The sequence below is a fragment of the Equus caballus genome, chromosome 31, assembly GCF_041296265.1.
Source record: "Equus caballus isolate H_3958 breed thoroughbred chromosome 31, TB-T2T, whole genome shotgun sequence".
NCBI lineage: Eukaryota > Metazoa > Chordata > Mammalia > Perissodactyla > Equidae > Equus > Equus caballus.
Window position 1 is genome coordinate 15,674,356 of NC_091714.1, and position 104,682 is coordinate 15,779,037.

At 43.2% G+C, this 104,682-nt stretch overlaps 3 protein-coding genes and 1 pseudogene across 12 annotated transcripts; 2 read left to right on the forward strand and 2 right to left on the reverse strand.

Moving 5' to 3' along the window:
• Window positions 1-1,326: 1,326 nt before the first annotated feature.
• ARMT1 (acidic residue methyltransferase 1) lies at window positions 1,327-15,112 on the reverse strand. Its single transcript, XM_001501744.5, has 5 exons — window positions 14,808-15,112; window positions 12,611-12,716; window positions 11,694-11,938; window positions 6,416-6,581; window positions 1,327-3,272 (listed from the first exon to the last, which is right to left on the reverse strand). Exons 1-5 carry the CDS (start codon window positions 14,846-14,848, stop codon window positions 2,505-2,507), a joined length of 1,326 nt encoding a protein of 441 aa, XP_001501794.3. The 5' UTR covers window positions 14,849-15,112; the 3' UTR covers window positions 1,327-2,504.
• On the forward strand, window positions 14,615-60,829 carry RMND1 (required for meiotic nuclear division 1 homolog). Of its 4 annotated transcripts, XM_001494524.5 has the most exons (13): window positions 14,615-14,756; window positions 15,001-15,153; window positions 20,463-20,977; window positions 29,402-29,510; window positions 32,035-32,110; window positions 35,191-35,230; window positions 36,966-37,066; window positions 39,000-39,106; window positions 40,045-40,109; window positions 42,407-42,483; window positions 44,971-45,091; window positions 60,121-60,237; window positions 60,618-60,829. In XM_001494524.5, the coding sequence occupies exons 3-13, from the start codon at window positions 20,477-20,479 to the stop codon at window positions 60,657-60,659; spliced, it is 1,356 nt and encodes a 451-aa protein (XP_001494574.1). In that variant the 5' UTR covers window positions 14,615-14,756; window positions 15,001-15,153; window positions 20,463-20,476; the 3' UTR covers window positions 60,660-60,829. The 4 variants fall into 4 exon arrangements, with proteins under 4 accessions (XP_001494574.1, XP_005608236.1, XP_070112569.1 ...); XM_005608179.4 differs by lacking the exon at window positions 14,615-14,756 and having other exon boundaries at window positions 15,073-15,380; XM_070256468.1 differs by lacking the exons at window positions 14,615-14,756; window positions 15,001-15,153 and adding an exon at window positions 15,242-15,380 and having other exon boundaries at window positions 28,439-29,510.
• LOC138921692 (histone H3.3A-like) lies at window positions 40,770-42,334 on the reverse strand (annotated as a pseudogene).
• An 11,163-nt stretch (window positions 60,830-71,992) lies between the features above and the next one.
• On the forward strand, window positions 71,993-96,320 carry ZBTB2 (zinc finger and BTB domain containing 2). 7 transcript variants are annotated; one of them, XM_023633137.2, is made up of 4 exons: window positions 72,121-72,253; window positions 78,338-78,513; window positions 87,842-88,026; window positions 93,546-96,320. In XM_023633137.2, exons 3-4 carry the CDS (start codon window positions 87,854-87,856, stop codon window positions 94,915-94,917), a joined length of 1,545 nt encoding a protein of 514 aa, XP_023488905.1. In that variant the 5' UTR covers window positions 72,121-72,253; window positions 78,338-78,513; window positions 87,842-87,853; the 3' UTR covers window positions 94,918-96,320. The 7 variants fall into 7 exon arrangements, with proteins under 7 accessions (XP_023488903.1, XP_070112567.1, XP_023488905.1 ...); XM_070256464.1 differs by lacking the exon at window positions 72,121-72,253 and adding an exon at window positions 72,672-72,796; XM_070256465.1 differs by lacking the exon at window positions 72,121-72,253 and adding an exon at window positions 75,060-75,170.
• Window positions 96,321-104,682: the final 8,362 nt, after the last annotated feature.

Below are 104,682 nucleotides of genomic sequence, written 5' to 3' on the forward strand. Positions count from 1 at the left end.
ATGAACACTTGCACATGAATGTTCACAGCAGCAGTATTCATAATCGTCAGAAAGCGGAAACAACCCAAAATGTCCACCCACTGATGGGTAGATAAACAGGGTGCATCCACATGTGGTATATCCATACAGTGGAGTATTATTCAGCAATGAAAAGGAGTCAAGTCTGAGACATACTACAACTAATGAGCCTTGAAAAGAAACCAGTCACAAAGACCACGTATTTCATAATTCTAATTATATACGAACATCCAGAACAGGCAAATCTAGAGATAGACAGTAGATTACTAGTTGCCAAATGTCAAGAGGGGAATGGGAAAGGACTGCTAATAGGCAGATGATTCTTTTAGGGGTGACAAAAATGTTCTTAAGTTGTGGTAATAGCTGCCCAACCCTACAAATATACTAAAATACTGTACATTTTAAGTAGTTGAATTGTATCTGAATCATATTTCAAGAAAGCTGGTTAAAAAAAAATCAGGGGCCAGCCCAGGGGCATAGTGGTTAAGTTCACGCACTCTGCTTCAGCGGTCTGGGGTTCACGAGTTTGGATCCAAGGCACAGACCACTCCTCAAGCTATGCTGTGGCAGTGTTCCACATACAAAATAGAGGAAGATCGGCACAGGTGTTAGCTCAGGGCCAATCTTCCTCACGCAAAAAGAGGAAGATGGGCAACAGATGTTAGCTCAGGGCCAGTCTTTCTCACCAAAAAAAAAAAAAAAAAAATCAACTGGCAAATCTACAGGAGGGCCCTCCCTCCTGCTAAGCATTTTTTTAAATGCCATCTTGAGCCGACTTCCTCTTCCACAGTGCCACTTTCCTGCTTGCTCTAGTTTCCTTGCTCTTTCTTGTAGGAAGTGAACTACTTCCTCATACATTCTAATTTCCTGTTCTTAATAAAACATGGTAAACACAGAAAAAAACTCAAGGCTTTGGAAAATGTACCACATTCCACCATAGTTCCCACTGTGGCTATGAAGTCAATACAAATACACAATTGTGTTCTAACCTATGTCAAGTGTCTAGAAATAATTCTAATATGCTCAGTACCTTAGTAACAATGTTTAAAATGGGAACACATATAGATAAGGAAATAGAGTAAATTCAAATTATATATATATTTTATATATAAGCATTATATAAACATTTTACAAAAAAATGTTTAAATACTTAGTGAGGGCGTAGACTATGGCTTCTCTGAAGCGATGTAATTTAACAACTGCTTGAGCAACATCTGTCACACACATTCTGAGTCTCCTCATCACACACATCTCATTGTTAATCCTCCCTTCTTGACTTTCCCCAATTGGAAAATAAAACCAACGAGATTTTCAGTACAATTCATTTTATTATTCTAGTGCAAGAAAACATTTCCAGGTTTATTTCCAATTTCAGTTTCAAAACAAACTGACCTGAAACTTACAGTCTTTCATATCTGGTGCTCACCAATAAACATGTAAGAATATAAAAAATGCATTAACTTGTTGGTAGTACCACAAATTCAATGCATAAGAATCTTTTCTATCTAAAGCATTTTTTTAAACTGCAGAGCAATCTAAAAACCTGTTCATCTAAAACACTTATGGGTTAAAACAATGCACTTCAATTGATCATAGATACCACAAATCGATTGTAAAAGATATTACAATTCTTCAAATACCATTTGTTTCATTCTGTTCAGTCTGGTGTTTCCTGACAGCCACTCCACAGGTCGATCAAATGCATGTTAATAAAACAGACTATTGAAATGAAATAAAATTCAAGGACAACAAAATCTAGAATTAACTTAGGAGGTAAGTTTTACTTTTGTGTGTTCAAATATCACAGTTGTAAGACATGCCTCTCTTCACAAAACGTATTTAAGATGTATATTCTCATGGAGCCCTTGTTTCTAGAGCCCCAAATAAAGTTAAATAAAATTACATGCTTCCTACAACATTAAATACCATGCAGCATAGTACTAAAAAAAAAAAAAAACTGTTGGGGTCAGCCCTGTGGCGTAGCAGTTGAGTTTGGCACGTTCCACTTCAGCAGCCTGGGTTTGTTGGTTCGGATCCCGGGCATGGACCTACACCACTCATCAGCCACGCCGAGGCAGCGACCCACACGTCAAGCGGAGGAAGACTTGCACGGATGTTAGCACAAGGCCAACCAAAACAACCCCAAAATGTTAACTTTAAAAGCAGAATTCATTTATATGTTGCTTTGTCTCCAATTAAAAGTAAGTTCATTAAAACCACTGGAAATTATGCATTTAACTTGAATTAAGTTACTAAAGTTTCAACATAAATGTAAATATCTGTAACTAGCTAATCTATCCCCAAAACAATGTAGTGAGGCAAAATGTTCAGAGAAAAAAGCATTCAGAGCATATGCAAGTGAGCCCTGAGAGGCCAGGCTTCCCAGAGCTAAGGCAGAGCTGCCACAGTTCTAAACCCACACCTGCTTTTCTGGGGATGAAAGTGCTGTCAGATCTTTCTACACAACCCAGAGTTCCAAAACCAGGTCAAAGTGGACCATCGAACTGAAATATTCCATATTTCCCACAGGTCAGCCAGCCGGGCTCAGAGGCTGCGAGCCGCTCCCCTTGCCCAGGCTGCAGACCGACCTGAACCTCAGCCTTCAGTGTTCTTATACTGCAGAGAGGCGCGGGGTGGAAGCCACTCAAGGCCTGATGGAACGGAACGGTAAACTCCCACTTTCTGTCGCCTGTCAACTTCCTATAATTCAAATCACCCTTGAATAAAATTAAATGTGCCTTTTGCAGTTCGGCATATAAGTCAGGTGCGACCTGAGACATTGCACAGAACTCATGAGGAAGAGTCCAAAATATATGATCGTGATAAACCCATCTGCCCGTTTTTATATAGTTTTCCCAGTCGGTCCCACACTTGGACATCCACTTATGATCAGACCGTTTTACTTGTTCAATTAACCAGTTAAAATCACGGACAGTAGTATCAGAAACAAACCATGGAATCATTTTTCCATAAAAATGGATCTCGGTCGCCAGTTTAGAGGACAAGAGGAAGTCGGCTAATACTAAATCTGTCACAAGTTCAAACCCAGAATTATCCAGAACAATATCCACTCTAGTAACAGGTACTTTTTCTCTTGTTTTCTTGCATTTGGTAAGCAATGACCAAAGACGTTCCAAGTCATTCACTAAAATGAAAGGTTTTAGGTCTTCCAAAGAATTTATTATATTGGTCTTCTGAGAACTGGTTTCCCCGCCGGATAGAGACAGATCGCATCTATTTCCCCACAGTGAAATCTGAAACAGAAAGAGTACCAAACAGTTACCCTTCTTTTGAATAACCAACAAAAATTTTATTACGTAGGACATGGGGGGAGGGGCTGCTAAAAATATTCATAAAATCAATTTCTACAAAACTCTTTAACATAAAACGTCCATCAAATTTACACCTTCTCTAATAATGCAAAGACTGTTTTACAACGAAACCTTTAATTGGTCAGTATATAACGACCAATTAAAAAAAAACGAGCCTGAAAAATCTTAATGACCCATATTGTTTAATCTGCAGGAAAGTCTTTGTCTCTTACAGATATGAGACCATGTGACCAGAGCCAGGAGACACATGAAAGTTCCCTTCCAGTGCCCCTCACCCGCTGTTTCCTTTACTAGCTGTATAACCCCAGGACCTGGCAACCTCTCTGGGATTTGCTTCTCTCATTGATAAAATAAAGAAATTGGACAGGGAGATGTCTAAAGACCCTCCAACTCTAATAATGTCTTATCCCACTTTAAACTGAAATACTCAAGCTTATTTTCTAGGAAATGGTACGTAGCCCTATTTTTTCTTTTAAAGCTATAACTAAAACTATACGTTTAGGATGGCAGGCTCTGGAATCAGACAGACCTGGGTTCAAGTCCCAGCATCTCCAATTAATGATCCTCAGTGAATTACAGACAATCTCTAAGGCTCAGGTTCAGCAGCTGAAAAAGGAGCTAACGATAGTACTCACCTTGCACAGTGACTTAGGAGAACTAATTGACATACTCTGTAAGCAATGTACCCGACACCTGGCGTACAGAAGTACTCAATAAATATTAGCCAAAATAGACTCTACCCTTCTGTGTCAAAGTGAGAGGAAAATGCATGTTCCAACTAAGAATATTGTTTTTAAAAGATAAACAGAGAGGTTTTTTTTCACGTTTCAGCCTTAAAGAATAACTCAAGTGCACGAGTCTGACGAACAAACACAGGGGTACATGATGGCACCCCCAGCGAGGTCAGGGGCTGGGCTCGCATCCTGCACCTTTGTCACACCATCATCCAGTTTGTAATTCTGTATTTATTTGTGCCATTACTTGATTGTCGATATTCCCTCAAGATTACAAGTTCTAGGACAGGAAAGGTTGGTCTCTTTTTCTCACCATCACATGCCTGGCATCTAGAACAATGCTGGACTGAGTAGGACTAAAATATTTGTGTGGACAGTGGTGGTGCTCTGTGGCTTTTAAAGAGAGATCAATATTGGGGCTGGCCCCATGGTGTAGTGTTTAAGTTCGTGTGCTCCGCTTCAGCAGCCAGGGTTCCAGGGTTCAGATCCCGGGCATGGACCTACACTGCTTGTCAGCCATGCTGTGGCAGCAACCCACTTACAAAATAGAGGAAGACTGGCATGGATGTTAGCTCAGGGCTAATCTTCCTCAGCAAAAAAAAAAAGGAGAGAGAAAGACAAAAAAGAAAACAGATCAATATTCCTTGCAAACTAAAACACCTCAGGCTTCTCATAGCCAGTTAACCTGCTGGTCATCATGAGCACTAATGGGAGGCAACTTTGGCCTCCTTGACTTGGGAGCAGAGTGGCAGTTGGGGTTAGCTGGCTGAATTAGATGACAGAAAACGGACTGGTATTCTTTCTTCTTCACAACTGATTATACTTACGGGACAAAGAGTATATCGAAGAAGACTACTCCTTGAGAGAATGGGCTAGCTAGGGGTCAAGGGGACAAGTGGATCTTCTCTTTCTTTAATTCTAAGCTAAGCACAAAGGACAGCTCACAGGGGCAAAGATAACTAGGTCTGTGAGCTAACAGTACCCTGACAACTTTTCTTCCAAACTCAAAATAAGCCTTTTCCTCTCGGTCATTCAGCTGACTCTGTGGGCCCTTAAAGTTTCATCAAGACCATGTCACATCCCACAACCTGTCAGCACCTTCTGCAGCCTCTACTTTCAAAGTCTATGCAGATCTGGTGACATTCACCACCTCCTATGCTACCACCTTGCCCCAGTCATCCCTCACCTGAGTCACTTCAGTAACAGATCGCCCTGCTGCTACCCTCGGGCCCCTTCAGTCTGTTCTCAGAAGTAATCCTTGAAATAGTCATTTAACGCTACTCCTCTGATCAAAGAGCTTCCCATTTCATTTTCAGTAAAATTCAAAGTCCTGACCTTGGCTTACAAGGCCTCCCATGCCTTTCCAGCCGCCCCCCACCTCTCTCATTTTCCTTCTGAGAGAATCCCCGTGCGGTTTCTCACACACACCTGGCAGGCCCCCCTCAGAGCCGCTGCAGAACTTCCACCCCAGCTGGGCACGCTGGCGACCGCCCCTTCACTGGCCTGGGGTCCCGCCCCCTGCTCAGCAGGCCCCTCCCTGACATTGCCTGCCCCCTCCCCCTGCATTCCCAGGCCCACTTCTTCCCTGCTTTATTTCTCTCCTAGTACTTTCTAACATCTCCTTCTGGAAATGTTGCTAACTGTTTCCGGGAAAAGTGAGGGCTAGGGAAATTGCTGTGTCCTGCACGTTCTCAAATAGTTCTAATTCTAATCACGTATTTTAAATTTTAGGATGTTTTGAATGAGAATTAAAAACTAAATACAAGCTAGATGAAGGAATGTAACAAAACCATATTAAACAGGCCAGTGGCCACCAGAGAGCTCCCAGCTGCTGATCCTAACGGCACGCTCTCAGGCCGGGCTCCGCGCTCAACCTCCCGTGAACAGTCTGGTTCAATTCTCACATCAAATCACGAGGTACACATCACCGTCCTCATTTAACAGATGAGGAGACGGAAGCGCAGAGAAACTAAGTAACTTGACTCAGATGCAACGACAAACAATGGACAGGGCCAGCATTCAAGCCCAAGCTGGGCTGGGCCAACGAAATGACTGCGGCGTATTCTCTCAGGATGAGAAGCTATGAAGCCAGACGCCTCGTGCGCCACTAAAATCACCTCCAGTTGGAGCAGAAGAGGTTTCAAAACCCATTTTCAGAGGTTAAATGGATTTGCATTTCTTGAATAATACTATTACTAAAATGATAAAAAATGATCCATTATAACTAAAATGACAATATATACATGATTTGTTGTTAAATGTGTACCAGTTTATTTTCTACCTGTTTAAATAGAAAAAAAATATACTCAGGATATTAATTATCACATTTACCTGAAGAAGCTTAAAAAACTCATTTTTCAGCTGATTTTCATCTAGGCCTTCAACAGCGCTCGCCAACGCTTGCAGGTGGGTACATAAAGCAATGACAGATTCCTGCGACTCAAAGAAATTCTGGTCTTTTGATTCTTTAAATACATCAAAGTCATCGATTGGGGGACTAAAGTAGGAGAAAAACATCAGTGAAACATTTATACAACTCTGCACCTTTTTCCTTTAACATTCTCATTTCTTTAACTGCAATTCTTTAAAGGAAAAAGAATAGTACTGTCCAGGCGCAATAATTACTGATGACAGACACTGGATATAATACAGATAATCAAATTCCACAAAAATAAATCCCCAAACTAATTTTAATTAGTTGTTAAAAGTTCCCTAATCAAATATTTTACTGAAAGTATTAAATAATTATAGTGACTACATCCATAATTATTTACCCAATAGAGTGTCCAGAACAATAGAAAAAGAGAAACAAAATATTAAGATAATTGCTTTAGATCAACAAACATTTTTGTGGGTACTCAATGTGGCAGGGTTCCAAGTAACAAACACACATGGATATAAACAGAATATTTGAATGCAATGCAGTGATCACAAATAGAGTGAAACCTAGAGAATTTTGAGAACCCAATGACTACTTGAGATAAATCACACTTAATCATACTGTAAATTTTATTATAGTAAGTTTTGATCATTTATGCGTAGATTTTGGGGGGGGCCACTTTTCCCTCCAAGTTGCCTTTGATCCCAGATGATGTACGTGCCATGGCCGCACCTTCATGCTGTCCAATGAGAGATCAAAGAATATTAATCCGGCCTAGGAAGACCAACACTGAGGTATAAACACTAACATAAGAGCCTTTACAGGAGCAAACATAAAAGACATTCAGATCATCTGAATCACCCATTTTAGGGTAAAAACAGTATGAATGATGTAATGGGATTGATTTAAAAAACCCAAAAACATACCAGAATGTATACATCCAAATGACTGCCGGCTCCCTCCAGTCAGTCCGTCCCTCGGGAAGTCCACTCTTATTCCAAGGATGCTGCCATTGCTCAAAGCACTTTTGGAACCCTCCTCTGGACCCTTCTTCAGAACCTGCGGCACTTTGCTAACTGTCCTCTCAGCGGTGGCAGATCTCATCCTTTGGAGTTAATTGCTTTTTGGAAACAGCCAAAAGTCACTCCCAGCAACTTCAGCAGAGTGAAGTGTGCAAATCAAATGGAATAAAAACATTTTTTAGTCGAAATGAGTGACTGAAAAATAATGAGACTAATTTTCTTTTTGAGGCTTGCAAATACGGCTCTGAAAGAAGTTCCGAAGAATTAAAAGATGTTTTTAGCAATGGCAGCATTGCTGAAATAAACCAGTCTCTTAGGGTGACTGAAAAGGATAAAAATTATTTGGACGCACAGGTTCCAGTGCAAGGGTCAGCAAACAGCAGCAGCCCCATCTGGTCCGCCACCTGTCTTTCACGACCTGTAAGCTAAGGATGGCTTCTACGTTCTCAAATGGTTGCAAATAAATCAAAAGAAGGATACTACGTTATGACACATGAAATTGCCATCTCAGTGTCCATAAAAGAGGCTTCACTGGAATACAGCCACGCCCGTCCACTGACCTCCGGTCCACGGCTGCTTCCACGCTGCAAAGACAGGGCTGAGGAGCTGCAACAAAGACCACGTGGCCCCACAGCCTCAAATACTCACTCTTCACAGAAAGTTTGCTCACTCTCATTCTAGTGTTTTAACAAATCATTCTTTGCTTTAAAGTCGCACTTCAGATTAAGAACGAGCCTTATTTCTTATATTTAAGAGAGTAAACTCACATAACTATATATGATGTCTGATTTTAAAATGTTTGCTGTTTTAGAACCTACTGAAGCTGACTATGTGCACACACTATGCCCCGGTGGTTCACTCTGAGGTGTACACCCAGCAGAAATAGACACACGTCCCCAGAAACATGTGTTTGAATGCTCGTGGCAGCACTCTTCATGATAACCCCAAACTGGAAACTCTTCAAATATCCATCAACAATAGAATAAGTAAACAGATTGCAATATATTCATACAATGCAGTGCTATACAGCAATGAAAACGAATGACTTACAAGTATAAGCAACAATACAGATGACTCTCACCAACATAACGCTGACTGAAAGAAGCCAGGTACAAAACTACATCCCACACAATTTCATTTAAATAAAGTTTAAAAATGCGCAAAACCAACATAGGTCAGGATAATGGTTATCTTTGAGGGGTGGTGATGGTAGCAACTGTACGGGGACCCAAGGGGCCTTCTGGGGTCCTGGTCCTGCTCTTTACCTGGGCAGTGGGGACACGTGTGTTCTGGTAAAGATCGCTGAATACCTAAGACGTGCACTGTTCTGTACATATATCACACACTAATAAAAGCTAAAAAATGTCTGCCATTTTCTCTACACTTTCATTTTTCAATATCTGAAGTATATTTACTTAATATATTTAAATTTCACATATGGCTAAAACCTTGAACCTTAATTTGGAATTGCAGACTATTCAACTATTTAACGGTAATAAAAACCAAAACATGTATCTCAACAAAAAAATTAGAAGCACATTTCAGTATAAGAGGCAAAATCAACGTAAATATGTCTTAAAGCTAATGTGTGCTTTGGGATCCTACAAAAGTTAAGAAAACCCTTCTTTGGTCACTTGGGGCTGTCACTGACCCAGGCTGTCACTGACCCAGGTTCTTTCTTTTTTTCTTCTTTTTTTTGGTTTTGTTTGGTTTTGTTTTGTTTTTGGTGAGGAGCTAACATCTGTGCCAATCTTTCTCCATTTTATATGTGGGTTGCCACCACAGCATGGCTTGACAAGTGGTATAGGTCCACACGGGGGATCCGAATCCACAAACCTGGGCCGCAGAAGCAGAGTGCGCCAGACTTAACCACTATGCCACAGGGCCGGCCTCCTAACCCAGATTCCTATAGGTGGAATTCTTCCTACAAGAACCCTGACAAGTTGGACATTTAAAAACGACCTCAAGGGCCGGCCCCATAGCCGAGTGATTAAGATCACATGCTCTGCTTCAGCGGCCCAGGGTTTCGTGGGTTCAAATCCTGGGCACGGACATGGCACCGCTCATCAAGCCATGCCAAGGCAGCGTCCCACATGCCACAACTAGAAGGACCCACAACTAAAAATATACAACTATGTAGCGGGGGGCTTTGGGGAGAAAAAGGAAAAATAAAATCTTAAAAAAAAAAGGCCTCAGAGCTAGTTCCACTGTAGGACGGTTGCTGGTCACACTGAACGGGAACCTGAGGTCTGGTACAATATAAGACAAATCCCCGCTGCAGAGGTCACCTTAGGAGAGTTCCACACCCAAAGCTGATCAATATTCTTGTTTCTGGAACTTAAAGATAAACTTTGCCTCTACTCAAACCAGTGGATCTCACCCCAGGACGCACAATACATTCTCCCTGAGGCATGGAAAGAAAAAAACTGATGCCCAGGCTTCATCTCAGACAAATTAAATCACCAGTATCTATTTTAACATAACAATTTAGAAATCTGTAAGTTAAAAAAAAAAAACAAAAACCCCTCCTCAACTGGGTTATAAATGTGCAGCCAGGTTTAGGAACTTCTGCCCTGGATTTTTAATTCTCTGAACCTGATCCACCTCTAAAATCAAACTCGGAAACAGAATTCCTTTGGTCTTTCTACCTTCCAAACTCTGTGCAGGGTGCTATCCAGACTTTCAACACCTCAGCAGCTTTGGCTAATAGCACAGATATTTTCCAGAATTATGAAACTGTCACCAAGAATGTCAGACTCACGTTAGTCCTCGACAGATATCCAGACCTACTAGTCAGAAAAGCACAGATTGATGAGAGCTCCAAGCTGATCTACACAGACCAGGCCCAAATATTGCTTCTGCCATTTACTAGCATGTCACCCTGGGCATGTTATTACCCTTTTTTTTTTTTTGAGGAAGATTAGCCCTGAGTTAACTGTTGCCAGTCCTCCTCGTTTTGCCGAGACTGGCCCCGAGCTAACACCCGTGCCCATCTTCTGCTACTTTATACGTGGGACGCCTACCACAGCATGGCTTGCCAAGCGGTGCCATGTCCACACCCAGGATCAGAACCGGGGAACCCCGGGCTGCTGAAGCAGAATGTGTGAACTTAACCGCTGTGCCACCAGGCAGGCCCCTGTTATTAACCTCTTTGACCCTTAGTTTCTTCAACTGTAAAATGGAAACCATAATAACACCTACGTTTCACTGGGTTGCAAAGTAACTGAACCATAGCTGGTTTTCAATCTATGGCAGCTCCTGCGATTAGCAGTAGTCTTTTGCTTGGTGCCTTCTGTGTGCCACAGTGTGTTAGATTTTTATCAGTGTTATTTTGCTTCTAGAGCATAAGTCCTAAAACATACTTACTCCGCAAAAACAACAAATTGTGATTTTTAAAAAATAATTTATAAAGATTAAGACAGAAAGAGCTAATGTATACTCAAATTTATGCATGTGTCCCGAAATAATTTTTTCATTTTACTATTAGTGCTGGTTTAGCTGATTGCTTTAAATTATCCTATGCTATGCTTAGGATCAGATGCCACTGGATTCCTCTTATTCGGCAAACCTGTATTTCTGTAACCTGTCAGCTAAAAGAATGATCCACATTGCATTTTCTTCTGCTCTATAAATGAGTTCTATTATCAGAATTTTCCTAGGAAAAATTAAATTAGTAAAAATAAGCCTATAAAAAGTTATTTTGGACATCTATTTCGCTGTTAGAGCCTTTCTAATCTAGCCATTAAAAAAAAGCAGAGCTAAAGAGTAAGATAGTGGATTAAACAATGTGGATTCACTGTTGACTCCTTATCCCAGATCACTTCTGACACATTATCCAATTTTATAAACAAAACAGATGTTTGCTTTGTCCCATCTTGATATTTTTATATAAGTAATTATTTCAAATTAACATTTTTTGCTCAGTAAATATAACGTTTTACTCTAGAAGAAAAGTAACTCTTCCAAAGAATTTTTAATTAGTTCCTACTCCAGATATTCAATCTTATATCTATTCCAGGCAAGTGGATTATAATTACCAAGAACCTATTGTATCAACAACATTTGCATAAATGTCCAACAACGCCATTAATATTTGCTGCACTGAATTCAGGCTTCCACTGGGTTTTATTTTTAAACTTATCATTTTCTAATTTTCAGAAAAGCATAAATTATCTAAGCATTTATCACCTGACGGTTCTGTACGTACCTTTGGATGATGGCTTCATGAAGTCTACGATACATGTAGCATTCTACAAACAACCACGGTGAGTAAAACCACCTTGGTTTCCCATCACTTTCATTTAAAAGACTTTGCTGATAATCGAGGTACTGATTCCATATGTCAGTATCAACAAACTTCTCAACTAAGGGGACAATTGGTTTATCTGTCTGCAGTTCATTCCGTAATTTAGAAAGAAGAGAAATAGCTTTCTTTTCAGCTTCCACACCTCTCTGCAGAAATACGAAAAAAATTATAAATATAAATCTGTACAAACATATACGAATAATCTATATAGAAATAAAATATATATACACACATACATATATATAAAATTCCTCTAGGGTAGTATATTTTTATGGGCCTAAACTTAAGAAGGAAAAAATACTACATTTCAACGCTATATTTTATGTCCTTCGCAAACTATTATAAAAATTTAAATAGCAGTTAAATGATGGCCTAGCAGTTAAAGTTTGGCGCCCTCCACTCTGGCAGCCTGGGTTGGGTTCCCGGTGCAGAACCACACCACTCATCCATCAGTAGCCATGCTGTGGTGGCAGCTCACATAGAAGAACCAGAAGGACTTACAACTAGGATACACAACTATGTACTGGGGCTTCAGGGAGGAAAAAAAGAGAGAGAGAGAGGAAGATAAAAATAAATAAATAAATAAATAAAAATAAAGATAAAAAACACAAATTTGGAATTCTTAAGTTGAAAATCAAAGAATACACACAGATCTATCAACACTATCCTGCCTAATCTGTTTTGTTTTTCTTTTTTAAGTTTCATTTTATAAGCTAGAGTTCTTTATCTTTAGGTGGAATGACCATTACCCCAGATGGAAAATTGTTTATTGTGTTTCTGTTAATGAGTTAATAATAAAGTTAAAACACAATTCTTACCTCTCCATGTTTCTCAAAAAATTCACTTTTATGTCGATGCAATGTATCAATAGCCTTGGTTAAGATCTGCGGTGTTCTGTCTTTAATTGTTATATACGCAAATGATCTAGAAAGAGAGTCAGACACTTTACTTAGTAGCATTAATACTAAAGATTGGCCATCTTTCAGTTTCTGGAACACTTCATTTAAAATTCTTTTTCATACAACCATTACAAGGTAAACAATACAATACAAGGTAAACCAGTATTGTCCAGCTACTATATTAAGACATAGGAAAATCTGAAAATGTCTTTGGAGTGTCCTGAAAGCTAAGCGGTCTTCGTGCCTCTCATGCCAGATTCTCCCCGGGGGTCTGTTTAATCACTCTTACCTTTCCCATTCTATCCCTTGTGTTTTCTGTAATCAGAAACCAGTTTAACAATGCGACAGGACAGAAAAAGAATGAGTCTAAAAATCACACAGGCTCTCCTCCCAGGTCTATTACTCAGTAAGCGGCTTCACCTACTTAGAAAGATGAATGAGGCGAAGGATGTAAAACTGCCTGGGAGACCATACAGTGCCAGAACACAAAATGAAAGATAGAAAGAACGGAAGAGACTTATGAACCTGCTTCTCTCTTTTCTCTATATATTCAGTCTATATTCTGAACCAATTTTAATTTTTTTCAAAAATTTTTCCTGCTGCCCTCCCCACCTCACAATGACCCCTTCCAAGCTGTTCTGCCCCCAAACAAAATTAAGGCGTGTTACCATCTCACTCTCCCAACCAAGAAATCAGAGATTCTCTAGAAGTATCAAAGAATGAAGAAAGCTGGGATGAGGAAAAAGGAGTACACATCCATCAAAAAATTTAAAATAGTCTTGATTTCAGACATATAAAAACCAAGATTTACAAATTATCATTTTATATATAATTAGTTTGTTAAGGAAATACATGATTCAGTTAGAAAAAGCAGATGTTAGTAAGGGATGAATTTCTGTGCACTTGTCAAATAGCACAGAACTTAACTGATCAGTTCAATGATATCTTCAGATCATCAGAGAGAAGAACAAAGAAAGTTGATAATTTTGAAAATACCTCTACCCAAATTACCTCTTCTAACTTTAATTTGACTTCACCACACTTCTAAAAACTCAAGTACCTTATATGCATAGTAACTACTATGATCAGAATTGAACTTTAAAAATCATTACTAGTTCCTTGCAGGAAGACACAAATTTCAAGGCAGCAGACACAAAAAAGAAGTGACAGTCCTTTGAGATTTTATTCAACTGGAAAGTATTACTATTTTTCCAGCTACTAAAGTTCCTCAGAGGCTTGCGTCTCCAGGGTAAGGTCCCACCCAGGTCAGGACTAGGGTGAGGCCAGAGGCGCCCACCGCTCAAAAATTAAGGATGCAAACACCCTTTATTATCTGCACGACCCCGAGGGAGCGTCTGCTTAAATTTGGGGCCATTCGTACCTCTCTGGCCTCAATCTACTCCTGATAAAGTCACTGTTTTCTAGATATTCCTGTGTTTTGCAATATTTTGGAGTAAGGACACATCTCAACGATAAATCTGGCCATTCAATTTATACAAATGGATATACAAACTGTTTTACGATCGTCCACAGTTTCACCTAGAATCTGTGACATGACGCCTAAAACGCAAAAAGCCACAGGCATTTTTAACAGTGGCATTATAAATTAACCTGAGCCTAGGAAGAAATACGTTTCTGAATACATCTGAGATTCTTAACTTGTACAGAGAATCTGAGGCCCCCAAAAGTGCGTTTATTAAAGTAACTGAAGATGATTACAGCCATGAGCTGCAATACTCTGAAAGGGGGAAGAGGGGATACAAAGTCTCGAGACAGACAAGCGGGAGTGAAAAAACAGAGCGTCAAACCACTTTAGAGACAAGTTAACGGCTCGATACACATTAACAGGAGCCTAGTAAAACGCCCGACGGATCCCCGCCGAGAGAGGGGGGGTCACCGGAGATTTCCGCCGGGGGTCGCAGTCCGTTCGCTGCGGTCCGGGACCGGCTGCACCGAGGAGGCGCCCGGGGAGCGGCGCCCGACGGCGGGACGGAGCCCTGCGGCCGCCGCGGCGTCCCGGCGGGGAACCCAGAGGCTCCCAGCGGGGCCTGGCTTCCCGCAAACAGTGAGGAGGAGGGAAAGGAGCGGGGGCCTGGGCGAGGAGCGCGACACGAACCCTTCTTCCCGTGCCGACAGCGACGCCGGCCGCCCCGCCATCCCCCGCCGCGCTGCCGGCACCGCCGCTGGGGCCGCACCCGCCGCAGGACGAGAGGCGGGGCGAGCGCGGAGGCGGGGCTCAGAGAGGGAGGGACGCGCGTTAAAAAAAAAAACGTGCTTTTGAATGACGAAACTTTATTTGGCACCCGCAGAAGAGACAAGCAACGGTCGGCTCGAGGACGCGGAGATCTTCCGGGGACGAAGGCGGGGACAGCGGCGGGCGACGAGAGGAGCGGAATCAGGAAGCGGCTGGAAGGCGGAAGCAAGCAGCGACCGGGAGGGCCAGCGCCAGGGGCGCGGAAAAGGTCGCGGCGGCGCGGGTCACGTGGTCGGGCGGTCACGTGGCGAGGGCGGCTCGCGCCTCGCCGGGCTCGGAGCTCAGTGCGCCTGCGCAGTGCGGCGCGCTGGGAGGGGCGCCCGGGCTGGGCTGGCTGCGGGGAGCGGGAGGGAGCCCTGCTGATCTGTCAGTGCTGTCGTGGGGGCCGCGGAAACTTGCGTCCCTGGCGCGTCCCTCTTCTCTTCCGGCGGAGAGGTTAGTGCCCTGCCTTTCCCTAGCGGCTTGTACGGTCCCGCCTTTGCTCTCGTTCGCCTTGATCCTCCGGTGTCACAGGTGTCACCGGCACCGCCATGGCCCCCTGCCTCTTGCAGTGATCTTTGGTCGACTTAGCCGGCAGCAGAAAGCACTCAGTCTACAAACACTTCCTGAAGCCCTTTTGGCCAGTGCACAGCGGTAACTGCAAAGATAAAATAAGGTTGAGCCTAAGGAATTGGAAGGCATGCTCCCAAAGATTAGCGCCGCATCCATTGAATCGGAGCCCAGCTGATCTGGTTTGCTTAGTAGATAATGTGCCCGAGAACTGATTAGTGCCTCGTATTTCATTCAGAAAATATGAGCTGTATTATCAACTGTTTCTGGGCGCTGTGGTCACGGAAGACACAGCATGAACAAAAAATCTCTGTCCTCAAGAAGCCTGCATTCTACAGGGAAGAGAGCGACAAAAATCTCCTATCCGTTCCTCTCCTATTTTTTCCCCTTAGCATTGTCGCTATTTAATATATATTTTGCTGATTTACCACTTTTACTGTCTGTCACCCTCAGTGTGATCTAAGGTTTAAAAGATAAGGTTTTTTGTCTATTTTCACCTGTAGGACAAGGTCTGTCACATGGTAGGAACTTAGTTCATATTTGTTTTGTGAATTAATAAATTAAAAGTAAAGGTATGCAAGGAATGTTAAATGCAACGGAGAAATATAAAGTGGAGGGAGACAGAATGGGTGCTGGTGGTGCATTTTAAACGAAGCAGTTGGGGAAGACTTCACTGGGTAGGAGATATTTGAGCAAAGGTCTGAAGGAGGGGAGGGAATGAGGCTAACAGATACCTGAAAGAGCATAAGGAACAGTAAGTGCACAGATCCAGAGGCCAGAGTGACAGGAACAAAACGAGCAGGGGAAAGAAGTTTAGGAGATGTTAGAGTGGTGATAAAGGGTGGAGAATGGAGAGCCATGCAAGCCATTTGAAAGGCTTTGCCTTTTATTTCAACTGAACTGTGAAGCCATCATCAAATTTTGTGCAGAGGAAAGACGTGATCCAACTTCAGTTTTCAAAGGATCACTTTGGTTGCCGTGTTGATAAGAATCTGCAGGAGGGCCAAGAACAAAAGGAAGGAGACCAGTTAGGAAGCCATTACAATATAATCTCTGGGAAAGATGGCAGCTTGGACCAGGGTGCTAGCAGGTTGGTGGTAAGAACTGGTCTGAGTAAAGTTAGTGGGATTTGCTGACAGACTGGGCATGGAGAATGAAGAGACAAGGCGGACTCTAGGCTTTTCGCTTTAGCAAAGATAAGGATGTAGTTGCTATTTCATGAATGTGGGATACTGTGGGAAGAATAGGATTTGCAGCAAGATTCCAGAAGCTTGGTTTTGAGCCTGTTACTATTTTTTATGCGTATGAGAGTGATTTAGATAAATATTTGATCTTGATTAATGTATAGATGTTACATAAAACTGTGAGATCACCAAGAGCTGAGAATACAGAAATGGCCCAAATACTGAGGCTTGGCTTTTTCCATTCTTGAGGGGATGGGAAATCAGAAAAGAGATGGAAGGTACAACCAATGAAAACAGCCAGTGTGGTATCCTAGAAGCCAAGTGCTTCAAGGAGAGTAGAATGTACAGCTGTATCAGATGTTGCTGATACGTCAGGTAAAATGACGACTGAGAAGTGACCATTGGACTTAGAAGTGTGGAGGTCATTGGTGGCCTTGGCAAGTGGGTTTTGGCAAAGTGGTGGGGATGAAAGCCTGATTGGAATGGGTTCAAAAAAAATCAGAGAAGAGGAGTTGGAGACAGTGAATGAAACACCTCTAAAAGGAAAGGAGCTCAGAGAAAAGGTGCAGTCTATGGAAAGGAGGATGGAGTCAGGGGAGAGTTGTTTCTATAAAGATGGGAGAAATTAAAGCACAGTTGTATGCTAATAGGAATGTGCCAGTAAAGAGAGAAAAATAAATGGCCTGGAAGAGGAGGGGAGAAGGGCTTACTCAGTCCATCTGGAGGCAGGAAGGGATGAGATTCAGTGTGCAGATGGAAGAGCTAGCTCTGGATGGGACCACGAGCAACTCTTCTGTAGCAACAGAAGGGAAGACAAAGTATAAGGGCACAGAAGCAATAGGCGGGTAGATGGATGATAGCAGAGAGCTTGTAGAAGTTCTCTTCTGATTGTTTCTGTTTTGTCAACAAAAGGTAAGCCAGGTAATTACTGAGAGAGAAGAGGAGGAACATTGAAGGTGTGAGGAGAGAGTGGAGAGTAGAATACAATAGGAAAACACGGTTAAGATCGTTGAGCAGTGTGAAAAGCTCACCTGAAGCGAGTGGTCGTGATTTTAAAGTGAGACAGTGTGGTTGGTTGGTTGGTTGGGTAGTTGGTTGCCTGTAGCTACTGTCAGCTGCAGGAGTACAGGCACAAATTAGGTGAATTATGCTTAATTCAGGTAGGGGGTATGTCACGTGGGTATGTGGAAGTGAGAGGGGTGCAAGAGATTTGAGATGTGTGGAAGAGAGAGATTATAATGGTAGTCCAAAGAATATCAACTGGGTGTGGAGGAAGTGAAGTGGGGACTGGGGGGCAGTGAAAAGGTGGTTGGATAATTGCATCGCAGGTCCTATTGGGTTGAAGAATTATTGGAATTGGGTGATAGAAGTGATCTTGAAAGATCAGAGGTGGTGTTTGGAGAGCAGAATGCTTGAAATTGAGAATATGAGGTTGTAGTTATTGGTAATACGGTCTAGAGTACTGCTGTCCGAGAGAAATAAAATCCAAGCACAAACAGAATAACTTTTCTAGAATCTTTAAAAATAAATGGGTGAAGTTACTTTTTAATTTACTTTAGCCCAGTATATCTAAAAATATTTCAGCAAGCAATCATCATAAAACTTATTGAGATATTTTACTTTTCTTGTTTTAAGTATAAATTACAAAATTTTCTTTAAATTTTATTGAGCCACATTTCAAGTACTCAGTAGCCGCATGTGCCTAATGGCTGTTGTAGAGCTTGGAGTGAGTGGCTGAGGAAGGAAGGAAGACCACGATGATAGGTCAGGGAACTTGGGGGCCAGGAGATGGGAAGAACCATGCCCTCGGCCAATCTGCCTGGGTGTAGAAACCATGAAGAATTACAAGGATGATGTGGAGGAGCATGTGAATTCAATGCCAACAGTGTTACACAGAACTCTTAGGGTAATTAAAAACCTAGTGTACTTTTTATCCTTAGTTTGTAACAAAATTTCACTTTACTGAGATGTGTTTCCGTTTTTAACAAAGACTAAATATTTTTGTGTGTGTGTTGGACACCTTAAATGCTTCACCTGTGTCTTTCTCTGCAAAGAGAGGAAGCACACCTGTTGTTTGTCCTGTAGCTCTTGCCTTCTTTGTCCTAGGCTTCACGGAGCCTCTGTGGGAAGGCAGTCTTTAGAGTGTGCAGCTGAGAGTTTCCTAGAAGAGGATGGAAGAAGCCCAGTCTGTGTATACACATTTATGAAATTTTTTATAATTTGTTTTTTCAGAATCCCCTAGTTCAACTGGAAGGGCATAGTACCATTAAAGGTGAACTAAAATAGCTAGTTGGACTAGAAGTAAACACAGAATGCCCACTTTTGAAGGTATTTTGAAAGCAGCAGGTGCTACCTCCTAACTACGGCGGTGACGACTCCTTGTCATCTTCCTTCTAGAGGGAATAAGATGGCGCAGTGGTCGCAGTGTTGTGTTTGGAATTGGAAAAGCCGGGGACTTAATTACATCTCTGAAATGTGCTAACTGTGAGCAGTTGGCCTCTCTAAGCCTCAGTTTCCTTCTCTGTAAAATGCCTCACGGGGTGATTATGAGGTGAGGCAGAGTACTCGGTGGGTGGAAAGTACTCAGTAAGTAACGTCTTGGTCTCTCTCAGTTCCTCCTCTACGTCATTACAAAGTATATGTTTCTTGAACATACATTTGACCATGTGAGTCTCAGATTTAAAAGCTCTGGCTTCCCTCTACCCGTAGAAACTCTTTAGGATCAGTTATGATCCGGCCACTGGCTCCTTTTCAGTCCTGGTCTCCTGCAACTGACACCTCCCTCCCCTGAAGCCGATCCCTGGGTGTTTCATTTGCTGATCCCTCTGCCCTTTAGAGACCCAGTTCAAATGTCACCTCTGTGCATACGTCCCACTCACCCCTCACCCCCCATGCTCCCTTCTCTGCACCCCACGGCATTTGGTACATAGGTCTGTTTTAGTGTTTATCACATTATTCTGTCTGTTTCCCCTGCAAGACTGTGAATTCTGAGATCCTTGATTCATACCTGTATCTCCGGCATCTAACATGTTATTTTGTGAAAGAATTATTGATTGTCTCCTATAGACTTGCTTTTAAAGAACAAATAGTTTATACTGTAATAAGGGGGGAACTTACCCTGTACCCCCATTGCCATGGCCACCCCCAACCTGAAAAGTGCCTTCCCCGTGGAGAAGCAGCTGAAATCTTTCTGGGAGCCTTTCTGAGTCTTCATGTAGAGTTAGGCAACCTCCCCGTGTGTTTCCTCAGCACCTTGTATGGTAGTTCTTTTTAGGGCGTAGGGCCTATTCCTCTAAGTTAGAAGGAGCCCCTGAAAATGCCTGTCTCCTCGGGGAGACCATTGGCCCCAGGATGGGAGAGAGCCTGTCCTTTCATGGAAGCGTCCCCGGCACTAGCTCATTGCTTATCTCAATGTAAAGGCTCAATAAATTTTGCGTAAAGGAATTTATAAGTACAGATTTTCATGTGCTTATGAAGTAAATGAAGAGAGCCCATTGCTCTGTTTTTCTTTTTTAAGGTCCTTGTCATGTCAAAAGCTTTATAATCCTGTAATCTTCCAGAAAGAAGGCCAAAGGTCAACTAAAGGAAAAGTGATGGAAATACTTATATTTATTTTTTTTAACCTTGTTGTTTTTTTTTTTTGCTAGACTTAGGTTAAGAAGTATCCATTTTGCAATTTCTTTTTTTACAGAAGTAAGCTTGTTACCTAGGAAAATATTATGTAAGTTTTAAAACCTTTTTGAAAAAACTTGAGCTTTAAATTCTTCACTTCTTTTTCTTATAGCTTGGGATGTGGTAATGTCAACCAGACTTCTCAGAGCCCTGGCTGGATCTCACTGTATTTTATCAAAAGCACGTCAGTGCCAAAGATTTGTTCCTCGAACGGTAAAACCACTCAAGGAATTTGAGACTGCGTGTGGCACCCTGACAAGAAGTCAGAACTTGGATTTGTTCTTTCCTGGTACAGCAGCTGATGGTTTGAACCAGTCCCAGATCCTGGAAATGAACCAGAAAACATCAAGTACAAGCGTACACTGTCCATTAAACGCTGTGCATCGCCGGCATGGAAAAGCACACCTTCCAACCAGCAAGTCTTTTGGTACTCACAGGAAAGTGACTCACAAACCAAACCTCTTAGGTTCTAAGTGGTTTATAAAAATATTAGAGAGGCATTACTCATCTGTATCAACGGAAACACTTGTTCCTAAACAAGATTTTCCGCAAATCAAGAGACCACTAAAAGCATCGCGGACCAGGCAGCCCTCCAGGACGAACCTCCCAGTTCTCTCTGTGAACGAGGTAAAAACATGTGGTGGTTGCACCTCTGTTTCGTAATGATCGTTCACTCTCTACACTATGCGTATTGCACCACAACCGTACTGCCAGTGTAAGAGAACTGGCAAACAGCTCAGCATGTTTTCATCAAGATCTTTGAAGCCTGATAGTAAAACCTTTATAGCCAAAGGGAACTAAAAATCTTAATTAATTAATTAATTTATTTTGGTGAGGAGGATTGGCCCTGAGCTAACATCTGTTGCCAACCTTCCTCTTTTTGCTTGAGGAAGATTGTCGCTGAGCTAACATCTGTGCCAGCCTTCCTCTTATTTTATATGTGGGATGCCACCACAGCGTGGCTTGACAAGCAGTGTGTAGGTCTGTGCCCAGGATCCAAACCCGTGAACCCTGGGCTGCTGAAGCAGAGCGCATGAACCCAACCACTACACCGCGAGGCCAGCCCCCCCCAAATCTTGATTTTAAGAATTAGTAATACATATAAGGACAGAATCTAGGCAATGAAGTATGAATTTATGGTTTATGAAAGGTTTAGTTGTTGGTCTAAGGAAACTTTGAAAGAGGAGACTAGTGTTAAGGGCAGTCCAGGAATGGTAATGTAAAAAACACCCATTTAAGAAGAATCAAACAGTAGAAATTCTTCATTAAATTAAAAAAATTTTTTTAGTAACTATGCAGACGGGTAAGCTCGTGTTAGCCGCTGGTGACTGCCTGGGATGGGGTGGTGAATGACGCGGCGAGGCACGATCAAAAAGCAATGAGAAGGGGGGCTGGCCCCGTGGCCGAGTGGTTAAGTTTGCGCGCTCCGCTGCAGGCGGCCCAGTGTTTCGTTGGTTCGAATCCTGGGCGCGGACATGGCACTGCTCATCAAACCACGCTGAGGCAGCGTCCCACATGCCACAGCTAGAAGAACCCACAACGAAGAATATACAACTATGTACCGGGGGCTTTGGGGAGAAAAAGGAAAAAATTAAAAAAAAAAATCTTTAAAAAAAAAAAAAAGCAATGAGAAGGTTTTTGCTTTTTCATCCTTTGAAGATTGAAAGGGGTATTTTTATTCACTAAAAGGTTTACAGGAATTTCTTAGGTACAATCGCATTTCTCTTTTAAATGATAAATATTTAAGGTCAGGGTCAAGCCCGTTGTTAACCTTTCTATCTTGCATAATACCTAGAACTGAGCCTTATGCCTAATGCATGTTTGTTAAGTTGGAAAGAATGGAAAAGACGCAAAGGCATCTTTGATGTCAGTAGTCATCAACATCAAAAACAGGGATGGAAAATATTTAAAACTTGATCAGGCCTGCTGAATCTATTAGAAAACAGGCTAGAATGTCTGTCTTAAAATCTGGATTCTGAGAACTAGGCCCTGAGTATGTTTAATTGGTTGTGGTTTTTTCTCCTGCCCAGTTGAATTCCTTTGAACAAGTATACAGATTCTCAGGTTATGAAGTTAGGCGTCAATTAATGATTTTTATTTTGGATTCTAGTTTTGTTTAAATTGTATGGTTTCTCTGAACCCCAGGTAGAAAGGATGGGAGAGTTACCCATGTATTGCTCTCACGCCTTCTTCCTAGTTCCTGATGGGGTTTTTTGGTCTTTTTTTCTTTTTTGAGGAAGACTGGCCCTGTACTAACATCCATGCCCATCTTCCTCTATTTTGTTTTTTTTTTAAAGATTTTATTTTTCTCCTTTTTCTCCCCAAAGCTCCCCGGTACATAGTTGTATATTTTGTTGTGGGTCCTTCTAGTTGTGGCATGTGGGATGCCGCCTCAGCGTGGTCTGATGAGCAGTGCCATGTCTGCGCCCAGGATTCGAACCAACGAAACACTGGGCCGCCTGCAGCAGAGCGCGCGAACTTAACCACTCGGCCACGGGGCTGGCCCCCATCTTCCTCTATTTTATATGTGGGACACCTGCCACCAGCGTGGCCTGACAAGCAGTGCATAGGTCTGCACTCGCGATCCAAACCCGCAAATCCTGGGCCACCAAAGCAGAACGTGTGAACTTAACCACTGCACCACTGGGCCAGCCCTGCTCCTGATGTTTCAATGACATTACTTAATTGTGTGATAACCCAGGAAATCCGGTATTTAAGTGACTGAGATGAAATTAAGTGTAAAAACCTGAATTCATGGCAGATCCGAAAAGGAGAAAGATCACCTCCGTTTTTCCTTTTGTTACGTCTACAGCACAGAGCATAATCAGGTTTCCTGCAAAGAAGCTTGTAAGGTCAGAGATGTCGCTTTTGTTGTGGTTATTGGTTGAAAACTATCAAAGAGGCATTATTTCTTTGGGCTGTCCTTAGACTTGGAAGCAATTTTCCTGAATTCATTTTTTTATTTTTCTTTAGGATCTTTTTTCTGCTTCCAGGAAAGGATTTGAAGTAGATTTTCAAAACTTAATGCCGTTTCAAGTGAGATAATAAAAGCATTACATTTAAGATAGAGCAAAAATTGATACGCACAGAGAAATAACTGTTACCAAGTACCTGGTAGGAATAGCTAATCTAGTTGAACAGTTCTGAGAAGCCCAACAATTAGAGAAAGGACGGAATCCTCCTGGGTGGTATGTTTCTTGTTTTCTGATGGGGGAAAAAAGAAAACCATGAAAATGTCTTACAAAAAATAATTTTTTCTATCACCAAATTGGAGTCATATAGTTCCTGGGTCCTTATTATAGGAGATATAATATCATATAATAGACATGACATTAGTTGGAGTTTTGCAAAAATGAAAACAGGATGTTGTCTCTCTGAAAGCACAGGGAAATAATAGAAAATCTTACGTTTCTGAAAGCATTATTTTTTTAATCTTTTAAAATTTTGTGTGTGTGTGAGGAAGATTGGCCCTGAGCTAACATCTATTGCCAATCCTCCTCTTTCCTTTTCTCTCCCCAAAGCCTCTGTACATAGTTGTATATTCTAGTTGTAGGTCATTCTCGTTCTTCTATGTGGGACGCTGCCACAGCACGGCCTGATGAGCAGTGTGTAGGTCTGCGCCCAGGATTCAAACCGGTGAACCCTGGGCCGCCAAAGCAGAGTGCGTGAACCTAACTACTTGGCCATGGGGCCAGCCCCTCTGAAAGCATTTCTGTGATCAGAGGTAATATAGTTTTGGAAGTTTATTTGCTGATGATCTTGCTTTTCGTAGGCGAACACAGTCTTGAGGTGTGACAAGGTGCTGTGTCCCTGGGGCTGAAGACTGGCTTCTCTCTGACCCCTCCTTCCCCATGTGGGCGTCACGAGGCTGGCAAATCCTTTGTGGGGGCAGAGCCCTTTCTGCCCCTCTCGACTGAGACGGGAAAGGACTCTACTTTGTACCAGAAAGCAGACGTGCTTTGTGTCGTTCACCCCACGTGCTCCTGTCTCGTCCTCTTAGCCCTGCCACACAGCATTCCCTCGGAGTTGACTGCATGGAGTTACTCACCCACCCTCCATACTGGAATCCACTCTTTACCTGGTCTCCCTTGCTGAGATCGTAGCCTGCTGAGATAGTCAACCCACACCCCTTGGTTCATCATTTCTCATGGCAACGACTGTGCTTCTGCTGGGTGTGTCCTCTCTTCCAGGAGGAGGACACTGCAGCCCTGAGCATCATGGAGCCTGGAGGGGAGGAGATGCCAGGGTGCCCACAGCGGTTTTCAGGCTCACCCCGCAGTCTGTTGTGAAATTAACTAGTGGGTGGTTAATAGCCGTTTGTATTTTAATAGAACAGAAAATAGCAGAATGCATTCCTCCTGGTAACAGTAGATACCTTCTGTGAAGCTTTGTGTCAGTTATTAGCGTATGTGCACATATGTGTGTGATATGTGTACTGTGTGTAGGAAAGGATTTATCACCACAGGTTGTAGTCAAAAAGCTTAAAAGCTAAAGCATACTAGTAATGTAAAATCTATATGTGTTTTATAGCTTTCGTCTGTAATCTGTACGTAACAGGAAAAACATGCACTTTTCCCGCAGTAGTATAGAAGCAACATGGCTGTAATGCACTAATTCTCTTCAGTAATAGAACGTGAGTAAAAATAAACTTTCTTTTTTAAGGTAGGGTTCCATCAGAGTGTGTGATGCTCTAAAACAGGAATCATCTGTAGATTTCTAGCCCCATCTGCTGGAACATGTTTTCTGTGGCCAGAAAAATGAAACACATACTGAAACGTGGTTTTCTTGGCTTTGGGTGTATTTTTTTAACATTTTAAAATGGAAAGACTTAAATTTAGGTCTGAAATGCAATAACTATTTTAGGTTGGTTTGGCACGTTTATTTAAGAACAAGGTGTTGATCCCCATCCTAAAACCTGAGATTTGCTATCTCTCTATATATTTAATGGTTAATAAGTAATGATTTATTATAAAAATCCAGAAAAAGACAAGTATGAAAATGAAACCTTATCACAGCGTAACAACACCTTTAGTTAATAGTGATGGGGCCGGCCTCGTGCCCGAGTGGGTACGTTCGCACGCTCTGCTTTGGTGGCCCAGGGTTTCACAGGTTCGGTTCCTGGGCACAGACCTAGCACCGTTCATCAAGATGTGCTGAGGTGGCGTCCCACATCCCACAACTAGAAGGACCCACAACTAAAAATATACAACTATGGACTGGGGGGGCTCTGGGGAGAAGAAGGGAAAATAAAATGTTAAAAAAAAAAACCGCTTTTAATAGTGAAAAAAGTGCAAAAACAGGACACTCCATAGTCCTCTTTCCCTTTACTGGATAGATTTAAATACAGTCTTGAAATTTAAAAGCAAGGGAAATAAAAACCAAAACAAGACGTGTAACAAGTCAAACTGAAAAACTTTGTGAGTCGTTTATTAATAGAAGAGGCCATGACTTAAACAGAGACTCAGATCAGGATGTTTAAGGATACAGAAAGTGGTGTGGCAAGCCATATAAGCTGTGTGACATTGGCCAGAACTTTGAGCCAAACTTAGTAGGATATGATGAGAGAAGAAAGGTGACAATCTTCAGAAAATCTGCAAACGTCCTTAGAATGGCTAAGTAAAAACCAATTGTGGGGGCCAGCCAGTGGTGTAGTGGTTAAGTTCATGTGCTCCGCTTCAGCGGCCTGGGGCTCGCTGGATCCCAGGCATGGACCTATGCACCACTCATCAAGCCACGCTGTGGCGGTTTCCCACATACAAAATAGAGGAAGATTGGCACAGATGTTAGTTCAGGGCAGTCTTCCTCAGCAAAAAAAGAAAAACAACAAAACAGTGGTGTTTAAAAATTTATTTATAATCTGACTATTTGGATACCAGAATATCTTTTCTCATGGAAGTCATGATTGAATGCTTTGTCTTGTCCCATTTTTGAGAGTGCACAAAAGTATGAGTTTTTAGCCAGATGGGCCTGGTTGATAGCATAAATGATGGTGAAGCAGACGTGAGACAGTGGGGAGTGGTAGGGACTGTGTGAGCTGCAGAATTGGGCCCCTCCTCAACCCTAGTCCAGATCTTCCACTTGGTCCAGAGATGGTGGAAATCTGGATTTTGCGTGAAATCACAATTTATTGTTGATAGTTCATTCAAATCTTGAAAACCCTATGTGGGTCCAGTCTTGAGTTGGATAATCCTCTCGGCTGCCAGTTTACAATTCTGATTCTAGAGGCAGTCGGCCTTTGCCATTTCTAGTGCAGTTATGGGAAGATCCTCTGCTGGACTGGGTCTTGACCTTCTTATCTCCTCTTCTTTGTACCTCCTGCTCTTCCCACTCTGGCCCAAACTAAGCATGTCAGCTGTAATACTCCCAGAGGTCATTCTGACATGCAGCCTCATGTCCTGCGATTTTGCTTAGCAAGCTTCAGTAAATTTGCTGGGTCTCGCAGAGGGGACCCTGCCTATTATGGCTTTACCTGATGCCTCATCACAGGTTTCCCTTCTTTCAGCAAGCTTGTTCTCATCTCCTGTCAGCTCTTTGTAACTGTGTGGAGCCTTAAAGGAACAGATGGTGCCAGCAGCTCTCCACCTTAAGCACATGACTGATTCCTGTGATCCAATAACTATACTTTGGCCATTTGGACCCGTATGTTTTCGTTTATTGATGTGTTCCCACCTTCATATGTGACAGTGGGAATCAGCGTATCAGGTGCCTGCCAAAGGAGGGGACTGTATCCATTCTGCCTCACGCTCAGCAGTTTCAGCTTTGTGTGACTTTTGTTTTCTAACTGAATTAAAGTGGTTTTGCTTATGAGCAGATACTGTATTGCTTTTAAGTTTTTCCGTTTGTGTTGTGACCTCAAGTCTTCTGTTTATTGCTCTGCTACTTTTCCAATCACGTGTTAGACTGTGTAACAAACTGAGGAAAAGGCAAAGCAAGGTTAGGCCGTTTCTGGAGAAAGGGCCAGGAGTTAGGAAACAGAAGTGGGAGGAAGGAAGGAGTCAATATACTGCTTTTCTTGAGTTTCATACTAGGAGTGGAACAGACAGGGAAAGAATTTAGGAGGTGAGAGGAGTAAATCCTAGGAATAAACTTTGATTTAGTGATCCATAAATATCTTTGACCAGTGTTGGGCCAAGGTGCCGTATGTATCAAAAGACAATAGAGTCACTAAAATTCGGATCAACAGATATTAAAATATAAAATTATGAACATATCAAAATATAAAATTATGAAAACTCAGATGTGCATTACTTGATAAACTTTTTTCTTTTAAAGATTTTATTTTTCCTTTTTCTCACCAAAGCCCCCTGGTACATAATTGTATATTTTTAGTTATGGGTCCTTCTAGTTGTCACATGTGGGACACCACCTCAGCATGGCTTGATGAGCGGTGCCATGTCCGTGCCCAGGATCGAACCAGCGAAACCCTGGGCCGCCGAAGCGGAGCATGCGAACTTAACCACTCGGCCATGGGGCCGGCCCCTTGATAAACTTTTTAACCTCTCAGAAGTTTTTTGTTTTTGTTTTTGTTTTTGTTTTTATATTTTTTTTTATTGAGTTATTGATAGGTTACAATCTTGTGAAATTTCAATTGTACATTAATGTTTGTCAGTCATGTTGTAGGTGCACCACTTCACCCTTTGTGCCCACCCCCCACCCCACCTTTCCCCTGGTATCCACTAAACTGTTCTTGGTCCATAGTTTTAAATTCCTCATATGTAACCTCTCAGAAGTTTTGATGGGTTAAACATATCTGTATGTGCAATAATAATAACTATAACAAATGTTGAACTTGTGTGCCAGTCCTGGTTCCAAGTAGTTGACATTCATCAACGTCTTTAAACTTCACAACAGCCATATAAAGTAGGCATTATTGTTATTCTGATTTTTTTTAAGTTATTCAGATTCTGTGCCTGAACTCTTAATGCCTATGCCAATAGTTTTCAAACTTTATTGACCACATCCCATAGCAACTCAGTATACGTGCATAGGCATATATAAGTGATACAAAACTTCATAAAATAAAATTTACCCTTACTGTAAATAATGCGCTGTAATATTTTCTGTTTTATTCTATTTAATTTTTTTTAGGAAGCTGATTTGGGCCAACTGAATTGATACCAGGACTCACTAATGGCTTGTGACGTACATTTTGACCAAAACATTGCACTATGCCATATTGCTTACCGTATGTATACTGTCCAGACACACACAACACAAGTGTATACGTGTAGACACAGATGAGCCTCATGGTGCAGGAGCCAAGGCACTAACCACACTTGGACACATGCTCAAATTTACAGAACTTTTTGTTTAATATTAACCAGAGTTGGCCAGCCCTGTGGCCGAGTGGTTAAGTTCACGCTCTGCTTCTGTGGCCCGGGTTTCGCTGGTTCAGATCCCGACCATGGACCTAGTGCTACTCATCAAGCCATGCTGAGGTGGCGTCCCACGTAGCGCAACCAGAAGGACTCACAACTGGAATATATACAACTATAGACTGAGGGGCTTTGGTGAGAAGAAGAAAAAAGGAAGAAAGAAGATTGGCAACAGATGTTAGCTCAGGTGCCAATCTTTGCAAAAAAGATAGTTAACCAGAGTCAAAAATGTGTAATTCCTTTGTAGATTTAAGGAAACCTCTGCCAGTACAAGGCTAGCAACAAATGATCAAATGACATCAAATACAATGTTGCTGTGAAAAAGAGCCACGGGGACTCAAAGTTGGAGGGACTAACTATCCGGGTGCCCATATGACTCGCTATTTTGATCATTCTGTGCTTGAGAGAGCTGGGGAGTGGCTCCCCTTTCAGGATAGCCCGTCCCACTTTTTTGGCTAGCAGGAGAAAGTTCTTTCATGGATTGAGCTGAAATCTGTCTTCCTATACGTATAACTTCTTTCTCTACATGCTTATCATGTCCCTTGTGTGAACCTTTGAGTCGTTTGAAGGAAACTTTCGAGTGCTGGCTTTGCAAAGTGGAGTTTTGCAAGCTGACAGCCCTCACAGATGCTTCAGCCTCTTGGTAACCCATGTCACGCTCCTCTCGCTGGAACAGGACCTGATGCACTGCACAGCATTTGCAACAGCGGATGAGTATCATCTTGGAAATCTCTCTCAAGACCTGGCCTCCCATGGATATGTTGAAGTGACAAGCTTGCCTAGAGGTACATCTTCTTGAGCCTGGGGCTAAGTATGTGAAAATGTGTTAGAAAATAATTTTCCTACGATACTGTCTTAAATATGCATTTGTTTATGTTTCATTTTCTGTTGAAACAAGGATTGTAGCATAAAAGTGGTGTAGAATCTCTGTACAAATGACATACAAAGATAAAAAAAAACATTTAGTTTTTTTTAACTTAGTTCCAGATTAAAAGCAATATAATTTATTGAGCTTTATTTATAGGATCACTGTTACTTGGGATGATGAAAGACCATGATACTTCATTTCTCTCACATTAAAAAGTTATTTTAGGGGCCAGCCCAATGGTGTAGTAGTTAAGTTTGCACGCTCTGCTTCAGGGGTCTGTGGTTTGCGGGTTTGGATCCTGGGCACAGACCTACACGCCGCTTCTCAAGTCATGCCGTGGCAAGTGTCCCACATGTGAAATAGAGGAAGATGGGCACAGATGTTAGCTCAGGGCTAATCTTCCTCCAAAAACAAAAAACTTATTTTGGTATTACCGAAGAACTATGAAATTGATAGAAATGTTGGGAAGACATTTCTTTAAAGAACAATTTAACAGTACAATCCAGTACTTTGAAACTAACAAAATTAGTTGAAAGATAAACACAATGAATATTAAAAATGAGAATCAAAATAAACTTAAGATGGGGGGCCGGCCTGGTGACGCAGTGGTTACGTGCACACGTTCCGCTTCGGTGGCCCGAGGTGTGGCCCAAGGTTTGCCGGTTCGGACCCCGGGTGCGGACGTGGCACTGCTTGGCACGCCATGCTGTGGTAGGCATCCCACATATAAAGTAGAGGAAGATGGGCATGGATGTTAGCTCAGGGCCAGTTTTCCTTAGCGAAAAGAGGAGGATTGGCAGCAGTTAGCTCAGGGCTAATCTTCCTAAAAATAAAATAAAATAAAGATGGTAGGATAGTATCAGAAAGGATCCTTGAGAAAATACCCTGCTTTACATTAAAAAATAAGTAACTTGGAACCTTTTGATGGAAATTCACAAATTTACTGCGGAGGAGCAAAAATAGCAAGTTAAAAACCTCCCTGCTAGATAGAAAATTCTAGAGTCATTGACCCCGGAAGAAACAGTGGAAATGTCATTGTGCTTTCTCAGCCTTGGTTATCTGAACAATTTGTGCTATTTGATGGCAAAACCAGACATAATTGACTTATGAAAACAGAGCTATGTCCAGGGTGCTAAGATAAAACAGTGCCCAGGGTGTCCTTGGCTGATTCCAAAGGCTGTCAGCAGGGCGATTACATTACAGGTGCATTACGGGCATGAAGCCTGCTCGTTCCATTCTCACTGCCCTGGGTCTTGTCCATTTCATTCGTGTTGCTCTCGGCTGCATAGGTGAACTTTGCCCTCCGTGGGCTGTAGGACTTAGGGAAGTTAGAGTTTACTCAGAAAAGGTAGTTTAGGATTTGGTGCCTACCTGAATCCCCCATTTCTGAACCTCCTACCAGGAACTCTGAAGCTTTGAGGATCCTAATTTTGGGTTAAGAAATTATATATAACTTTTTACATGTAAATATTAGTGTTTTTATTCATTGATATATTAACATATTTATAATTTATGTTATACAATATATACTTATGATAAATATTAAACTAATACATAAAGAAACTACTTATTTTTTTTTTTAAAGGTTTCCTTTTTTTCCTTTTTCTCCCCAAAGCCCCCTGGTATATACTTGTACATTCTTAGTTGTGGGTCCTTCTAGTTGTGGCATGTGGGACGCCACCTCAGCGTGGCTTGATGAGCAGTGCCATGTCCGTGCCCAGGATTCGAACTGACGAGACACTGGGTCGCCTGCAGCGGAGCGCACGAACTTAACCACTGGGCCACGGGGCCAGCCCCAGCAACTACTTATTGATGAATATTTGTGTATTTATGTATTTAATGCTATTTAAAAGGTTAAAATATTTAAATAGTTGCAGATGACTCCCGTGGTAGTTCTCATGATTAACTTTGAAATCAGATATGTTTTCAAATGGTCAGTATCTTTGTTTCTGTGTATGTTCTATTCTCCCACAATTTCAAATTCAGCAGAATGAGTAGTTTGAGAATATTCAAATTATGTTATTAATAAAATAGTATTTAAAGGAAGAGAATATATTAATGGTTCTTCAAATTTTATTGGAAATTAATTTTGTAGAAAGAAGTTTAATTCTTAAACCTTAGTTGTATTAGAACTAAGACTTTGGTAATTATTAACTGGACTAGTTATTACTGAATCAAAATGGGTACGAGTGAGTAGTTTAAAATAACACTAATAATAGTATCACAGGTTGTTCCATATTTTGTGAAAGTAATTTCTTGTGGTCTTTTCATTTTGTATGTTAACTACTTTCAGAAACTATAGTAAAAGATGGACGCCTTACAGAGCACTTGATGGCATAGGAAGAAATGACCATAAGGACTTCATTAAAGTTTTGTAGGTCACTCTTAAACCTTGTGTTACCTTGGGACATAGCTTTTTGCTCATTTATTTTAAATCACAGATGCAGCAAATATTTTGGTGATGGGTGTGGAAAATTCTGCCAAAGAAGGTGATCCTGGAACCATATTCTTCTTCAGGTAAGAGAAGAAAGCAACTCCACTGGGAGATGGCCTTGTGCTCAGGTGATGGTGCTCTTTAAAGGGGCTCTTGACAGTCAGTGAGTTCATCACGTGTTTGTGGTTTAAATCACTTTATCATTGATTCTTATTTGATCTAGGAGAGTTGGTCAGTTTTAGGAATCTTTACTAAATCCTCTTAGAAAATAAAGAATTTCTAAAAGCAGTAAATATTCTTCCCCTGGCTTGTCTTTATTAGTAAATCTGGATTTTCAGTCACTAAAAATACGTGAAGCCTTCTATTTCCTTTCGTCTTCAGTGCCACATAGCAGACTCATGCTACCTGTGCTGTCTTTTCTTTGTTCTCCTTCTGGAGCTCTTTAGCGAAAGTTTTAGTCCATTTTACATTTCCAGAGACTTCAGACCTGGGAACCTGACTCACAGAAAGTTATTCCTTTTATTTAAAGGTTTTTTTAATAGCAAATACTCCAGAGTAGCTGAGTGGGAATGCTAATGATAATAGAAACCATTTAAAATAATCTCATATAGGCTGCCAGCCCCATGGCCCAGTAGTTAAAGTTCTGCGCACTTCGCTTTGGCGGCCTGGTTCTCAGGATCGGATCCCGGGTGCGGACCCACTCCACTCATCAGCCCTGCTGTGGAGGCATCCCACATGTAAAATAGAGGAAGATTCCATGGAATGTTAGCTCAGGGTTAATCTTCCTCAAGCAAAAAATAATAATAATAATAATCTCCTGGTATCCTCATAACACTTGAAGAAGATCTGTTATTCCCATTTTGCGGCTGTGGAAACTGAGGGTCAGAGAGATTAAGTGAGTTACCCACAGTCGTGGGACTGATAAGTGGCACAACAGAAGCACATGGAACGTCCGTCAGAATCCAAACTTGAAGAAAGATTTTGTGGACTTAGTCATAGTGGTTGATGATAATTGGAAGCCCTGGCTTTGTTCCTGTCGATGCCTCACCTTCGTGTTGGTGTTACTTTGGAGATAATCAAGAGTTCAACGTTTTGTCCAAGTAGAATAGCGTCCCGTTTGACCCAGGTGAGCAATTTGGATTTCTGAGGCCCTCTAGGTCAGCTCTGTATCCAGTACAAATACAGCAAACCTCATATGTAATGATACGTTTTCTAATAGCCACATTTTTAAAAGTTAAAAAGATGAATTTAATTTTGAACACACTAATAATATGATCTATTGCCTGAAATTAATCTTAATAGTATATTTTATATATATTTTAAGTGTATTTTATTTAACCCATTATATATTAATTAAATATTAGTAATTGAATTAAATACTTAATCAGTAATTAATGAGATTTTACATTTTTCTTTTCACACTAAGTCTTTGAAACCTGGGTGTGTGTTTTACGCTTGCATCGCCTCTCACTTTGGGCCAGGCGTATTTCAGATGCTCAGTGGCCACACGTGGCTTCTGAGCGCCATATTAATAGCACAGCACAGCTCTAGACGGAGCACGGTGCCCAAGACCTGTCCTCTGCCCGTAAGTGATTCTCTGAACTAAAACTCTGGCTGTGGCTTTAAATACCTCTCAAATCCGTATCCTGAGACTTATGCTGGCCTAGCGCTACAGCTTACTGCCTGGGCTGCCTGTCTGTCCCCCAACGCCACCACCAGTCTGTTCATCTGTTGTAGGCAGGATAATTTTTCAATAGGTGGTTCTGATCACTACACTCTCTTTTATAAAATTCTGTGGAATTTGACCAAACTCCTTGTCACAACACAGAGTTCCTTCAGGGGTCGGCTCCCTCCTACCTCTCTAACTGACTGGCCACTACTTGCCAACATCCACAGCCATTCAGACAAGTAGCTGTGTATTCTGAGATGTTTCCCTGCTCCCTCAGGCTTCTCCCTGAGCCCAGGGTCTTCCCTCTGCTGTCGCCTCCTCTCGTTTTTTCATTTGGGTGGCTCTGCTCCTCCTTTAGGAACTGTGTCCCTCTGATGTACATCGAGTGTCTTCTTCATAACACTGTTAGAGCGCTGGTAACGCTCTGTGGTAATTGGTGTCTGTCTATCAGTCTTTTCTAGATTGAGAGTTCCTCGAGGACGGGATCTAGACCATACTCATCTTTGCATCCAGACGCTAAGCACAGACCCACACACATACTAAGCACTTTGCTTAAGAAGTGTTTGCAGAATGATACGGGCCATCACATTTCTACCTTTCTCTCCTTTCCACCTTTCCTTCCTCTGGTGCAATAACCAGAGCCATAACTCCTTTTTTTATTTACTCCCTAAAACAGCTCAATACGTCAGACTGCAGAAATCAAAACAAGTTCATTTATAGTTTTTAGACCTTAACTTCTAGCGAAGCCAGAGTTGGATTCGAGGGTCTGCTGGGCTTCATTGTAATTCTGCTCTGAGCGTTGTGGGGATGGGGTGTTATTCCCAGGGGCCTTCCGCCGTCTGAGGCTTTCGTCTGTCTCAGTCTCGGTTCCACAGCTATTAAAAGCATGAGCCTTTGTTCTTTTCCTTTAGCAGAATCTGCCTAATGAGAGCTAAGACAGGTCTCAAAAATTTCCTTATTCTGATTTCTGTACATCAGAACTGAACCAAGTATGAAACAGTCTGGATACATGAAGTTAGATGGTATTAGATTCAGGCGTCGCTTAACGACACGGATACGTTCTGAGAGATGTGCTGTGAGGTGATTTCCTCGTGCGAACATCACAGAGTGGACGTCCACAGACCTAGATGGTAGAGCTACTACACACCCGGCTCTAGGGTCCTCATTTTGTGGGGCCACCATCGTGTATGTGGTCCATCATTGACCAAAATGTTGTTATACAGCGCATGACTGAACAAGAATAGTTATTTATTCTGCAAACCTTGTGCGAAATCATGCATTTTTGAGAGGTCAGGTTTTATGAAGAGTTCAAAAAGTAGCTTTTGTTTTACCAAATCTATCTAGGAACCGTAATGTCAAATCAATAATAAAGTATCTATTTTTTAATTGCATTCTGGATATGTTCTAGAAGTTACCTAAGCATGGCTTTATGTATGGTCCTCAAGAATGTATTTTACCTTTAACTTAGTTGATTCTTTTATTCTTTCAAATCAGAGAAGGAGCTGCTGTGTTTTGGAACGTGAAAGACAAAACTGTAAGTATTAATAAAGTATGAAAGTATAAAAATTTAGTTTTCTGAGAATAAATTGTTAATTAGCTCTCAATAATCTGAGCCATTGGAAGATAAATTAACAGATAATCCTTAACTTATTTGCTCTGCATCGTGTGATATTTATCCTAGCAGTTTCACCTTCTAAAATGTATTGTATTTTGGCTTGTAAGTTTCCTACATTTTTCCATTCTCTGGGCACACGCTGATTTGCGGAGAATCAGGACAATTCTAGCTACACTGCAGACAGAAGGGATTATATTTCGTACGTGATAATCTACAAAGTGAATAATGTACACCCAGTTCACTGGAAGCCGGCTGCACAGAGTCTTAGTTTTGATCCAGTTTTGCAGAACTTTATCACTCACAGGGAGTAATTTTTTCAGTGTCCCAGTCAGGATTTGTTTCAAACAACCTTTTTAGAAGCAGTTTGGTAATACACATGAAACCTTTGTATTTAACTCAGCAATTTCACATCTAGAAAGTCATCCAAAGGATAGAATCGCAGTTCTGCACAATGAACGACCTACAGAAATGGTCATCAACGCATTATTTACAACAGCAAAAGTGAGAAATAACCAGAATGCCTAATAGTAGGAAGTTTGGTAAATACATGCATAAGCTAGAGTATACTATGGCTCTTAACAATCATGGAAAAAGACCTATTCCTGGGAAATTGCTTGTGTGTATGATACAGTTAACTTAAAGAACAGGGTACAAAATATAACCAATGTAATCCTGGAGCTGGTTAAAAAATATGCCTCCTACAATCCCAGTTTTACTAAAAGGAAATACCTGCCACACACACACACACACACACACACCCCCACACACACATGGAGGGGTGGGGGGGTTCCTGAGGAAAAGGAAATATAAATGACCAATAAGTATAAGAAAAATGTAACACAAATTGTCAGTTTGAGATGGTGAACATGTAGAAGGCTGATGATACCCAGTGTTTTTAAGCATGCTCTCACAGATGTTTGGGTTCCAAAGCTGGAAAAACTGTTTTGAAGGGTGGTTTAGCACTATTTATCGAAGTTATAAGTGTGTGTGTCTTTTGCTCTAGCAATTCCTAAAGAAATATTCCCACAAGCCTACACAGACGCACACCTAGGCTGGCGCATTGCGACTTTGTAGCAGTGGCGAGTAGAAGCGATCGCCCGTGGGTGGCATTTGGGATGGTTAAACAAACCGCGGCTGCTCCATTGAGGAGAACAGCACTGAAAATGTCCATATGCACAGTATGCTCCCATTTCATGTAAAAAAGAAAATAAATGTATATGCACATGTTAAAAAGTCTGGAAGGCTATGCGCCGTGTTGAATGGTTCCCTTTGGGGATAAGGAATTGAGGAGAGCAGAGAGAGAAGGTCACTTTACCTCCGTGTTGCTTAAACTTTTACAAGTATGTTGCTTAGACAGTTTTTAAAAAGATGTGAAGGATACAAGCCACAATGTTACTAATGGTTTTTTGGTTTGTGGGATAATGATAATTTTTATTTTCTTCTTTATTCTCATCTGCGTTTTCCAAATGTAAAAACGAATATGTCATCCTGATGAGTTTAATATCACAATGAATTTGCCTTTTCCTTAAAAACTAAACAACAGAAGAGATATCGTGAAATGTAGTGACGTATTATAAGCAGTAACACTGTTGTAACATCCTTCTTTACTGAGGGAGTCAGGTAGAATTTCCGATTAGTCTTCCTTTTATTCCAGATGAAGCATGTGATGCAAGTTCTAGAAAAACATGAAATTCAGCCATATGAAATCGCCCTGGTACACTGGGAGAACGAAGAGCTTAACTACATAAAAACAGAGTAAGCCACTTTTTATCAAATTTACAAAAAGGGCGGCTGGAATAACTGGGTAAAGCAGTAGAAGAGGTAAATGATTTATGATTGTGGAGACTAATTTTAAGAAAAAAGTTATTGGTACAAATACAAAGCCTGAACAATATAATAAATATTAGTAGATGAACATTATTTTTTTAACTTCTTAGGCTACCCATAAATTAAAACAAGTAGATAGTATAACCCCAAAATGGTAAATTTCCTCAGCAGCCTGAATCAGTAAAATTGTATGCCTTCATCAGAATGAACCTATCAAATCATTCTAGTAATGTTTTCTCTGAAATAAATCCATTTTTTCCCTACTGATTTTGGGTATAAATGGGATGTGTAGTGAGGGTCTGATCTAAGAGAACCCCTTGTAGAAATGGGGGTGCCTGCAAAAAGTGGGGGCCTGACATACTGTTCTCAGGTAAGAAATAGGTAAGCAACATACCAGCTGATTTTCCTGTGTCAGCAGAGGGAGAAAGTGAAGAAGGATGTTAGGGCGGAGAGAGAAGGCCGTGCGACCTTTCCTCCTGGAGTTACCCGTCTAGTGGGATACGATAAAAAGAGAAAGTCTTTGTCGTAAGAAAGGAAGCGATGAAGCAGGGCTTTAGGGAAACTTGGAAGAGACTCCAGCTGTGGAAAGACCAGATGGGAGAAGAGCTAAGCGACAGTGGCCAGCAAGGGTTACCTGCACACACCGTGCCAGGCGCCCTTCTTAGTGCTTTCCGTGCATCGTCCCGTTCAGTCCCGACGAAACCCTGTAATGCCATGAGCTGGCTCTCAGGTGAGGTGCGGAGAGGCTGTGTCTTGCCCAGCGGCTCCTGGCTAGTCAGTGAGGGCCCGGGCCCATCGCGCTTGCCCTCAAAAGTGAGAATGTGAACCTGAGCGACACAACAAACAGCTAACGGAAGTTACTAATTTTCTTATGAAGCACTCAGCCTTTGGTTAAGGTTCCATGGATTTCCCTGCTGTGCTCTGCCTCCAGATCAAACTGTTCCTTACTAGGCACTCTCCCCGGCCCACCACAGACACACACACACACACTCACACTCACACACACTCACACACTCTCACACACTCACACATTGCAGTCTGTGGAGGAGTAAAGTCCTCGGCTCCTTGGATCCCAGCATCAGTGATTTATTTTCGTCCAAAGACCCGCATGGCCGCTACCAGCGTGTGGTTACCTGAGTCCTGCCCGTGGTTCAGGGCCTCTGCTGCCCCCCTCAGTTCTGTGCAGGCCCGAGCTCCTTCGTAAAGCATCTTGTCCACTCTGCTCCTTCCCATCGTCTCTTTCTCCCTCCACCCGAGGGTGTCAGCCGATTCTGCCTCTCCACCCTCTCGTTCGGCCTCCTGTCCATCTCTTGTCATCTCACGTCTTTTGTGAAGGTTTACCCTGTACTTTTCCTCTTTGCTTGTGACATTTGCCTTCTCGAATCCCCTCCCTTTCCACAGCTCCCCCGTCTCCCACCGCATCCCTACCACGTCGGTGTGATTTTAGATTACACTGTGTATATAGTTGTTAGTCAGCAATTTTTCACTTAGCAATTTATTGTGATCATTTTCCCTTTCTATTAAATATCCTTTCAAAACATGCTGCTTAATTTTTGTTGTGAGAAATTCCCATAAATGAACTTTTCTCTTATTGAACATTTAGTTTCTTTCCTCATTTTTTACTATTAAACATTTGACCATAAAATTTTTTTGTACACCAGTCTTTGCATCTTTGATGATTTCCTTAGGATCAGCTCCTAGAAGTGGAATTACCTGGATCAAGAGTATAAGAACTTCTATAAGACACTTGATTCAAATTGCCAAAATGACCTCTAGAAAAGATTGTAAGGTGACTTTTTCGAAAGGAAAAATTAAAGTGCTCTTGAAGATTTAGAAGATCATTTTTTTTTCCTTTTCACAGGGGGCAGTCCAAACTCCACCGAGGGGAGATCAGGCTAAATTCAGAGCTAGACTTAGACGACGCCATTCTAGAGAAATTTGCTTTCTCAAACGCTCTCTGCCTTTCAGGTGAGTTACTGCTACTTAGCAGACAAAGTACTGCCTCGTTTTCTTTTCATTGAGGGAAGTTCAAGTATTTGGTAAAGATTTTGGCGTGTTTTCACAGAATACGGAGCAAAGCCTTAGCATTCCTTTCCTTTTTTTTTTTCCTCCAAAAGAAAAATATTCATAGTATAAAGTATAAAATATAGTATCTGTGCTGCCTTACTCATTCTTTATTAATTGTATTGATAAAGTTGACCCTCTCCAAAAATATTTTTTATATCCTTATTATTACCACCTTTGATTTCTCTCCCTTCTCTCTGCGTGATTGCCAGTCTCAGGTTGTCTCTAATCCAGGCAGAGAAAGCCCAACCCCGTGGCTGGGCCCAGGCCTCCGTGTAGAAAAACACTCTCAAGTTTTTCACGGGAATGGGCCAGAGAGTTACAGCAGCTCTAAGTTTTTTCCGAAAGATTCGTGCACCTGAGTAAAACTGTAGAAGTTGTCTAAGAAAAGTTTTCACCCCTGGTCTACACTAGGCTGCTGCGTGGCTTGTCCGTACTGCTCTAGGAGGCTTCAGGGCCTTCCGAGCCCAGCTCACAGCCCTGGGGGTGGAAGGGGAGGCCGGGAAAGCCTAAGTCCGCCCCGTCTGCAGAGCCGCCCTGCTTCCGGGGTGAGCCTGAGACTTGGGTTTCTGAGGTGCAATATTAGAAAATCGAGTTCTACCAAATGTCGCTTTGGTCTGGAGCAGGGCGTGAAAGTGTCCTCGGTTTCTTCTGTCTTTTTCCACTTCATGCTGGCCTTTATAATACTAAATAACTCTTCTTAAATTTCACTTTCAAATTTTTGGCACATTTGTTTCTTAAACTATTGTTGAAATGGTGGTGAAGGTACTGCGTAATTATGCATTTTTATAAACATGAAGATGATGATAAAGAAATGTTCCATTGTTCATTTTTTCCCCCAGTGAAACTGGCTATTTGGGAAGCATCACTGGATAAATTTGTGGAATCTATTCAGTCGATTCCAGAGGTAATTATACCAATTTTATGCTTATTTTCAAGTATAGATTTCTATTTGGGAAAAACACAAATTTCCCACTATAACAGTATAGTTAGGAGTACAATAAAGTGTTAATAAACACTAGGAAAGCTACACTGAATTTAAGCAAAAAAAGAAACCCCAATTACATATAAAATGTTGAAATAAGAAACTTCATATTGATTTTTTTTTTACTTTTTAAAACTTAAAATTCAAATTACGTTCCTCTGATGGTGCAGTATTTTTTAGAGTGTTTTTAGGGTTTTTAATTTTTTTTAGTTTAATGTCTTTTAATAGCAAACATACAGGAAGAGCACAAAAGACAGACAACATTAAAAACATGCACGTAGGACAACTCAGAAAAGTATAGTGAATGGATGGAATCTACTGTATGACAGAAATGCTACAAACACCATTGAGTTGCCGTCAATAAGAAATTTGCTTGTTTTAAAAAAAAATCCAAATGTGCACATTGTGCAGAAAAATTTAACAGGTCTGTTTATAATTGATAGAAAGTTGAACTGCTGAAAGTTGTTCTCTGAAACATTTTGACTTGCCATTGATGCTTCATGTCCCCATATTTATATTAAAAATTCACACACAAATGAAAATGGAAAAACAGCCAATACCTGGTTTCTGCCCCCTATTTTTCCACTTGCAGTCATATACTTAGGTACTTTTTGACCCCATGGAAAAAAAATATTTAACATTCAGAACTACGAATAACAGGAAGGAGAGAATTTTTTTTTAAAGAATGAAATGTTTCCCATCGTAGTGGGTTCTTAAGCACGTTCTCCACGTATGCGCGTGCTAGCTGGATGTCTTTTGGCATAATCATTACACGTTTGACACAAATAGCACACAGGTTGGTGTCTTTGAAAAGGCCAACCAGGTAGGCCTCACTCGGCTCCTGCAAACCACCAGTAGCTGCGCTCTGAAAGCACAGATCTGTTTTGAAGTCCTGAGCAATTTCCCGCACCAGACGCTGGAAGGGAAGTTTGCGAATCAGGAGTTCAGCGGGCTTGACGTCTCGTTTCACGGAGTGCCACAGTACCAGGCCTGTGACGATGAGGCTTCGTCACCCCTCCAGTAGAGGGCGCACTCCTGCGAGCGGCTTCTGTAACCAGTTGCTTCCTCGGTGCTTTACCACCGGTACAAAGCTGGCAGTCATCTTTGTACGAGCCGTGGTATAGGGACCTCCTCACTTACCCCACTTCTCCTTCGGCTGGAGCTCCGTGAGCTGGAGGCAGCACCAGTGGTGGAGAGCAACAGTGCTGATAGTGCGGTTTGTTTTTTTTTTTTTTTTTGAGGAAGATTAGCCCTGAGCTAACTGCTGCCAGTCCTTCTCTTTTTTCTGAGGAAGACTGGCCCTGAGCTAACATCCATGCCCGTCTTCCTCTACTTTATATGTGGGATGCCTGCCACAGCTTGGCTTTTGCCAAGCGGTGCCATGTCCGCACCCGGGATCCAAACCGGCGAACCCCAGGCCCCTGAAGCGGAACGTGCGAACCAAACCTCTGCACCACCAGGCCGGCCCCGTGCAGTATGTTTTTTTTTAAGATTTTATTTTTTCCTTTTTCTCCCCAAAGCCCCCCGGTACATAGTTGTATATTCTTAGTTGTGGGTCCTTCTAGTTGTGGCATGTGGGACGCCGCCTCAGGGTGGCTTGATGAGCAGTGCCATGTCCGAGCCCGGGATTCGAACCAACGAAACACTGGGCCGCCTGCAGCGGAGCACGCGAACTTAACCACTCCGCCACGGGGCCGGGGCCCCCCGGTGCAGTATTTTTAATGTAACTGAATTAAAGAAAAAAGTGAACTGTTTCTTGAGGAAGGAGATTATGACCACTTTTCTTGATTAAGCAGTCTTTTGATAAATTATGAGAAAAATTCTGGCTTGAAAAATGCATATAATGTTATATCAAAATTTCACGGGCATTAAAAATCATGTTTACTGTAGTTGATTTTGTTTTTACTGTAAAAGAATAATCTGATATATTCAGGCCCTGCTTTTTCAATAAAAGATTAGGGATGCTAGTGGGAAATGCTAAATAATAGAAATAGAAAATGCTAGTGGGAAGGGAGATGGAAAAAGGGAATATGAAATTTGTACCTAATAAGATTTTGAAGTCTCAGAGTGAGGTGACTGGGAGATGCTCATTCCAGAGATAGACGTTACATAGGATCAAAATTATGCTGCTTCAGGATTTGCATCATGGTCCTGTTACTTATTGGATATATGTGCGTATGTGTGTATGTACGTATGCATCGTTTTTCCCTCCCAAATAGGCTTTAAAAGCTGGGAAGAAAGTGAAACTCTCTCATGAAGAAGTTATGCAGAAAATGGGTGAACTCTTTGCCCTCAGGTAAAATTTCCTCTGTAAATAAAATATTTCATATATTTAACAAACCCAAGAAAACATTCTTATAATTCTGTACTAAAGAGCAAACGTTTGTACCTTTCTGGGAATTGCAACTATTTTCATTTCATTCACTATAAGCATGGAGAACTCATCTATTAGAAGCAACTGGACTATGAAGGAATGTACTGGAAGAAATTCTGCATGGGCAAACGAGATCGTAATTAACCTACAGTAAACCTACTTCAGGGAGCGTAGTAGGTGTTCTTTGAAGGTAGAAAGGTATATTCTAGAATTTGGATAATGGGAATTCTCAGTAAAAATATATCACTGCTTTATAACGTTCAATAGACCTAATTGCTGCCGGAAAGTTATGTACCATATTTCATTGACTCTGAGACACCGTAAGATGCCACGGGAGAGTAAAAATGCTGCCAACTACACTCTGATACAGTGCTTTTTTATCACAGAATTTTAATTTTGCACTTACTGAAATAGCTCTCTTAGTCTTACTTGGATGTCATTTCTCTCACATTCCCTCTTGGGCAGACGTGGAAAGGAAAGCATAAGGGAAATCAGTGGTTTAAGGCAGTGACAGCTAAGTCACGACTGCCACCTGTGAGACAGCATCAATTTTCAAGATGCCTCCCGTCTTCAGAGTTGTTCGAATGGGGGGAACTGTGACTTCAGTGATGAAGTACAATAATGCATCATTTTGAATAAGCATCTGAAAAGGTTTTCAGTTCATTTTATTCCTGTGATTTTCCCAGGATTTATGGAATGGCGCATCCTGAATCTCGGCGTTATTTTCAGTGGGCATCACCATTCAGTGTTTCATTCCTTGTGGTGAATGGGATGCGTTACTTGAATCCATCGTAAATAGTTTACCTGAGAGCTGTTTTTCCACATCCTCCTTAGGGACTTGGCCTGGAGAGAAGTGGTCCAGTGTTTCATCATCCATGCCTTTCTCATGGCTCAGGGACCCTAACTCAGGGTACCAACAAAAATAAAAAACCCATTCATGACGAGCATCCCCCAGCACATCTAAGGTCTTGAGTGCTCTAAGAAGTGGGGTAGACAGATTCTTCTTTCCTCTTCTCGTGTAACGCAAGTTTGATACAGTGAATTATAATGTCAAAACTCAGAAGTTAGGACTAAACATACTTATTTCGTTTGTGAATAGTTTGTGAACAGTTTTGTGAAAAACGTTTGTGAATAGTTTCTATAGAGTCTTACTGTTCTTATCCTGTTTTCTCTGTGAAATAAAAGTGCTTATATGTTATTAAAAGGAATGTGGTAAACCTATGAATAGAAATTGAAATAGAAATATGGCAGGTTATATTAGGTGAAAAATTGTCACAAATTACATATGGTATGATCTCATTTGTGTAAATAAACAATGAATATTCATATTTATCTTCATATGTGTACATACTACAAATACATGTACACGTGCATACATGCGTGTGAGTGCACGCACACATATGGACAGAAAAAGACCTAGAAGGACACAGCAAAGTGTCTGCAGGGCCTGAAGGATTTGAGCTGTGTGTTAGGATAAGAGGGCCTACCACTGTTTTCTGAATTCTTCCTGAGGATTTTTCTTTTTTATATATAATGAACAGCTACTTATGTGTTACTTTTATAACTTAAATTTTCATTTAAAAGTAAGCTCAGAAAGGGCTAGTGCCATGGCATAGTGGTTGAGTTTGGTGTGCTCCGCTTCGGCAGCCCAGGTTCACAGGTTTGGATCCTGGGTGTAGACCTATACCACTCATCAGCCATGCTGTGGCAGCGTCCCACATACAAAATAGAGCAAGATAGGCACAGATGTTAACTCAAGGCTAATCTGCCTCAAGCAAAAAGATGAGGAAGATTGGCACAGATGTTAGCTCAGGGCAAATCTTCCTCAGCAGAAAAAAAAAGGAAGCTCAGGCCTCTTATGTAAAAAAGGTAGAAATTAAGTGAGAGAGAGAGAGAATGTGTGTGTGTGTGTGTGTGTGTGTGTGTGTGTGTAGTTGTTTGTCCAGTGTTTGCACAAATACTAGGAGGCTACAGAGGAAATTAACAGTGGTGACCTATCGGGGGTGGGAGAGAGGGAAATATGGGGATAACACTAGGAGTAAGAGTGATCAATTTTTACCTTTTTTCATCTTTTTTATTTTTGAGCCATGTGATTACCTATCTATAAAATATATGTGCATGTATATTGTAAAAAACTTTAATGAAAACAGAAACAAGCTTAGAAATGGAAAACAAAATGAGTTTTTTTCTATCTACTTCATAAATATTAATATAAAGATTGAATTAATTTGGTTGCAAATTTCGAAACTCTTTTATAGATTTTTTTATTTGTATGTTTCTTAGAAGTATTACAAAAATCAGCATTCAAAAATATTTTCATAAAGCACCATATAGATAAGAAATAAAATAGAGACCATGATTTTTAATTCAAGATGAAAAATAAGAAGCTCTAATTTTCTTTTATTTAAGACACCGTATAAACTTGAGTTCAGACTTCTTGATCACGCCTGATTTCTACTGGGACAGAGAAAACCTGGAAGAGCTTTATGATAAGACTTGTCAGTTCCTTAGCATTGCTCGTAGAGTTAAGGTAAGTATTTTGCCCTTTTACAGAGAGAGAAAGACACAACGTTGCCTATAATTTCTATGACCGTGCTAAGAGAAATTTTAAATTAAGTAAATGTGTTAAACTGCTTTTGGAGCAATATCTTACTTGAATTCTATCCAGATCTCTAGATTTCCTCTTCTACTTCTCCTGTGTACAGACAATTTCAACTTACTGCATCAAAGGATATTCTAATATTTGCTCCACAGGCTAGATGGGATTGGCGAGAGGTTGGAGGCCTAGTGGTCGATTGGGAAGTTCTCATCAAGTTTCAAGCAAGAGTTCATGGGGTCCAGAATGTGATGGTGACAATGAGAATAGAAGTGAGTTTGAGAGAGACTCCTCTAAGACGAATCAAGTGCTTGGTGATGGGAGGCCAGGGAGAGGGGAGAGTAAGGATGACTGATGTTTGCCTGTGGGTGGCGGGCAGAAGGATGGCAAAACATAGAGAGTGGGGACGGGAGGAGGTGAGGAGCCAAATTTAAGATATGTTGAGAGTAGAGAAGCAAGAAGACATCCAGTTAGAACTATCACACAGGCCTTCGGCAGTGTGGAAGCTCAAGTTGGGAAGAGAGACATCAGTATCAAGATAATGATGAAAGTGGGTGGAGGTGGTCATGATGAGGTAAACCACGTGGGGAAAGAGTAGAAAACAAAAAGGACGTTAGTACGATGTGTGCACATAGTTCTGTGACGTTTTATCATATGTAGTTCCATGTAACCACGCAATCGAGATACAGAACATTCCTGTCACCACAAAGACCTCCTTTGTGCTGCCCTTTTATAGTCGCACCATCCCCCCGTCGCCCACCATCCCTAACCCCTGGTGATGAGTAATCTGTTCTCCATCTCTACAATTTTGTCATTTTGAGAATGTTATATAAATAGAATTGTACAGTATGTCACTTAACATTGGCTCTTTACATGAGCATAATGCCCTTAAAATTCATCCAAGCTGTTGCCTGTATCAATCTCTGTCTTCCTGTGAGTTACTTAAACATTTTTTGGAATTCCATTTTGACTTACTGATATTGGGGCTTTTTCTGAGTGTATCTCTGCATAGACACTTAGTGGCTGCTCTAGGTATTACATTATACATACATAACATCATATTTCCAACTCTCCTGGTTTCGACGTTTTACCAGATTAAACCAAATGTAGAAACCTTGCTACCCTTTCCCTCCATTTACCCTCCAGCATGTACAATATAATTGTCATAACCATTCTGTAGACATTGAGAACTTCGTCAGTGCTATAACGTTTGCTTCAACCATCAAACATAATTTAGAAAACTCAAGAGGAGAAGGCAATTCTATTGTATGTATCCATATTTTTATTCTTTCTGTTGTTCTTTTTTCTTTCATGATGTTCCAAGATTTCTTCTTTATCCTTTCCTTTCTGTTTCAAAAACCTTCCTCAGCCGTTCTTTTAGGGTAAGTCTGTGGAAACATGTTCTGTTAGTTTTCTTTCACGTGAGGATGTCTAGAGCTCCCCCTCCTTCCTGAAGGATATTTTCACTAGATATTGGACTCTGCGTTGATAGTTCTTTTTTTTCAGCACCTAAAAATTGCTGGGCCACTGTCTTCTGGGCTCTGTGGTTCTGATGAGAAATCTGCTATCGTTCTGTGACATGGATGTCAGATCTTTTCTCGTCCTCCCACAAGTCTTTGAGGCTCTGTTCACTTTTGTTCTAGTCTGTTTTCTCTCCATTGTTCATAATAGGTAATTTCCCTTGTTCTTCAAGTCTTCGAGTTCACTGACTCTTTCCTCTATTACCTTCCTTCTCCTGTTGAGCCCATCACTGAGTTTTTAAATTTTGGTTATTGTATTTTTCACTTCTAAAATTTCCATTTAGTTCTTCTTTATGTTTTGTATTTCTTTGCTGAGGCTTTCTGTTTTTTCATTTGTTTCAAGTGTGTTCATGATTGCTTATTGAAGCATTTTTATGATGGATTAAAATCCTTGTCAGATAACTCCAACATCTGATTCATCTTGATGTTAGTGTCTGTTGGTTGTCTTTTCTCTTTCCCTACAACTAATTTTAATACCTCCAATTTTCCACATTGCCTAAAGTGTTATGTTTATGATCAGTGATGCTGTAAGAATCAAATTTCAGTGGACTCCATCAACAGTTTCAGATACTAAATGTCTCACTAGATACAAATTTGACAATCCAGTTGTCTGGTTAGACATGAAAAGCCTTGGCCTTTTATGGTTGTGGACAGTGTACACAGGCTGAGGATCCAGGGGATGAAGAAGGGGGAGACACTAAAAGTTTTATACAGATGAGCCATCTCCTGTGGTCGTCTCAGTTAACTATTACTGTGAAACAAATTGCTCCAAAACTTAGTGACTGAAAACAGCACTTACCATCGTACAGTGTTTATTGGTCAGGAGTCTAGGAGCATCTTACGGGGTCCTCTGGCTCTCTCACAAGGCTTCAATCATATCCAGGATTGGCCGGGAACAATTCCCTTCCTATTCCTAGTTCACACATGTGGTTGTTGGCTAGATTCAATTCCTCTCAAGCTGTTGGGCTGAAGACTCAGTTTCTCTTGAGCTCTTGGCCAGATGCCTCCCTCCGTTCCTTGCCACATAGGCTTCTCCATAGAGCCTGTCACAACATGGCAGCTTGCTTTGTCAGGGTGAGCAAGTGAGAGAACGAGAGAGGGCGAGAGAATGTTAGCAAGACGAGTCACAGTCTCTCCCGTCGCTTTTGCTGTATTCTCTTTATTAGCAACACGTTAGTGGGCCCAGTCCACAGTCTAGGGGAGCGAATGACACCAGAGTGTGAACACCAGGAGGCGGGGATCTTTGCATGGCGTCTTAGAAGTCTGCTTACCACAGCCTCTGAAAAAGTCTGAAGGCTTTTTGACAAAGGTTTTGAAAAAGGCGGCAAAATTTTAGAAGCCTACTTCATAGGCTCTGTGACCGACATCATCCTCACACTACTGTTATTTTAAAGATTCCCAGCTTCAGGCCACCAAGGCACTTCCACCACTGCTGATCTCCTTGTGTTCAGAATCATCAGTGAACCAACTGCCACTGCCACTGCCACTTGACCTGTGCGAGGTTGAGGTCAAAAGAAATGTTCTGGTCTTTGACCTGGGAGGTGGCCTTTTTTATGTGTCTGTCCCCACTATGCAAGACGAAATTGTTGATGACAAGTCTACATCTTGAGGACACCTCCTTGAGTGAAGAATACCTTGACAACCAGTCAGCCAGCTAATTCATGGCTAAGGTCAAGTGCAAGCATAAGAAGGATATTCACGAACCAAGAAGGCCGTCTAAGCCTGTCCCTCTGCTACTTGTAGTGTGCTGGGTGTGTTTTTTCTTCCAGGATCAAGGCCAGTGTGAGGTCAAGTCCCTGCACGAAGAGACTGACATCTGTCCCTCTGTTACACACTCATAGTTGGAAGAATCGGATGCTCACCCACTCTCTGGCACCCTAGACCTTGGAGAAAGCCCTGTGTATTGCCACCTAGACAAGTCACCAATCCCTTGTGGGTGGCTCTATCTGTAGCCACAAGATTTAAAATCTCCTATGAGAAGAAATAAGACTGAATTTATTCACAGACAACATGATCTTGTATGTAGAATATCCTATAGCATATACAAAAAAGCTACTGGAACTAACCAGTGAGTTTATCAAGGTTTCAAGATACTAGGTCAATACATAAAAAATAATTATTTTTCTGCATACTACAGTGAAGAATTGGAAAATGAATTTTTAAAATACCATTTACAATAGCATTGAAAACTTGGAATTACTTAGGAATAAATTTTTTTTTTACGTTCCGTTATGTGTCACTTAACAACAGGGATATGTTCTGAGAAATGCGCCTTTTGGCAATTTTGTTGTGTGAACATCATAGAGTACACAAACTTAGATGGTCTAGCCTACTACACACCTCGGCTCTATGGTACTAATCTCACAGGACCACCATCGTATATGCAATTCATCGTTGACCAAAAGGTCATTATGCGGTACATGACTCTGTAAGTCAGGCTTGTACCCTGAAAACTAAAAACCATGTCTGAGAAAATAAATAAAGGCATATGCCATGTTTGTAGAGTAGAAGACTCAGTATGATTAGGATGTTATTTCTCCCACAGATTGACCTGTAGATTCAACTCAATCCCAATCAAAATCCTAAAGGCTTTTTTATTTGAGAACAAACAGCTGATTTTAAAATGGAAATGCAAGGGGCCAGCCCGGTGGCTGAGTTGTTGGGTTCGCTCCATTTTGGCGGTCCGGGGTTTCGCCAGTTTGGATCCTGGGGGCAGACATGGCACCACTCATCAGGCCATGCTGAGGCAGCATCCCACATAACACAACCAGGGGGACCTACAACCAGAATATACAAGTATGCACTGGGGGCCTTTGGGGAAAAGAAGAAAAAAGATAAAAAAATAATAATAAATGGAAATGCAAGAAGCCTAGACTAGCCAAAGCAATTTTGAAAAAAGGACAAAGCTGGAGGACTTTTATCTGATTTTAAGACTTACAGTAGATCAAGCTACAGTAATCGAGATAGTTGAATGTTGGTATAAAAATAGACATAGATTAATGGAACAGAATACAGAGTCCAGAAATAAGACCTGCACACATTTGGGCAATTGATTTTTGACAAATGTAAATTAATTCAATAACAAAGGGACACTCTTGTCAACAAGTGGTGCTGGAACACCTGGCTAGCCATATGTAGAGGAATGAGCCCTACCCTTTACTTTACACCATTTCTAAATGAATCAGAGACCTAAAGATAAAAGATAAAATTATAAAACTTCAGGAGAAAAATATAGGAGAAAAGCTTTGTGACCTTGGGGCAGGCAAAGATTTCTTAGGACAAAAAAAAATGAACTTTGGGGGAGAAACTTTGACAACTTGAACTTCATCAAAACTAAAAAGACACCATTAAGAATATGAAAAGACAAGCCACAGGCTGGGAGGAAACATTTTCTCAATATATATACCTGAAAAAGGACTTGTCCAGAATATGCAAAGAACTCTCTTTATTCAGTAATAAAAATACAACCCTGTTTGTATAGTGGGCAAAAGATTTGGAAAGACACCTCACAAAAGAAAATATGTGAATGGCCAAATGGACATGAAAAGATGTTCAACATCATTGTTTATCAGAGAAGTGCAAATTAAAACTACAATGCAGGGGCTGACCCCATGACTGAGTGGTTAAGTTCGTGCACTCTGCTTCGGTGGCCCGGCATTCACCAGTTCGGATCCTGGGTGTGGACCCACACACTGCTCATCAAGCCATGCTTTGGCAGTGTCCCACACAGAAGAACTAGAGTGACTTACAATTAGGATATACAACTACGTGCTGGGGCTTTGGGGAGGAAAAAAACCCTACAATGTGATATCACTATACACCCATTAGAATAGCTCCAATTAAACAGACTGATAATACTAAGTGTTAGTAAGGATGTGGAGCAACTGGAACTTTCGTATGTTACTTGTGGGAATATAAAGTGGTACAACCCACTTCACAAAAACAGCCTGGCAATTTCTCATAAACTTAATCATTGTGTTACTATATAACCCAACAGTTCCACTCCTAAGTATTTACCCATGAGAAATGAAAACATATGCCCTCACACTGATTTGTACATGAATGTACATAGCAGCTTTATTCTTAATAGCCAAAAACTAGAAGCAGTCAAATGTCTATCAATAGGTAAATGGATAAACAAACTGTGGGGTGCCCCTGCAGTGGAATACCACTCAGCAATAAAAACAATGAATTACTGATCCATGGATGAATATCAGAGTCATTATGCTAGTAAAAATGTCTAGACACAGAAGCTTACATGCTGTACTATTTATAGGAAATTCTAGAAGAGAAAATCTAATCATTAGTTACAGAAAGTAGATCAGGGGCCAACCCCGTGGCCAAGTGGTTAAGTTCCACTTCGGCGTCCCAGGGTTTTGCCAGTTCGAATTCTGGGCATGGACATGGCACCACTCATCAGGCCACACTGAGGTGTCCCACATGCCACAACTAGAAGGACCCACAACTAAAATTATACAACTGTGTACTGGGGAGATTTGGGGAGAAAAAGCAGAAGAAAGAAAAAAGAAGATTGGCAACAGTTGTTAGCTCAGGTGCCAATCTTTGGGGAAAAAAATTTTTTGTAAAAAAGACAGTAGATCAGTGATTCCCCAGGGCTTGGGGGTAGGGTGGGTGGGTAGGACAGTAGATTCCCACAGGGGCAACAAGGGAACTTTTGGGGATGATGGAAATGTGGTGGTGATACTTCCATGGGTATATATTTGTCGAAAGTCTTCAAATTGTATACTTAGAATGGGTGCATTTTATTGTATGTAAATTATGCCTCAATAACGCTAATTTGAAAATAAAGTCTCTTGTGAGAATTCTTTTCTTTTTTAGGTATCCTTTTATTGGTGAGGAAGATTAGCCCTGAGCTAACATCTGTTGCCAGTCATCCTCTTTTTTTTTTGTTTGTTTTCTCCCCAAAGCCCCAGTACGTAGTTGTATATCCTAGTGTATGTCCTTCTAGTTCTTCTGTGTGGGATGCCACCACAGCATGGCTTGATGAGCAGTGTGTAGGTCTGCACCCAGGATCCGAACCCGTGAGGCCCAGGCTGCCAAAGCAGAGTGTGCAAACTTAACCACTACTCCACTAGCCAGCCCCTGAGAATGCTTTAATGACGTTAAACAAAAGCGTCAGCCTTGATGAGGCAGCCATGTTTACTAGCGACAAATTTGAAAATGCTCAGAGTCACTGCTCTTGAGTGTCTCTCCCTTTTCTCTTGGAATGAAGACTTCTAGTGGACTCGTGATTGTTGTGATGGGGTGTAAGATCGTTGCCACCAAGCAGATGCAGACCGTTTCTGATAACCAGCCTGTTGTGCTTAATTAAGTCAATAGAAGTGGCTGAGCAATAAGCAAGATGAACCAGCTTCTGGGCAAGTTTGAGCTCCGGCACCCCTCCCCCACTTCCTATGTCCTTGCTCAAATCACAGTATTCTTTGATATTTATGTCCGTGGTGTCCTTCACATGTCCGTCTGGGACAAGAGTGCAGGAAAAGAGAAGAAGAGTACGGTCACCAACGATGAAGGTGGTTTCAGGGACGCACTCCTTGAGTGTATGGTCCAGAGGACGAGAAGTATAAAGATAAGAGTGTTTTTCAAGAGCTTAATGTGAACACTACATTCAACAGGAAAGCCACAGTTGAAGATGAGAAATGTCAGAGCAGGATCCGTGATGCAAATAGACATGCGCTGAAATAATCAGCCAGCTGGAGGAGAATCAAAGTGCTAAGAAGGAAGGGGCGACCTGGAGAAATGCCGCTAACCCAGAGGGAGGGGACATGCCGATGGGCCCTTGGGACTTGTCTGGGGCCAGAGCTCCTCCCAGTGGAGAGGCTTCTTCTGTGCCCACCGCTGGAAAGTTGTGCAGCCCAGAGAGCAGGTCCACTCAGCCTGGAAACTAGAAGAGTCCTGGAACAAGTCAGTTCTGTGGCTTTTTTTTTTTTTCATATGAACTCTATGTAGCTATAGTACTACTGGCTTCAGAATCCTTAAGCGAGTGCACAGGGAGGAGGTGTACATTGCACTTAATCAGTTCTGTACGCAAGTGGGAAATTCAGGTAGTGTCTTGAAGGATAAAAACAAAGGTCTCTTTAAATCTGGCACCATTAAATGTGTGTGTATGTGTGTATGTGTATGTGTGTATAAAGTCTTCTTTCCAGTTGATGTGATCTGATTTGTTCTGTACCTCTGGGCCAGGACCATCCCTGACTGCATTTTTGCCTGATGAGCCCAAACATCCCCTCCCAGGAAAGATTTCCCCGTCTTTCTCCCAGAGGCGGAGCCGGTCTCTGCCCCGGTGCTTCTGGAGTGCTTTGCACGTGTTCCTCAGGAGCGGCACTTCACACGCTGCATCGCCGTGATTACACGTGCAGCTTCGCTTCGTGTGAGAGCCCGCTTCCTGGCCTTCCACAGCATCCTTACATGGCTGGGAGAAGGCACGCGCTCCAGCGTCTCTTCCTCTTCGGAGAAGGACACTAATGCCATCAGAGGGGCTCTACCCGCATGACCTCTTCTAAACTGAGTCACCTCCCAAGGGCCCTGCCTCCCAATAGCATTGCACTGCGGCTTAGGGCTTCAAGATAGGGATTTTGGGGGGATACAAACGTTCATTCCATGACACCAACAGTCCCTGAAAATCCGCTTTAATTTTACTTTAGGAACTAAAATTCAAGATTCGTTTAAATTATCTTTATAAATTACATATTTCTACCACATCCTTATTGGATTCTATGTTAGGAACTGGGGCAAGATAGCTAAAAGTGGAAGCAGCACTGTATTAGGGGAAAAGGGACTGACAGGAAATTGGAGCTACACTCGTGGGATCCCTCCTCTCCTTCCTTGAAACACGTCAGCGAAAGTGATGGGAGCTGCTTTCCCCCTAAAGATACTATGAGTCCACTGGAGACAGAGGGCTGATTCGGCTCCAGGGCCCAGCGGGCGAGGGATGTGGATCCGGACCTGTAGTTGGTAAATGCCTGCCAGTGTGATGGCCGTGGGGGTTTGAATTATGTTTCATTCTGTGTGATGGATTTGGACACTTTGTTCCTGAAAATTCATTGTATAACAACTAGAACTTTTGCTTGTCAAAATTCCTTTGGCCACTGACAGTTTTCATGGGACTCTCCTCGCGTTCCATTGAATCTGTCTTCCAAGTATCAGAGGTGTCCTATGACTCTACCATTGTCATCCGCCCAGCTTGGTTCAGTCACTACAACTAGTCGTTCTCTGTTCCATTCCCCAGTCTCATCCTGAGTTCTCTCTCTGGTGTTAGAGCTTCCGCATGAGTTATGAAGCGTGCCCACAAGTTCCCCAGCTGCATTTCTCAGAGCATCTTCTTTGCACCCCGAGGGCAGTTAGAACTAGTTGGATTATGTGAAGATTATTTAGAATGAGGTAGAAGAATTTAGCCTCCCTTCCTGTGCTCCACACAATGCCGGCACTATAGATGATACAAAAGAAGAGTAGAGCTGGTCCTGACCTTCCACAAGCATTACGGTCTCACAAGAAGGCACACAGAACAGGGAGAGGAGTGGTAGTGCCAGGAGAAAGTTGTGCATATTTTTTGTTTGTTTTTTCCCCAGAGGAAGGAATCCTGAGAAAAATAGGGGTGATGAGGCATGAGATGGGCTGAGCAGCAGTCCAAAAAGTTGGGGACGGAGGTAAAGTCATTTCATTTGGTAATGAAGAGATCACTGAAAAAGATCAGAGAGTGGTTACGGAAGTGTAGGAAGGACAGAAACGAGTTGGCAGTGGGTTCTTCGCTCCGTTTTCTCAAATCGATGTCCTCTGAGCTTCTGGCATTGCTTCTCCTCTCCTCACGCTGCCTGCTCCTTGAACGCTCTCGTTCATCTCCATGACTTCTACTCCCACCTCTTCCTGATGGTTCTCATGTGTGTATCTCGAATCTCACGCTCTCGTTTGCCTTGCGGATGTTTCCAGTCACCTAGTAAATTCACAGATCTTCCACGTTGACATATCTTGTAGCATCCTTTTTAGAATTAATTACGTGTCACTCCCCACTAGAATGTAGGCTCCACGCGATCAGAGACTATGATTCTTTTCTTTGCTGTGAGATTTCCAGTTCTTGCTAAGGCCCCACATAGAGTATGTGCTCAATAAATATTTGTAGACTTAATCAGTGATTACGATTTCAAGGTGAAACTCACTGTATTCTCCCAGAAAATGTTGAAGCTTCTCTCTTCTCTATTCTGGCTAACAGCAGGACCAGCTGACCTCAGCCAACCTGTTGGTCAGCCCCAAACTTGAAACTCATCATGTTTCCTCTTTCTGCTTCATCCTCCACATCCAGTTAGACAATCCTTTCACTTTCTCCTAAGTGTCATTCCTTCATGGGCAAATGTTTATCGAAAGTCTATATGATAGACGCTGGGCTGGTGAGACAGGGCGGGTTACCACACTGAGCCTTCCTCCAGCCCCCAGTTACTAACACGCATCCCCACTGCCATCCACCCTCTTCCCTCACCCTCTTCGCTGTCTCTCAGCCTCGAGTCTGGACCCTTTAGCCAGAAGACACGTCTGTCTTATTCACATTCCACCTCCTCTGCCCAGTCCGGAAGAGTAAATATTAAACAAATATTTGAGGACTGAACAAAGGACTCCTCCCCACTGCCTGCAGAATAAAGCTCCAGTGTTACAGTAGGGTATTTGTTTCCTACTGCTGCTGTAACTAATTACCACAAACTGGCTTAACACGGCACGTCCTCATATAACTCTGTCGGTCAGACGTCTGACCTGGGAGTCAGCGAGCTAAAATCAAGGTATGAGCAGGGCTGCATTGGTTTCTGGAGGCTCCAGGTAGGGTCCTTTTCCCTGCCTTTTCCAGCTCCTAGACGCCACCCACATTCCTTGGATTTTCCCATCTAGCAAAGGCAAGTGGAGTCCTCTTCACGTTGCATCACTCTGGACTCTTCCGCCTGCCATTTCCACTTCGAAGGACCCTTGTGGTGACACTGGGTCCACCCAGAGAAGCCAGGATCATCTCCCTGTCTTAAGGTCAACTGATGTGCAACCTTAACTCCATATGCAATCTTAATTCTCCTTTGCCGTGTCATCTTCACAGGTCCCAGCGATTAGGGTGTGAATGGCTTTCAGGGGACGGTTACTTGCCTACCGCATGTGGTCTACGTTACTTTTCACAATTTGGTGCTAACTTACCCAACCTCACTTCCAAGCCCTTCCCTGCAAGTTTTCCGCTGTCTGGCTATACTTGCCTCTGAGCTGCTTCCTCTGCTGGAAATGCTCTGCCCTCGGCGCCCCACCTTATCTTCCTGGCACCTGCCTATTTAGAGCCTGCTCACGTTTACCGCCTCTGTGACACCGTCCCTGTTGTGTCCTGCTTCCCCATCGGTGTGCGTGTAACGTGCATGACTCTGTAGCCAAATGAAATAGGAGGCATGCATTAGCGGGGACTCTCTCGCTTGCACAAGACAGAAAAACAATTTGAATGCTGCTACTTGTTTATCACCACATACTGACTCACATGACGGAGCGAACAGGGCAGAGCGTGGGAATAGGGAATGTCTATTGCACAGGCCCAAACAGGTCATCAGTGCTGTCTCTCCTCAGCATCCTCTGTGCCAGCCTGGCCTCCTTTCTTCTCAGTGGCATCCTCTGTGAGATGGGGAGAAAGGGCTGTTTTCAGAAAGAGGGATATCCAAGCTGCATTTCACTCTGCCTGGCAACTTCAGAGGATTAGGCCATGTGTCCAAGCCTTGGGTAGCCACGTGCTAAGGGAACTGGGCATTGTGTTTGGCGAAGCCTGGGTCTTGTACCGACCCCACCTACCCTCGGGCTTTTCAGGGGAGGGGCGTGGTCAGGCAGGTGTTGCTGCCATGATTGGCAGCATCGCGTGGTTGGAATAGTGGGAGAGTCACTCCCCAGAAGAGGGGCAGGAGGGAAGGGTGCTGGGCAGACCCCAGATAACAGTGGGGCAGAATGAACTCAGTAGGGAATCAAAGCGCCGTGGGAGCACTGAGGAAGGAGCAGAGGTCGGGAGGGTCTCACAGCCTGCGCCTTCCCCCTGGAAGAGGGAAGATGCCACCATGTACAGAGCGATTGGACTGAGTGAGCTGGGATTGTTTTGTGTTATAGAGAAGGCAATGGTAAGATGTTTAAAGCTTTTGAGCAGGGCAGTGCCGTGGTCCAACCTGGTGAGGATGGGAACTCTGATGCCAGTGCAGAAAAATGGAAACCCCCATCCACCCAAAAAAAAAAAAAAAGTTTTTGGGAGGTAGTGAATAGTTGATGAAGGCCCACCAGGTGGTATTAAGAAATGAGAAGCAGGGGGCCAGCCTGGTGGCGTGGTGATGAAGTTCGCGCACTCCACTTCGGTGGCCCAGGGTTCACCAGTTCAGATCCCAGGCACAGACCTAGCACAGCGCTTATCAAGCCATGCTGTGGCAGGTGTCCAACATGTAAAGTAGAGGAAGATAGCTCAGGGCTAATCTTCCTCAGCAAAAAGAGGAGGATTGGCAGATGTTAGCTCAGGGCTAATCTCCTCAAAAAAAAAGAAAGAAAGAAATGATAAGCAGGGGCCAGATTCAAGACTCTTCAGAGCAAAGAAGAAGTGTCAGGAGTGGGGATTAGAGAGCATAGGTTCCTGTCCTGAGTGACTGAGAGGTAATGTGACCTGAGTTGAGATAGGAACCCAAGAGGAGGGACAGCCTTGAACAGGATGTCAGTTTTAGTTTGAGAAATGCTAAATTTGAGGTGCTGGCAGGAAGCCCATAAGAAAATGTCTCACAGGCAGTTAGAAGTTCAGGTAGGGGAGAAGTCAGGATTAAGCACTGATATTTGGGACTTATCAGAAAACAGATGGTGGTGTAAATCATTCTTTCCCAAAATGTGGGATATGTACACTTGTACAAGAGATGAACTTAGGTGACGCATGGACCCCGCAATAACATTTCAGCCTTGCAGCAGGTCGCATTTCTGTTTCTGTCGAGAAGAAATGCTTCGTTTGGTTTTAGTGCATCTCGATGGGTCCTCTGAGGTGCGCTACTCTCCCACTCCATGGGTGTCAGGCTCAGCTTCGTGTAGCAACAGTTTCACATCATACTGGATTTCCTTTTATGGCAATGATAGTTTCCTTTTAAAATAAACATTTCTAAGTTAAGTCTTTTGGAATGTGAATAATAGTACAGCTGGCACCATATATCACAGAAATAGTGACGGTGGCATGGAAATGACTGAAGTTTAGGAAGCATCTGCACAAACCAGCATGGGTGAGATCGTGCGAGGAGAGTGCAGAGCTAGAGGACACGGAGGACAGGGTCAGGACTTGGGGAAGTGTCATCTAAAGGCAAGAGGAGGTAAAGAAGAAACAGGAAATAATGATGGTCAGAGGCAAACTTAGCTCTTAGGGCAGAAAAAGCCAAAGGAACTGTGCATTTCAAGGTGTCATCACATGCTTGAGTTAACAGAGGTCTAGAAAAGTTGTTAGGTTTACTAATTAGGAACATTTATAAGTTTCAGGGGAGTTGTGGTGATATATTCAACTTCCAATGGTTAAGGAATAAGTTGGGTGATGAGGAAATGGAGGAAGAAAACGTTATCTGTTCTTTAGTCAAAGTTGAAAGAAAATGGAAGAGGGCTGGGTCTGTATTTTGAAGAGAGGCTTAAGGATGAGCATGTTTATAGACCAAGATCAAGCAGCCAACAGAAATAGGAAGAGGAAGAGAGGGAGGGAGGAAGGAAGAGGCAGGAGGAAGGAAGGAAGGCAGGCAGGAAGGAAGGAAGGCAGGCAGGAAGGAAGGCAGGCAGGAAGGAAGGAGTGTTTTAAACATCTATACAGATTAGAAACTACAGGATGGCCATAAAGTCTGGAAACATGCACGAATATATGCTTATTGGTGTGGGCCCACGCGTCCTCTCATTAGTAAGGCAGTGTAATGCTCTGCACTGTCACAGTGAACATGGTGCACTAACACATTTTGACCAGTCCTCAAGCATGCATCTGTGACTTGTCTCCAATTTCCACTGACCAAACCTGCACCCTCAGCATACCCGGTAAGTAATCAATGGGAATCAAACTATTTTTAAAAATTGTTTCCAGACTTTCCAGTCTACAAAAGAAAGTGAGATACAGAGAGGTTAGGAGGTATAGCTTGCTGTGGTCACATCCAAGTCTTAAATTCAAAGACTGTTTTCTGGGAACGGCCTCAGCGACCTCGTTGGAGGCTTCAGAAGGGAAGCTCTGCATTTCAGCGCTGGAAGCAGCGCCGTCTAGTGGCGCGTCGCAGCAGGTCAAGAGTTAACGTTCTGGGCTTTTTTAACAGTGGGACTTGCGGTTTTAGTAGAAGGTGAACATTGTCTCTGTCATCTTAACGCCGTGCTAAAAGAATCATATTTCAAGTTTGCCATTCTTAACTGCTAAAAATCCAAGGGCAGCTACCAAAAACTAGGACTCAAAAACTTAATTTTTAGATCTCCCATCAAAATCTTAGAAATGTAAGAGCTTCGGTATGTAAAATCGTCTCTTGCAGTTAAATCTGTGCGTTACAAGATGTCTCTAGATGGATTCACAAGAGACAGGTGACATTGGCAGGTTGCCTTTGGGGAGAGGACTGGGGAGGAAGAATTGAAGGGGTGATTTTTCACCATTTACCTATTTCAGACGTTTAGAATTTTGAAGCATGTGACCGTGTTACTTATTTTCCTAATTAAAGTTGTTTATAAATTTATAATACAGGATGCTTTTTTAAATTGCGGTCACATTGGTTTATAACATTATATAAATTTCCGGTGTACATTATTGTATTTCGAATTCTGTGTAGATTACATGAGTTCACCACCCAAAGACTAATTACAGTTCCCTCACCACACACACACACACACACACACACACACACACACACACACACACACACACACACACACACACGCCTAGTCACTGCTCTCACCCTCCTCCCTCCCCGCTCCCCCTCTGGCAACCACCAGTCCAATCTGTCTCTATGTGATTGTTGGTTGTTTTTATCTTCTACTTATGAATGAGATCATACAGTATTTGACTTTCTCCCTCTGACTTATTTCACTTAACATAATACCCTCACGGTCACAAATGGCCGGATTTCATCATTTCTTATGGCTGAGTAGTATTCCATTGTGTATATATACCACATCTTCTTCATGCATTCGTCCCTTGATGGGCACCTAGGTTGCTTCCAAGTATTGGCTGTTGTGTATACTGCTGCGATGAACATAGGGGTGCAAGTATCTTTATGCCTTTGTGTTTTCAAGTTCTTTGGATAAATACCCACCAGTGGAATAGCTGGATCATATGGTAGATCTAGTCTTAATTTGTTGAGGAATCTGTACTGTTCTCCACAGTGGCTGCACCAGTTTGCACTCCCACCAGCAGTGTCTGAAGGTCCCCTTTTCTCCACATGCAGGATGCTTTCTAAGACTTTTCTAATGCAGGTCATGAATGAAAAACTCCAGCACTGCATGGAGCTGACGGATCTGATGCGCAGTCACCTGACTGAGAAGAGGGCGCTCCGCTTGGAGTGGATGATCGTCATCCTCATCACCATCGAGGTAGATGGCTTTCTTACAGAATAAAGGTAACTTGAGAGAGAGAGAAAATGATAGCGGGAAAGAGCATGACTTTGTCCTAATCCTTAAGTCTATTTGGAAGTGAGGTAAGTGTCAAGTGAATACAGTAGTATTTTGCAAATGCATTGTGACTTTTGGAAAAGTTCCACATTTTTAAAGATATCATTTAGAGAAAGTTCTAGCTGTAAATTCATAATGTGAAGGCCAATAGCAAGTACTTCTGCCTCAGATCTGCAGCCTGCCATGGGGGAAAGACACTTATGTCAAGAGCATTTATCATTAATTACAACCTTGGAAGTCATTTTAGGCTGTGCCAGTGATTTGCCACGAAATTACTAATTGTCACTTTTTATCACTCTAAGGTAATGTTTGAGCTGGGACGAGTATTTTTTCTGATCAAGTGACCAAAGAAAAAGTACCACTGCGAGACAGAATCACGTTCTACAATCAAAATAAATGCCCACTGTTGGGGGATCGCTTATTTAATAGGTATTTAATTTTTTAAAATCAAGTTGTTATAACAATCTTTTTCAGCTCCTAAATGTATTGCTGCTTGAATAAAAATTATGAACAACCTGGTGTTTGGGTCTATTAAAACTGACAATTTGAAAGGAAAATGTTCATTTTATTTTAAAGAACTTTGGCTAAGTTTACCATCTAGGAAATCTAGGCAAGATACTCACTAAAGCCAAAAGGCTTAAGGTTTGGACACTCTTCCAAGCCTGTCCCCAGGGAGTCCCAGGCACGGCTCTGGCTAAGAGAACCATAGAGGAACTCAGGAGTGTTGAAATAAAGATCGAAAACAAGACAGGCCTTTTGATGCCAGAAATGAATTTTATACACCTATTTTAGGTGCCATAATTTGAGTATGACTGCTCACTGGCACTTTGCCTTTTATTAATAAATACTTTCCATCCTTTCACTACCAAGTTAGTCAAAATATTCTTCCCACAAACTTTTTTTTTTGAGGAAGATTAGCCCTGAGCTAACATCCGCCAGCCAATCCTCGTTTTGCTGAGGAATACTGGCCCTGAGCTCACATCTGTGCCCATCTTTCTATACTTTATATGTGGGACGCCTACCACAGCATGGCTTGCAAAGCGGTGGGTAGGTCTGCAGCCGGGATTTGAACTGGCAAACCCAGGGCTGCCAACATGGAACATGTGAACTTAACCACTGGGCCAGCCCCGAAACATTTTTTTTAGTTTTGCACATACCTTGGGTTTGGGGAAATTTAAAAATATCAAGTATAAAGAATTTAACATTACATGCTTAACATCTTGAATTGATAACATTTTTCTTAAAGTCCTTTTTATCTTTGTTATTTTTATAAATCATAACTCCCCTTGCCCCATTACCATCCCTACCACAATGAATTTAAACATTTTTTTCATGCATTCTATATATATCCATTAACAGTTTTACTGTTTTAAACTCGGGCACTGTCATTTTGCAACTTAACTGCTACATAGTATCCCACCAAGAGAGCACACACTCGCGCCCCTCACTGATGACATTCAGACATTTATTTGCTCTAGGGGTGCGAAGGTAAACATCCTGGTGTCTTTTTCAGCATGTGCCTAGAGTTCCTCTTGAGTAGCAGTCTTCTGAGGTGCCTACACCCCAAGGGTAGCAAAGACTTTCCAAGGAGAATGTAGGCATGGATAGTTCAAAAACTGCTTTCTGTGCCCAAGGCCCACAAGTGCACTTCCATAGACTTGCTGGGCCTGTGCGCACCCCTGCAGTGTGTGCAGCCTGTCCTCCTTTCCGTCTTCCCTCCGCACTGTACAGAAGGCATCTCTCAGGCACCTCGGATCTTAGTTTGGCGCACGTTATTTAAAAACCTTTAAATATATTTAACCTATGTTTAATCATCTTTGGGAAGCCAAACAGGAGCACAGTTTGAGATACTGGTAAACAAAGCCTCCTTTAATGGAGACCATATTATCCCCCATCTATTAACGGGCATTTCCAATAGAATTTTACGCCAAGTATCAATGTGTACAATTTGCTGTTTGGGTCAACTGTGTACTAATTATAATAATTTTAATAGCCAAAAAAAAGAACATGAACATTGGGGGCCTTATGGTCATGGCAAATTACAATTTAACATTTCAACTTGTATACAAATATGTTGCAAAGAACAAAAAGACGACTTTCAAGCACGGAAATTTATTAGGATAACGTTCTGTGGGGAACGTAACACAGTTTTCCAAGGAGAAAAAGGAATAACGTTAAATTGAACCATTTACTTAGGTTTAAATGGATCATAGTGGACATCAACTCATTATGGTATTACATGCCACTAGATACATTAAAGACAGATATAATAATTCTATTTTTAAATAATATTTATGATACATTAGAGGTTACATCTTTTTCAGCTATTTAAATTTATGATAAAAAGCTTCGACTTAAGTTAGAGAAAAGTTTCAAAAATTATTCTAGGTATAACACAAAAAAAGTTTTTCAAGATCACAACTTTTCTAACAAAATGACCAAGAAATTATACCAGAATATTGAGGAAGGCCTAAAATGTTAAGTACATTCACCAGCGGCTCCAGAAGCAGTCCTCAAAGTGGTATCAAATTTCTCTCTCTCAGTAGAGTACAGAGCTTAAGACCAACCTGGATTTGAATTCTTGCTCCACAGCCACTCGCTGAAGCTCTCTGGGCCTCAGTTTCCTCATCTGTAAAATGGGCTCAATAGAGCACTCCCTCACAGAGCTGCAGTGAGGATTAATGGAATTAATGTACATGAAGCTAGGAGAGTTAACTCCTGCTCCAGTCCATCTGGGTGGAAACCCATGTATGATTCTGAGATTAAGTGGAGGCTGAGTCGCATCCCCAGGACGCCCCTTTGAATCCACAGTTAAGACACGTCGTGAGTAGGACTTACACCAGGTGTTGGTGAATCCTGCGCCGGGAGGGACAGTTCATTTCGATATGAAGCAGTATTTCCCTGTTTAACGTGAGCTGGCTCTTCAGTGCAGGCCCAGAAAGGCTGTCCAACCTCCGCGGACCTGGCCTATACCAGGAGCTGCCACACGCCTTCAGGGAGCCTTCTTAGACCGCCGCGGCAGTCGGAGGCAGAGACGTTTTCATTTATAAAATCAATATTTTCTAGTATTATTTTTTGACAAAACTTAGCCTATTTTTAGTTCTTGTCCTGTCTCGCAACCACTTAGTTTTCCCAAAGTATGGGCCTCAGACAACTGCATCAAAGCCCTGGGCGCCCGCGATTATTACTGACTCCTGTGTCCACCACGAGAAGCTGAGGCGGCAGCTGGAAATGTGCTGCTTACAGCTCTCCAAGCTCCTTAGGCTCACTCACTCTTGAAAACCACAGACTTAGAACCTATTTATTGGTCTGCACTCAGTGTATAGATGGACTTTGAATAACTCATTAGCACTCTCTTGCTCCATTTAAAGTGCTAAGCACTACACCTCACGGCTGATTCAATTCTTTCTAGCCCTAACCCACCTCATACTCTCCCCTCCCTGCCTTTACAAATTCTGTGTCGCGTGCGTGTTGGGAGAAGGTAAGGAGGTTAAGTAGAGGAAATTTTCCTGAATACCTCCACTCCAAATCTATTTCCTTTTGACTCCCTCCATTGGTTCTGATTTGCCATTTGGAAGGAAGATTTCAGGTCACTATACCAAATTCCCTTTCAAGGGAGCTTTCCTCAGAGGCAAACAGGATTTTGCAAAGGCCACATTTTCACTCCTTCTGCACAATTTGAAACAAAATGTAGATTTAAATGTTTCTTCAAAAACAGACAGAATGTTTCAACATCCCATAGCCTGTTATAATAAAATAGCCTGGAAAGTATGCAGGATTATAAAACCTACTCACAGAGACAGTCATTTTCTCATGCAATTCAACAAAAACTTATCCAGAAGGTACGATGTGTGACTCTAGGCTCCAAGACAGTGGTGAAGCAGACAGAGAGGGCCCCACTCCCATGAAGCTTCCACTCTAATGAAGGCAGCGGGAAACAAGTCACAACTGACTGAGTAACCTGCTTCGAGAGAGAGACGCTCTACAAGGAAATCTACAGAAGAGGTGCAGAGGTGGTATGAAAAGTCAGGAAAGGGGAATACAATAGTTAAAGAACTTAACATTTACTTTCGGTTTAGACATCACTATTTGACTTGAAACTCAAAACACACGAGATCCTGTATAAGCTTGACTTTTAATTGAGCTTCTACACGAGACTTGAAAATTTGCTTACCATAACAATTTTTTTAAATATTGCTAAAACAAAAATATGGCGTGCTTCTTAAATTCATCAAATGAAGACTTACAGAAGGCGACAAACGAACAAAAGAGGATGTAATTCCAGTCAAGTCTAAACCACTAGACACCAGTCCTTAAATTCAAGGTTTTTGATCTTAATCAAAAAAGCCTCATGTGGTTTGGGTTCTGCTTATCTGAGAGATTTTGACTCGGAGCACCCTGATGGCAAGTAAAAGGTTAGCTGGGATCCTTGTCCAATGCTTCACTAACGGAATCTGGAACTAGAGTCCTCGAAGTTTATGTGGCCCCTTGAGATCCTGGGTTTCCTGAAGCAGCCAGACTTGCAGTGGTAAGCTGGGAAAGGCCTGGGCGAGGTAGCCACCTGCTTATCCTCCCTTCAGACCACATTGTAGGAAGTAATGAAACAGCCAGCTTTTTAAAATCAGGACTCTGCTGCAACTCTACAGACCTTTAACACGGATAAATTACTAGAACCAGGAAACTCGCCTACCAATGAGCAACCATCGTCATAAAGAAAAACAAGTTAATATACACACCCAGTTTTTTATCAATCGGGGGAAGCAGTTTTTCTCCACAAATTTCATCATTTATTTCACTTTCAAATATAAGAATCTCAAGTCAAACACAACTCCATAAGCAAAAATTCAGATTCGTATTTTGTTTTTTAAGAAATATTTCAAAACTAAAATAAGTGTCTTTAAAAACCAGTTTTGACTCTTGATACAACTTGGATCCATCTTCGCTCCACTTGGCTGAGTGAAAGCAGCCAGTCTCAAAAGGCTACATATTTTAGGATTCCATTTATATAACGTGCTAGAAAAGACAAAACTGGCGATGGGGAACAAATCAGTAGCTGCCAGGGGGTCAGGGTGAGAGGACGGTAAGTACATAAAAGGCCAGCATGAGGGAGTTCTCTGAAGTGACAGAATGTCCTGTATCCTGATTGTGGTGTGGTTACACAAACGTACACCTCTGTCAGAGTGCAGAGAACTGTACACCAAGAGGAGGAAAGTCAATTTTACTGTATAATTCTACAAATTTCTTTAAATCAGTGATTATTTCAAAAATATATTAAAGATCCTATCATTTACTGAGGTATCGTGCTAAACCCCCTGACGTACACTCTATTTTATACTCACACGACCCTATGAGATAAACATTATCCCTATTGGAGTAAAACAACACACTGAGGCTCAGAGGTCAAGTAACATGCCCAAAGTCAAACAGCTCAAGGGAGGGAGCACAGGATGCCAACCCAGCTCTGCCTCCAAAGCCTCTAGGCTATTTTTTTTTTAAAGACTGGCCCTGAGCTAACATCTGGTGCCAATCTTTTTTTCTTCTTCTTCTTCTTCTCCCCAAAGCCCCCCAGTACATAGTTGTATATTCCAGTTGTGGGTCCTTCTGGCTGTGCTACGTGGGACACCACCTCAGCATGGCCTGGTGAGCAGTGCTAGGTCCACGCCCAGGATCTGAACCTGTGAAACCCTGGGCCACCAAAGCGGAGCACGCAAACTTGGCCACAGGGCTGGTCCCTCAAAGCCTCTCTTCTAAACCACTGGGATAGCTATACTGTCCACGCTCTATTCAGCTGCCACTCCCAAAGATGTCAGGAGGCTATGAAGTCTCCTACTTAACACACTACAGATAATGTGACGATGCGCAGAGGAACAAAACATGATTCTAGGGCAGCACTGTCCAACGGCACTTTCTGTGACAGGGATGTTTGACATCATCTGCGTTGTCCAATATGGTAGGCTCTAGCCACACGTGCCTACTGAAAGCACATGTGGCTAGTGTGACGTTACTTTACACAGCCACAAATGGCTAGCAGCTACTGACCTGGACAGCACAGTTGTAGAGAAACAATCCAACAAGAAAGTGCATGCCAGAGAAAGAACCAACATATCAAAATGTGATGGCAACTCACCAACAATAAATCAATGCAAGGTAGATGTATAACGAAGGAGTAAACTGAGACACGCACAACCCTCAAATATGTCACAAAACTATCTTTCAAACATCTACTCACCCTTCAAAATTCAGTTTAAACATCAACTTCATTTATACTACCACAGCTCTTTGCACATGTCTAATGTAGAGCAAACTGTATATTAAGTATATGGTTGTGCTCTTCTCTCCCACCGGACTGTGAGCATCTTACAAGAGACAGTTATTAACATGTATTCCACCAGCACCTACTACATATACCCAGAGGCTTTCTACAACAAACATTTTTTCATTCGGTTCTAGGGGGGGAAATTATCATTTTAGGTCCTTCAACTACAAATTCAATTCAATTCTGCAAGCATCTGAGTACCAGCGGTATACATAAAAGGCAGTCCCTGGAAGGAGCTTACAGTGGGGATGGGGGCTATAGGTAGACAGACAACAAGTGAGAAGAGTCATCACCCAAGTACTACGACCAGGGCTTGAGGGCAGAAAAGGAACCATCAGGTGTCCCAGTGGTAAGAGAAACTTGAACAAAGCAGCCATTATCCAATTCTCTAAGAGAAAAAGACTAAGACAATTTACTCTAGCCCCACCTATTACTCACAAAAGCCTATCACAAAAGCCTAATGGATTTAAAAGAAAAAAAAATCAAGGAAGGCCTTAGAAATTTATCCTAGCTTCCCCACACTACCAAGGGCCGGGACTCATCCTGCTCCTTGTGCCAGTATGCCACAACCAGTCTTAGAACAAACCCTTCTAAATCAAAAGTTTCCATGAAAATGGCACAGCAGAGACAAGTGGTATACTTTTCTTTACACTTATCCCCTGATTATCTTTCAGTTATAACATCTTTTAGGGCCTGGAAATGTGCTAACTAGAATAGTTTCACAGTACAATCTCATGGTAATAGGCAGCATCTAGAACTAACAGTAAGTAAAATAGTTTGAATTCATTTAATAAATACATTTTCTGTTTCCTCTAAAAATCAACAGCGGGTACTGGTTAGAGGAGTCTGCAAATTCTAAAGACCCCAAGCATTATCTGTAGGGCACGGAAGGGGAAAGTATAACTGCTGTCATGTAGAAGCTTGCGAACTGGAAGACTAGAGAACGAGAGTTTACACTGTAACTTCCCTAGAAAAGATTCCAAAAAAATCACCAGCCAATTTGCTCACCTTTATCAGCACACAGATTATTCATGACAAAAGTCAGAGAAAATGTTTAGTTTTCCTAGACTGAATGGCCTCGGGCCAGTTAATTGCTTAACTTCTTTGAGCCCGCTTTCTCAAATTTAAGATTGAGGAGGGACTGAGACTAGAGCCCCCAGAGAAAAGTGACTTAATTAACTAAGATAATTACTTACCGACTGACTTCAGCAAGGCTTCTGATTCAACCCTAATTCACCCATAAATAGCAAAAATACAGAGCTGCAATGATTAAAATATGACAGAAATTCCTTAATACTCCTCCCTTTAAGACTTGGAGCTTAATTTCTCTGCCCTTGGCTGTAAGCTGGACTCAGTGACTTGCTTTTAACCAACGGCATGTGGCAGTGATGGTGTGGCTTCCTCTCTGCTCTCGCCTGGATCCCTCACTCTGGGGGAAGCCAACCCCCCCACGCTGTGAAGACACTGAGCAGTCCAGTGGAGAAGGACTGAGACCTGCGAAGTGCGAGCACTGGCACCGGAGGCTGAGCCACCTGAGGAGCAGGTCCTGCAGCCCCGACAACAGCCTGACTGCAACCTCACGAAAGACCCCGACCCAGAACCACCTAGCGAAGCTCCTCGCGGACTCCTGACCCACAGAAACTGAAGCAGATAAACAAATGCTGGTGTTAAGCCATTAAGTTTTGGGGTAATTTATGACAGCAAGAAAACTAATATACCAGTGTTTTTTCAAACTGGGGACCCTGATCCATTTGTGATTGAGGAAATCAATTTAAGTCACCACTATCAGCTTTAAAAAAAAAAGAATCAAATAGTCAGAAAAGATAGAATATATAACTCATTATAATAAGTACTATTTCCTGGAAACTGTTTCACTTTTACACGTGAGTACTGGGTAGAATTTCATAAAATGTATTTCTTAGAAACACAACCGAAAAAGTTTGAAACCTAACAGCCTGCCCTAACAGGTTTGAAACTAAATTCCCTAATATAAAGGGAATCCTTGAGGGAATATGGTCTCAATAACAACCAACTATAAAATAAGCATTTTCTATGAACTTTATAACCAAACCAATGAAATGTAAGACACTCTCAAAATACATCTTTTCTGGTTTATACGTTAAGCTTGATAAAAGCACAGAAAGTGTGGGGGCTGGCCCAGTGGTCAAGAGCGCATGTTCCGCTTTGGCGGCCCAGGGTTCGCCAGTTCGGATCCCAGGTGCGGACCTACACACTGCTTGGCAAGCCATGCTGTGGTAGGCGCCCCACATATAAAGTAGAGGAAGATGGGCACGGGTGTTAGCTCAGGGCCAGTCTTCCTCAGCAAAAAGAGGAGGATTGGTGGCAGACATTAGCTCAGGGCTAATCTTCCTCAAAAAAAATAAAACCCACAAAAAGTCTGTTAACTGCCCTAGACTTGTAACTCAAGCATATAAAAAGCATGTCGGGGGGCTGGCCCCGGCTCGCGTGCTCCGCTGTGGCGGCCCGGGGTTTCGCCGGTTCGGATCCTGGGTGCGGACACGGCACTGCTCATCAGGCCATGCTGAGGTGGCCTCCCACATGCCACAACTAGAAGGAGTCACAACTAAAACATACAACTATGTACTTCGGGGATTTGGGAAGAAAAAGCAGAAAGAAAAAAGATTGGCAACAGTTGTTAGCTCAGGTGCCAATCTTTAAAAAAAAAAAAAAAGAAAAGCATGCCATTTTCCTAATTTAAGAGACGACCCAACAGGACATCCTTCACATATGCAGTGAAAAAAGCTGCTTTGGGATCTACCCACATTCATTTCCTCTTACTATTACTTTTATCATCAATGTTCAAGGATACATCTTCAACCTGAGCACACACAAATTTTCACCAAAAGAGTCAACTACAGTACTATGGAACGGCTTTCTGCCCAGTGTCCGAGGCTCACTGGAAGTACCCTCTTCAGGACACAAGCAAGCACGTCGTCTTCTGGGTGTACCCCAGCATAACACATCTCAAAACTTTCAGCAGCACAAGACTCTGCAGAATGTTTATGACTTAACTTTTGATGACTCGACTCAGATCATTTGCTTGCACTGTGATTTTCTCTGAAGTAAAATGTGTGAAACTATTTTTGAACTCCTAATTTGCCAAATGTATTTTCAAAATGCAAACTAAAAGCGTAAACACTAAACAGATGATTTAACTCAGTTTTCTTAGTACTTAACTCTGAGCATTTGTGGCTCTCCCACAACCAGACTGACAGCCTCCGGTGGTCCCATCCTGAGATACACTACCAGCCCTTCTCTGCAAGGACTGTCTTCTCTCCAGCCTTTGCATATGTACTCATCTAAATGTTTCTACGGCAACAAGTTGTAGAATGCAAATCCAATTTGTATAGCATTCCTATTACTCGGTGATGGCGACTAAAAATCAAAATAATTGGGAGACTTGGCAAAAGCCAAGTTGGCACGCCTATGCCTTGGGGGAACCAGCAGCTAAGGAGCCCAGTTCCAAATCCGGGCAGCAGCTTTTGAAGAGAAGACCACGATGCCCCGGACAATACTTTCTCTAGAAACGAGATTCAGAATTTCAGAAATAACCCGAGCTTATTTCTATACAACTACATAGACCACAGTACTGGGAGACTATTTGCTCCTCCAAGAACAAGCAGAGCTAGTCTGAGTCAAGGCCAATTACTCTAGACACAGAGGCAAGCCATTTCTACCCAACAGCTTCAATCCCAAACTGTAGCATTAGTTCTGCCCACTTTAGTTTCTCCTAAATCAGTTCACTCTCCATGTGAGCACCCATCAGACCATAAACTTGAAAGTTCACAGTCAAGGTCTAAAAGAATTAAGAATCCAAAGGTCTCTAACTATGACTCTCTCCCAATCCAAATCAGTTTAGCGTCCCAAGGAGATGAAACAGATCTCAGCTGGAGAGCCAATTCAAGGCCCCTGGCATGTCAGTCTGAAGGCCGACTCTGATGTTTTAGGCAGAGTGCACTAGAAATCCTTCTATCAGGGTCAGAAGTTGCTTTTGCAAGACAGGCATGTAACCACTCCACAAGTCACTTATCTAGCTAATCAAAGAACAAGAAAGTTCAAGGCAGGTATAGACTAATTCTATTATTCACTTTGGGACCACTAAAGTTACACAGCTGCTTATTTTGTCTTCAAAGAAGGAATTAGTCATCAGTAGCCCCGGGTATAACCGGATTACTAAACTAAACTCTGATTTTTAGGAGGGACACTTCTGTATGTTAAATTAACTCTTAAGATAGGAAGGTGGCCTTAAATATTTTGTAAACTCTGTGCCAGGGCACTGTGCTAAGGTCTGGCTATGCAAACTAATGGGTTCCACATCAAATCAAGGACCTTATAACTCGGATAGCATGCTTTGAAACCAAAGAGTACTCTGGAAACTGCTGCCTCCATTTCCTTACGAATCAAGCCAGTCTTTGTGAAGTCTTCGAAATCCTAGACATGTAAAATAAAGAAATCACTAAATCCAGTCCTGAAAGGACTAAACTGTACTTCCAAAGCTACAAATAAAATTCTAGCAAAATGGCAAGAACACAAAAGTCAACTTTAAAATGTTAAGAATGACCATCAGAGACTCTAAGTCCATGTTTCAGGACCTCTAAATTTAACAGAAGGGCCAACTCTGGAATCCACTCCAACAGCACCTCAGAGACCAAAACTTAACAGGAGAATAAACGGTTCTTAAGTAACAAACATGATTTGCAGACTGACTTTTTTCGGAACAAAGCTTCACAAACTAAAACCCAATTACTGACATAGCATCGAATTCCACCCTAACAGAAACGTCTTACATCACACTCAACTAGTCCGTGAGGAAGCACGTCTACCTCGACACCCAACACAAACAGGCATTTCGACTTCAGTCTGACTTTTCAAGGACCACTGGTGACAGCAAGACACCAGTGATTTACAAGGATCGCCCTGGTTCTCAAGTCCACTGCAGTCCAAGTCTTCAGATCAAAACTCAGGCTAATACGGGGAGTCAAGGGGCAAGGGGAGAGGCCCAGGGACGTCAAGCATGAGAAGCCTGCAGAAGGATCCGAGCGGTCGTTCTCCATCCCTTCCGCGAGCATCTCCGGGATGGTCCTACCTAAACACTGTATGTAAACATGGGGCTGGTGACTCAGGCCTCCAGCCCCAGTAGGTGGAGAGAAGTTTCCTCGCCTCGGCTGCACATGCTTTGCAGAAGTTTGGCTGGAGCGGAGCGCGGAGCTGGGTGGGAGCGGCAGGGCAGTGCTGCAGGCGGCGGCGGCGGCGGCGGCAGAGCAGCAGGAGGCGGAGGCGGGCGGGGGGAGGGGAGGCGGCTGGGGGGGCGGAGGGGGCTCTTGCCGCCACTGCTCTCTCGCCGCCTCTCCCCCCCGGCGGGAGCCGCTCTCAGCCTCTTTGCACTAGTCGCTCCGCTCTCTCGGTCATGTGACCTTAACGTAACCGGACAGGAAAAGCCCCGCCGCCGCCGCCGCCGCCGCGCCGGAGACACCGACCGCGGCGGCAGCAGCAGCAGCAGCAGCAGCGAGCGCAGAGGCGGCGGCGGCGGGGAGAGCGCGGCCAGGGCTGCCCAGCGGGGCCTCCTCCACACCCCCGCCGCAGCAGCAGCACCGGCGACAGGTAAGCGCGCGCCGCCTCCGCCTCCCGGGGCCGCTGCCCACGTGCCGCCCCCGGCCCGGGCTCCGGGGAGGCGGAGGGGGGCGGGAGCCGCCGGGGCTCGCCAACCGTGCCGGCAGCGACGGTGGCAACAAAGAGGACGAATGACCCCGGCCCCGGGCTCGGGGGGAAGGCAGGCGGAGGGCCCGGAGCACACGGGCCTGGTTCTGGGAAGCGAGGGCTCGGGCGCCCCGCGGGGGCGGCGGCGGCGGCGCCTGGCGCCGGGGCTCTGGCCGCCTGACAAAACCATCCCCCGGAGCCAGGCGGCGGCGAGTCGGCGGCGGCTCCATCCGGGGCTTTGCGGGAGGGGGAGGGGACGGAAGCCGAGAGGGCGGGCGGCGGATCGGAGGAGGGAGGGAGGGAGGGAGGGAGGAAGGGGAGGGGGGCTATTCGCGTTCCGTTCCCCGTCGCCGGTCCCTCCCTGCCCGCCGCCACCGCGAAGCGCGTCCCGAGCGGCGGCGGCCGGTGAGCGTCCCGCGCTGGAGCCCCGAGAGGCGGGCCCGTCAGGTGCGTACTCCTCCCGACGCCTCGCCGCCGCCTCCGGCTGCTGCCGCCGCTGCTTCTTCGGCGGCAAGGCCGCGCGAGCTGCGGAAGTGGGTTTGGGGGAGGGGAGCGGAGAGGGAGGGGGAGGGGAGGGATCCGGTCCGACCGGAGCAGGCCCGGCCTCTCTGGCGCTTCTCCCAGCTGCAGCGGCTCCTACAGCTGCTGCCGCTACTGCTGTGGCTCCGCCTCCTCGCTCGCGGGCGGGGGCGCGCACGCGCGCTTCCGGCCTCCTCGGGTCTCGCGCTGTCTCCGGCTCTCGCGCGCGCTCTTCCCCTCTCCCTGTCTGGTCACCCCCCGCCCCCGGCGCCGGGGCTGTTGCGCCGGCCGGGGCGTTGCGCACGGCGTAGGCGTCGGCATTGTGTTAAACTCCGCGGGACTTGGGGCGAGCGCGCGCGCGCACGCGGGGCTGAGGGAGGCGGAGAGCGTGCGGCGCGGCCGGAGTGCGTCGCCCCACCCCTCCTCTCAACCCCTCGGGGCCGGGGGCGGGGCCGGGGTGCGCGGCTCCCGGGCCCGCCGGGCCCCTGCCGGTGTGGCCGACCCCGCCCCCGGCCGAGCCCCCGCCCCCTGGGGCGGGGCGGGGCGGAGCGGGGCGGGGCGGCCGTTGGGCCGCTCTCCCCTGGGCGGGGGCAATGCGGGCGTCGGTGGGCGCCGCCCGGTCGCCGCTGCGGCCCCGGGCGCGAGTGTGGGCGCGCTGAGCCGGCGGCCTCGAGCTTCCGCTCGGCGGGCGATCTTCGCCCCGATAAGGCCGAGGCCGGCCCGGAGCTGCGCTGCGGTTTCTGGCTGCGCCGCCTCGGGGCGTGGGACCCGCGTCACAGCCGCGCTCCCGGCCTCACACCCCGGCGGGGCTCGGCGGAGGGGCGGAGGGGCGGTGGGGCGCGGGGGCCGCTCCAGGGACCCGAGCCGTGCTCGGTGTAACGAAGCCCCCAAGCCTTTAATTTTTAATCAAGGCTGCCGAGAAAGTGATGATACAGAAGATGCTCAGGAAGCACGGGTTTTGTCTCTTGTAGCTGGTAGTGAATTGCAGAGGGCAGTAAAGAGGAAAGCAGGGTAGCAGAGCAGGCGAGGCAGTGCTTGGACCGTGCAAATACTGTTAGTTGCTGCCACGCCGTTTACTGCATGGGCTTCCAGCTGCTGCCTTAGGGGAATCAGCCAGGCTCTTTGCTCCCCACCTGTCTGCAGTGTTCCTTTGCTCTTCATCATAGAGTAAGCCCACTTGGGGTACGAGCCTCGGTTGTGTTGCTTTCCATAGGTTTTTTTTAGTAAAAGCACAAAGAAAGTCGCAATTACGGGCTCACAGAACTCCATGTGCTCTGGGTTTCCTTAAACGGACTGCCCTGTCCTTTCTAGCATGGACTGTCTAGGTGGACCTTGTTGGAGCACCGGAGCAGGGTGTACATACCGCGAGCACTTTGCTCAGAGAGGCCTGAAATTTTCATAGAAAATCAGAATTGACATTTCAAATCATTTCTCTGATTTATCATAAGCCAAAATTAATTGTTAAATTTTCTTTTGCATCCTAAGTAACCTTAGTCTGTATCCAGGGTGTTTTCACACTGTTACAGGTAATTTTTAAGTAGAAAGTTTACAAGCAATACTACGTTCCTTTAAACTGGGTGTTTTTCACCGTAATTTGTGGTTTATTTTCTAGCCAAGGAACTTATCGGTTACTGAAACCATCGTAAGATCTCAAAGTACAAGAAGTAATATACCAGTGGTATTAAGTGCCACCAAAAGTAACAGTGGAGGGGTCCATTAAAAAGTGGCAGATAAACCACCCCTAAAGCTTTGTTGTATAGTCCAGCTACTTACTTGTCAGTTTTAAAGCTTCTCTTCGAAGAGGGTGTAAATAGGTGGTGTTCCACAAGCTCTTCCACCCAGATACTCCAGCAGCAGAGCATAAACGCTACACATTTAAGTCATAGAATAAAAGCTGCCATGGTGACAGTTTCTTTTCTATCTTAAAGATTAATGTGAACTTTGCACTGTCCTCCAAAATCTGTACTTTTGTAATATAAAAATTATATAAAATTTTCTTTAACCCAACACTCTAAGAAGATGCACCTTGTAAACCCTGCATATCCCAAAAAGGGCCTGTGATTTCTCCAGCTTGAGAATGGCTGAAATGGAGGTAGGGAGTGATGGAGATTTCTGAGGCATTGGCCTGGGATCAGCTTCTTGAGATCAGCTTCGGTCATCTCTTAACTGTCTCTTGGTGCTTTGTCCCTAGACCCGCTCACCTTTCCCGGAAGTAACTCTGGGCAAGTAGTGTGGCGCCAGGCTGTCACAGTAAATGAAGAACTGCTGATCAGCTGGAGGCTTCACCATCAATTGCAAAAGGGCATGTGTCATTTTTCCTACTTCCTTATGGTTGTCTGATCACCAAGGCGTGACCTCGAAAGCCTAAAAGGGAATTGAGACTTTTTATTTTCCTGAAGAAGGAAAAAATGTAAACATTCTAAGCATTAGATCGAGAACATTTTTTAAACCTTGTTTATGCTCAAGTAGGTTATAATTTTTATTAGCAAATTAAATTTTAATTAGAATATTACTTTACGTTGATAGTAAATAAGATTCAGTGTTTTACAGTGCTGATAGGGTGTTACATGATGGAGTCAGTAGATACAGAACAATTAGCATAAGTTGACAGTCCAAAACATTTAGGACCTTTTCTTTTGGTGAGAAAGATATTTGCCCTGAGTAACATCCATTGCCAATCTTCCTCTTTTTTTGCTTGAGGAAGATTAGCCCTGAGCTAACATCTGAGGCCGTCTTCCTCCATTTTTTGTATGTAGGATGCCTCCACATCATGGCTGATGAGTGGAGTAGGTCTGCGCCCAGGATACGAACCCACAAACCCAGGCTGCCAAAGCGCAGTGCCCGGAACTTTAACCACTCAACCACGGGGCTGGCCCCTAGGACCATTTCTTTTTATGGTACAAAGGCCAAGTTAGAGTCTGGTATTTATGCTCAAACACAAAATCTGCAGTTCACATGCTTGTGGTATGCATCATGTGACTTTCTCATTTAAAGAAAGCTCAGTGTGCAAAGATAGGAGTTTGTAAAGCACTTTTATGTATCTGGGTAAGTACGTACAAAACAACTTTTTTACTTTACAAGAGGTTTTAGCGTACACTTCCTTTAGACAGTGTGCACCCCTAAGTTCTGCACCAAGCCAAGGTGAGCATCAGAATCATCTTGAGATGGTTTCAAAGTGTGCGTGTGTTCTCCCATGCTACGCCTAGTCACTTAGATTGTCCAAGACCCCAAACTGACTCTGAACAGGGGTTGTCTAAGTGTGGTCTCCGGTCCCTTGCGAATCCCCAGGACCCTTTCAGGGTTCCACAAGGTCAAAACTATTTTCATCATGACACTAAGACGTTATTGGCCTTTTTCATTGTTGACAACATGTGTTGACATTGGAAAGATCTGCATAACTCACTGAGCTGATATTTTCCAAATGGCCACTGGATGATGTTAAAATTATGCACGAATAAAAGATCCATGCAAAGTGCAAGAGAGAGCAATGAATTTTACTGTAATAGAGTAGGGAAATTTCGTTCATTGAGATACTTTTATATCACACAAGTAACCTTTGAGAAACTACCATTTGTCAAGTTTTGGTGTAGTATCAAAGAAGAATATGCACACTTACCTGAAAAGGCTATTAAAATACTTCTTTTTCCACCTAAATATGTAGGTGAGGCTGGATTTTCTTCAATCCTCAACCAAAACAGATTTCACAACAGAGTAAATGGAGAAGCAGAGTAAATGCAGAATTCAGATGTTTTTATTAAAGAGATTTGTATGGGGCCGGCCCTGTGTCCGAGTGATTAAATTCACTTGCTCTGCTTTGGCGGCCCAGGGTTTCACCAGTTCGGATCCTGGGCGCGGACATGGCAGCGCTCATCAAGCCATGCTGAAGCAGCATCCCACATGCCACAACTAGAAGGACCCACAACTAAAAATATACAACTGTGTACCGGGAGGCTTTGGGGAGGAAAAGGAAAAATAAAATCTTTAAAAAATAATAATAACATAAAATAAAAAGAGATTTGTAAAAATATAAAAAGATACCACTTCACTATTTCTTTGTTATTTTGGAAAATATAATTAGTTTTTCATAAAATGTTATTTATGTTGACATGCAATGGGCTTATTATTGCTATTTTTAATTAAATTAATATATTTTAAAATTTTTCTCAGTTTTAATTTCTCTTAGGGTAGATATCAATAGTTATATTCCATATAAACAAAAGTTCTTTCTTGTCCTCAGTAATTTTAAAGAGTGTCCTGATACCAGAAAGTTTGAGAACCCCTACCTTAAAATATTGAAATAAATTACTCAGTTAAGACTCTGAGTTAAAACTCATTTGCAGCTCCTCTCTGACATGCGCTATAGGTGATTATATTTTCTTCAGCTTGAGTTTGTTAATCATCATACAACATATAAAACAGGAAGGCAATATCTACTTTGGTGGGTTATTAGAAGCAAATTAGGTTAGGTTTTAAATTTTGCTGTTTGGCCATATGTAGCTTTCCCTAAAATTGGTTGTAGCATAATGCCTTTAGAATTATCACTTTAATATCCACTCTTTATTAGCCATAAGCCTCTGACCTGCTTCTCCTTGGCACGTAAACTGTCCCTGAACTGCCTCCTTCTCACCTCAACTTATACTCAGAAATTAAAAACTAATTTTAACATTAACTTCAGCAAAATATAATGGAAAAGACAAATCTTTTACAAAGGCAATGCTTTCCAAAGTCAAAACAAGTGTTACGGTTTGCTCATGTCCCTCCTTTTTCTAATTACTATGGAAGAGGACTGACTAAAGAAATGCTAAGAAAATTATCCTAATCTGTCACCACAACCAAATAAGGTACATTTCCTAGCTTTGAAATACTTTAAAAATATGCTAAAATTCAAATGACCGGCCTCATTCAAGTTTACTTTATGGGTCTTCAAATATTAATTATTAATAATACTCGTTGAAAAAGTCATTTTTTCAATAGTAAGTGGTCTAAACTGCTTGAAAGAATCAATCTTCCTCGCGGGTGGTGCTATCTCTGTTACTGGTATGTCCCGTGCATTCCAGCGTTCATTTATGCTTCTCTTAAATGAAATCACGGGCTTCCGAAGAAGACCCTTTTAGTGCCCTTGAAGTGGGTAGTCTAAGTGGTATTTAGTATCTTAGAAGAGCTATTATCTTTAAAAAATGAATCATCAATTCCCAAAAGCTGTTTCGTCTCCTGTTCTTATACTGAAAGTGAAAGAGGAACTTAGGTTGTCAAAATAAATTATGATTATATTCATCCCATTTGGCTGCCCGTCCAAAAGGTGAGTAACTTAAGGATGAGCCCACATGTGCTGTGTGGTGGAAGCTGGAGGCACTCGACGTCTGGGTGGGATCCCGTTATCAGTGTGGGAAACAGGGGTGAAGATCAAAGCCAGAGCATTAAATCATATACATGATTATTTATATTTGGCTTTGAAACTGTTTTTTACAGTTTATCAACATGATACGTCTTAAAGTCTCGGAATTTACTTAAGAAAAAAATCACTTTATACACATATACATACATAAAGAAGACGTTCTATGAAAACCCGCATTTAAGAATTGCCTCTCCGCCCCGGCTCTACTTTTCTTCAGTTCTTCTCTGCTCACTATTCTGATTTAGGAAAGGTAAATTTTTTTTTAAGTTCCGTTTACAGTGTTAAGTGGTTGGGGGGGCTTTATTTGGGTCTTCAGTTTCGTGTCAGATTGTTGGCCCCCTGTGACTAGGATGAATAAGAACTTTTAGGAATGATCTGTAGAGCAAGGTAGTGGAAAGAGCATGAAATTTACACCCAGAAGACGAGTGGTCATTGACTCCTGTTTGCAGTTTTAACCTCTGTGAACTATCACGTAGTGATTGAAGGCTGTGACTTCTGGAGTCAGACACACCTGGCTTCTCCAAAGACTCTCCGACGGAAATCATGGTCCAGACTTCGGAGCTCCAGACCAACAGAACCAGCCTGTCCTCTACATCTCTGCTTGGCTGTCTCAGGAGTATCTCAGTCCAGCATGTTGAACCTAACCTCATGGTCTTACCCACAAAACTGGGGGTTTTGCCTGTGTTCCCTCTCCTGGCGGAGCCCCACAATCTATCCGGTTACACAAGTTAGAAGTCTGGGAGTCATCGTGGACACCTTCCTCTCCCATCCTCCTCCATCTCAGCCACCAACTAGTTGGGTTGACTTTTTGTCTTCTAACTATCTTTCTAATCCTGCCCTTCTCCTTCCATCTTCATCACTACCACCCCTCCACCCCCCCATCTGTCCTCTCTCTTCTAGACTACTGGAAGATCTCCCTTCTCAACCACATCTGTCAGGTCTCCCTTCACCTACCTCTTTACCACCCCCCCCCCCCCCCCCCGCCCCCAGTTTGGTTAGTTCTGCAGTTGCAGGCATCTGATCACACAGATCAGATCAGAATGATCTATATATTGTAGATCACATCACCCTGTCTAAAACCCCCTTCAGTGGCTTCCCACTGCTTTTAAAATGCAGACCAAAGTCCTTAAGAAGACCTGCGTCGCCAGCCTCATCTTGACTCATTCTTCTCTGGCTCTTTGCCCATCAGCCACACTGACCTTTCAGTTCCTTAGTTGCATCTTGTTCCCTCCTAACTTAGGGCCTTTGCAAATGCTGGTCCCTCTGCCTGGAATCCATCTTTGCCCAGTTAACTCTTCTCATCCTTCAAACATCTGCTTAACTGGCGTTTCCTCACAGAAGCCTTCCCTGACTCCCAATCCCCAAAGGAGCCCCCACTTTTGTGACCTGAGATTTCCTTGTATTTTTCTTTGATAGCTTTTATCAGAGGTGACTGTTATAAATTTGTGTACTTATTTGATTGCACCCTGGAACTCTGTGTTCTGCATGCCATTGCGTCCGCTGTGCCCGGCACCTTAGAAAACTATCCAAATATTTGACCACTTCCGGATCTGCTTCTTAAGAGCTAGCCCTACCTGTGGGCAAGTTACTTAATTCCTCTAAGTCTAAATCTCTTCTTCTGGAAAGAGGATAACTGATCTTTGGCACATCATAAGTGGTCATTTGTTATTAATGCTGTGGTTGTTAATTACTAGAATTAATAATGACTTGAAAGACAACAATATACCATGGTATTATCAAGGATTAAATGTTATGTGTGAAGGGTCATTGTAAACTATAAAGCACTATTCATAACTTAATCATTAGCATGAAGAAACACGAAATGGCATTTTAAAATTCTAAAATCTAGTATGCAGTAAATCAGTGAGATTTTTTTAGGTTAATCTAGGATAGATAGAAATTGAACTTTTACCCCAAATCAGCCAGCTAGTGAGAGGCCACACCATGACTGGAACTCAACGCTCTTCTCCCCTCCAAACATACAGTTATTAATTTATTTAACAAGTAGTGAACACCAGACAATATTCCAGACACATGGGATAAAGTAGTAAATGATAAATGAGACTGAGTGCTGGCTTTCCGGAAGCATCAGGCAGGCGTGTAAACTGGCATGTTCACAGATCCTCAGGAGGCAAGAAGAGCCTCCTAGTCTTGAGGGTCAGGGGAATTTTGCAGAAAACAGGTAGCGCTGGAGGAGGTGGGGCAGGCGGTAAGTGGTATGTGCCTCTGAACGCGGCATGTGCAAAGGTCCAGTGCACAGGTTCCAAGGCTCTGTTCAGACAGGCCCCCTCTCCTGATTGTGTAAGTGGAAGTTGAGTTGCTAAGCTGCCCAGCATTGGGTGGAGGCCTCTGAACAGTGAGTGTTGGAGACTGTCAGGAGCCCAAGAGTGGCCTGGGCCTTCAGGACCTCCGGGAGAAAGAAAACTCCTCTTCTTTAGCTTTTCTCAGTTTTTCTAGAATTTCCAACATGAGTGAAATAACATTGTTATGTCTCCATTATCATCGACATACTCAGATGAAACTGGATTTTTGATAACGCTTGAACTTCAGAACAAGTGGGACACTTGATGATCTCTTCGTAAAGATCACCAGATGGACAGTCTTGTATCAAGAAAAGAATTAGGCACAACTTAATGTCATAAAGTAAAATTTTATGTTGTAATGTTTTTGCAGTAGAAAAAAATGATTTTTCCATATATTGAACATGGTGCCAACTGTCCTTCCTTTAGAAAGATATTCTGACATTATGTCCATTCTGCCTATTGATATTTAACAGTCCCCCATTCCTACTGGGAACATGAATACTTTATGTCTTTTCTTGCAAAGTAAAGAGGGAACCACACTCGGGTGGACCCCCAGTCTCAAGGTCGTTTGCTTTGTGTTCAGTAGGCCTGTGAAACCCGCAAGTCTGGAAACCATTAGTGTAGCTCAGCACTAGAGCATGTAGCGCAGAGTCAGCTGGGGTTAGGGCATGCGGGACCGGCCAAGCTATGCTGAGGAATTTGGTTTTCATCCTAAAGGCAGTCGGGAATCACAGGAGGATTTAAGCAGGATAGCAACATCAGATGTGCCCTTTGGAAAGATCGCTGTGGATGGATTGGAGAGGCTAGAGCTGGAAACAGGGAGATGCGTGGAGAGGCAGGGCTAAGGCATGGCGCTTGGATAAAGAGTTCACATTGGTGGGATGTGGTGACCGACGGCTGTGGGGAGCGAGAGAGGTGGAGGCCAGAAAGGGGAACTGAGATTCCTGGCTTGATCAAGGGCTGGGTGATGACGCCATGAGCTGGGGGTACAGAAGGAACAAGTTTGTGGCTGTGGCTTTTATTGTCCTTTGGGGGAAGTGGGGGTGAGGGGAGGGGGAAAATGTGAGTTGTTTTGCCCAGATTGAATTTAGAGTTCCTGTGGGACAGCCAAGTGGAAGTGGATCAAATCACCGAAGAGAGTCTGCAGAACGAGAAGTGGGCTGTGAACCAAAGGCAGAGGAGCATCAGCAAAAGAAGAGTCTTTGATGGAGATTAAAATAGAATAGCCAGAGGTGAGATGAAAACCAGAGCACAGTGGCCTGGAAGCCAGGACAGAATATTTATGGAGCAGGAGGAAGCGGGTGAAACGCCGCAGAGAGGTCGAGTGAGCTGCCAGTCCATAGAGCTGGGGAACTGAGGTCCTCTGGGGAGCTGAAGTCCTCTGTGACCTTGTGGAGCCATTTCAGCGTTGGGGGGGAGGGGGGCAGGAGGGATGCGGTTGACAAGCAGACATCCATTTCCACAAAGGGGGAGTAGCCGCGAGCAGAGCCAGCGCCTGAAGATGCTCCGTCCTCAGCCTGCGCAGCATTCTTGTGCAAGCAAAGCCTCATGGAAAAGACTATGAAGGGGGCCCTGATGAGGAAAGAAGATTTGGAAAAGGGCAGTAGTGTCAGCTGAGCTGGGGTGGGATAGGAGCCGCTGGTGATACACTTCTGGTAGAATCCAGGCCAGTCCCCGCCCTCCTCCCTTCTCCCTCCTACTTCGCACTCGATTTTCTCAGGCTCATTCACATTGGTGAGAATCTAGGGGGGTTGATTTTATTTTTCTTCCTGAGAAAGGTTTTTTGGTGCCTAAAATAAGATTTGTAAAAATTGATCTGTGCGGAAGTTTTTTCTTCTATGTGAATTTTGAACATATGATTCGTTCTCTTCTTTTTTCCTCCGTTTATTTGGTTTTTACACTTCTCTGAGACTCCTGCACACGTGTTCTTCCCTCTATATTTGAAAGACATGTTCAGTTTGTTTCCTATTCTAGATGTTCCTAAATTGAGATCCTAAAAATAACTAGTAGACACCCTTAAAAAATAAATGATTCGCAGTTTTATCATGGCTTCATCCTTATGGTCTTAATAAAATACTTATATTAGTCTGTTTATGGAACAAGAAGGAGCCATACATTTTGCTGTATCAAAGGAAGTGATATGTATCGGTTAATGTTATAATGAGAAAACCTCAAAATCTTCCTATAAAACATTGATAAATTTGGTGACATTAAAACATAAAATTATATATGTTAAAAAGCCTCTATAAAACAAAGTCAAAAGAAAGTGCAAAAAATATTAGCAACATGTGTGACCAAGGGCTTATTTTCTCATATACAAAGGGTTTTAAAGATGGATAAGGAAAAGACAGCCCCATAGAAAAATGGGCAAAGCACATGCAGAGATACAACAGGAAATATAAATGATCAATAAACATAAAAATGTACTCAGTTCATCATTAAATCCATAGAAGGTAAAATGATATTGGCAAAGATTCTTTAAAAAATAGCAATACCCCAAAAAAAAAAAAATCAAAAAAAAAAAATAGCAATACCCATTGTTGGCTGGAGTCTGGGGAGACCGGTGCGGGTGGGTGGGGTGGACAACTGTCACCATAATATTTGAATCTCTTACAACAAGTATATATCCTTTAAAGCAGCAATAAAAATAGTATTTCTTAGGGGCCGACCCCGTGGCTGAGTGGTTAAGTTCACGTGCTCCCCTTCAGTGGCCCAGGGTTTCACTGGCTCAGATCCTGGGCACAGACATGGCACTGCTCATCAGGCCATGTTGAGGCAGTGTCCCACATGCCACAACTAGAAGGACCCACAGCTAAAATATACAACTACGTACTGGGAGAGTTTGGGGAGAAAAAGCAGAAAAAAAAAGAAAGAAGATTGGCAAACAGTTGTCAGCTCAGGTGCCAATCTTTAAAAAAAAATAATAATAATGTTTCTTATTAATTTAAAACAAACAAACATGCCTACACGTAGTACGTTCTGACAAATCAAATGAACCCCAGTTTAAATCCCACTTGCGTTATGGATTCCATAATCTTGGGCGACCCACCTAACCTTTCTACGCCTGTTTCCTCATTTGTAAAATATGGGTGGCGAGACCTCAAAGAGCTCAAGTTAGTGTGAAATTAAGTGAATAACGTGTAGAAATGAATGGTTAATAGTAAACACTCCGTAAGTAATAGCCACTCTTGTCCTTGTCACCAAGGGATAAATAGTAATGTGTGACTGTACTTGAAGCTCCATCTGCGAAAGTGACACCGGAAGCTGCCTAAACGTGTAGGTAATTGTGATCAGAGTCAGTGCGTGATAAAGCAGCTCATCACAGTCTGCTTTTAGAGGATATTATTATACCTTTTTGTAGAGGAAGGCAGGTTAGAAAGATGGAAAATGAATGTTCTGGCACTTTCCAGAGAACAGCCTTGAAGACAAGCTTCTAAGCGTAGATCATGGTGGAGATCAGGTTAGAGATGTTTCCTTGTAATCTGGGTTACTTTGCAGCCTGGCAGCGTCTCTGGCTTTCATCCTGAACCCCATGCTTCTTCTCTGCCGCCCCTGCCCCATCTTAGTACTTTCACCTTCTCTGACAGACACACAAAACGTTGGATAACTAAGTTCTGAGCCATACCATTGATGCCCGTGCTTAAATGAATCCTCAGTCTAGGTCTTTGTACCTCCATCACTGCAAGCCCTGCTCCTCTCATCTTTGGATGTGGCTCTTGGGGAAAACACGAAACTTGACATCCTGGCTTCTTGCTCTGTGACCTGATCATTCACTTAAAGTCGGATTCTCTTTCGTTCTGGGAATCATTTGGGAGCTGGCTTGTTAATTTCCGAATCTGCCCCAACCATCCCCAGAACAGGAAGGAGAGTGGGGAGTTCAGCACCAGCTGAGTAAGAATTGCTGTGTGTCCGTTTTGTTTTTCTTTTTTTGTTTTTAAGCTTATTGGTAATGCATTCTTCACAGTAGCTTCCCTAATTCTGAAGATAAGCATCATAGTTATCCATTGTAAAAAATCTGGCTAATTAATTAATATGGTGGACTTTTTTTTAATTAGCTTTTTCTTTTGACATAGCTGTAGATTCACATGCAGTTGCAAGAAATCAATCATTTGAGAGATCCCATATACCCTTTACCCATTTCCTCTGCTGGAAACGTCTTGCAAAACTGTAGTACAATATCACAACCAAGATATTGACATTGAGACAGTTGAGCTAGAGAGCATTGCTGTCCACAAGGATCCCTCATGTTGCCCGCCTTTAGGCAAACCCATTTCCCACCTGCTCCCCTCACCCCATCTCCACTACTCATATGTTCTCCATTTCTGTAATTTTCAAGCATGTTATATAAATGGAATCATGCGGTAGGGGTAACCTCTTGGGGTTGATTTTTTTCACTCAGCGTAATTCACCCACCTTGTTGCGTGTATCAATAGTTCATTTCTTCTTATGTGACTGAGTAGTTTTTTGTTCTATGGGTGTACCACACTGTGTTTAATCTATTTACCATTGAAGAACATCTGGGTTGTTTCTATTTTTGGGGTATGAGGGATAAAGCTGCTGTGAATAGCCATGTACAGGTTTTGGGGTTTTTTTTTAAAGATTTTATTTTTTCCTTTTTCTCCCCAAAGCCCCCCGGTACATAGTTGTGTATTTTTAGTTGTGGGTCCTTCTAGTTGTGGCCTGTGGGATGCCGCCTCAGTGTGGCTTGATGAGCAGTGCCGTGTCCGTGCCCAGGATCTGAACCAGCAAAACCCTGGGCCGCCGAAACAGAGGGCGCGAACTTAACCACTCAGCCACGGGGCCGGCCCCACCATGTCCAGGTTTTTGTGTGAACATAAGTTTTCATTTCTCTGGGATAAATATCCATGAGTGCAATTGCTGGGTTGTATGGCAGTTGCATATTTAGTTTTTTGTTAAGAAACTGCTGTTTTCCAGAGTGGGTACACCATTTTACATTCCCACCAGCAATGTATGAGCAAGCCAGTTTCTTGGCATCCTTGGCGGCATTTGTTGTTGTCATTATTTTTTATTTTGGCCATCCTGATAGGTCTGTAGTGAAATCTCATTGTGGTTTTAATTTGCTTTTCCTAATTGCTAATGACGTTGAGTATCTTTTCATGTGTTTATTTGCCATCTGTATGTCCTCTTTGGTACAGTGATCTTTCAAGTCAATTGCCCATTTTCTAACTCAATTGTTTTTTTACTGTTGAGTTTTGAGAATTCTTTATATATTCTAGATGCTAGTCCTTTGTCAAAGGACTAGTTTGCAAAGCTTTTCGAATATTTTCTCATAGTCTTTGGTTTGCCTTTTCATCCTATTAACAGGATCTTTCACAGAAGTTTCTAATTTCAATAAAATCCAGTTTATCAATTTCTCTTTTTATGGATTGTACCTTTGATGTCAAGTATAAAAACTCTGTATCTATCCCTAGATCCCTAAGATTTTTTCCCATTTTTTCCCCCAAAATTTATAGTTTGGTGTTTTATATTTGAGTCTGTGATGCATTTTGAGTTAACTTTTAGATAAAGTATATGACTTAGATCAAGGTTCTTTTTTTTTTTTTTTTGGCCTATGGAAGTCCAGTTGATCCAACACCATTTGTTGAAAACATTATTCTTCTTCCACTGAATTGCTTTTGTGCTTTTGTCAGCAAACTGTGCGTATTTATCTGGGTCTACTCCTAGTATTCTGTTCCATTGATCTGTGTGTTTATCCTTCCACCAGTACCGCACAGTCTGGAATACCGTAGCTATATAATATATCCTGAAATCAGATAGACTGATTCCTCCCACTTTATTACTCTTTTTGAAAATTGTTTTAGCTGGTTCTTTACCTTTACACGTGCATTTTTAAATATTCTTGTCTGTCTAGGAAAGAAATCTTGCTGGGATTTTGGTAAGAATTGTGTCAATTTGGGAAAAAATGGGTATTTTTACTCTGTTGAGTCTTCCAAACCATAAGTATGGTATGTCTCTCCACTTATTTAGATCTTCTTTAATTTCTTTCATCAGCATTTTGTAGTTTTCAACATACAATTCCTATACGTGTTTTGTTTCATTTACACCTATGTGTTTCATTTTGGGGGGATTGCAAGTGATACTGTATTTCTAATTTCAGTGTCCATGTGTTCACTGTTAGTATATAGAATTACAATCGATTTTTAGATGTTTATCTTGTATCCCATGGTGTTGCCAAACTCATTTATTAGTTCTAGGAGTTTTTGTAGATTCCCTGGGATTTTCTACATAATAATCATGTCATCTGCAAATGGGGACAGTTTTATTCCTTCCTTTCCTGTCTGCTTGCCTTTTATTTCCTTTCTTGCTCTATTGCACTGGCTAGAACTTCCAGTGCTGTGTTGACTAGAGAAAGTGGCCATTCTTGCCTCGTTCCCAATCTTAGGGAGAAAGCATCTACTCTTTCTAACCGTGAAGTACACTGTTCAGTATAATGTTGATTGATGTGTAGTGGGCTTTTACAAATGCTGTGTGACTCTGGGAAAGGAGCAGGCTGCTGATTTCATGCCCCAGCCCCTCTAGAGGCACGTCCTCCTAGAAAGAGAGTCAGGCCCAGTGACGAGCTTGGGTGAAGTGTGAGGAATGAAGATCTTAGAATTTGGAGTCTGAACATTCAGATTTAAATGTTGACTTCCCCACCCTCTACTGATGGCCTTGTTGAATTACTCACACCTCTCAAAGCCCATTTCCTCCCCACAAAAGGAGAAGGGCACCCATCCCACTCCCTCACTCTGAGTGTGAGCGCCCAGGACGGGAATGAATGTGTCCTTATTATCTCCTGTCCCGGCAGCCCTGTTCTCGCAGTGGGAGCTGGAAAACTGCCCCAAACTTAGGAGATCTTGACCCCACCAGGCCGCAGCCCCACCTTGATTTATTTATCTCTGCAGAAGATTTGACACTTCTGATGGGTCATTAGAATTGGCATTTGGAATCTTAAACTAAAAGACTAAATGGTCCAGGAAAATTTGCTGTCTCAAGGGCAGACTACCCGAGTTCATTTCCTGGCGCCTCCGCTTACCATCTGTGCAAACTTGGACAAATCACAGAATCCCTGAATTCACCCTAAATACATCATTCTATAACAGGAGTAAGGACCGAACTACCCAGAGGGCTGATGTGAAGACCACGCAAATTAATTCCTGTAACGTTTTGAGCAGTGCCTGACGCATTACTGTGATCGTTACTATTGGTGACTATAAACGACACATACTAACTTGTGAATCACCTTTCTTAAAAAAAAAATTGTTTGCTTTGCAGATTTTTAAAAACATGGATTTGGCCAACCATGGACTTATTCTCCTGCAGCAGTTAAACGCTCAGCGCGAGTTCGGTTTCCTGTGTGACTGCACGGTTGCCATCGGCGATGTGTACTTCAAGGCACACAAATCAGTTCTTGCTTCATTCTCCAATTACTTTAAGATGTTGTTTGTCCATCAGACCAGGTAACTAACGTGGTTGCTAATTTCTAATGACTGTGGACTCTGACTTCCGGGGCCCTCTTTCCCCCTAAACCTGCTCTTTGCCCTCAGCAAGACCACGGGTCTCGCTCCCCTCCCCAGGCTCCTGTGCTCCCAAGTCCCTCGTGACTTCGCTTGCCTCCTTCCCCATCTTGGTTACTCAGGCTCTCAGGAGCACTTGAGAATCATGGACCTTCGAGCCCTGAGCAGCCCCTCCACCTCCAAACACCCTCGCTGGTGTCACCTGTAGTCGGGGTCAGCAGGGTCTGGTCCATTACCAGCCAGCTGCAGGACCTCCTTAATGCCTTCCTCTCTCTCCTCCAGCCCCAGCCCGGGTATCCCCTGACGGTCAGTGTTTATCCTTGTCTCCAACTCAGTGAGAAGCTTGATGGCATGAATTCCCCCAATTTCCTTCTTTTCTCTCTTAAAACATATCAATCTCAGTCTCTGCACTCAGTTTTTTCACCCATCTCTCCTATCTTGCAGAAGACGGCCTCTCCATGTCTAAGGAGCACCACCTCCCTCCCGCCTCATGCTTCCAGATGCTACCCTTCATTTTTATCCTGTGCTTTTCATTTTATATTTTTACACACCCCACCCCCAGTCTCTGAAAGATCAGCGCTTTCTTCCACTGCTGTCTACTTGAGTTATGGGGCTGCTTCTCCTGTATTTCACCACGAAAGTTCTTGAAAACCGTCTGTGATCTAAGGGTGATCTGTGGCCTTGCTTGTACTTCCTTATCCCACACGCTTCCTATCCATTGGCGCTGCGGTTTCTACCCCATCACTCGACTGAAATCTGAAGTCATTTCTCAAAGGTCACCCCTTCAGCAAAACCACTGCTCTCCTCTCCGCTCTCTCGTCCTTGTCCTGTGCAGCATTTGCTCCTATTTTCTTCCCTGTTGAGGGTCGTCATCTGCATTTTGATAACTCTGTCCCTTGGCCCTCGTCCCTCTCAGCAGGAGCCTCTGTGAGTTGGGGTGAGTTTTGGGCTTGGGCTGTCCTGCTTCTTTCTGTGAGCGCTCCCGGTGGGAGCGCATTTGTTTCCTGGATCTTGCCCCTGGCCCTGATCTTTCTCTCTCTCTCCACAACTCCATTTCCCAAGGCCCCAGGCTGCCTGCTAGATATTTGGAATTGAATATCCTCCTCTTATCTCACTTAGCATGTCTACAACTGGGTGAAGTCTTCCCTGTAGCCCCTCCCTTCGCCACATTTTTATCTTCAAGTAACTCATGCTTAAAATCTCTCTAAAATCAGATCTTATCTGTCCCCAAGTCGGGTTTTCTTCAAAATACCTTTCGTTAGTCTTTCATTCTCCTTCTCACTTCTATGTTCTAATCATTTTCCACATTACTGTCAGCTTAATATTCCTAAGCGTTGCTTTGATTTCAGTGTGCCTTTGATCAGAAACCTACCAGGTCGTCTTACTCGTTTGATTGGAAACCTAGAGGATACCCATTGCGTATCTAAACAACGCACAGATTCCTTGTTCTGTCTTTCGAGGCCCTGCTCGGAGCCTGACCTCCTTCCAGCCTCGTCTCCGACGGAACCCCTCTGGGAGGCCCCCCTCACCCGAACCACAGTTTGCTGGTGTTCTGCCCACTGCCTAAGTCCCAGGTCACTTGTCACCTCTTCCCTGACCCCTCCCCTAATCAGGCGAACCAGAGTGGTCCACAGCGACCTCTTCCTCTCTCATGTTTCATAGCACTTTATTTATGCCATTTTGTAAGATCTGCACATTTTCCCTTATTGTTATTTGTGTACTTACCTCCCCTCCTCATTCATAAGTTTCTCGAGGGCAGAGACTGGGTTTTACTAATTTTTTTGAACACCGCAGTGTATAATTCAGGTATTTGTAGATAATAGCCACTGGATACATGTCTGGAGGAGCAGGCTGGGCAAATGCTAAGATTAATGGCAAGCAGAGGTGGCTTTATCTTGTGACACCAAAGATGCTCCCTCCTGCTTCATTGTCAGAGACTTCATAGCTAATGGGTGCTTCAAAGTCTCAACACAGTGAATTAAATTGTCTTAAAAAGTAGGAAGATTTTAATTTTGAGGAATAAAAGAATACAGTGTAATGAGTTTTAATTAAATGCAAGAAAACTTAAGTATAAGGCAGTAAGCCCAAGTTTAAGCAGTAGTGTGTTATTGCACAGAGGTGGCACATGCCATTTGGGCTGCCACCCGGTGGCCTTGCCCGCCTCGTTGAGAGAAGCCAGACAGGAGGAGAAGGGCAGGAACATGCTCTGAAACCAGCACCCCCAAGGCACTGTGCACTGCCACCTGGCTGCTCAGGAGAGCACTGAGAATAGGTGTTTCCCACAGCTTAGCGAGTTATATGTCTGTAGTTACCACTAGAGGTCTCTGTCCTATGTTCGCTCCTCGAAGGGGTAAGTTTTAAATCCAGTAGCCTGCAGACTTGGAGCTCTCAAAAATACAAACTGAAGAATAGGCCTTGCTAAGGACAACCTTTGACGATGTCTAACATTATTTAAAAATCCTTATTTTCAAATTTCTTTAAGCCCATCTTTTGAGATCCTAGTAAAAGGAAAATTGAAAATTAAATGACTGGGAAAGTTGATATGAAGGGCTTGTGGCTGTGCTAAACTATATTTTCCCTACATAAAAGTGTTATGTCACACAGACATCTGCAGGTCACACCACTTAGGTGTAATTACATCGTAGAGAGCTGTGTGCTTCCCAGAGGACTTGAAAGTGACCAAAGTCTGGCCCCCAGCGAGCTGAGTGATTAAGAAAGGAAGTCAGGCTGCCTGGGAGGGAAAGCAAAGGATGGAGACGGCTGGCATGTGCCATAAGGAACTTTCTTAAATAATTTTTTTAAGTGTCTGTGTGTGTATATGTGTATACATGTACTTCTGCTTTAAGAAAAAAACCTAAACAAATCAAGATAGATTGGTGTCTGGCAACCTCCCTGGGCCCTGGGTGCTGGCAGTAAAGCCCCGGGGACTCCGCATTCCTCCCCCTGGTGGTTTCTCCCTATCTCTGTGGGGGGGCGGGGAGGCCTTGGAGTCCTTCCCTCAAGGCCTCGCTGGGCCTCCCCATCTCCACCCTTCTTTTCCGTCAGAGACTACACAGAGCTCTTTAAAATTTGAGAGGTTAAATGTTGAGTGTCCATCCTTCACAGGTGGTAGACAATGGACAACCTATACAGTAACAAAAGAGGGGAAATTACGAAACTTACAACAGAGTTTTTATGGAAGGGGACCCTGCGTCGTGGTAGTTACCTCTCCTGGATACTGAAAAACACAGCCCCATGTGGGATTTCTGCCTGTCCCTTTTCTTTTCTGGGGGCTGAGGGGCTCACTAACTATCCCCTCCTTCTGCCTGAAGGAACATTCCATCCGGGCAGAAGAAAAGGTGCCCTAGAGTCTCTTGGGGGTATTTGCATCTCTAAAGGCTGTCGTTTCCCAGTTTACTAGGCCTCTGCCTGGCCCTGGAAAGATCCCTCTAGCTGTCTTCCCTTTGGAGGGGATTGTTTACATTATTCTTCTTCTGCACACATCATCCCTGAAGTTTTGTGCTGAGTATTGAACTTCCTTAGAGCATCTAAATATGGGCTAGTGTACACCTAATATTGTGGGCACTCACCTTATGCTTAAAGGGAAGACCGCCTGTATTTGCATTCCTATTTAAAGGAAGATAAATAATTTAAAAGACTATAAAAAAAACTCCAAATAAAGATATGAATGATCTGTGTGTCTTTTTTAAAAATAGTCACATAAACTCTTCCCTTTATACTGTCAAAGGAGTGCTAGTTTCTATGCTTGATCTTTATTCTTTGCTTCCATACTTTGTAGTTAAACATTTTGCATGATTATTTCTTTGTAGTCGTCTTGAAATGTACACACATTGACACATTGATAGCAGTTCAGTACTTATTCAAGTCTGTCCTGTCACAAATTGCTGCTAAAGTCACGTTTTCCTTTTTTTAATAGAATAAAATATTAAATTTAGAAGAGCAGGGCACACTGCTCCTATTTTAGCATATTGGAAAATATTTGTTAATAAGATAAACAGCAAACGGAGCCAAAAAGAGTTATACTAGTGAGAAGTAGTATAACAAAAAGTGATTATAAATTCTAAAGGCATTCAAGGAAGGTGACTTTGAAGTTGAAAATGCATTGTCTATAGAATACATTCACTCAGTAGATGAGCACACACCTCGCAATAGGCACATACATATCTCACTGATTTCTCATGATGCGTTGGAATCCCTGTCATTGCCGATGTTCTAGGAAGAGTGCTCAGTGACCTCTTGATTATTGCTGCTTGATCAGGATGGTGTTTCTAGAATGATGCCAACACTAGAGTCTAAAAGTTAGAAAATCAGCAACACCCCAGCTGCTTTAGGTGCCTCAGATAAGTCACTTGACTTTTCGGGACCTCAGTTTCCATACCTGTCAAATGGGAATAATCAGATCTGCCTTAACTACTACACAGGATTGTTTTAATGCTCTAAAGAATCTTGACTTTGGAATTAGACCCAGATTTAAATCCCACTTCCACCAATTACTAACCCTGTGAAGTTGAGCAAAAGTTTTAATCCCCTTGAGCCTCAATCCCTTATCTGTAAAATGAGAATGAATGGCAGTTAAATGAGATAATGCCTGCAAAGCTCCGCTGCGGTGGTGATGACGATGGCGATGATGTCGATGATGATGATGATGATGACAACGATGCTGCTCACATTTGATGAGGAGGGGCGCTGTCCAGAGCCGCCTTTTAATGCAGTCTAGCAACACTGGGAAGGTGATCTGACGCCGTCAGAGCTGCACTGCGGCTAGCCTCCCCTTTAGGGCACCTCCACCTTCACGGTGGAGCCAGATCAGAGCACTGAGCAAATTAGGTTTTATTTTTCTCTCATTTCCATTGTCTTGCTCTTAGGCACCTGTTCTTACTAGTCCAGCTCCCTCGTGTCATTTACAAGTGAGGAAACTCTCTAATCAGGTAGATTGCCTTACCTTAAAAGATCTGCTCAGCTCTGCCGCGATTGGGTCAGTACAGAATCCCAGACTTTTAGCTAAAGATCTGCCAGGGCGGTGATTCCTAACCATTCCTAGGTCACAGGCCACTCTCAGACTGATAGAAAAGCAATGGATCCTCTCTGTGAAACACAGAATTTTTTGTAGAGAACTCTTGAAGTTCTCTATAAATGATACAATGTTACATAGATTAGTAGGAGAAAAACTGCTTCAAGAGTCTATGAGTTAAGATATCACATTTGTTTAACATGAACTTTTCCTTCTCAGTCCTTTAAACACATTTATTATATTTCTCCCTGTTTTTAATATAATTAAATTTAAACTTATATAGGTTCCAGTTATCTGTCTTGAGTATTCCATTCCATTTCATGAAACTTACAGTAAGAAATGGGGAATGTTCGTGTTTCATTTGCCTTTAAAAGCGCTGTTTTTTTCTTCAGGCTTATGTTATTGAAGACGTAGATTGACACTTAACAGACGTTTTCCTTGTTTCTTTCAGTGAGTGTGTCCGTTTGAAACCAACTGACATACAGCCTGACATCTTCAGCTATCTCTTACATTTGATGTACACTGGAAAGATGGCGCCCCAGCTGATTGATCCTGTTCGATTAGAACAGGGGATCAAGTTTCTACACGCTTACCCTCTGATCCAGGAAGCTAGCCTGGCCAGCCAAGGAGCCTTTTCTCATCCTGACCAAGTTTTCCCGCTGGCTTCTTCCTTGTATGGCATTCAGATTGCAGACCATCAGTTGAGACAAGCCACCAAGATTGCCTCCGCACCTGAAAAACTTGCCCGAGAACCACGGCCGCAGGCGTCGAGGATGAGCCAGGAGCCGGTCCCTGAGGCCTCCCAGCTCTCTCAGCTGACTTCAAATCTGACCCAGGTGAATCGGACACACATGACCCCCTCGGATCCCCTGCAGACCTCACTGTCTCCGGAACTCGTTTCCACTCCCGTTCCTCCCCCTCCTCCTGGGGAGGAGACCAACCTGGAAGCTTCTTCCTCTGATGAACAGCCTGCATCCCTCACCATAGCCCACGTCAAGCCCAGCATCATGAAGAGGAACGGCAGCTTTCCAAAGTACTACGCCTGCCACCTGTGTGGGCGGCGCTTTACCCTCCGGAGCAGCTTGCGGGAACACCTCCAGATCCACACGGGGGTGCCTTTTACATCAAGCCAAGCGGGAGAGAGCCGTGTGCCCCTGTCTCTTTGTAGCAATGCAGCTGACCTGGGAAAAGACGCCATGGAAGTGCCTGAAGCTGGGATGATAAGTGACAGTGAGCTGCAGCACATCTCAGACTCTCCAGTCATCGACGGACAGCAGCACTCGGAGACGCCGCCACCCTCTGACATCGCGGACATTGACAACCTGGAGCAGGCGGACCAAGAGAGGGAGGTAAAGCGGCGGAAGTACGAGTGCACGATATGCGGACGCAAGTTCATCCAGAAAAGCCACTGGCGGGAGCACATGTACATCCACACGGGGAAGCCTTTCAAGTGCAGCACTTGTGACAAGAGCTTTTGCAGGGCCAACCAGGCTGCCCGGCACGTGTGCCTCAACCAGAGCATCGACACGTACACCATGGTGGACAAACAGACTCTGGAGCTCTGCACCTTTGAGGAGGGCAGCCAGATGGACAACATGTTGGTCCAAACCAACAAACCCTACAAATGCAACTTGTGTGACAAAACGTTCTCCACCCCCAATGAGGTTGTTAAACATTCATGCCAAAACCAGAACTCGGACGTTTTTGCCCTAGACGAAGGGCGTTCCATTCTCCTGGGCGGTGGGGACTCGGAAGTAACGGAAACTGACCACCCAGTGTTAGCTTCCATCAAAAAGGAACAGGAAACAGTGTTGTTAGACTGAATGTTACTCACCTTTTTAAAAACTGTCATTTTTACAAAGACTATCTTCCTTCCCTTCCCCCAATTCAGAACTATAGTTCTCCATGGCATGATGCGAACAGGACCCCGGGCCCTCTCTCCTCGCCCCCTTCCGCCGTCCCCAGCCCCTCCTCCCTAAAGGTTTTGTGCATTATCAACCTGGAACATATTTACTTTAATTCAGGGGATATTGGAAAGATAATGGTCAGTAGTACTTATAAACTCAAATAGATTTTGAGAAGCTTAGATTATTTCAAAGCATACTTGGAACTAATGAAGGGTATATAACAAAACAACTAGAATGCAATTTGGTGAGCTAAAATTATGAGTGTCCCTGGGTAATAAGTCTTCCTTCTCAGAAAAACGATGTTCGAAAATACAGCATGCTTCTTAGACATACCGCTGGGCTCTGAACTATGCAAAATCTAGAAGGTGTGGGAAAACTTTAAACCCAAGAAAACGTTCTTAGGATTCATCCTCCAGGCGTCTTATTTCAGAATGCACCCTTGAGATTATGTCCAGTCAAGAAAAATCATTAGTTAAGAAATCTACTTGAACAAAACACAAAAGAGAAAAAGTAATAATGTGATGGCAATCTTAATTTTTGGATAAAACATGACAAGCTGTGAGTTTGTGTGATTGTAAGAGAAAATGTGTGGGTACTTGGTGTAAACAGGTGGACTAATGCACATGCCTTATCCAGTTGCTGGCTTCTTTCAAAGTTGAACAACGACAAAGTACTGTATTTTAGTTTCTGACAAATTTGTTGGTTGTTTTAAACATCAGATTTGAAGGTACTATTCTATACGTTGTCTTTCTGATTAGAAAAGGACAGCCCATTCTCGCAGTTGCCAATGGTAAACTTGTTTTAGCACCAACCATCTGCTCTTTATTCGGAGTTCATACTGCAGGAAGAAGGGTACCAGGATGTGTATCTTACCGGGGAGGTTGTGAGCAGAAGATGTAGTAACTTTAATGTCTTTAAAAGTTCATGCTAATAGTTTACTGGCAACGTTCACTGAAACATCAAAAATGGCAAACAGAAATCAGGACAAAAGAACTAACTGCTCTTGGGGAAAAAACTTGATTTTGATGTTTGGTCTCCAAATTTTTTTTTTTTTAAACACCTGGAATTTTTTCCATTGGCCTGAAAGCAGTAAAATTTGTCCATTAATCTTCGCTTGGGCCAATAACAGAGTGGTCTCACAGGACAAAACAGGAGCCAGAAATAAGGACCGAAGGGGAAGGGGAAACAGTTCATAGCTGTGCTGTACGTCTATGTTAAAAACTGAATATCTCGTCATCCTATTTCATGTATAGTTGAGTTCTCAGATTTGTAAGTTTTTATACATACTTTCATTGAATAAACATTTAATTAAATGGGAATATGATTTTGTCTGTGTATTACTTGGTCTACCCAAAAAGATGCAGGATGGGGAAGTAGAAAGCATCACCAAGGCGTCGCTTTCTCACTGGATCTCCTCTTTCTGTCTGCAGAACTTTGGGCAATTCCCCTGAGTGGCATTTTCCACCTTTTCAAAATGAAGACCTTGATAACTGCATTGGGGCATAAGATGGTGAGAATCAAATGAGTAAACTCCATATGAAGATGCTACAGTCTGCGTTTGACTAGGAATGGGTCTAGAGAAGGTCTTATCCAACTTTCTTTTACAAGAAGGGAAAGAGGCCAAGAGGCGTTTGCCCAAAGATGACACACATTCATGCTATATGAACCTAGATTATTAAATATTGAGAGGTTTCCACTGGTTTCATCTTTTGCTTTTTAAACTATATTCACACCTCCCAACTTAAATGAGAGTGTTGTGCCAAGTTGACGTCTCTGAATATCTGTGAAAGGGGAAATCTGGGTGATCCTACATAGCCTTTCTCATCACCCCCAGGCAACCTTGAAGGGACAGGAGGTGCAGCCAAAGGGTTCTGAAGACCAGAAAGTCATGGGAATCACAGGTCCTTGGTTGAGGAAGGGAGAGAGGTGAGCTCCCACAACTTGGTGGAGAAGGAGGGGCTGACGTGTTCACCTCCTCATTTTATGTGGGGTGCAGGGGTCTTAGCACCAGCTTATGGCCACCACCTCCACTGTGACAGACCCCAACAAGGCCAGTTCCCTCCCAAAATAAAGAGCTGGGGACAGACAGGGAAGCCCACCCACCCTACCCTGGAATGCTCCATGCCTACATAATCCCAAGAGGTTATAAATTTAAGTTTATTCTGAGTTTTTGATGGTACCAGTTTCAATAAGCTTTGGAAATTTCAGCTGATGGCATGAGCAACCTGAAGACGTAAGCTTCAGAATTAATTTGAGGGATCATTCTCCAAGTTCTAGCCCCTATTAACACCGCTGGTTCTATTACTTTTCCTTTCATAGGGAAAACAAAAAATGAGTCACTCATTCAACAGATGTGGGGGAGAAGATCCAAGATGGCGGCATGAGCAGACTTCTTTGTCTCTCCCCCTTCAAATCTACAACTAATTGGACATTCATCGCTTGACAAAGGATATCTATATAGCATCTCAGGACGTCGGAGAGACCCACACTGCTATACATTGGAAGGCAGACGGACTTCCCTCCAGGAGGAGGTGGAGATAGGTGAAAACTCTCCGACCCCGACCCCCGAACAGCCTAGAGCCTGCGGGCAGCTTTCTTCCAGCGGACGCCCCCAGAACATCGCTGCACGCCAAGGGCAGGAGGGAGCACACACCAGAGGAGCAATGGTGGAAACAGGTGAACAGAGCCCTACCTAAGCCCCCCGCAATTACACCTGAGCCCAGAGGGAAGCTCCAGAGTTACATACCAGAGGCGGTGGGGAAAACCCCTACCCACCATTAGCGGAGAGGGTTTACCCGCCCAGCATCCACAACACCTGGGGGCTCCTGGAGAGAATCCCAAATGGCGCGTCGGCCGCCAGCTGCCGCCGCTGGCTCCTCTGACTGGGCTTTCGCCCGGGAGGGGCTTGGGACTACCGGAGATCTCCTGGGAGAGGACCGGGGCTGGGTGGAGCTCCAGCAGCCGGCTACGCGGCCTGGGGGAGAAACTCTGAAGTCCCGAGCGGGCAGCAGGCAGGGTCTTTGCCTGCCATTATTGGAGAGGCCCCGCCCAGCCTCCACGATGCCGGGAGGGTCCCAAAGAGGAGAATCCCAGGCAGGGCAGCAGCTGACCAGCTGCCACTGAACTCAAGGTATCCGGCTATCCCCCAGACAGGGCAATGGGCTCCCCGAGATCCTAGGGGAGAGGACTGCGGCTGGGTGGAGTTCCAGCGACCCGGCTCTGTGGCCCAGGGGGAAACTCTACAGTCTCAGAGAAGCCTCAGCGATAGCCTCCGCACAGCACTAGTAGAGAGCACCCATCCGGCAACCACAAGGCTGGAAGACCCTGGGACAAAAGTAGCATAGCTAGGTGAGCTAACCACAGACTGTAGAAAATGCCCATAGCTCTGCTGTGACCCATAGTGGACAAGGGAGATTTTGTGGGTGCCAACAGTGACAGACCTACAAATATAAGTGATCCTGCCCCTGGCTGCTGGGAAAGCCCATAACACCGCTGCAGACCCCAAGGAGGGAGCACGTCTAGGTGGTCTGCAACAGTAGGCACCAGCAGTCTGAAGCACCCCTGTGACGGCCTCCACAGCTGAAGAGGGAACCCACAGGATCACTGTGACTGCGAGGAGGGGCCCAGGCCCAGTTAGCAACAGCTGATAGGGTCCCTGGTTGGAGCAGTATAAACAGCTGTCCCCCCACCACACCAGTAGAAACAAGTGGAAGCAGTAACTAAACTCTATCTCTATGTGGAGGCACAAATCTACACCATCAAGCAATATGAAAAAATATATTAAATCTCCAGAACAGAAGGAAAATGACAAACACACAGAAAACAATCCCAAAGACAATGAAATATACAACCTAAATGATGATGACTTCAAAACAGCCATCATTAAAAAACTCAATGAGTTAAAAGAGAATTCAGATAGACAACTCAACGAGTTCAGGAGCTATGTCACAAAAGAGTTTGACACTATAAAGAAGAACCAAACAGAAATACTGGAAATGAAGAACACAATAGAGGAGATTAAGAAAAATCTAGACGCACTGAACAGTAGGGCCGATAATATGGAGGAAAGAATTAGCAATTTGGAAGATAGGAATATAGAAATGCTGCAGGCAGAGGAGGAGAGAGAGCTAAGACTAAAAAGAAATGAAGAAACTCTCCAAGAATTATCTGACGCAATTAGGAGATGCAACCTAATGATTATAGGTATAGCAGAGGGAGAAGAGAGGGAGAAGGGGGCAGGAAGCCTATTGAAAGAAATAATGGCTGAGAACTTCCCAAACCTGGGGAGAGAGATGGAACTTCATGTGACAGAAGCCAATAGATCTCCAAACTTTATCAATGCAAATAGACCAACCCCAAGACATATAGTAGTGAAGCTAGCAAAAGTCAACGACAAGGAGAGAATACTAAGGGCAGCCAGGCAGAAGAAATTAACCTACAAAGGAACCCCCATCAGGCTTTCAGCAGATTTCTCAGCAGAAACTTTACAGGCTAGAAGAGAGTGGAATGATATATTCAATAATCTGAAGGACAAAAATCTGCAGCCGAGAATTCTCTACCCAGCGAAAATATCCTTCAAATATGATGGAGAAATAAAAACTTTCCCAGATAAACGAAAATTAAGGGAGTTCATTGCCACCAAACCTCCTCTTCAAGAAATGCTCAGGAAAACCCTCATTCCTGAAAAATCAAAAAAAGGAAAGGGGCTACAAAACCAAGAGCAAAGGAGATAAGTAGAAGGACAACAACAGAGAGCAGCAGCTCTCCATCATTCAACAGATGTGGCTTAAAAAGTAGATTTGTAAAGTACTGTAGGATTTTATTTTGCCGTAGGAAATACGGTTTTCATGGGAAGAACGCATTCCATTAAAACATATTTGTCAATTATTCTTCAATAAAGCTGAAAATAAACAAGGTAGCTTTGGATAGTGCTGTAAGAATGGAGAATAGAGTGGACCCCAAACCTTCTCCTTGTTAAGATTATAGGAACTAGCCACTACTGTTTTTTGTAATTTCACCCTACAAGAAAGGGAGAGCTGAGGCATTCAAAATGAACCCTTCCGTTCAAAATGGACTTCATTCACACATTTCAGGTAAAACACCGAATGGCAGTGTTCAAAAAGATTAGGCACTTAGAAGGCTGGTTGGAGAGGATGGCAGGTGCATGGTACCTCCCATAATGATGGGAGAGGGGGAACCCTTGTCACTAAGTCACTAGGAATGAATTCTAAGAGAAATTATTTGTATGGGGCATGTAGTTAATTGTAATAGAATGTGACTTGTTCTTCAGGTTGACTTTGCATTTTTATGACAATTTTCAGAACCCTCAAAATAGCTAAATTGCATTTTGCTTTGTTTTAGTCTTCCATGTTGGTCTAGAACAAATTATTGCTAAACATCATTTGCAGGTAAGCAAGATTTAGGCTTAGAAATCTTTAAGCAAATAAAAAATTAATTATCTCAAGATACAATCAATTAATCTGCCTTTTCTAGAACTCGCTTCTTAAACAATCAGAAGAATAGCGAGTAAACTGTTAACAGCTCTCTCAATAAAATAAAAATTAGCCTGAGAATCTTTAGTGTAAAAAAAATGGACCAGGAGGAAATGATATTCTGGTGCTTTCAATCTCTTCAGGCAAATCAAAATATTTTTGGACACAAAGGATGGTTACTAAATTCTTAACTCAAGCTTGTGCTGTTTTCTGGAAAATGGACAGAAGCAGCCCTGCTTGAAGTCCCTGGTTGCTGTGACGATGGCTCCTTGTGAAGAACGCATTGTCACCTGAAGGGCTGCATGGGGAAACGGGGAGACCCCGTATTGGGTGTCCACATGCTACGTGCTTATCTTTACTCTTCCTGACACTCCTGTCAGACACGTGTCCTGTTTTTACAGATGGGGAAACTGAGGCCCAGAGACGTAACTTTTCTTAGGTTACCCAGCCAAAGAGAGACAGCCAGGATTCAAACCCCTATGTGGCTCAAATGATGTTTTCCCAAATGAGCAAACATTTCTATGGGCTAGAAACAACTGGAAGGGTAAAGCTTTTTCACCTGTTAACCTGTTTGTTTTGCTGTTGCGGCAATTAACTTCAATCCGTTTTGTATATTACTACAGTGGTCTTAAAACTTCAGCACATCAGCATCTCCTGGATGGCTTGATAAAACAAATGGCAGGCCCGCCCCCCGAGGGTCTGACTCATTTGGTCCTGGGTGGGGCCCAATAATCTGCATTTCAACTGGGTTCCCAAACGATGCTGCTGCTGCTGCTGCTGCCAGTAGCCGCATTTTCAGAACCACAGCACTACTGTGTAATTTCTGCTATAGTATTGCTGTCCTTTCTTGGGTCTGCTTTCTTCTCAGAATTAAAATAGCCAGGGGAGCTAATAAAGGGCCAGAAAGCAATCTGCGCCACTTCCAGGATACTTTCTTTGAAGCAAAGAATGAGACAGTGCAGAGGAACTAGCGCAGGAGCCCTTGGAAGAAGTGCGTGTTTGAGGGGCCCCGGGATTTATTCCAATCCTCTCTGTTCTCATCTAATGGCCTTTGTAATGTGCAAGCTCAGAAAAGAATGTAGCCAAAGTAACAAAATGCCCTAAGGAGTTTTTGAGGAAGCCACCTAGACGACCCTTCTACTGTATGAGAGGCAAGGATCCAGATGAGGAAACAAAATGGCGTCAGGGAATTGGCCAAGATCATCCAACGACATCCCGTTAATTACAGAGCCCAGGTCTGCCGATTCGGGGCCCTTTCAGCTACCAGGACACTGCCCAGGAAACCTTTCCTAGCCATTAGTTGTTTAAATTTGTTTCTATAAATTTTTTGTTAGCAAAAGAAAATGGACTAAAGAATTCTTTTATCTTTCTAGTTAGGTAGAGATGCCTGTCAGCAGACAAAGGTCACACGGCAGCCAGCCAGAGAGAACCGATACATGGCCAGGGCAACCCTGGGAAGGACCCTGAAGAGACTGCAGGTTTGGCTTCCTCCCAACCAGAGTCCCCCACCCCATGTTGCACCCCCACCCGCTTCAAGTCTCCCTGGGGAGACGTGCCAGCAGGCCATAAATGATGAAAAGGCCACAGGAAGAGGAGGAAAGAAAAGAAAGGCACACGACACAAAGTGGATGTTTCATCCTTAAAAAAGAGCATGTCTAAATAAGTTGTATATTTATGATATTTCAGGAAGACCAGTATCATTCTTCTGGATCTACCAAAATATCCAAGGACACAGCAGCCATCAGCAGTCGCAACATTGCGGCTGGTGACCAGTTTTATTAAAGTCTCTCCCTCTCTTCTAATTCCTAATGGTCACGCATTATGGGGGCATTTTGCTTTCTAGGTTATAAAGCGTTTTCACAAGAGGGAAATCTTGGGAAGTAGTTAGTTATGCATTCAGAAATGAGGAAACTGCTGTGACAGGGTGAGTGGCCCCAACAGCCTCAGCTTTCTTAGTCACCAAAGTTTGTGCATGAGATCTTAGGAAATGTTGCACAGACTTGTGTAGGTTATTTTTCCCTCCGCGTCTCCAAGGACACAGAGAGGACCAGAGACCCACTGCTGCCTCTTTGTCCTGTTTAGAAGACCCATATATCCAGCTGACAATTCTGCATTTACCCCTGTAGACCTCATAGGTCTCGCAACATTTTCAAAACTAGTATTACTCTTCCGCCCCATCCATGTCAGGATGTGGCTCCATACCCAGGTTGGCAATCCAGAAACTTCATTCTTCACCCAACCCTGTTCCCATGACAGACAATTGGGTATCGCAACTTGTTAATTCTACCTCCTAATATCTCTTGATCTCACCCACATCTTTCCAACCAAACAGCCACTACTTTATTAGAGACCATTATCAGCTCTTGCCTGGGTTATTATAACGTTAGCTAGTCCCTCCCAACCTCCAGCCTTTAATTCTCTAGAAGCCAGAAGCAACTGTCTAAAACCACTGGCATTTGAGGTAGAAACTCCTTTCTTAAAAAGGGCTAGCCTAAACTTTGTGGGATCTTAAGCATCTGGGGCCCCAACTCATTAAGTTCCAGTAACACCCTGGCTATAGTGATCACAAAAAGCTACAAGGGAGAAGGGTGGGACAGAGTCATAACCCCCAAGACTGCCTTGGGGATCACTAACACAGAAGGAGAGCATCACTTCCCTGCTCGACTATTTTAATGACTTCGTAAGATAAACCGCACTCCTTAAAATGGCTCACTGGCCAACTCTGCAGTATCATTTCTGTAAACTCTTTAGAAAGAAGCCTAATTGTGTTCTGTTTCAAGTTCTAGAGGCAACCCCACCTGCTTTTCCCGGTATTAGGTGAGCTCCTGAGGCGACCAGGAATAAGTAGGATCAAGCACAACGTGGGTTTTAAATTAGCCTAATTTATAGCATTGGCTCTGTGCTCCTTGATTATACCAAGTTGTTTGAGATAATTTGAACAAATAGAAGGAAAAGCATGGGCTTGAGTTAAAGCTGGGCTTTAGCACTCAACATCCTGCTGTGGGAGAATGCTACACTGGGTCCTACCTTTTTCATTTAGGAAGTGACATTCTACCTCGTCTCCAAACATGAGTGTTATCGCAAAGCTTCTCTGAAGAGGTTAGGTAAATACTTCTCGTGTCAACATTTTTAATGTCAACAAGCAATGGAAGAACACGCAAAGTTACGAGAATACCTCGTTCCGAACTGTACGCCACTCTAAAAAAAGTCATAATTATCTTCACCACCAAGTCCTGGTCACCTGAGCCAAAACCTGTTATCACTTAAAAGCCGGTGATCTAAATCTCAACTTCCTCATGTAAAAAAGTAGACCCTGGGTCATTTTCCTACTTGCGGTGATACGGGCTGGAGATGGTAAGGAATTTGGTGGAGTTGAAACTTGCATTTGCACAAGAATTGTGCCACGCTGCCCAGCAGATCCGTTTTCAGAATCACAATCAAAATGAATAGTCGTGTAGACTTGAGGTTCCGTGACATTGGTTGTGTTGAGGTTCCAACCTCTTAGTGCCTGGGAATCCTTGGACCGTATCCATTTCCTTCTTGCGGAGTTAGATAAGGGGTCTCTAACTCTGGTCCTGATTATTGGTTGGGATTTCAGAGAAGGTCTGTGCAATTATCCAACAACTGTACACAAAACTGTGTTCACTTTTGGGAGCTGGAGGTTGGACAGACGCTTAATGAGATTCTAGTCAAAGGGGCCCAGACCCAAAAAGGTTAAGAATCACCGACAGAGATTTTTCTGCTTTCACACGTATCCCGGATACATTCCAAACTCCCACAATGCTCTGTGGACAGCGTCACAAAAGATGGCTAAGCAGTTTTAAGTAGAAGTTGAACGTGTCATGAATAGCACAAGAGTCAAGAGAAAACGAGTCAAAACTGGTGAAATTACGTAAAGGAAATCCATGGCATTTAACTAGGTTGCATTTATTTAGATAAATGAAAATTTGCTCCCAAACAGAACTAGTAACCTAATATTGTCTCAGATTCAAGGAAATTGCTAAACTTGAAGCTTACACCGAAAGCCAGAATTTCCAGCCCTTGCCTATCTGTAGCTCCGAACATGGAGGGAAAATATCGGAACAAAGCATCTGTGGACAGAGAGGCAACTCACGTGTACCGTCAGCAAAACGACCCGGAGGCGAACATGTTATATTCCTCAATTACAAGAAGTGGCGAGAGTTTACAA

Excerpts from the sequence above, each read along its gene's own strand:
- ZBTB2 (XM_023633135.2), top strand. The coding sequence starts at position 87,854 with ATGGATTTGGCCAACCATGGACTTATTCTCCTGCAGCAGTTAAACGCT. Across the intron at positions 88,027-93,545 it reads TTGTTTGTCCATCAGACCAG|TGAGTGTGTCCGTTTGAAAC; the intron begins GTAACTAACGTG and ends TGTTTCTTTCAG.
- RMND1 (XM_001494524.5), top strand. The coding sequence starts at position 20,477 with ATGTCAACCAGACTTCTCAGAGCCCTGGCTGGATCTCACTGTATTTTA. Across the intron at positions 42,484-44,970 it reads GGTGAACTCTTTGCCCTCAG|ACACCGTATAAACTTGAGTT; the intron begins GTAAAATTTCCT and ends CTTTTATTTAAG. Across the intron at positions 45,092-60,120 it reads GCATTGCTCGTAGAGTTAAG|GTCATGAATGAAAAACTCCA; the intron begins GTAAGTATTTTG and ends TTTCTAATGCAG.
- ARMT1 (XM_001501744.5), bottom strand. The coding sequence starts at position 14,848 with ATGGCGGGGCGGCCGGCGTCGCTGTCGGCACGGGAAGAAGG. Across the intron at positions 12,717-14,807 it reads CTGTCGGCACGGGAAGAAGG|ATCATTTGCGTATATAACAA; the intron begins GTTCGTGTCGCG and ends CTCTCTTTCTAG. Across the intron at positions 11,939-12,610 it reads TTTTTGAGAAACATGGAGAG|AGAGGTGTGGAAGCTGAAAA; the intron begins GTAAGAATTGTG and ends GTATTTCTGCAG.